Below are 124,546 nucleotides of genomic sequence, written 5' to 3'. Positions count from 1 at the left end.
GAACCGAAACCGAAAATATAGTACACACAAAAAATGTATGCAGCTATTCATGGAGAAACGCTTTTCAAGTTTTGTAGTCCATTTAAGGTCTGTTACATTCCCGCGATATGCCAAAACAGTACAAGTCGAAAGTGCCGAAAACTCCGATTGATATGCTAATACTAAAACACGATCCTCATCACGAACACCACACATACACACACACATAATAAAATTATGAAGATGAGTAGACTATCTGCAAAACTTTAATCTATACTGTCATTAATTTAATACATTCAAATGATTTTAACATGATAAGATCATGTTTATACCTATTTTTTCCTGGGTACAAATAGTCTGCATCGTTGAACGGTGTCGGTGCATGGATGTTATTTAAGTATAATCTTTTGAGCCAATCATATTTCGGCGTTGACGCGTGTGCCGCATAGTTTACCTATTTTGAAAATAGAGTGTGATGTATACAACGTATGTGCAGTGAAGAAGACAATGTCTAATTCTTGCATGGAACAGATTCCTAAAGTTGAATCGAGTTAATGGTAAGTAAAAACCTTACTTTTGCATCTACCGCTGTACTGTAATTCAAGAAGGGATGCACCATAGAGTTGAAAACATTGTACATATCGCTTTTGTCACCGGTTTTCAGATGAGCACGGAAGTGTCCACAAAGGAAAACTTTGCAAAAATCGCACGTTTCGGAGCCCGTAATTTCAGTTTGGTACAACGCAGAAAAGTCAATGATGGCTTGATGGATAGAAAAATATCTCAGAAGTAAAACAAGCCATATAGTATGGTCGCGTGCCTTTAAAGACGGAAATAGCAGAAGGAAATCGAGGGTCATGGGTGGAGCGAAGTATTTGGAAGTTTCGTACCTTCTCTCTTATATATTATGATAGAGAGGGTCCTATGTCAGAACGGGTCATGGGGGTAATCTAAGGTATTTTTGTCACTCTGTATGATTTTTTTCCTTTAGATTATTATTTTTTTCTTAACATTAAGCTCGCGTAGAGCACCTGTGATGCCTAGTATTTAAAAATAACTTTATGGCTTATAACTGTTGTAGCTGGTTGAATGAAGTACACTGACAGTCAAATATACAACAGCCAAGGAAAATGGAGACATAATTATTTTAAAATTTTAATCTGAAGACAAAAATTAAGATATGATGTTACCATTTTTTTCATAAGTACATTCTCTCTCGTTCTGCCTGTTGATCCCTTTACCTCTGGCTAAGCATGTTAAATCATTGATGAGAGGCACACGTCGTGGCCCCGATTTCAATTAACATTTCATACCATTTCTCTCAAATTAAGATTTTTTAATAATATTCTTATTGCTTCCTTAGTCCTAATCATGAAATTGAGCTTGTATTTTATTCTCCGATTACTTTTGAAATGTTTGCAGAAGATTAAAAAGGAATCCAGATATAAAATACAGTCTTAACATCTTAAATGTTTTCTTCAAGCAATCTGGTTTTATCTCTGTGGATATGTTGAGGGTTTCCTACATTTCAGGAATTCCTAAACATGTTATTCAATTATAAAGGTTTCCATATGTGAAATATTCAGTTCGAAAGTGACTTTACATTTTTCCCACTACCCCTGCCAGAAAATAAACAGTTTCCTTTTCTATGTTTGCAATTAGAGTGCAGTTCATGTTAAAGTAACTTTATCGCACTGAATACAAGCCTTTTCAAGATTATACCCATGGTACCACTTTGGACTATGTTCGATACTTGTGCAATTGTTATGCAAATCTGAGATACTGTGGAAGGGCAATAGAATACAATGGATATTAACATGTCAGTATTTGGAAGTCGTATTGAATTCATAGCATTTCCTCCACGTAGTGCATTCTCTGTCTGTAATGGCTTAGGACCGGCGTTTTGAGCGTTATGCGGCGTAGGTTTCTCAATTTATAATACATAATTCCGTTCTCGATAGGTTCTGTTTATCTGAAACAGGAAACTACAAGAATGTTTATATCATGAAGTCATTCAAGATGAAAATAGCACCTCTTTGTAGTATAAAACAATATATTTTACCTGCAGTCAATCCTAATTATCTAATGTTGGCTTGCAATCCGTTCATATTACCTTCTTGTTAATGGATGCAATGAAACTACATAGCGCAGTTAATATACATGGTCTTAGCTTCAAAACTGTTTGTTTGTTAACGTTAGTGATGGTCGGTGCGTATTTGATACAATGATATGTTCATTGGGGAGTTTAACACCATTCACTATCTTGTACTTTTAGTGAGGAGGTATTTATTTAACTCAAGTTTTTTATCATTTTTTATCATTTCGATATTTGGTATCTACATAACCTTTGACGACTCTGACAGAATCTTGTAAACAACACAAACAATTAAATCTAACACACATTATTTCACTCAACATGCACCCTGATTTTGCGTTATCATTGGAAGGTCGTTAAAAACCATAACTTGAGGTTGTCTTGGAATCTCAAGTTTTACTTTTATTCTAGCTCAGGAGACATATGAGGGCGAGTATATATATAAAGCATCATTCATAATGTTTGAATCATTAGTAACCAAGCCATTTGTCCTCAATGTTTTATTTAAGCACTTAAGTGTCTTTGCTCGTTTTGCATTGAATTCTGCATTTCGTCTGCAATTACGTCATAAATTTATCATATCTACTTTCGTCATCAGCTTCAGTACGATTAAATATAATGAGTCTCTAAACGTTCTAGTGGAAGACTCCAGCAACTGAACCAATGCAGTGAAAGTTGCGGATCAAACTGCATGCATGTTTTGTTACACTGTAGTCGTGTTAGTGACTCGTGATGACATTAATACATTTTCTGAAGCTAGGTATTGCTGGATCTGTGAGCGTCATTCCAAACAATATAAAAGATTTACAACTTGTAGAATCGGACAGCTGCAGTTGTTTATCCATTCGTTCCAGTTTCTGAATACATCACTATACAAACTAGCTAGTAAACCTGCAGTACATGATCGACTAAAAACCTTACTAGTCGACATGGTGTTTCCAAAGACGAAACATTCGATTTACACACTCGCATTTGGGTGTATCCTTGGACTTATACTAATGACGGAGAAACATTTTTAGAAACACGGTTTCCACTCATCGATGCATTTTATTCATTGCTGTCTCGAGACGGAATTTTAGATAAAGTTTATTAACATGCAACAACTGTATGATACTCGTTTGGTTGCTAAACTTAGTCACTATCACGGTTTGTATTTGTTCACGGATGTACAATTGTTCGTGGATATGTCTCAGGCATTCCACGATATTGACATGCGGATGCAAAATTTATATATTGCGCACTATTTCGTATCAACAGGGATAGCCTGGGATGCACTGCTGTTAACAACCGAATTTGTTTTGGGAATTACCCACCGATATTGATCAACATTTGTTTGCTGAGCGTAAAGTCCACGGTGGAATTTTGATGGCAATCGACAGCTTTACTCGTGCCAATAATTCAAAAGTGGTCTCTGTCCCAAATTCATATATCATTTATTTAGATACCTGCAATAGTTACTACTGGTCAACGATGCAACCCATATCTCTCGCCAGTTTTGAATGGATTCATCCCATGCACTTGAAGTGTAAAAACACATACACGAGTATGATAGCGACAACGGATAATGCTTTTAATTCGATCTAGAATGTATAGTGAGTTATTAGTGTGGAACTGTAAACTATTCTTGACGCAAGTTTACAGAATGCAACAAACGGATCCCAGATCGTTGGACTAAACACAGATACGTTGTCACTGTACTAAATCTCCATATGTACTTAGGATTAGGAATGGGTGTAATTAATGTTCATCGAGTATATGGATTTCGACAAAAAACATTAATACAGATAAATACAAATCTGTGACGTATGCTAGAGATGAGTCTGAGAAAGAACTTATGAATAATCCCGCACTTGGAAAAACTTCAAAAGCGAATTCGAGTTGATCTTCTTAGGGAAAGTGAACAAGATAAGCTTGGAAGGCATTTTGCTGAAAACGCTTTTGAATCCCAAATCTCCGTGATGGTGATCTCATTGCTGCACATATCAAAATATCGAAGCGGGTGCTGAATAAGCCTATGTTTCCGCGTCAGCGTTGGACTTGTCAAAGCTATCTCATGCACGAGATTCATTACGATAAATTTAATTGTGACACGGTACAAATTTACAAACGTTGTTCACTGATACAAGTTCGTTATGGACGCATTTTACCACCCATGATATTTGCGCGGGTATTGCTGAACCAAGTTTATTTTTGTGCAAGCTAGTGTATGATTAAGAAAGATAAAATAATATAAACACGTGGAATAAATGATACTGTAGTGTTATTAACAGTCTTGGGTGTTTGTGTTTAAGATTAGATTTTACTATTAAAAACAAGTTATGGATTCTGACAGCTGTGACGAGGTTGTGGCATTTACCGATAGGTTTATTGCTTACCTACCAAAGGATGCCAAAATCAAAAGTGGTTTCTTTCACTTGTTCATACTTATCTGTGTGAAAATGGTGTTAATCAACCCTCTTTTACACCGAGATAGAATCTTGCCAAACAGAAACCAGCAGTCCGGTCCACCACAATGTAAGAATGCCAATTCGAGGCCAGCTTGGCGTTATAGAATTAGCACGTGCAAATTCTCTATAGTTGACTGCATCACCACCATCAGACCAAGAACATTCAGTAATTGTTTCTACAACGACGAAGTAAAATTCACTAATAAATCTCAGTTAATTATGTTGGATCAACATTGCCTCAGATATGAAAAGACAACTCTTTATTACTCAAAAAAAGGATGCACTTGTCCGGGTAATATGATTGTTCGCAAGATGTACAAGTAAAAACGGATAATTAATTACAATTTCGTGCACATGTTTCACCTGAGGAGCAACAACTGGAAGATAAAATGAGAATCGCGCTACTCGTAAAGTACAAACCAGCATGTCATGTCGCCATATTTATTTGTGGAATCGCTGCTGAAACAGCCGTTGTTATGTGAGGCTGTTATGTGAGGCTGGATTCGCAACCACAGCAACTGTTAAGGGCAAACCTATCGTAATTGTCATCTGGACTAAACAGAGAAAAGCAAAACTAGGTATCTTAGTAAAAATGTCTGTCTCTTGTGGAGTCCCTCTGGAACCACAATTGCCACCAGACCACGCAGGTCTCAGGATATGCTTCACCCTTGCGGTAAAGATATTGGCCTTTAAGATCTGCTAGAAACTGTGGTTTTTCAATCCAGTCCTGCCATTCGCTGACTTCGATTTATGGGTTGGTTGTCTATCTATGGTCTCTTTCCTTGTGGCGTTTTGCCTTTAAGCTAATTGTACGGCGAGTTCCACTTGTGAGAGACAAGTATGGTTCGAGTGGCTGACAATTCTAATGCTTATGACTTGACGTTTGAGATCCTCACATTTGATATAACCTTCAGCGGCAAATATAGAAGCTATGTTTCTTGTAACATGTTCGTGCGAGACGTTAACGGGAACTGCAAGCCGATTACTGCTATCATTATGTGCCTGTACGACTCCATTAGCACGGACGGAACGGTTTGCCCACGTTACGACACCATGATTCCCGTGGAGATTAATTGATCAAAAAATGTACAGTGGACTATTTTGGTGTCTTTCTTTTTGATGGGGTAAAACACCGGTTTTAATGTAAGCATTCTGTTCCAACGATTGTTACTGGACTAATTTATTGCCATAATTTTGCTGACTGACGTGATTATGTCAATAGCCAATATCCGCTGATTAAATCTTAAAACTTTGGAACAACTCCGCTCTGGTAGCTTGTCTTCTGTACACCTGATGCGGCACGCCAGGAAACGTTCGCGGTACTCAAGTGCAATAATCGTCTGAACAACAGGGACCAGTAACGTCTGGGGATACACGCCTCACTCCTTTCATATGGAATAATGATGTAATGCCGTTGTCCTTAAAACGAAATCGCATAAACTAGAGTTTCATTCAAAGCAGTTGAAATGTACATACACCACAGTATGCCATTAATTTTGGATGCAAAACTTTAATATACAGCAGTACTCTGCTAACTTGAAGCAAAAATGTTGAAAAGAGACTGGCGAACCATCATCACCTATAATTATTCGAAGACACAGCAAAGACCGTAACCATCACAGCGCCGAAGATTTGGGAATATCGCATACTAATTAACAAGGCATCATCCACGCTATTATCACCAACTCTGTAAAATTTCATCTTTGTTTCTCACTATCGACGGGGTAATTGTTAATGCCTTCTCATTCAGTGGTTCAAACATCCTTTCGAAGAACGCGTCCGCTACGACAATGCGATGGTAGAACTCCAAGATGCACACTTTTTACTTACTTCTTTGGATTATAGTCGCGTGCGCCATTCGGCATGTGCGACTCGTTAGTTGTACCCGTTTGTGTACTTTTTAATTTCTGTGATTAACCAACACAGCGACATCCTCCATCGTCGTCTTCTGGTGGTTGTCTGCATCCCTGTCCTCTCTCATTCTAAGCTGTCACCAAGCAGCAGTGGTGTTACAATCCATGTTTCAAATCAATGCCCAGTTCCATATTTTTACCAGGCCGTTCCTTTGATATTTGTCATTTCTTTAATTTCGCGTACTGTGCGTTCTTAAATTGTCCGAAGAGTTCATCATATCGTGTAGGCTTAAATAGCCTTCTTATTTGTGAGATCTCAATCTGGGTGTAATATTTTTCAAGTTGAAATTTAAACCATCAGTCTCTGCAGGGATAGCGAGTTGTTGGTCTATAAATATCTTTGTTGGATTGGAATGAAAACCCCGTGTGGTTTACTTGTGTGTGTGTTTTATATTTTTGTGTGTGGGTAGGTGTGTGTGCTATATTTTGTGTGGAAGCTATATACATATTTATATTCGTGTTTCTGTTACTTTTTCATATATTCCGACGACACACATTCACGAACACTTTCCCGCATACATATGTGTGTTGTGTTGGGGTGAGGAGGATGTTGGTACGAGCCTTTGCAATTCTTTTCAGAACTGGGGTGTGGTTGCGTTTTACTGATTATTTTGTGGCAATATTTTTTCAGTTATACTTTCGTTTCCCCAAGCCTTCAGGAGGTTTCTGCCAGGTGGTCTTTTCTTTCTTCTCGTCCTTTAGGCTTTCTTGCTGTTAGTTTTTAGTGCTTCTGTCCGATGTTTGGTCCTTTTCCTGCTCTTCTTTATTGCAGCTCATTTCTTCTGTTATCGAGCCCGTTGATACTTTCAGTCTTTGTCCTGTCTCCTGATCTTCTTTGGTACTGAAATGCTTGATATAAAAAGTGTGCGTCTAGGAAGGGGTTATAATTTGATTTTTCCCCCTTGATCATATAGTTAGTTCAATGGTATTGTGCTTAATTTAGTCTTATTGGTTTTTGTTTTCCCTGATTATTTTTTAAATATCTATTTGTCTTTGTAAAAGAGAGATGTTTTTGCTGAGTATTAAGGTCACTAAGTGACATTTCAACGATATCCCTCTATCTGGTTGCACCCACCTTATCCTGATCCCTATTTAATATTTAATAGACGGGTATCTTTGCTGTTTATTCAGGTCCCTTATTGACGTATCAAATACATGATCTATACGGTGGTGGCTAATATTGTCCCTGATTACTTATTTTGAGCCTACTATGTTGTTGTTTATAGATAACGTGTTTATTATACCCTATTTATCTTGTAATAGACGGGTATCCTTGCTGAATATTCAGGTCCATTATCGACATTTTAAAGACACCCATCTATACAGTGTTAGCTAATATGGCTTCTGATTATTTGCTTGTATCGATATTTCTTTGCTAACTTTATAGCCTATATTTGTTGTTTTGTGATTATTTGTGCATTGTTAATAGCTTAACCTTTTTATACGTAATGGTATCAACTTCGCGCAAGACATATATTTTTCTAGTAGAACCTTAAGCTATATTTGTTTCCTGTTGCCTATTTTGTTAACGAATGCCAGGATGTTGTTATATGTCTTTCCTATCTTACTGTTTGTTGCCACTAGTAACTCCGGGTACGTGCTTCGTTCTCCTATTAGTTCCTGTTGAGAATTTAGCTCGGCCCTCTCCTGATGACAGTTGGGGCATATATTTAGCACATACTCAATTATTTCTGAAGTTGGACAGTAGGGGCAGTTTGTAGTTGTTCCACTTTTATATGTGTCCATGCGCATCTTGCTAATAGGGTTTTATATGGTCTTATTCGATTTATTATTGTTGTGTAGTATGGGTTTATAAAGGTAGGATACTTGACTTTCCTACTTACTTTTTTCTCTGTTTTGTGCATTTGACTGCTAGTGTCCGACTTGTCCCATTGTTCTTTCCACATGACATTGGTCTTGTTCCTGTTAATACTATTTGTTTCAGTGACGAAGTAGGCGATGCTTTTGGCCATGGGATCATTTGTGGAGTTTTGTTTTTGTTTCTGCGTCTGCTTTATCATTACCAGGAATTTGGATGTTGGAGGGGATACATACGAATTCAAATTATTTGTTTTTTTATATAGTAAAAAAACAATCTTTGAGTAGAGATCTTGCATTGTTAATCATATTAGGTCTAATCTTTGATTCCTCCGTTGCCAAATATTGTAGTACACTGTACGAGTCGCTTAGAATGACCGTTTTAGTTGTTGGATATGTTTTTACGTTGGTTAGTGCCATTATTTTTGCCAGGAATTCCACAGTGTAAATTGCACACTGGTCTGGCTCTCTTTTTCCAAAGGTGATATCTAATTTTGAAATTCCTATCATTGCTGCCGTTTTATTTGGGTTTTTGGTTTTGGATCCGTCTGTGAAAATTTGGGTGTATGTCACGTATTTGTTGTCTATGTGCGAGGCCTGGGCATGATGTCCCGCTTGCCAAAGGAAAGTGAAGCGTCTCTCATAACCTCTCCTTCCCAGGTGTAGTGATCGCCGCAGGACCACTGTCTCGCTTTGTGGGGCAGGAAGTTACTTGCTTATGGCCTCTCCTACACTATTGTGTCCACAGCAGCACCTTCACGGGGGTCACCCTGTTTTAACAGAGCCTGCTGTATGGCGCGACCGAGTGCCCGGTGGTATAACTGGGTGGGCAGACTGGGCTCGTTAGCCTTGCAGCCAACCAGTCTAAGAGAAGGGAAACTCTGACTCCAAACCCGGACAGATGAAACTCGTTAGCCTTGTCACGCAGTTCATCTAGGAGAAAAAAACTCTGATTCAAAACCTACCAAGTCCTATCCATAGGATTCTGGCTCCACTGCCTTGTGGATTTCTTCGGGAGAAGGAAAGGCTACGGGAGTAAACCCAGACAGAAAATCCGGAGTGGAGCCCCTAAGGCGGCTGGGGGTCGACTACGACTTCCTTCCGGCAGCTCCTGCATCCAAACTGGTGCCAAATGCCATACTCAGCATTCCTTTGGACCCCACCAGCAAGGACGAGAGGGGGATCCTGACGTCTGGGCAGCCCAGGATCTCCATCCTACACGCCCAGTCTTGCGCCCTGGAGAGGACACTCCAGTCTCGCTACAGAGTGAGGAAACAACACGGAAGCTGACAGTTTACGGGTTATAAGTCCCACCCGATTGCCGTAGGGAAGGTGCGCCACGGGTCAGCTTTGGCGGTGGGAGGGATCATCGTGTCCCACTGGCCAACTATCGCCCGCCTCAAGCCGGGCAGCCCCCGGTCAATAAGATGTTGACCCGCCATCGTCTGCCTGCTCCAGTGGGTGTCTAGAGCTCAGTGTGTTGTTCAGCATGACAAGCAGACAGTAATTCCACACCAGACAAAAGAAACAAGAAACCAATAAAGAAGACTGCAGCTCTTCGATTTGCAAGCTGGAATGTGCGCACCATGTGTACAGGCATCTCCGATGACCTCAGAGAAGTGGACGACACCAGAAAGACGGCCATCATCGATAGAGAACTCACCAGACTAAATATCAGCATAGCTGCCCTCCAGGAAACCAGGCTCGCCTCTAGTGGCTCCCTCAGAGAGGAAAACTACACCTTCTTCTGGAAGGGTCGAGAACCTGAGGATCCCCGCCAGCACGGAGTGGGATTCGTCATCAAAAACAATCTCCTGGCCTCGACTGAACCTCCCACAGGGGGCACTGAGCGTCCCTTGTCCATCCTTCTCACCACTGCTTCAGGTCCTGTCAACATCATCAGTGTCTACGCCCCAACCCTCACGTCGTCAGAAGACGCAAAGGATCAGTTCTATGGACAGCTGGACGAACAGATCAAAGGATGCCCCAAAAATGAACCACTATTCCTTCTCGGCGACTTTAATGCCAGAGTAGGTGCGGACCACGAGTCCTGGCCTACCTGCCTCGGATATCATGGCACTGGAAAGACCAACGAAAACGGTCAGAGACTGCTGGAGCTATGCACCTACCATGGCCTGTGCATCACAAACACCTTCTTCAAGTGTAAGCCACAACACAAAGTGTCATGGAAACACCCTAGATCTCATCACTGGCACCAACTCGACTTGGTCATCACCAGGCGCTCTGCCCTTAACAGTGTCCTCTCCACCAGAACCTACCACAGTGCAGACTGCGACTCCGACCATGCCCTCGTGAGCAGCAGAGTACGACTACAGCCACACACACTACACCACTCAAAACCAAAAGGACGTCCTCGCATAAAAACCGCGCAGATGTCAGTCGCCGCCAAAGTGGAGGAGTATGTATCCGCCCTGGACAAGGCTCTCCAGGACCTGCCTGAGCACGACGCTACAGCCAAGTGGAACGCCATGAAGGGTGCCATCTACAGTACAGCTATGTCAACGTTTGGCAAGGAGGAACGACCCAGCCATGACTGGTTCAATGCACACCTATCAAGGATGGAACCACAAATCGAGGAGAAACGAAAAGCCTTCATAGCCTACAAAAAATGCCCTAATGAACGGACGCTTGCTGCTCTCAGAAGTGCCCGAGGTAACACCCAACGCATCGTTAGACAGTGTGCGAACGAGTACTGGCAACAACTGTGTGAAGGGATCCAGCGCAGTGCCGAGTCCGGACACATCCAAGGTATGTACAGTGGCATCAAGAAGGCTCAGAGCCCTACAGTGAAAGGGGTCGCTCCCCTGAAATCTCTGATGGGAGAGAAGATCACAGACCGTGGGCAACAGATGGCCAGATGGGTGGAGCACTACTCAGAGCTATACTCCCGAGAAACGTCAGTCACCGATGCAGCCCTCAGCAGCATAAAGAATCTGCCCATCATGGAAGAGCTCGACAAAGTGCCAACCTTAGAGGATCTCAGCAAAGCAATCGACTCCCTTCCAAACGACAAAGCACCAGGTAGTGACAGCATCCCGCCCGAAGCTATCAAACGTGGAAAACCAACATTGATTAAACCACTGCATGAGCTACTTTGCCTCTGCTGGGAGGAAGGAGTAGTCCCCCAAGACATGCGCGATGCCACAATTGTGACCCTTTACAAACACAAGGGCGACCGCAGTGACTGTAATAATTACAGAGGGATCTCGCTCTTGAGTATCGTTGGTAAAGTGTACGACCGCATCTTACTCAACAGGCTGCAGTTGCTGGTGGACTGTGTGTACCCGGAATCTCAGTGTGGCTTCAGAGCAGGCAGGTCGACGACAGACATGATCTTCTCCCTACGACAACTCCAAGAGAAGAGCAGAGAGCAAGGTCAACCACTCTACACGATGTTCATCGACCGCACCAAGGCCTTTGACTTGGTCAGCAGGAAGGGCCTTTTTGAACTTCTGAGTAAGATCGGTTGCCCCCCAAAACTCCACAGCATGATAGTCTCTTTCCATGCAGATATGAAGGGAACAGTCCTGTATGATGGATCCTCCTCAACCTCCTTCCCAATTAACAGCGGCGTGAAGCAGAGCTGCGTGCTGTCACCAACACTTTTTGGGATCTTCTTCTCCCTGCTCGTGTCCTACGCCTTCGACACGTCCACAGATGGCATATATCTACACAGCAGGTCCGACGAGAGGCTGTTCAACCTGGCACGACTGCGCTCAAAGACCAAAGTGAGAGCTGTGCTCATCAGGGAGATGCTTTTTGCAGATGACGCAACTCTTGTGACCCACACCGAGGAAGCCCTCCAGAGACTGGGAGACCGTTTTGCTGATGCCTGCATGCAGTTTGGTCTCACCATCAGCTTGGAAAAAACAAATGTCAGCGTGCAAGATACCACCATTGCCCCTTCCATCAAAATCAATGGTGTCACCCTGGAAGCAGTCAACAACTTTACCTACCTGGGGTCAACCATCAGCAACACTCTCTCGATTGATATGGAGCTGGACAGAAGGCTTGGAAAGGCAAATACCATCATGGCTCGATTAACGAAGAGGGTGTGGGAAAACAACGCGCTGACAGAGCACACAAAGTCCGAGTCTACCAGGCCTGCGTTCTGAGCACCCTTCTATATGGAAATGAGACCTGGAGTACCTACATGAGGCAAGAACGCCGGCTCAACTCCTTCCATATACGGTGCCTAAAACACATCCTGAAAATAAGCTGTCAAGACCGTGTTCCACACAGCGAGATCCTGCAGCGTGCAAGTACCCCCAGCATGTACTCCCTGTTGAGCAAACGCCGCCTTCGATGGCTGGGACACGTCCGACGAATGGAGGATGGAAGGCTGCCAAAGGATATCCTATATGGACAGTTGGCCACTGGCATGAGAAGAGTCGGCCGCCCATCACTTCGTTTCAAGGATGTATGCAAAAGGGACATGAAGGCATGCAACATTTCATCCGATGGCTGGGAAGAGCTGGCCGAGGACCGAGGCACCTGGAGACGGTAGAGGCTAATTGGCGGCGGAGAAACGTAAGAGAAAGAAGAACGCGGCAGCAACCACAGTAACACAGACTTCCTAATATAACTGCATCATTTGCAATAGGGACTGTCACTCACGTATAGGTCTGCACAGTCACAGCAGATGATGCCAACAGAGACAGACAACACCCCAAGGGCGCTATTCGCATGGTCTTTCGAGACTGAGTCGCCAATGATGATGATGACATTAGTATTGATGCCCTTAGTCCTATCGGATCGTTTTGTTTGTTTCCTAATTTACGTAGACTAAGGTTCATTTGTGATGTGTGTCAGGTTCACGAGGGATCTGGTTAGTACCGTATATTTTTTTTAATTTAAAATGTGCAGGTTTTATTTAGATCTATAATTATTTTTCACTCATGGATAAATTTTTATTTTTCCCGTTTGTGCTGAATAGTTTGTTACATGCTACAAGAGTTTGGACCGTAGGATGGTTGGATTGGTGCATTGATATGCGTGTCGAGCATAGTATCATCAATTCCTTCAGCCGCAGCTATCATGTTAGTATAAAGATGTCTTGCGTGGGGATATTATTTAGAACTCCGGTGCATGCCCTTAGATCTTTTGATTGGACTGTATTTAGTTTCCGGAGAAATGCGGCTCGGTTGCACCATGATATGAGTTCTTGAATATGAGCTGCCTATGTGAGTTGGTGATCGAATACCATGCCTAGGAAGGTTGCTTTTCCCCCAGTTTTATTGGTACCCCATTTAGGGATAATGTGGGAGGTGGTGGGTGGTAGCCACCTCCCGGATTGAAGAGTATGCCTACTGTTTAAAGATGTGACAACTTGAATCCCCATTTATCTGCCCAGTTGCCAATATGGTTTGACCTTTTCTGCAGTTGTAGGTTTGTTTCTTTACTTGTTGGTCCGCCAGTTTTCCATATAGCGTCATCGTCAGCGAATTGAGATAACTCAAGGTGGTTTGGGTTGACATATTTGTCCAGATCGTTTATCATTATATTAAATAATGTTGGACTGATTACGCGTCCCTGTGGCGTGCCATTATCCAGCATGTATTTTTCGGAGTAGTCTTGTCCTATTCTGACTTGTATCTTCCTATCATTTAGGAAGTTAGCAATCCATTTATATACACTGCAAGTTATTTCGTAGTTGTTTAGTTCGTATATCAGTTCTTTAGACCACATTAGATCATACGCTTTTTTCATGTCTATTAAAATTGCTCATATATATATATCTTGATTTTTTAAATGTTTATATATAGAGGCTATTTTAACAGCGGTTTCCAATCTGATTAGTTGATCAATATTGCTTCGGTTGTTGCAGAAACAGCTTTGCTTATTGGCTAGTAGTCCTTTGCTTTCTAAATGGTATTTCAGTCTGTTTTTGACCATCGTTTCCATTACTTTACATATGTTATACGGGCCTGTATAATTTTACATCGTTTGTGGGTTTTCCGGATTTAGGAATCTTGATCACTACTTCTTTCTTCCGTTTCTTAGGTATAATATCCGTTTCCCATATTTTATTGATGAGGGTATGTATAATTGTGACAAGTTTCTTCGGTAGATTCTTGTAAATTTCATACCTTAACATATCTTCTCCGTGGGATGTGTTTTTTTGTGTGTGTGGCCAAGATATAAAAGTTGACTACCAAGGTAAAGACGACGAGCGTCGATATAATCTCAAAGAAAGATTACGCGACAAACAGCATTTCGAAGGGACGAACCAAAACGTCAGTGAATGTGCAAACGGGTATTGCTTAGTGACCGGCAGAAAATACTGATTGATAATGAACAAAAGTTTGCTGACGGCTAAAAGTCATCACGTGAGTAGCAAAAATGCAAGATCATATTTGTGACACGTCCGGTGGATATTTGAATGGATGCTAAATTTTAGGCCACAGCATATGACCCGCGAGGTTACTGTAAGGGCGTGTCATTGACCAAAATATTGATCAAAATATTTGCAGAAGCCACGAAAGTCTCAAACGTTGATGCCAGATGGATTAAACGGCAGGCGATGTGGCCAATGTTCATGTCAGTACCGCACACAATCTTTTGATCGCAGTTAGATATTCCAACATCTAACGAGGTCCACAAGGCAGATCTCGTGTTTCTGCCGCAAGACTAGGTCGGTGTAAACACATCCAAGTATGCCATCACTATAAAAGAGGCTTCCAAAGTTGCCAAGGCTTGGCACGTGTGTATGAAATGTGGGTCGTTAAAGTGTCATATTTCCTTTCAAGTTGATAAGAGCCTGGTGTTTATGGGAGCTGCATCGCAACTACTGGATAATCATGGGGAACAGGTCAGTCTTGTATAGGCTGATATGCAGAGCACACAAGACAAGGCATTTTGAAGCGGTTCTTTAGGCACTAGCCCTCTCTGAAGATGCTGCTTTAGGTCATCGAAACTACAACAAGTCAGCGTAGAACTAAGTAGGTTATGGGGATACCAGCTGTCGTAGCCTACCTCAATGACGCAATAACATTGCTTACATCCAGGAGACATAATTACGTCATTTTTGAAACTCGCAACATTAGTGACGCGCTCGGTCGGACTGGAAGATAGTGTCTGCCTTCTATACCTTACCTATGTGTATCTGGATAGCTAGAATAATGCAGCGAAATCGACCTTCTATGGTCCGTGAAGGTTCACAGGCCACAGGGTCCTATATTATTTACCAACTGTGTAGGGCATCGGTTCTCGTTTATGCGTAAAGAGCTGCAGGTTTGGCTCCCCTGATAGACAGTAACCATGTTGACGGTACTTCGTTTAGTTTCGGTTCCTTACGCAAAACACATTGTCCGACATGCCGACTTGTTCAGTGGTTCCACTGACTTGCATTCGCTGTCTTGCTTTATGTTACCGTATTTCCGAGCGACGGAACTCAAGGGCGGCATTAGTGGCTGGTCGACAACCGGAGCTGTGGCTTACGGCAGCGATAAATGATTACACATATAATTGAAATCAGTAATATATTCCCCTTTACCCTATGCTACTGGCAGCAATGCTGAGGTATGTACGCCTTTTGAGTTGCCAGAAAATGAACCTATTTTGGATAGGCATAACGAACGGGTGGTGGGTGTGGGAATACCGTGAAACTAGCAAATGCGGAGTCGTTTTCTGTACAATTCTCCTCATTTGCGACTATAAAAGATATTAACCTCAATGCGCTACGGGATTCTTTGAAGGGCACTAATTCTATAACTCAACCTTGATCGACTTAGTTCGTACTGCTAGATCAACCAAAGTAGCGAAGGACCATCAAGGCGTCACCCAGCAAACTAACTATAGTCAACATCTTATGCTGAAGGTTCAACACGTCGTATTCGTACAAACTCGACATCACCCGTCTTGCTTTACATTTCAAGCTATTGTGCAGAACTGTGGGCCATATTCATTCTGACCATTTAACGCAAACACTGAAGTAGACGAACACATAGCGCAAGCGAGACATGTATCATGTATATTTTCGGTGGCTATAAATCTCCTGCACGTCGAACATTTGGTCGTCATTGTTTAATTGAACTGACACGAACGATAAAATCGAACAAATAGAACAAGAAAGTGCTCACTTCTAACAATAATGACGAACACTGTACGCAGATAAGATAACCACAACGAGTAGCCATGATACCGTGTTGCAGTAAAAGGTCATAACCTGTTTTCAGAAACAGCAAGAAAAAGTTCCAAAATGAGTAATGTACTAAACCATTTAATAATGACTGAAGGTAGTAATTACAATAATAACGAAGGTGCTACTAATAATCCATCGAGAGGCAGTGCGATCCGTTTCTCGTCATATTTTTATCAGAACCTAAAACTGGTCAACATCCGGCTGATGGTCAAGCGTCATTCATTGGTAAGTAGAGATAATCTGTACAGCTAAACTTTGTCCATATTTATATAATAAAAAAATTACATCTTTCGAGGGGATGCAATGTAGACGGGTAATAAATTCAACTGATAAAATGGAGCCTTTACTATTTATTTGACTTGTTGCGTCAGTGTAGTTATACATTGCACGTTATCTGCTGACTTTGGGAAACAGTTCAAGAAAAATTATATAATATACTGTCATCTGCAGGTAATAAAGCTAAACAGGAACAAGGCTCTTTTATCCCAGCCCCACTGCAGAGAGAGAGAGAGAGAGAGAGAGAGAGAGAGAGAGAGAGAGAAAGACTTTTAAATGAAATTGCCTTGAAAATCTTAATAGAGCACGAAAATGACTGGACTCTTAGTGTACCTAGGAATTGGAGGAAATGTGCGCAAGATGGACTCAAACAGTGTGCTTGTTGGACCATTGCATTCTAGAGTAACTAGTTCGGGTTTGTTTATGTGCTTGCAAGTATAAACGTTCCAGCAAAACCTTTAAAGAAGATTAAAGAAGCAAACGAAATTAATGCCTGAAAATGTCATATAAAATAACACCAATCGCCTATTCAGTAGAAAAAACACTCTAGTCCAAGCTGGAACTCAACATGTGGTCACCATTTCTAACAATAATACAAATAAATAAAGTAGTACTATGCGTTTGCAAGCATTTTTTCTCTCGAAACAACACAAAATTGAATAGCAAAATGTGAAGAAAGCCTTAATTACAATCATATATGAAAAGCAAATACTCCATTAGGTAACATTATTGGTGACAAATCTGCATGAGGCGAAAGGTGTATGAGGCACTAAATCTCATATAATAAATATTTAATCTAGTTTCTAACGGCAATGGAACGAGTTTGACATAAGATATCTAACTGTTTTACTGCAAGGATCTAGTTCTCACCCCCTTCAGACCACATCTTTCTGTGACAAAGTCATGAAGTCAGATTACGATATGTTGTTGATTTGAATAATTATTATAGTTTTGCGCTAATTTTAAGTATAAAATGCCCATGTTTATTGCTTCTATAATACTTGTAAACGTGGCTTTATAGGAATGTATTGAATAAAATATTTACTTCCCAAAATTCTGAACTAAGTATAACAGATTCATGATTCTGTATGTGAACTAAGTATAACAGATTCATGATTCTGTATGTGAACTAAGTATAACAGATTCATGATTCTGTACAAGAGGTAGACGTTATTCTTTGGAGCAAGATCTCCGGATACCAACCAGTTCCAATGAACGAACTCAGAAGTTTGAGGCGAAGCACAGGATGTTACAAAGAAGTTATATGAAACAACCTGCATGTTCTATTCAAATTCTTGTTAGAGTATACATTCCATTTCTTATGCAAACCAATGGAGTCGCAGATTGGCATTTTAAGAAAGCTACAAAACAATTCAACAATGCGATATAAAGGTACATAAGTTATAAGCCAGTTGAAGTACATACAGTTCCGAGAGATCTACCGCATAGCCTGAGAAAAAGATGGTTTCGTCTCAAGTATAAGATATCTTATTTAAGGACATTTAAGTACTAAATGCATGACAACATAAATAATGAACTTTATAGAGAGGGACATATTTACCCAAAATTATCATTTGATTTCATCCTCTTAAAACAAGACAATCTCGTATTGTTTATATAAATTGGTTCCTTGCATATGTGATTCAAATTGCACACCGACTCGTATATCAAAGATGCGAAACATGAACATCTAATCAGTTGTATGCACTTTATAGACTAAACGGCGAACATGAAGTGTGTGAGATTTGGGCTGAGTTAGAAACTTAACACTCATAGTCCCATAGTTTTGGTGTCGGCTAGCACAGTGTGTATTTTACCATCATAAAAAGTATCATTTTAAATCTAATCGTGAATTCCAGTAACTGCTGTCTTTAAGTAAACGTCCAAATCCATTGTAAAATGTTTGTAAAATCAGTCATTGTACTATAATTAATATGTTATGCACATCTGATCCGGTTGCTATTCATCTGTCAATAAAGTGCGTTTAGGTATGGTATACTAATTTGTTGTCATATATATTACCTACGCAAACTTAAGCCATAACGTAAATAAATTGCATTCGAAAAGGTAACCACTATGTTGCATGTGTTTTAGCCTTTAGTATGACAAATATCAAATCTCAGCATGCCTCATGCTACATTTACCCAAAATCCCGTCTTTGCGACTTTCAATCGCTTCTCCGGGTCAGGTCGCCAAAGTCAAAGACCACATAGCCACTTCATTAACGAGAAGAGAAATACTGCTGCATCGCACGTGGTTGACTAACTTCGTAACTATTGTACCATATGGAATAGTATTTATACAAATTGTACCATATGGAATAGTATTTATACAAAGTACAGAATGGCATCTGCTACTGAGTAAGAAAAAGAAAACATATCATATTTATTTATAAGACAAATGAAATGTTTATATTTCATAAAACAACACTATACACATTGTATTCAGCGTCGCTATTTTGAAAAGTAAAAGTAATTGCAAAATGTAGCATATGTTTCTATCTCCACTTAAATAATAACATGAATCACACGTTTGTCACCCCTCTCTCTATTTCTGTTTTTCGTCTCTGTCCACATTAGTACTTACTGTATCTCAAACACATGTTGAAAAAAAAAACAAATTTATGTAACATTCTTCAATCTTTGTTCTTTGTTCTTTTCTTCTTAAGCGCAATATTTCGTACTGTATCTTGATATGACAGGTTGGCGAGTGTTCAGTTCTTGTGCCTAGAACAGATGACAGTCTTCGGCATTATCATCCATGAACTGTTCCGCTAGATGGGGAGCTTTTGGAGAAGGTCTAAGCTATTTGATAAGGTCTGAGCTATTTGATAAGGTCTAAGCTATTTGACTTCAGAGGTCTGCATCTTGTCAGTTATATAAATAAATAGTTTCCTTTTCTTTGTTTTCGTCCACCTTGCGACCAATATGCTTTTCCTTATATTACTAATAGTTTGATCTGGTAACGAAATTACAATGTTGGTCACTTTGGCCGCCTTCTGTGATATTGTCTATGTTGCGATGTTCTTATCTTGGTCTGTTTATACTAGTGCAATGTTCTCTTTTCTAATCTTACAAATTTACAATAAGAATACTGAAAATAATTTGAAAATATATTTGTTACATAAACACTGTAATCAACAGTCTTAATTTAAAACGTAGAAATCATCAATGTTTTGGAGTCCTGAGATGGTTACATTGGGGTCTAACATTGAATAATAAAACAATTATCTCTGTTATAACTGTGGAGCTAATTTTATTTGATAGGGGGTTTGCCGAACGCTACTTAAATGTCTTATCCTGATCGAGCGATGCAAGTATCTTGAAGTCTTTTAATCTTGATTAGTAGATGAAGAACGATCCAAGCTCTACTTTTTCTCTCAAAAGATATTACAAAAACAGAAACAAATTAAAATATATTAAACTTTATAACTCAATCAATGTTTAATATTAGTGAGTATGGTATGATTACAACGCATGCTTCAAATTGTTTGGAGTCAATAATTTTTTAAACGTTATTAAAATAGTATAGATCTTCAACTTAGTTTATATAACAAATCGGTTATGGTCCAATCCACAGTGCAAGTGAGACAAGTCCAGATCTTGTATACATGCGTTTTAAAGTACTGTTTTTGTTTCCCAGTGAACGGAAGTGAAACTAATTTTCAGTGTTAGGTTTTTCCACATTTTCTTCCATGTCATTTATTATTCAGCTATGATCTCGCTTATATTGTAAACACCATAACACTTTTACATTTTTTCTGTCTTTTTCTCTTAGGTTTTATGATAAATACAAACTTGCATGTGTTGCTTATGTTTTAAATCCTTCAATTCCAGGGCTATGATTTGTATTTGTTATTACTGATACTGATGCACTCTTCCTTAATCATCTACGTATGAAAGGTATGCTTTTCGTACATATTCTCAAAAGCTTCTCCAAAGCTTATGTCTTATCGTTTGCACATTAGATATTGTGATGGAATAATATCCCGGTTTTCGTCTGTAAAATGCTTCGTCATACCTTTTCCATTTCACAAGTACACGTAAAGTACCATTCATGGATTGTTAAACTCGTTTAACTATTTTATATATGCCATTTTGCTTGTGGTTTATAGGTTGGTTTTCATCACAGAATGGGGCCCCGAGTGGCCGAGTGGTCTAAAGCGCTCTCCGTTACGGATCACTGCAATCTCACCTCTGTCTGCGTGGGTTCGAGTCAAAGATTCAATGTGGGTATGTGAGAAAGCTTGCTAGTAGCTTCTTGCGGGTCGGTGGTTCTTTCTGGGGGTTTTCTCGGGTTCTTCCTCCATCGTTAATACTGGCCGCCATGGATAGCCTATCGTGTGTTGAAGAATGGCGTTGAACCCTACAACAACAACAACAACAAAAATCATCACAGAATATACCATCCATACCCTGACCCTTTAAATCGTCTAGTTGTAAACTTCCTGATCACATTTAATACCATTACTTTCCAGACTTTTAAATTTTTTCTAGAACTAACACAAAGATAATTATATATATATATATATATATATATATATATATATATATATATATATATATATATATATATATATATATATATATATATATATATTATAACGCAAATAAAATTAACAATTAAAATAGAAATGAAAAGTTCCAATCTGGCCTTTGTCAGCCCTATTGAGCCAATTTACCGGCAAACAAACTTTAACCACTACGTATGACCAAAGAATGAAACAAAGACAGGTACAAACATATTCAATGATATTTGTATTATTAACTATTGCTGAATAACTTTGTTTGCCAATATATATATACATAGTTCATTTTCCGAATTCAAGCAATGGGTGACCTTTTTGTACTACATTTCAAACAGCCCGCGGTGTGTCATGCGAAGTAGTTATGCCATGGATTAATTTATTTGTTATGCATATCTTTATACAGGATCTATTATGCGCTAATACTGCCGTATCTACTTCATGTGTCAGAAGAAGCCGTTAAGCCCGAGACAAGCCCCCTATAAAACCCTCAACATATGAATAATAATATTAGTACGTTAACTGTGCTGACCGCGATTGCTGTTTAGAAATATGTTAATAAAAATACCATGAAGTGTTGGCTGCATCTTTTCTACTTGCTCAGTGAGCGTTAAATTAAAATTAGTCGATTAAGTTTGTTCAATATATATTTGTGTTATTCCTGTGTAACTTCAGCTGCACATCAAAAGGCTGCCACTTGATAATTTAAAACGGATGTGTTGTTACGAATCTCAGCGTTTTATATGTCTATGAACGAACATATTTGTTGTGCCAGAGGCATATATGGTCTTATAAATTTTTAGTCCAATTATATAATGCCTTGTACAATATTTATTTAAACGGATTCTTGTTCCTTTTCAGACACATATAGAGTAGGAGGTTGTTCCATTCAGTAAAGAATACATTATTCAGCTGCAGAGTTTTAAAATACTATATTATCGGCAGGTAGTCGATGATACAAACTGATAACAACGACTTGAACACGAAATTATTGGTACACTTACATTCATTGTTTCTATAAATGTATTCTGTATTCTCATAACTTCTTTTCCATGGAAAACCATAGCTACCTTCGATATATTTATTAATACAATATAAATATAGTGCATAGATGATGTAAATTCAAAACGTTTAAAGACGCTGGGTGAATAATACGCGTACAAGAGTATGGATATATATATATATATATATATATATATATATATATATATATATATATATATATATATATATATATATATATATATATATATATATATATATATATTACTAAAGGTAAACATCACTGTGGAGAAGTGTGCACAAAGTTGAATTATCAATGGCCGTTGATGTCATTTAACGTTGTGGTCTCTGAAGAAAAATTGTCGGGGATTTCTGTCTCCCAAAAATGTATTCTCAATTTACGTACAAATAATTTGTGCCCTGGCCGAATATATAAAACATGAGCAGTTTCTCTTGAGGAAACATGTTTAAATAAGCCTAATTTCTTCAGGTGAAAAATCACACATTTCATTAAAGATAACTAATGCTTTGAGCTGAGTGTAATTGTATAGAGATCACGAAGAATTTGGTAAATTGTCTTATGATTCGAAGGCCGCATACTGTGTTTAAAACTAACTTAACCAAAACTATATGCGTAGGATTATTAATGTCCAGTACAGTCCTTTTAAATTAGGCTGGTTCCGTAGAATATCATGTGCCATTTGGTTATTTCTAAAACCTGTTTAAATTTGAAAAGGAAATAAAAAGAACAATACGTTATTGACATCATTGTATCCATACACAGGTTGGTATTTAGTATTCATATTTAGTGTACTGTTTACTGAGATTTCCTTCAGAACAGAACTATGGATGTAAATATAATGCATTAAAGTCATCATATCACTAAATGAGTCAGGAATATACGCATACATTCATCTTACATGCACGCATCATATTATGATTTACCTGTATATAATGTTGCAAGTGGTAAGAGTCAGGCGACGAAAGACAAAATAAAATATTTCCTTTTGGGACTGATCATCTTGATGAAAAATGTTTGATTTCTATCTGTCATTCTATCTACTGAAGTTATATAAATGTATCTTGCCAATTCCGTTTGTTCTAATTTGATGCGACTATAACAGGGTCCTTCGTTCTCTCCTGTTTTGAACTCTAAGAAGGGAAAGAAGTTAAAGTAGATGATATAGTACAGTGAAAAATTCAAATGTTACAGATTGAGGACTTCTTTTCAATATCTTTACTGTGTTTTGACAATAACATTCATTAGGATGATTGAACAATTTTGATACAACTGTGAAAGGAATTTGTATTTACTTTCAAAAGGAGTTTCGTGTACGTCTTGCGTATAACGTGTCGTGTATTTATTGGCTTTCATTGGACACGTACTTCATAATTTCAACTCGAGTTTCCCATCACTATTGTCTAACATGTATAAAGCATTAGTGAAAATACATGGGGCCGTTATATGCACCAGGTTCACTTCATCTTCTATGTAGCTTAGATATGGGTAATTTTGATGTTAGAATCTAAAGAGAGATAATAATGTTGAAACCTTGTAATTTGAGCTGATATCTTTCCACCGCGCAGTCGAGGACAGAGCTTCCTGCGTGAGTACCGCCTGCGGTGCAGGAATGTAAATCTTTAAATTCAAGTCACAAGCACCATGTGTTTAGATAGGAAGCGTCTTGAAAATCGTATTTATATATTGTTCTGGGCTAAGCATGTTCGTAGAGGATTGTGGAGGTGTGTCCACGTACGTAATAGTCTAATCTCATGAAAGACACATACACTCACAAGCGCATTATCTACATTAAGATGCCATTAAAAAGTTACTTGCAATAGGAGGTACACGTCCAAGAAAACATAAAGCATAAACTCACCTTATAACGATTTTGCTTGTTTTTGCCCACAAATAAATCGCCACGGTCAATTGCATAAAGATATTACGACTCTAGGTATTAAACTGCAATAAGTGAATACGTTGTGTCATATACATATATGTGTCTATTATGGGTTTTGCCTCTCTAACTCAATTTTTGAAAGGGCCATGGCTCTGACAATTAACTTCACGTCTTCAGTTTGGATGTTGTATGTAACGACATAGCTTACGAATTATTCAGCTATTGTGATGCAGCTAGGTATTGTGATAATTGGAATGTAAATCTATAGAATCTACAAATCTACACCGCTTCTAACTACCTTCTCTCCAGTCGACATTCAAGACATGTTTGCAAATTTCTTCCGTGACAAAGTACAAACCATTAAAGATAAGCTTGACACCACAATTGCAATTGACTCGTCGTCACCATACAGTTGGGATACGGAATTTGAGCGGCAACCATTAGTAGCATTTGAACCTGTCTCTACGGATTTCGTACGTACAATCGTGATGAAGAGTGTACCAAAGTTAAGTGAACTTGATCCAATTCCAATATCACTGCTGCTTGAGTGCTTAGATCCAGTATTGCCTTCACTAACTGATGTTATTAACACCTCTTTCTCATCTGGGGAATTCCCACCATTTTTCAAAACTGCCATTGTAAAGCCTATGCCGAAGAAACCAACACTAGACCATAACGATTTAAAGAACTACCGTCCAGTTTCTAATATCCCATTCATATCAAAAATCGTAGAAAAGGTTGTTCTATTCCAGCTTGTATCTCATCTGAATTCAAACAGTCTTTTTAGCAATGTAAAATCTGCATATCGCCCTTGCCACGGTACTGAAACTACTCTTCTAAAAGTAGTTAATGACATTCTCTCTGCTTTGGATAGTGGAATGATTACAGTCTTCACCCTCCTTGATTTGTCTGCAGCATAACTGCAGTTGATGAAACAGACCAGTCTGATTACAATACAAATACTTTCTCATTCACATCCTTTACTTCAAACAATAAATATCAGCAACACCAACATTAAATTCACACAATCAGGACGAAACCTAGGTGTTACTTTTGACAGTACTCTCACATTGCACCAACATGTCATGAACATATGCAAGGCTGCATATCTTGAGCAGAGATGCATCAGCTCAATTCGCAAATATTTCATTTGATGTCACTAAAAGACGTGTGTTTATTAGTACTTTCAAGACTGGACTATTATAACTCAATTCTGTCTGGTTCATCTCAATATCTACTCCAAAGTCTTCAAAAAGTTCAAAACACAGCTGCACGGATCATAATTAGAATACTACGATCAGAGCACACCTTCCAGCTGCTCTGTACCTACACTGGCTATCCATTCGATCCAGAATCAAACACAAAATGTGTTCTCTGTGCAACGTTTCACTGACCGACTCTAATCCAACATACCTATCCAACCTCACCCACGTGTACACACCATCACGATACTTACGCTCCTCTTCTGACAATCTTTACTCATTATTCCCACTATAAAAACAAAGTCATATGGACAGCGTTCTTTGCATACTAGGGCGCAGCAACGTGGAATGAATTGCCCACTGAACTTAGACACAAAGACACAGTGGTCATTTTCAAGAGTGCTCTCAAAACTAACTTATTTCGACTGCAAGAACAAACTTAATACCTAATACTTTAAGACCTCATACTGTTTCCTACCTTAAATGTTCTCAGCATGTTTTTTTTTTGTTTTCTAATTTCATGGTGTTTGTGTTTGTAATCATATCATTATATATGTTTTGTATCTTCTAGGTGTTGTCTAATGGTGTAAAGCGCATATCGCTTCTAAAGAGTAGGCGCTGTACAAAGTCCTCATTATTATTATTATCCTTATAAGGTGGTCTAAAGTACAATACGGTACAGTGTGATGGCTCACTTGCACAGTAGCTTCATACACCGCTTGGTTCCGTTCAAGAGAATTATTAATCACATCTCGCCAAGACTTTGGTCTATATTCTTATTCTAAATTATAATGCAGTACGCCATCACTAGTCCCTTGAACAGTGTTATAAATAAAATCCCTTCATACGGGGTAGTCTAAATTATAATGCAATACATCATTATGGCATCACTGAACAACGTTATACGGGAACAATGTAGTTACGCTAGAACTGTTTACACATACCTACAAGGTGACTAAATTCACGGTCCACCAAACTATCACTTTCGATGCTAATAAAATCTCAGGTTTAAGGTTTTGTCAGTTATTATATTAAAATGTTTCTCATACCAGTTGCATCATAGCACCCATGGCGGACAGAAAGCATCCCACAATAAAATCAGGAAAACATCTGACAAATGGATGAAAATTAGGGTAAATCAAAATAGGAGGATGCCATTATTTTTGATAGGCTGTTGGGGAGACAATATGAGTGCATATCAACTGCCTGCTTTTTCAAACCATGTAACGGTTACGTGATTTACACCCATATCACTTACCTGTCGAACGATATAGTGATTTGTCATGCTGCAAAACACTGTCATTGTTATATCAGTGTATTTGTTAACCCTCTTTGTAAATAAGCACATAATGACATATGAAATGCAAATAGACATGCTATATGCGATTCCAACAATCATGCCATGCCAGTGGAAACTACGATAATTTAGTCTCATAGTTAAATAGTGACACATATTGAAATAATATTTGAAACATTACCTAATAAAGAGTCTCTTGAAGTGTTTAACGCTCTACATGCCCAATAATTTCTAGGAGTTCAAGACAAGACTCGTTCTTCGTTTAAATTATGAATGTTGAAACCATCTATGATATGTTTAAGCAATTACACGATTGTTAAATTAGCTGCTGTTGTGGCCATAATGGATGTAAGATCAGCAAGGTTTTCATTTATGATCAACTAGTCATCGCGAGAAGTCTGTGCCCAGTATAAGCGTATATACAACATGGGTAGTGATAACAAATGCCAACAATTATTGATATTTAAGAAGTTAATGCTTGTCAACTAACTAATATTTTAGCAAAATGAAGATATTTCTTTTATCTGATTCATCAGATTTATTTAATTGTATGTTTCTGTGGAATAAAAACTGTCAACATGAGCGAAGTTAAAGTTACTCCTTGGCCTTCTCAGATGCAGTGTCATGAATTTAAAAACTGTGCGGACTGTATCATGTGACCAGTCATCCCTCATAACTATGCCACTTGGGGTAACATGGCCCATCATATAATACAATTATGATCATGGGTCCCATTTTAATTGGCATACTTTATTTATTCTATCATTGCTGTGTATTTTATTTCACTTTACTATACTTCTAATTGATCAGAATCTTTGTTTTGATCTATTTATGCAAAATATACCCCAAAATGCATGGCATATACCGCCTATAATGTGACCTAAATTATGTGACAGACCATTATTGCTTTGTTGTAAAGGAATAGAAGGAAGCCCTGTAGTTAACACTAGCATTAGACATGTGACATAATTTTCCCGTCTTTAAATTCAAGTGCAGCATCTCTGATTCAAACTATGGGGTAATAAATACCACAATAAGAGCAAATATAAAAGGTGTCAAAAGTGTACAAAATGTTTTTTTTCATTTCATATTAAAGACATTATAATAATTAATTAATTTTTCTATGCATATCTTCATAACTCATAATCACTATGTTTATCAATGATTAAAATGCTCCAGTAGGGGATTCTTTTTCTCTTAATGTATACATATTTGATGTCACAATAAAGTATATTTAAGAACGTGAGGGGATGTACATGTAACTCAGTATGGTACAACAGGGGGTTTAGTTATTTATACCGGTATTTTATATAGGCAGGTAATATGGATTATATCAACTACCCGAATTTATCCCCTAAACCATAGACAATTGGTACGTGATCTTTACCATATCACTGCCCATCAATTAAAATGATGTATTTCACTTGCCCATCAATTAAAATGACGTATTTCATTTGCCCATCAATTAAAATGACCTATTTGTCATGAAGTGTGCCCTTTTAATTACGATATAAGTGTATTTGCCAATCTACACTAAAAGTATATTAATAATCATGTCAAATGTGATGTTGACAATCATACCCTGTGAGATACTAATAGTTCTGCCATGAGCTACTGACAAATATGCCATATAATAGGTTGATAATCATGCCATATGACAAGCTGACAAACAGGCCGTATGACCTGTTGACAATCATGCCATATGAGATGTTGACAAACATGCCATATGAGATGTTGACAAACATGCTCTATGATATGTTGACAAACAGGCCATATGAGATGTTAACAATCATGACATATGAAATGCCAACAAACATACCCAATAAGAAGCACACAGTCATGACATATGAGTGGAAAGCGCAATAATTGTGTTATGTAATCAAACGTAACATATGTTCAAAAGGTGTTTGAAACACTAACAAATCAAGCATCCCGATACTCTACTGGCTGAACAGAATTTTAAAAAGAGGTCATGATGACAACAGTTTCTCTTTTAAACTGCTGAGTATTGAAACAATCTATGATATTTCTGAGCAAAAACAAGATGTCCATATTAGATGTTGTGATAACCATATTGTGTGTGTGTGATTTGGGTCTTTAACGTAGCTTTAACAATATTTCAGTCATATTGCTACCATGTCTGCAGTATGACAGTTTATAGTGATGTCTAGCACTGGGGCATCATGCCGCAGACATGTAGCATGATGTCCAACCAAGTCACATTATCCTGACACAAGGCTGATCAATCCTAACACTAACCTCTTAATGCTGAGCGCCAAGCCATATTGCTGTGATAGCCATATTAGCCACCCATTCAGAAGGAGTAGCAATTAATAAGATATTCACAATGCAATGGTGGCCATATTGGTATGTCAGATCTGCAAAAGTTTCATTGATTACCAACTAGACACAATGTTATTCAGTGAAAACCCTATGATAAGAGCACTATCCATTCAAAGAAAGTAGTGACACGATTTTCAAGATGGTCACTGTCTTGACCATTTTGGATGTCTGGATGGCAGAATTTTCATGTGTAAAATTTAATGTCAATCTCAAACTGTGTGGTGTATGGTGTATTACAAAACTCCAAATATACAATTCAAATTGAATGAAATTTATTCTGCATTTATGTTTGCTTGATTTAAACTAATTAATAAAAAGCAAGCAGAAACAGGGATCATGATGCATACCACACATGAGATGTCATTATATATACCGCATTTCTTGCAAAGCCTCTACTTCTTCTTCTTCTGTCCAAATTGAGAATATACAACTCCTCTAAAATTCACATACAGCTTGACCCTAATGATATATTGTTTTTCCTTCAGGTTTGTATCATAATTATTGGCTTAACAAACCTATGTAGTGCCAACATTGGACAGAACCCACCCACTCTCAAGATGCGTTGGGAGTAGGAGGTAGTTGGGGTTGGTAAATCTCAGCTGGAGAAAGCAAACAAAATCAAATAGATTTACGATATTTGTAAAAAATGTCAACACCTCTAATTGTATATGACATTGTGTTAGAAAACATTCTCAAAATATGATAGAAAATGTGATAGAATTTTTTAAAATTTAAAACTCCCTTTTCATCTCTTGAATATAACTGATATATGCCAAATGTTAAAAAATAAAGAAACAAAATTGTATAACGACAAGTTTAGAAAAAAGTCCCGCTATTTGACCAATATTTTTTCAGCTTAGAATAGCTGAGACTAAATTGAGAATACAAGTCTCTGAATATCAAAGAGAAGCTGCCTATATTTTGATGGATCGGTTGAATTCATTGAATCTATCGGGACCATTCAATCTCCATATCATCTCATATGGGTAGCATGACATTCTGGGACTTGCTGCGTCTAGTTCTGCCACCTGCAATGACAAAAAAGTGACTCAGGACAGTCTCTATACCATAACTATTCAGTCTTTTGTCAAATATAAAATAATTCAATTTTGTCATGATATGGACACACACACGTAGACATATATATATATATATATATATATATATATATATATATATATATATATATATATATATATATATATATATATATATATATATATATATATATATATAAATAGATAGATACACATGAAAAATATTGCTACAGATTACAAAAATGTAACTAAATAATATGCATATGTGCATGTGTATATATGTGCATAGGCTAAAAAATGAAAATTATTACTACACAAAATAATAAATTAACTTCTGGAATGTTGGTCAATAATAAAACACTCTCAGAAAATAAAATAAAATAATATAATGATTATTTAATGTGCACCTGGTCTCAGAAGTCTAAATAGTTTCTTATAACTTTGCCACCTGAATTGTTCCAAAATACAGAATACATATCTATAAGAAACTCACAAATTAGACATGTAACACTACATATTTTATCACTCAACATGGAATGGTTCCTCATATACATACCGACTTTCTTGTACGATCAAACAATTAAAAATTATTGTAATAAAACTAGCATGACATAATATTTTTTTATTTTTGTCAAACAATGTTTTCTATAATTAAATTTTTCTCTAATAACCATTTTTCCTGAGCATAAATGAAGACTGTTCTTACCTCCTCTTTGGAGAGTTCCCATCCTGCTGATGCCCCCATGTTGTCATCTAGCTGTTTCACTGAGGTGGCACCAATTATCACTGAGGCAACAACATCTTGCTGAAGTAGCCATCTGATTGCCACTTGGGGAACTGATTTAGCTGAAGCATGAAATTTCCCCATTACATTATATTTACCTTGATTAGTTTTATTACATGTCAATCATTCAACACAGTGCAGGGGTGTGGTGTGTTGTGAGATTGCTGGTAATAAATTATTTCCACATTAGTGATTTTCCTTGATTAGCATTTTCATGGTAATCTTTGCTAATGATTATATCATTATTTTTATAGACAGTATTGTTTAGAATAGCATTTGCACTACTCATACAGCAAGCTCTTTCCTATAGAGATGTTCACTAATGCAAAGTGTATTTCTTTTCAGATAATGCAAATACTCAGAACTAGAACAAATGCATGCCATTAAATTATCATGGGTTATGGCCTCTCTTTGACTATGCCAGTAATAGCACCACCTGACATAGGAGTAGTAAGGTGGGATGCATTAGCGTCAATGGGAATTAGCATTACAGAGACCCCTGGGACAGATTAGCGTCAAGGGAAATTTAACATGGAGAAAAATCGTGGGTCAGATTAGCGTCAAGGGAAATTAACATGGAGAAAAATCGTGGGACGGTTTAGCGTCAAGGGAATTTAAACAGGGTGGGACTGTATAGCGTCAAGGGAAATTGAACATGGGGATTTTTTTTTAAAAATTATTTTTAAATTTAAATTTAAATTTAAATTTAAATTTAAATTTAAAAAAGGGGTAGGCAATTGAAAGGCTATCTCTTTTCGAGAAATATGGCTGGCCCTGAAAAGGGCCTTTGGGTTTATGTTAATATTAATATTAACATTGATGGCATCTGTCACATCTTCTTCTTCTTCTTAAACTCCTTCTAACTGCCGGTCCATACACAAGTACCCTCTTGAGACATCCTTGTCTTTCTATATAAACTCTCCTCATCCATAGACTAGTATCTGTCCTATCAACAACAGTCCACTTGGACCGGACATACATGAGCATGTCCGTCCTGAACATCATTGTTGACACAAGGGTTGAAGATTGAACGTCGGTCCACATCTTGAGGCTCCGAGAACAGGTGAATCAATGCAGTGAACTGCGCTTATTTATAGGGACAGAAAGGATTGAAACGGATTGAGTTCATTCACCAATCCCAACACGCGTTACAAAATTCAGTCAGCCCGCATCCAATCCGAAGAGAGCAGTCTGTGACGTCACGTGGTCTATATAGATTCGCTAGCGCTTGTGTGCAGTCAATCTATGCGACAGTGATTCAACATGACGGAAACTCAGAAAACGATCCATTGGGGTGCACCAGCAGTGGAGACCGCCCAAGGGAACTTTCAGAAGAGGTGAATTGGGATTTTGTGGATTTTCTCTCCTCGCAAGAATTTGTTCCGGAACCTTCGTTACCTTCTTCATTACCGCAAGTGGAGAATTTTAGACAGAGACAGAAAGAAGAATTGGAGAAATTTATACAACGACAAAAGGAAGCGGAACAAGCTTTTCTCCTACAGCAACAGCAGCAAGAAGAAGAGGTAAGAAAAAAACAACAGCAACAACAGCAAGAAGAAGTAGCAGCAAAGAAACAGGAGGGTGAAAATCAAACGGTCACGGTACTGTTGGACATTTTAGCGGAGTTAAGAAGTCTGAAACAAATGTATCAGACTTCTTTATTACGACCGAAGAGAATACGACCTTCCCGAGCTAAACACGTCAACCCTGAGACTAAGCCTACCGTACCACCTTAGTGATTTCAACCCAATCATCATCATCAACATTACGCAGTCCAGAAGTAGGCCTTGGCCGTGGCAAAGGCTTAAGACAGTTAAAGTTGATTGCTTAAACTACACCATAAAGAAAAAAGGCCCTTTTCAGGGCCACCCACGTTTCTCGAAAAGAATTACAATTTCAATTTGCCGATCAATCAAAAAAAACCCCCACCCCTTTTACCCTTGTAGTACGTTTCTGTGTATGAGTGCATGAGTTTACTTTCTTATTTTAAAATCAAAACTCAAAGACACTTACCTTATATCATTCATTTATTCTTTTTATCCATTTTTTTTACAATCTAATTCACAACACAACACTTTAATAAAAGGTTCATTGACTTCTTATTTCTAAATCTTTAGTCTCTCGGTTTTTTGAATTTCTTCACCGTTTTTTCCTCATTTTCTTCCCTTCTTCTTTTCTTCTCCTGTTTCTTTGCCTCTTGTAAATAGAATTGTCTTCTTTCTTCCTCTTCTTCCTCTGAAGAATCCCTCTCTTCTTTTGAAGAATCCTTCTTTTCTTCTGACTCCTCTTGTTTCTTTTTTGGGCAATCTGGAGACCAATGTCCTTTTTCTTTACAATAATAACAGGTATCTTGACTTTTGTCTTTTTTAGCCCCTGTTTCTTTTCTTTTTTGACGGTCTGGACACTCTGAAGACCAATGCCCTTTCTTCTGACAGATATAGCAAGTATCTTGACTTTTATCTCGAAAGGAAGGAGAGTAGTCCGTCGGCTGGTCTGAAGAGAATTTTCTAATGACCCCTCGCAAAGCTCTGACGAAACGTTCGATTTGGTTAGTCTCTTCCATCGTTGTGCTAGGCTTGAGAGTGAAATGAATATTGAAAGAACAAGACACGCACCCTTTTATATATGCTGGTCTGCCATGACTATAAATTAGTCTATGGTGTTTACACTTGAGTCATTTGACGTTTTGCACTCAAGATGAAACGATCCCATTCATTCGAGAAGAAAGAAGAAGAAGAAGAAAGTAAGAGGCAGAAACGTGATCTTTCGCCTCGTACCAGGGCTGAAATCTTGGCACAAATTCATGCTTGTGATTTTGAAGAGGACATGAGTGAACCTGAATTTGAAACCTCTAAACCAGGTTCACCACCCTTAGTCAACCCTGAAAAATACTATTCCATTCGAGAGACGGAAAAGCGCTCCTCTAGAAAATTTAGAACCACGGCTTACACCTACACGGTGAAGTTTAAAGATTTCAAGGCCGACGTACCCTTGGAGAAAGCACAAGGGTTCATCACAGAGATGTGGGATTCTTTGCTCACCGCACTCAAGCGACAATGTCAAGCCAAAGAAGACGATCGCTTGACACTATCCATAGATCACGACGGTTTGAAATCCCCTGTTTGGATCGAGTTTAGCAGACCCGCAGAACTAACCCCTTCCAAAGTCATGGACAAGATTCAACACGTACAACAATCTAATGACCAGTTTGACATCACCGATGGTAAAGCCACACTGAAAATGGCTCACTTCTCTCCTCCTCAAGGGACCGGACAACGCAAAACGATGTTATTGGTGGACGACCTTCGCAACACCAAAAAGAGACTCGTCCGAATTCACAACCCTCAAGACCAGATGTGTTTAGCCCGTGCCATCGTGGTGGGACGAACCTATGCCGACAAGAACGACACGGTAGAATGGAAAAGAGCCTGGAAAACTATTCAACAATCGGACCGAGCCAAACAACGAAACGAAGCAGAACTCATGTTGCAACAATCTGGCCTGTCCAAAGACACACCCTGTGGCATTCCTGAGATGCAAAAATTGCAAGATGCCCTAGCTCCACGCTACACCTTGAAAGTGCACCCTCAAGAAATGCGCGGGCCTCTGTTGTTTCGAGGCCAAGATTTTAAGGACGGAAAATACATTCACCTTTATCATCACGATGAGCATTTCGATACCATTACCAGTATCACTGGATTCCTGGGATACGGTTATTATTGTGAGAAATGTGACTATGGTTATAATAATCGAGAGCAACACAAACATTGTGGATCGAAATGCGGAGGATGTTTGGCCTCTCCACCCTGTCTGAGCGAAGAACCAGTGCCTTGTTCAACTTGTCTGCGCACGTTTGTCAGCCCTACCTGTTACCAACAACACTTGAAGACGCAAGGTTCACAGAAGAAATGCGCTTGTCAACTGCTGATATTGTGCCCTGCGTGTAGACAAGGCATACTTACTAATAATGCCAAGGCACACGTATGTCGAGGAAAGAAAAAATGTCACATTTGTCACCACATCGTGGACTTGGAACACCAATGCTACGTGCAAAAATACCAACCCCCACCAGATAAAGAGGACGGTCACAAGAAGAAAGGCAATTTCATCTTTTTCGATTTCGAATGCATGCAAGAGACCGGCATTCACATTCCTAATTTCTGCGTGGCTCATCGAGCGTGCGAGAAGTGCATTCAAGAACCTATCTTCAGTCATTGCCCTCACTGCAGCAAGATTCCTGGAGGGCGTGAAAAAATCTTTCGGGGACCGAACACGTTAGCCGATTTTGCCCAATGGGTTTTAGACCCCGTCGACAAGACGTGGAGCCAAGAGGACATCGAACGTTACGGAGATTGTCATCGTCATGCCACGGTGATGGCTCACAATTTCTCCGGATACGATGGACAGTTTCTTTTGAGGTACTATACGGAAGAAGGCACCGAGCGTCCTAAAGTGACTTTGAACGGAGCCAAAATCATTTTCATGCAAGTGGGACAAGTACAGTTTAAAGATTCGATGAGCTATTTGGCCATGCCTTTGAGTTGAATGCCTAAAACGTTTGGAATGACAGAAATGGCTAAAGGGTACTTTCCACACTTTTTCAATACGGAAGCCAATCAACACGCCGTTCTACCCCATTTACCTGAGGCTCACTATTACGACCCTGACAACATGCGTACCGAACAACGAGAAGATTTCTACGCTTGGCACCAGGCTCATGCCTCTGACCCTTTCGACTTTCAGGAAGAAATGTTAAAGTATTGTCGTTCCGACGTGGACATTTTACGACGTTGCTGTGGAAAATTTCGAGAACTGTTCATGGAACACGGAGGGGTCGATCCTTTGAAAGAAGCTTGCACCATTGCCAAAGCGTGTTCCTTAGTGTACCGCCAACGATTTATGCCTGAAAACACCGTGGCTGTCATCAGTCCTCAAACGACCCACTATGTCAAGCGTCAATACTCGGTCAAAGCCCTACGTTGGTTACATTACTTGTGCGACAAGGAAGATAAATGGATTCAGCATGCCCGCAACGGAGGAGGCGAAAAGACCATCGGAACGTATTCGGTAGATGGCTGGGACTTAGATAACCCCAAGATCGTGTACGAGTTTAACGGCTGCTTATTTCACGGATGTCCCGTCTGCTACCCTGACCGTGACACTAAAAATCAGTTTTTACAACGGACCATGGAAGACTTGTAACAGGACACATGTCAGCGGCGCCTAAAGTTAGAACAGCAAGGATACCAAGTGGCGGAAATGTGGGAACACGAGTACGATCACCGTATGAAAACCGATCCCGAGTTTAAACGCCTCGTGGAAAGTTACCAGTTCATGGACCCGCTGAACCCGAGGGATAGTTTGTACGGAGGAAGGACCAATGCCACCTGTTTGCTGTACCAAGCCGACGAAGAGAAAGGAGAAGAAATCAAATATTTGGACGTGTGTTCGCTGTATCCCTACGTGTGCAAATATTGTCCTTTTCCCGTAGGGCACCCGCAATTGCTGACGGAACACATCGACCTGAAAAACATTCGACAATACGAAGGCTTGATCAAGTGCAAAGTTTTGCCTCCCACGAACCTATACCATCCCGTCTTACCTCACCATTGTCAAGGCAAACTGATGTTTCCCTTGTGCCGTACTTGTGCCGAAACGTGCAACCAAGACCAACCTTGTCAGCAGAGCCAGGAAGAACGGGCCTTGACGGGAACCTGGGTCAGCGTAGAATTGTTCAAAGCTCTGGACATGGGATACCAACTGTTAGAAGTGTACGAAATTTGTCACTTTCCTAAGACACAACAATACCACAAGTGTGACCCTACTCAGAAAGGTATTTTCGCCGACTACGTGGATGCCTTTTTGAAACTGAAGCAAGAAGCCAGCGGCTATCCTTCCTGGTGTCACAATCCCGAAGACCAAATAAAATTCAAAGAGAAATACTACGAACAAGAAGGCATCACTTTAGACCACATCGAGAAAAACGAAGGCAGGCGATCGTTTGCCAAAGTGATGTTAAATTGCTTGTGGGGTAAAATGGCACAACGACCGTGTTTACCCAAGACGGAATATTTGACACAACCTTCCCGCTACTTCCAGATGATTCACGACAAAACCAAATACATGAAACACGTGGACGTCGTTCGCGAGGATTTAATCTTGGTCAATTACGAAGAAGATCTGGACTTTGTACAAGACGACCCTTTTGGAAATGTCATCATTGCGGCTTACTTGACAGCCCATGCTCGCTTAAAATTGTACGAAGCTTTAGAACTGTTAGGAGAACGCGTCCTGTACTTTGACACGGACAGTTGCATTTACATCCATCACCCGATTCAACATCACCCTGACATCGAAGGAGACCGTTTAGGAGCCTGGACAGACGAGCATCCCGACGACAAGATTCTAAGTTTCGTCAGTGGTGGCCCCAAAAATTACGGCTACGAATACCGGGACAAACAAGGAGAAGTGCACACGACGTGCAAAGTGAAAGGACTGACTCTGAATCATCGTACCAGTCGAGTGGTCAACTTTGGGGTATTGAAAGAAGCCTTGCAATCGGGAGAGGATGAAAACTTTAAAGTGACCACCTATCAACCGAACAAAATTGTACGTTTACCCACTCACCACATCGTTAGTCGACCCCTGGATAAAGTCTATCAAATCGTGTACCAGAAGCGAGTGCGACTTCCCAATCACTTTACGTTGCCGTACGGTCACGTCGGTATTGGTCTGTATATAAAAAGGAACCCTAGGCAAGATCGATAGTTCATTGTGACTACCAAGACCGAGCGAACAAGATGAATACTTTCAGAGAAACACAGAACAAGTTGTTTAGAAAGGCACAATTCAAGTGTGAAGCTTCGGAAGTGGAATGCGATTGTGAGCCTTGCGATGGGTACGATGCTGTACCTTGTGACCTGAGCGATGCCGTAAAGCATCATGGGAACTTTAGTGTCCCTACCCCTATCATGGAAAGTGATGCTGTGCGTGTCAAACCTGTGGGATGCGAAAGTGATGCCTCTCGTCCTCTTGGACATTTTACTGGGTTTCGTTTTAAAGGGGAATGTTCACCTTCACGTCTACCCCCCTACGGATGTCATCCAGCCCTGAGCAAACTCCTACCCATGTCACTCAACCCTCATCGAAACGAACCTGTGAAAGACGAATATTCGTTCCCTGTGCGTTTGTCGGAATACTGCGACTTTGAAAATCGTCTTCAATCGTTCAAAGGAAAATGGCCTAAGTATCTGGGAGGACCGACCCCCGAAAAATTAGCCAGAGCCGGATTTTTCTACTTGGGCGAAGGAGATAAAGTCAAGTGCTTCAGTTGCGGTGTGTCACTTCACCACTGGGAACCGCAAGATTCGGCCTACGTAGAACATGCTCGATGGTCACCGAATTGTCATTACTTACCCTTAGTGGGACCGCGACATTGAAGTAACTTCTTACCATCATCTGTTCATGGATACTTTACAAGAGAACATTCGTGCTTTGCCTGTGGAGTTGAGAGAACGCATTTACCGAGAGCTGGTCAAAATGCAAGTGAAACGTAAAGAACAATTGCATCCGTTACGTCACCGGTGTTTGAACCACTGGTACCTGAAGGCTATACAAGGATTGATTCAATTGAAAGTGTTCCATCGGACAGACATTGATCAACGATCCTCTAGTTTTAAAAAGGATTGGCTTGGTATGGGCGATTCTACCTACATCATTGTAAACGTACTGCATCGAATTCCAGAGGAAGAGTTAACGAATTAGCAACATCTTGAACACTGTGTCAACTTGGTGAAAGAGGAAACTTCTGAACGAATTGTAATGTGCAAATTAGTGACTGAACGATTTAAATTCGACACTGAAGTAAAACCATGTTTGTGCAAACAGTACATTTCTTGTGTCAGACCAAAGAGGATTTAGTATGACCTATTCATGGATACTTTGCTAGAGAACATTCGTGCTTTGCCTGTGGAGTTGAGAGAACGCATTTACCGAGAACTGATCAAAATACAAGTGAAACGCAAACTCAAAGTGATTCGTCCGTTTTTAAATTATGCTATGTTCCAAAGTACAAGAAGACTGATTATGAGTGGATATTACATTAGGCACAAAGTTAAACGAGGCTATTGGCCACCACCCAACGATTCCAAAAACAGTGTATATACTTATGAATACTTTACAAGAAAACATTTTGGGTTTGCCTGAGGAGTTGAGAGAAAGGATTTACCGAGAGCTGGTGAAAATACAAGTGAAACGTAAAGAACAATTGCATCCGTTACGTCACCAGATCTTTAACCACTGGTACCTGAATGGTATAAGAGAACTGATTCGTCAGAAATGTTTTCAGTGGTCAGACCTTGTTGAACACTTTCAGTGTATGAATGATGATGATGATGGTGGACTAGACGTTCGTAATTTTGGTTACTTCGAGATTCACTTACTGCAACGTATTGAGGAAGACGAGTTAAAGGATTACCAACATTTGTTACATGGAATCTGCTTAGAAAAAGACGAAACATCTAGACAAACTCTGACGTTTCAGTTACAGTATGTAACATTTAAATTCCCTACTGGAGAACGAACGTGTTTGGTTAGAAATTACCTTTATTGCTTCCGAAACAAAGAGACTATAAAATCAAGTTGCCATGCCACGGGTTATGTCACATATCATTCAACAGATTCCGTGGAAGGAACTCAATGACCATATTCAAACCGTGGATCATTACCATCAATTATTACAAGAATTTTATCCATTCAATTTGGGACGACAAGTGGTGTGTGTCTTAGTGACTTGTTTTCTGGGATTTCGTTTACCAGCCGATTCTCTGTGGACTCTTTACGATCAGTACTTACCACCTCAATGGCCTTAAATGGTCACGAAAAACTCCTTTTGCTCAAAGCCTTGCGTTTTCATCTGGATACTTCTCGACCTCAACAGGAAAAAAAGATTCGTGAACTTTTAGCTACCCAAGACGTGTATGACGATGTGTGTGTAGCTTGTGACTTACATCCCCATTGGACAGATGTCCGTGCCTGGAAAGAATGGGGTTTTGAGGCTTGGACCCAAGAAGCGGCCCAGTATGCACGAGAGTTGTTCAAGGAAAAAAGTTACTTTTCAACCCGTGTTAGTGACGGTGCCAGAAGAACCCGTCACCCAGGACAGGACTGTCGTGGACAGACCTGAAAGACTCTTTCGGGAGGACACTTGTGTGACCTTACCCCCTACTATAGAACTGGTTAGAACATTACCCAAAACATGTTGTACAGACACTTGTTTTTATTCCACGTTCATGGTTATCATTTGCCTTTTATCCTTGTACTTAAGCCTTTGGCTTTTATGTATTTTTGTCTTTCGTATTCATGTTTGAAAAAAACATTCAATAAACGTGTTCTGAAAAAGTATATAAACTCTTGTCTTGTTCGTTTTTCGTGTCACAAGTGACATTTCTCACACAACGGCTACCTCTGCTGTCTCTGCTCCCTCTTCCTCTACTGTCAAAGTCATCGACGAACACTTAGATCGTGCCAGTTGGGAGGCTTTGTATCTTCGCCATCCCTTTAACATGCTCATTGCTGGACCTAGCGGTTCAGGCAAAACCGAATTCGTCAAACGTTTGATCGAACATAAACATCATTTGATCGATCGGCCACCTCAACGGATCGTGTGGTGTTACAAAGAGTGGCAATCGGCGTACAGCCTCTTGCGAGAAAGTCAAGGCGATTCCATCGTGTTTGTGGAAGGCATTCCTATAGAAGACGACGGCATCGTCTCTGACTCCCGTCAAACCCATTTGGTCATTTTCGACGACATGTTAGGAGAAGACGAAGAAGAAATTAAATTGTGGTTCACGCGCAAAGGGCATCACCGTAATGCCAGTGTCGTTTACATCACCCAAAATTTGTTTCAACAAAGTAAAGCCCATCGCACCATCAGTCTCAATGCGCATTACGTGGTCTTGTTTAAAAACCCTCGAGATAAATCGCAAGTGCAAGTCTTAGCCAAACAGTTAGGAACGCCTTGGCTGACTCAGGCGTACGACGATGCCACTCAAACTCCACACGCCTATTTACTCGTCGATTTGAAACCTACGACTCCCGAGGATTTGCGATTTCGTACCCACTTGTTTCACCACTGGTGCCAAGACGGAGGGCCTGTCCTTTACACGTCTCCGTCCTCGACTTCATTTCACTCCCCATAAAAAATCTATAAAAACCTCAGACCCTTTTTTGTCTGTCTCGCACACAGTGTGAACATGACGTCCCTTCAGTCGCATCTTCCCGTCAAATTGATTCGTGCCTTGTATGGCATCAGTCGAGAAAAAGATCCACAAACACGAGCTCGTGTCTTAGAAGCTAGTCTCAAAGAAGTCTTACGATGGTTCACGGTGACGGCACGTCAAATACTCCAAGGAATCATTCAGATTCCTCATCAAACCAAACGCTTTTCGATCGAAACAAAGTCGCTTTGGTCCAACTGGCCGATCCCCGCATCGACACTCAAACCAAAAACCAAATCATTTTGAAACCTGGAGGGAGCGGTACTCTAGGAGGGGTCATCATTCGCTCTCTCTTAAGATGGGATCCTAATGCCCCCAAAGTTATCCCCAAGACAAAAGTCCAACGAAGCCCCAAGAAGAAAAAGAAAAAGACCAGGTCCCCAAAGAGAAGAACTTCTCCAGTGGCGGGACCCTCCTCTTACCAGACACCACCCCGGAAAAAGAAAAGAAGCCCCAAGAAAAAGAAAAGTCCACAGAAGAAAATTAGTCGCAAGAGAGGCACTTCGACCCGGACGCAACCTTACACTGGCAAACCACGACCTGCTACGGCGGTGACTACGTCACCGGCATCCTCACGTTTGTCCACTTCTCCGTTGATGACACCAGGAACTGAAAAGTACTTGGAGACGTTGATCACACCAAGAACATCTCCGTTGATGACCCCCAAAAGAACTTCCCCAGTGGCAGGACCCTCCAATTTAGTGGCAGTGGCTGCTGCTCACAAAGTACCTTCCCCCAAAATCAAAGTCCATGAAAGATCGGGCATGTTACAAAGTTTACTGGATTTGTCCAAGCAAGAACTGGCTCGATTTAGTCCGTTACGTACCCCTGTACGACGTGTCATGCCTGTCCTCAAACTGATACGCCGTAAAGACAATCAGTGGCGACGCGTTCCAGTATAAAACAGGCTTGTGACCGAGTAGGGTATCATTGTTTTTTGGTGCTCCTAAAGACTCAAAGATGTCACCCTCCAGAAAACCCCAAGGAAAGAAAAGGAAAGGACTGCCACCACGTTTAGCCAAACATGGGGACCTGTTATCTGTCCTGTCCAAAGCTTCTCCACCCCTACGAAAAAAACTCATTCAAACGGCCTCCAAAGAGGTCATCGATACCGTGTGCGAATGTTGTTTGAACGTTTTGAAAGGCACGATCCCTTTGTCCAAGCACCAGAAACAATGCTTAAGCAAGCATCGTCACGTTCTTCGCCAAATGGTTCGAAAGAAAATTCCCATGCGTCAAAAAAAGAAGAGCAAGATAAAAAGGCCTTCGGAAGTCCCAAGATCTCAGAATCGACCCCTGACAACCCCATGGAAGGACGAAAACTAGCTTTAGTGCCTTACAAACGATGGATAGAATACCATCGGTGGCAAGAACAACGCACCCCGCATTTACCTCCCAATCCCAATTTGAGCGAGATGTCCCAGTTACAACACGAATTGCAATCCTTGATGGATCGCCAAGATTTGTCCGAAACAGAAAAATCGCAAAAGTACGGTCAACTCTTGCAACCACTCAACTCTTTCACCAGAAAGCTTTAGACGAAACAGCTCTACCCACTCTGAAAGATTTTAAGACCTTGATGAAAAGTCCAGCACCATCACCAGTACCAGTACCAGTACCAGTTCCACCACTACCAGTGACCAAGACAGAAAAAGGAAAAGAAGAAGAAGAAGAAGGGTTTCAAACTCCACCAGAAAAAGTACGCAAGTTAACAACACCACCTACCTCCAGAATTGGATGGATTAAAAAGATGATGGCCACCCCTTCTTCATCACAAGAGAAAAAGAAAGTGAAGACAGAAGTGAAGACAGAAGTGAAACAAGAACCAATATCCCCCGCTCAGACATCCTCCTCCTCCTCTTCAACACCTATTGCCGTTCATACACGCAAAGCATTGCAATCCAAGAAAATACCCCAAGAGAAAAAGAGTAGCCTCTTCCAAGAGTGGGTGCCTTATTAAGACACCAATCAACACAAAAAAATGGAAAAAGTCTTAGCCAGCATTTACTACGATCCCTCGCATCCTGCAGGTTACGCAGGAGTTCAAAAATTGTATCATGCTGCCAAAACGCGACTGAAAAGTGTCCGTTTACCTCAAGTGCAACGATGGTTACAAGAACAAGCTACCTACACTTTGCACAAACCCATTCGACGCAAGTTTGCCAGAAGTCGCACCTGAGTGGAAGGCATCGATCATCAATGGCAAGCCGATTTAGCCGATGTCTCTCATTTGGCCAGCTACAATCGTGGCTACAAATATTTGTTTTGTGTCATCGACGTCTTTTCCAAATTTGCCTGGGTCGTGCCCTTGACTTCAAATCGAGCAACGAGTTAGTGCGAGCCCTGCAACGGGTGTTGAAACAAAGCGGTCGTCACCCTCTTCGATGGCAAACGGACAAAGGCACCGAATTTCTGAACCAAGCTTTCCAAAAAGAATTAAAGAAACGTGACATTCATTTTTTTACCACCGAGAATCCCGAAACCAAAGACAGCATCGTGGAACGTTTTCAACGCACTTTGAAAGAACGCATGTGGAAATATTTTACGCATCACCACACTCTGAAGTACATCGACATCTTACCTCACCTGGTGCAAGCGTACAACCAATCTTACCATCGAAGCATCGGACGTGCCCCACAAGACGTGACTCCCGACAACGAAGTGCTGGTGTTTGAGCGCCTGTTCGGTACGTCCCCGACGAGGGCTATCCCCAAGAAAAGTGGAGAGTTGGTCGTAGGAGATTGGGTGCGCATTGGCAAAACCAAACGCACTTTCGACAAAGGCTACTTACCTAACTGGACGACCGAATTGTTTCGCGTCACTGGACGAGTGCATGGTCGTCATCCTGCCGTCTATAAATTGGAAGACATGAACGGAGAAGTGCTCAAAGGAACGTTTTATTTGCCCGAGTTACAACGTGTCACCAAAAAAGAAGACGACGTGTACGACATCGAAAGCATTCTCGAACGCAGAACCCGTAAAGTGGGCAAACGACGTGTCAAAGAAGTCAAAGTACGTTGGAAAGGATATCCACCCAGTTTTGATTCTTGGATCGACGCATCGCAAGTCATCGACTATAAAAAGAAGTGACCATCATGCCCTTTCACACAGCAGACGCAGCTACGTCGACCACTCCTTCTTCACCTAGTTCTTCTGTGCAAGATTTACAAAAACAACCCTTGTGGGTGTGGTGTGGAGAACGTGTGCCTAAAACGCAAATCGTCTTTTTCTGCCAAATCTTCGTGGTGTATTGTGTCATCGGGGCAGCCATTGCCAATTTGAGTTTGCAACAATGAGACAAACAATTGTGGACCATTTTATTGAGCAGTTGCATCGGTTACCTGCTTCCCAATCCTTCCCTGAAATTCTCCTCGAACGGGAACCACGGGAACCTTGTGTCCAGTGCCAGTGCCAGTCACCACTCCAACCACGACCAGAACCCCATTTTGGGCGGAGACACGCCTCTGACGTCCAGTAACCCCTCGGACAGCCACAGAACTCTGGAATTATGAGTCACCAAAACCAATTTTACTTAACCTTACCCAGTGACCCAGTGACAGTTCAATGGAAGTGTTTCCCCACAACACGTTGTGCTGTTACACGGCCAAATTACCTCAGGCCATCCCCTAAGATCACGAAGCCCATTGGGAAGTGGCTTTAGTGGAAATCATTCACCCAACACAAATCAAAAACATCACTGAAACTCAAAACACTTTTGACGTCGAAATTCTGGACCCAGCACTGCAGCAAAAGATGACGGGCAGTCCTCAACATACCTCACATTTTGCAAAGGACCTATTACACCGCAGCAGTGACTCTTCTTCTCCTCCTCCTCCTCTTTTCGTTTATCGCTTTAAAATTAACTCAGGCCATTATTTTAGTGGTCAACATCTGATGGAAGCCATCGCTGACAAATTCTATGCAACCTTTGACAAAGTTCTGACCAAAGAAGGTAAACATGTCACCATCGAGTACCACAAACAGTCTCACCGTCTGCTCATCAAATTTCAAAGTGAGGAAAAAAGTATACGTATTAAATTTTGCCCTGAATTGTATGACATTTTGGGTGGAGACCTCAATTTGGTCACGGATAAGCAGACCCAAAAAATTAAAATGGCAGACATTGAGAACGACATGCATTTTGCAAGGTATTTTCGTTACCCGGTAGAACTGAACCAAGGACTGAATTTGATCTTCGTGTACTCCGATGTGGTGGAGTACAACGTAGTGGGACACACCTCCGTACCATTACTGCGTGTCATTCCTTTGAAAGTAAATTCTGCCACGGCCACTGACGAGGAAGGTGGAAACACTTACCACGTCCACCGCGAATTTGTCCATCCTCACTATTTGCCTGTCAGCAAGTCGTATTTGGACACGGTCAACATTGCTATAAAAGGAGATTTGGGACAAAATATTCCATTCACCAAAGGAAAGGTCACGGTGAAACTCCATTTTCGAAAACGGTTTTCTCACGACTCGTAAGTCATGTATCCAGTGTACCGAGGGGTTGCACGACAGCGAGGACACGGTTTAGGAGATATGTTAAAATCGGCCTTTCGTTCGGTGGCTTCGGTGTTGAAACCGATGGTGACACGCGGATTGCACGCCTTGAAAGATGCGGCACTGACGCAAGGCAAAGAATTTCTCCAAAATGTCATCATCGACAAACAAAACCCTAAAGAAGCCTTCATGAGGGCTGGCAAAAATGTCTTGCTACAAACGGGCAAAGACATTTTAGGCCGACGAGACACACCTATAAATGCCCTGCACGCTACAGAGTCAGGCATTCAGCAAGGACAAGGCAGAAAGAGACGACGAAGAAAACACCCTTTCACCAGACTTCAAGCGAGAAAGAACAAGAAAAGAAGAACCGTTCGAGACTTAGACGTTTTCGATTATTGAAACACAGAAAAAAATGATGCACCGAGAGTCTTGCGCTTGTTCCAAGACGGAACTGGATCTGTTTGCCATGCCCCCCACCATGATGACCATGCAAGAATCCCAGTGGGTGGAATTTCACCCCGTCTCCTCATTGACAGCCTCAGCTCCCATCGAGTTTGAAATCAAAGGACAGCCCGAAGATTACATCGATCTGAATAGCAGTAGCTTGTACTTGAAAGTCAAAGTTGTCGATGAGGACAATTCGCCCCTAGATGGCGATGAGGCAATAGCTCCCATCAACAATTTCATGCATTCCTTGTTCAGCTCAGTGGACTTGTACTTGAACAACAAACTGGTCAGCAGCAGCATGGATACTTACCCTTATCGAGCGTACCTGGAAAATCTCTTGACGTACGGAATAGACGCCAAGAACACTCATCTCAATGCCTGTGTGCTATGGGAAGCTGACGAAGCAGGCCAGTTTGAAACAACCGAAAAAGATGCAACAGCCAAAATAAACAATGACGGATTTATAGAACGAAGAAACAGAATCATAGAAAACAAAAGTTTAGAACTGATGGATCGTTTGCATTTGGACATGTGGTTGCAAGAGAAATATTTGCTAAACGGGGTGAATGTTCGCCTGAGACTGAATCGTAGCGGTGCCGCTTTCCATTTGATAGGTACTACCCCTTGCAAAACTGTCATCGAGGAAGCCAGGCTCTACGTACGACGCGTGGAAGTGTTACCTAAAGTAGGTAACGACATCAGTCAAACGTTGAGCAGAATGACTGCCAAATATCACATCCGACGCGTAGAAGTGAAAACGTTCACCATTCCTCCTGGACAGCATTCCATGATCGAAGATCATCTGTTTCAAGGACAGTTACCCAAACGTTTGGTCCTTGGTATGGTCTTGAATGAAGCCTTCAACGGAGCCTTAAAAAAAATCCTTTCAACTTTCAACACTTCAACGTGTCCAAGATCGAAGTCAGTCGCGATGGCAAGATCTTGTGTACCCGACCTTTCGAACCTAACTTTGGTGACGCGAAGAATTACTTGAGATCGTACTTGTCCCTGTACGAAGCCACGGGCCAGTTAGGAACCAACACCAGTCAAGGCATTACGTACGAGGATTATGCAGGAGGCTATGCTTTGTGGGCTTTCGATTTCACTCCAGACCAAGGAAGCGACGAGGGACATTTCCACCCTATAAAATCCGGCCAGATTCGTGTGGAAATTCAGTTTAAATTCCCAGACCCCACTGTTACTAATCCAACGTTGAACGTCATCCTGTATGCAGAATTCGATAATACCATAGAAATCAACAGTTTGAGAGAAGTCATTCTAGACTATTAGAAGCTATGGAAGACTGTTATCCCTCTTTACCTAGTGGAGAAACTTTGGAGATGGAACGTGAGGAAACCGTGGAAAAAGAAGAAGTGATCATGATGAAGTCGAGATGGCCAGAACAAGAAGCCCATTTAGTCTCCTGTTTTGCCAAACACTTAGTGGACAAAATGACGGAACTGATCAAGAAAGAGTGTTATGGATGTCAAAACGATCATCCCAGTCAAATTCAGCACGACAAATGCCTGATGTTGAGTCAAGAAGAAAAATTGGACGAGTACCTGGACGAGGCTTGGAGTCTCATCTCGAACAAAGACGTGTTACATCAGTGGTATAAAGACTTGCGTGAACATTCTTGTCCACCATTAACCACTCAAGAGATCCATCGTATCGAAGCTCTCCTGAATCAGAGTGAGGAAACAGAACGAATAACCGTTTATTCGTCAGACATTTTCAAGCAAAAAGTCAGGATCGAATTGACGACTTATTATTACCTGTGAAGAAGAAAAAACAACACAAATGGATACCTGGGAACTTTATTACCTTTTGAACCACAGTTCGTATACGTCTTCTTGGAATCCTGTTGTCTGTGCTAAAGATGAACTCTCTCATCGCAAACCTACAGACCATCTAGCTTACGTGATCAACACGGACGACAGTCATCTCCCAGGAACCCACTGGGTAGCCGTCTACTTTCCTGAAGAAGGATGTGTGGAATATTTCGATTCGTACGGATTGCCCCCTTTGGAAGACGATATCATCGACTTTATGAGAAGAAATGCTCAAACCACCCGATTCAATAATGTGAAATTGCAAGGCACAGATTCCTTGGTGTGTGGACAATACTGTGTGTATTTTCTGCATCATCGCAGCCTAGGCTATTCCTTAGAACATTTAGTGACTCATTTCGATCCTCGTTCTTCTGCTAGAAACGATGTGAAAGTAGATCGATGGTTTTGTGACCATTATGCTTATCTTTTGTCTCAAGCTAGGAAACGTAGTGTCCATCAATGGCCTAATGATTTCCAACAGTGGAAATCACAATTTCATTCACAACGTTGTCAGCCCTGTTTAAAGTAGATTGTCAATTGAGAAAAAAAATGTTTGTCATTTGAAAAAAAAATTGTTAGATGTTATCATGTTGGATTATTGTTAAAAATGTTAGAGTTGTTGTTGGTTAGTGTTAAGTGATTTTTGAATAAAAAATGTTGTGTTTTGAAAAAATGCCTTTGTGGTTTGTTTAGCTATAAGAATGTTGGATTCATGCTCTTTCATTTCTTACTATCCCTCTCATGACACTCACTGAACGTTGCGGCTCGAAAACCGTGTGGGGGATGTTTTCCTTCACGTCCGCGCTTTGACTTTAAGAACCGGGGTTGTTTCCAGTCTAACCATCCATTGTCAACTCATCCTCCTAAGAAGATGTGTTCCAAACTAGCCAAGCTCAACGAAGCCTACGTGAATTTGCATAGGGTCAGACACAGTCTGATACCGAAGCCAGAAGAAATAGAGAATTTGAGAATGTTAAAAATCACTGAAGACCTGATAGAAGAGCTCTGCAGAGAAAAAATGAACAGGGAAAAAGAAGAATAGACAGAGAAGTACAGACTTCAGAGACAGCAGCAGCAACAGCAACAACAACAACAGCAGCAGCAACCTGAAGCTGACAGAGGCTTTGTCGATTGTCGTATCGACACCAAAGAGTTCTTCTTCTCTTTCCGACGAAGCAGGCCTATCGCCAGAAAGTCTATCCTCAGAGGATATCGCATTCTTAGAAACTAAAAAAAGAATGCCATAGCAAACAAAAAAACCAGCCCTTTTCAGGGCTACCCAATACTCTAGAAAAGAAATAACGATAAATTTGCCAATGTGTGTAAGTAGAGTAGTGTGAAAATAAACACTAACTCTTTTTTTTTTAAAAATGTGAGGGTATGTGATTGTGTGTTTGTGTGTTTGTAAGTTGGTGTGGATAGTAGATTAAAATGATGTCTTTTTGGTGTTTGAGGTGTATATTTGGGATTAGATTGGATTGCTTTGCTTATGTGGATAGTCTATTGAAGTGATTTATAAAAAAATTTAAAATAGTGATGGGTAGCATAAAAAAGTGAGTGAGTGTTTCTTTTAGGTCCGCGCGTTGATGCGTTATGATCTAGGTAAGATCAATTTTATGCTTTTAGGGGGATGTTTTCCATCACGTCCGCGCTTTCAGTATAAATTGAAACTCGCTCGGCAGTCTAGCTACCCTTGTTGATTGATCAACACCAAAAATGAACACGAGACTGGAGAAACTGTTGGAACTTCATGTGCATCTGGAATATGCCAGGCGCATATTAAATGAACTGGCCGCGGAAGCCATTGTGGAGGAGGGAAGGATAAGAGAGGAGGAGGAAAGAAGAAACAAAGAAGAGGAGGAGAGAAGATATAAAGAAGAAGAGGAAAGAAGATACAAAGAGGAGGATAGAAGATACAAAGAAGAGGAGGAGGAAAAGGAAAGAAGGAGAAAAAATTTCAGAATCCCAGAAACCGAAAATTGGGATTCTGAAGCCACATATCCTGCCTCTGCTCTCTCCCCCAAAAAGGTAAAAAGTAACTGGGGGACAAGATGCGTATGTGGCGCCAGGCCTGGAAGGTGCCACCATTAACCAGGTGCCCATGAAGTTCCAAAAAACAGCCCTTTTCAGGGCTACCCAATACTCTAGAAAAGAAATAACTATTAATTTGCCAATGTGTGTAACTAGAGTAGTGTGAATATAAACACTAACTCTCTATTATTAGTGAGATTGTATGTGTTAGTGTGTTTTGGTTTGTAAATGTTAAAGGAAGTTTGTGTGAATAGTAGATTATGGGTTTCTTTATTGTTTCTTAGCGTATGTGGAGAGTATAGTTTGGGTTTGATTATATGAAATGAGAAAAGTGTGGGGGATGTTTTCCTTCACGTCCGCGCGTTTCTGTTTCTTTGGTCATGATCTAGGTAAGATCAATTTTATGTTTTTAGGGGGATGTTTTCCTTCACGTCCGCACATTAAGTATAAGAACCCACAACGTTCGTCGTTCGCACCATTCTAAGGAATAAAGAAAAGAAAATGGTAGCTGTAACAGAATTGTTTAACCAGTTAAAGGACATTTGGTATTGGATGGTGGATGGAGCTTATGCAGTGGAAAGGATTGAATATGAATGGAAGTATGAAGCAACCAGGGATTTTGTAAGAAGGCAAGTGACAAACCTAAAATCAGCCATGGATCTGGTGGCAGAGAGGATAGAAGAAGAAGTAAAAAGACTAAGAGGCTTTATAGATCCAGAGTATGTAAAGATTGGCCACTTGAAAGAAGCCATGGATAATGTGCTAGAAGTAAGGTGTTTTTTGGAAGAAGTAATGGAATGGACAGAGTGGTCCTTTGTCAAAAAAGGCCTGGACCAGATTAAGAAATCGGAACAACTTATGAGAAAAGTAATGGAGGAAGAGGTCATGAAGATCAAAGACAAGTGGAATACAGAAAGAAAGGAGAAAGAAAACTTAAAGAAAAAAGACGCATTTGAAAAACTCAACAACAATTGGATAAAGATACAAGAGAAGTTCATGGCTATGGGGCACACAGTCTGGTTACCAGAAAAGGAAAAGGGAAGAACAAAGGAATTTTGGGAAAGATTAGCGGGTGGATGAGGAAATGGAGGAAATAAAAGAAGAAGCAGAAGAAACCCAAAGGCCCTTTTCAGGGCCAGCCATATTTCTCGAAAAGAGATAGCCTTTCAATTGCCTACCCCTTTTTTTAAATTTAAATTTGAATTTAAATTTAAAAAAAAATTAAAAAAAAAAATCCCCATGTTCAATTTCCCTTGACGCTATACAGTCCCACCCTGTTTAAATTCCCTTGACGCTAAACCGTCCCACGATTTTTCTCCACGTTAATTTCCCTTGACGCTAATCTGACCCACGATTTTTCTCCATGTCAAATTTCCCTTGACGCTAATCTGTCCCAGGGGTCACTGTAATGCTAATTCCCATTGACGCTAATGCATCCCACCTTACTACTCATAGGGGTCAAATGTTACAACATTATGTGTATTTATCTCCTTGCATACAGCTAGAATATATACGGATCATGAAGGCTGCTATTACCCACGGTTTCGTTTTCTGACATAACCCTGGGGTCTGAATGATGCAATGTCTGTGTTGGTTGAAGACAAGAATCTCTTAAAGCACATTCAATGTATACAGGATGGGAAATATTAGCAGATTTCAAATTCTGATGTAGGAACAACTTTCCCAATCCCCGAGGCATTACTCAGGGTCTGTATTAGATGCATATATAATTTCATCTCCTTATGTCCAGTTAATCTACTGTATTTACTCGCGTATAAGTCGAATAATTTAGGAAAAAATAAAGGCCTGGAAAAGGGGGTGGGTGGGTGGGTGAATTGGGTTATCCGTGGGCCAATGTCTACACTTGACAGTTTTTAGTTTTTTTTGTTGACTACTGTAATGGCTGTAAATCTTGTGACACGAAACAATACTTATTTCCGTGTCCTACGACATAGGCATGTAAAAAAAGTGTAACTTTTGGTGACCCGACAATTGTTAAACTGTTATAAAGTACTATGATTGATTTTGTTATTATTTTGCATGTGCATATTTTCTGATCTCTCAAACACGAAGCTGGGGCCCCGAGTGGCCGAGTGGTCTAAAGCGCTCTCCGTTACGGATCACTGCCATCTCACCTCTGTCTGCGCATGTTCGAATTTCGGATTCGGCAAATGTGGGTATGTGAGAAAGCTTGCCAGTAGCTTCTCGTGGGTCGGTGGTTCTTTCCGGGGTTTTCCCGGGTTCTTTCTCCACCATTAATACTGGCCACCATGTATAGCCTATCGTGTGCTGAAAAATGGCGTTAAACCCCACAACGACAACAACTGCAAAGACGAAGTTAAATAAAGGTTGTTGTTGTTGTTGTTATAGGGTTTAACGCCATTTTTCAGCCATGTATAGCCTATCTTGTGCTGAAAAATGGCGTTAAACCCCACAACAACAACAACAGCAAACGCGAAGTTAAATAAAGGTTGTTGTTGTTGTTGTTGTTGTTGTTGTTATAGGGTTTAACGCCATTTTTCAGCACAAGATAGGCTATACATGGCGGCCAGTAAATAAATAAAGGTAAACACAGACTTCATAATTCTCGGGCCAGTTGAGTTTACCAGGGAGACCATGTTGATTTATCGTGGACTACTTACACAGTGCAAAGCGTGCATCGTGTCACTTAAATCATTACTTATTCCCAAACATATTAGAAGCAGATTTTGCTTTATTCCTTGTTTCGACCAAATTGCATTCTTCCAGATAACATTTCAGCTAGTCCTTGAGAGCTGTTTCATTTACTTTGAATCACGCATTGAAGAGTTACTCATTTTCAATGATATAAGCGTTTCCTACAAATTGAATTATTAATTTTAAAAAGGTACACACGTTTAATTGTACAAGGCACATAACCATCATAATGTACATGTTCACGAAGAATATTAATATTAAAGGCTGAAATTCTCATATAGTTCAACTAAGATCAACATCTATCAATTTTAGTTTTGTGTTTTAGCTGAATAAACATTTTATCTTTCCACACAATGGAAAGCTTGATAATTCGGCATCACCTATGTTGATAGTCGGAGAATTTCTTTCGTTTTGTGACAGAAGTACAGGCCAGATACTCATTAAAACCCTGAAATTGGCTTGTGCTGAGAGGGAGTTTTGACCGGAAACTATACAAGAACATTGATGTGTAATTGCCTTTCATTCCTTAATATTAGCACGATTACCGTAGTTTTGTAAAAACGGAGTTAATGGCATACATATGAACTTTTTAAAAGCCAAGTAAAGAGACTGAATAAAAAATTAGAGATTGGGACCTAAAATCGGGAGGTTTTTCGTGGCATTTTTAAAGCCTTGTTTTCACTAAATATTGATCGATCTTCCTTGTCCAATATGTGTGAAATTTGCAAAACGACTAGCCGCTTCTCCTTGTAACGTGCCTTATTCTCCCCCAGGAGATGCCCTATTTTCATCTTTTGGTCAGCTGTTGTCAAATTGCACAATAGCTAAAGATTAGCCTTAAATAAGCAAGCAAGAAAGCCAGAGTGACTAATTAAAAGTTAATTCCTATCCATGCAACTATTTTGTGAAAACGATTGGCCATCCACCGTAACTCAAAGAAACCATGTTCTACACTATTGTGTGTTATGCAAGTACCAGCAATTGATTGGCAAATAAAGGATTCCCAATTTTGTTGAACTAAAGGTACCAAAATAGCCAGCCTCATGGTACCGTACATGTGGCAACTATTTTACCCTCTTTGTATATCCGACCTTATTCCCTTATTGTTAACTCGCAAAGCATTTAGTATTGTTTATCATAAAACATGTATTCTGAATTAGTTTTTTGAGAACACATTTACAACGTGGTTTGTATTTTCATTCCTTCTTTTAATTTAACGATAGTAATAATCATTGGTATATACGGTATAAAAATGCCAGGTGTTCACTCGCGTAAGTTTCTTTCGTAGGAATGGTGCTATAACAGATGGAGTAATATCATCAGTAGTGAATGGGGATCCTATAGGGTCTATGGGACTTATCATTAAAAATACCCTTGGGAACATATAGGGTCTATGTAAATTTAACATGGAGAAAAATCGTGGGAACATATAGGGTCTATGGGAATTAACATGGCCAAAATCCCTGGGACAATATAGGGTCTATGGGAATTAACATGGCCAAAAACCCTGGGACAATATAGGGTCTATGGAAATTAACATGGCTAAAAACCCTGGGACAATATAGGGTCTATGTAAATTTAACATGGCCAAAAAAACCCTTGGGACTGTATAGGGTCTATGTAAAATTGAAACAGGGAGGGTCTCTATTTTTAAAAAAAAATAAAATAAAATAAAATAAAAAAAGGGGTAGGCAATTCAAAGGCTATCTCTTTTCGAGAAATATGGGGGCCCTGAAAAGGGCCTTTGGGTTTTCTTCTTCTGCTTCTAATTTCTTCTTTTTCTCCACCAAGTTCTTATTTTATCTCCTACACTCTTCTTCCCTTTCTTCTCCTCCTCTTCTTTCTTCTTCTCTTCCTCCTCTTCTTTCTTCCTCTTTTCATTTTCTTCTTCTTTTTCAATTTTTTCGTTCCGTTTGCTTATTCTTATTCTTTCCTCTTCATCCTCCTTCTCCTCCTTTATCTCTTTCATAACGCAACTGATCTTGTCCTTGGCTTTTCTTAAGTTATTAATTTCCATCTTTACACGATGGGGACTATAAGAATAATGGTCTTCAACCAGTCTTATTAGCATCTGTTCCATTATTCCTAAGTTGTCTAAAACGTCTTGCAAGGTTCTAACAGTTTCACTATTCTGCTATTCATTCTTGTGTTGATCAATCAACAAGGGTAGCTGGACTGCCCAGCGAGTTTCAATTTATACTGAAAGCGCGGACGTGATGGAAAACATCCCCCTAAAAACATAGAATTCATCTTACCTAGATCATGACCAAAAAAAAACAACAACAACGCGCGGACCTAAAAGAAACACTCACTCACTTTTTATGCTACCCACCACTATTATAAAATTTTTTATAAATCACTTCAATAGACTATCCACATACGCAAACCAATCCAATCTAACCCTTAATATACACCTCTAACAGCCAAAAAAAACCAAACATCATTTTTAATCTACTACCCATACCAACTTACTTAAGCACTTACAAACACTAACACACAATCACACACCCTCACATTTTTTAAAAAAAAGAGTTAGTGTTTATATTCACACTACTCTACCTACACACATTGGCAAATCGATCGTTATTTCTTTTCTAGAGTATTGGGTAGCCCTGAAAAGGGCTGTTTTTTTGTTTGCTATGGCATTCTTTTTTGAGTTTCTAAGAATGCGATGTCCTCTGAGGATAGACTTTCTGGCGATAGGTCTGCTTCTTCGGAAAGAGAAGAAGAACTCTTTGGTGTCGATACGGCAATCGACAAAGCCTCTGTCAGATTCAGGTTGCTGCTGCTGCTGCTGCTGTTGCTGCTGTTGCTGCTGTCTCTGAAGTCTGTACTTCTCTGTCCATTCTTCTTTTTCCCTGTTCATTTCTTCTCTGAAGAGCTCTTCTATCAGGTCTTCAGTGATTTTTAACATTCTCACATTCTCTATTTCTTCTGGCTTCGGTATCAGACTGTGTCTGACCCTATGCAAATTCACGTAGGCTTCGTTGAGCTTAGCTAGTTTGGAGCACATCTTCTTAGGAGGATGAGTCGACAATGGATGGTTAGACTGGAAACAACCCTAGTTCTTAAAGTCAAAGCGCGGACGTGAAGGAAAACATCCCCCACACGGTTTTTTCGAGCCGCAACGTTCATGAGAGGGATAGTAAGAAATGAAAGAGCATCAATCCAACATTCTTATAGCTAAACAAAAGACAAAAGCATTTTTTCAAAACACAACATTTTTTATTCAAAAATCACTTAACACTAAACAACAACATTTCTAACATTTTTTAACAATAATCCAACACTATAACATCAAACAATTTTTTTCAAATCACAAACATCTTTTTCTCAATGCACAATCTACTTTAAACAGGGCTGACAACGTTGTGAATGAAATTGTGATTTCCACTGTTGGAAATCATTAGGCCATTGATGGACACTACGTTTCCTAGCTTGAGACAAAAGATAAGCATAATGGTCACAAAACCATCGATCTACTTTCACATCGTTTCTAGCAGAAGAACGAGGATCGAAATGAGTCACTAAATGTTCTAAGGAATAGCCCAGGCTGCGATGATGCAGAAAATACACACAGTACTGTCCACACACCAAGGAATCTGTGCCTTGTAATTTCACGTTATTGAATCGGGTGGTTTGAGCATTTCTTCTCATAAAGTCGATGATATCGTCTTCCAAAGGGGGCAATCCGTACGAATCGAAATATTCCACACATCCTTCTTGAGGAAAGTAGACGGCTACCCAGTGGGTTCCTGGGAGATGACTGTCATCCGTGTTGATCACGTAAGCTTGATGGTCTTTAGGTTTGCGATGAGGGAGTTCATCTTTAGTACAGACGACAGGATTCCAAGAAGACGTATACGAACTGTGGTTCAAAAGGTAATAAAGTTCCCAGGTATCCATTGATTTGTCTGTGTTTTTTTCTTCTTCACAGGTAATAATAAGTCGTCAATTCGATCCTGACTTTTTGCTTGAAAATATCTGACGAATAAACGGTTATTCGTTCTGTTTCCTCACTCTGATTCAGGAGAGCTTCGATACGATGGATCTCTTGAGTGGTTAATGGTGGACAAGAATGTTCACGCAAGTCTTTATACCACTGGTGCAACACGTCTTTGTTTGAGATGAGACTCCAAGCTTCGTCCAGATACTCGTCCAAATTTTCTTCTTGACTCAACATCAGGCATTTATCGTGTTGAATTTGACTGGGATGATCGTTTTGACATCCATAGCAATCTTTCTTGATCAATTCTGTTATTTTGTCGACCAAGTGTTTGGCAAAACAGGAGACTAAATGGGCTTCTTGTTCTGGCCATCTCGACTTCATCATGATATCTTCTTCGTCTTTGTCTTGGGATTCTCCTTCCACGGTCTCCTCACATTCCATCTCCAAAGTTTCTCCACTAGGTAAAGAGGGATAACAATCTTCCATGGTTTCTAGTAATCTAAAATAACTTCTCTCAAACTGTTGATTTCTATGGTATTATCGAATTCTGCATACAGGATGACGTTCACTGTCTCTGGCAGAGGATTTGCAAACTGAAGTTCCACACGAATCTGGCCTGATTTTATAGGGTGGAAATGTCCCTCGTCGCTGCCTTGGTCTGGAGTGAAATCGAAAGCCCACAAAGCATAACCTCCTGCGTAATCCTTGTACGTAATGCCGTGACTGGTGTTGGTTCCTAACTGGCCCGTGGCTTCGTACAGGGACAAGTACAATCTCAAGTAATTCTTCTTGGCAAAGTCAGGCTCGAAAGGTCGGGTACACAAGGTCTTGCCATCGCGACTGACTTCGATTTTCTTCACGTTGAAGTGTTGAAAGTGGAAAGGATTTTCAGCGAAGGCTCCGTTGAAGGCTGAATTCGAGACCATGCCAAGGATTAAACGCTTGGGTAACTGTCCTTGAAACAGATGATCTTCGATCATGGAATGATGGTTAGTGGGAATGGTGAACGTTTTCACTTCCACACGTCGTATGGGATACTTGGCGGTCGTTCTGCTCAACGTCTGACTGATGTCGTTTCCCACTTTGGGTAACACTTCCACGCGTCGTACGTAGAGTTTGGCCTCCTCGATTTGGCTTTTGGGATTGCCAGTCTTAGTAGCATCAGCATCAGCCAACAAATGGAAAGCGGTACTGCTACGATTCAGTCTCAGGCGAACATTGACACCAGTCTTCTTTCACCTTTCTTCTGGGGAGCGCAGAGGGAGGATGATTCGCTTCAACACCCCAATCCTCTGTCTCGGGAATATTGAACGACAAAATATTTCTCTTGCAACCACATGTCCAGATGTAAACGATCCATCAGTTCTAAACTCTGTCCATCTGTGATTCTGCTTCGTCTTTCCCCAAAGCCGTCATTCTCACCTGCGTCACTTATCTTAAACTTGTCCGCTTCGTCAGGTTCCCATAGCACACAAGCATTGAGATGAGTGTCCTTGGCATCTATTCCGTACGTCAAGAGATTTTCCAGGTAGGCACGGTAAGGGTAAGTATCCATGCTGCTGCTGACCAGTTTGTTATTCAAGTACAAGTCCACTGAGCTGAACAAGGAATGCATGAAATTGTTGACGGGAGCTATATTCTCAGTGTCTTCTACTGTTTTATTTTCCTTATCTAGAACTTTGACTTTTAAGTACAAATAACTGCTATTCAGATCGATGTAATCTTCGGGCTGTCCTTTGATTTTAAACTCGATGAGAGCGGAATCGGTCAATGAGGAGACGGGGTGAAATTCCACCCACTGGGATTCTTGCATGGTCATCATGGTAGGGGGCATGGCAAACAGATCCAGTTCCATCTTGGAACAGGCGCAAGACTCTCGGTGCATCATTCTTTTTCTGTGTTTCAATAATCGAAAACGTCTAAGTCTCGAACGGTTCTTCTTTTCTTGATCTTTCTCGCTTGAAGTCTGGTGAAAGGGTGTTTTCTTCGTCGTCTCTTTCTGCCTTGTCCTTGCTGAATGCCTGATTCGGTAGCGTGCAGGGCATTTATAGGTGTGTCTCGTCGGCCTAAAATGTCTTTGCCCGTTTGTAGCAAGACATTTTTGCCTGCCCTCATGAAGGCTTCTTTAGGATTTTGTTTGTCGATGATGACATTTTGGAGAAATTCTTTGCCTTGCGTCAGTGCCGCATCTTTCAAGGCGTGCAATCCGCGTGTCACCATCGGTTTCAAGACCGGGGCCACCGAACGAAAGGTTGATTTTAACATGTCTCCTAAACCGTGTCCTCGCTGGCTGTCGTGCAACCCCTCGGTACACTGGATACATGACTTATTTACGAGTCGTGAGAGAACCGTTTTCGAAAATGGAGTTTCACCGTGACTTTTCCTTTGGTGAATGAAATATTTTGTCCCAAATCTCCTTTTATAGCAATGTTGACCGTGTCCAAATAAGACTTGCTGACAGGCAAATAATGAGGATGGACAAATTCGCGGTGGACTTGATAAGTGTTTCCACCTTCCTCGTCAGTGGCCGTGGCAGAATTTACTTTGAAAGGAATGACACGCAGTAACGGTACGGAGGTGTGTCCCACCACGTTGTACTCCACCACATCGGAGTACACAAAGATCAAATTCAGTCCTTGGTTCAGTTCTACCGGGAAACGAAAGTACCTCGCAAAATGCAAGTTGTTGTCAATCTCTGCGATGTGAATTTGTTTGGTCTGCTTATCCGTGACCAAATTGAGGTCTCCACCCAAAATGTCATACAATCCAGGACAAAATTTAATACGTATACTTTTTTCCTCACTATCAAATCTGATGAGCAGACGGTGAGACTGTTTGTGGTACTCGATGGTGACACGTTTTTTTAGAACTTTCTCAAAGGTTGCATAGAATTTGTCAGCGATGGCCTCCACCAGATGTTGACCACTAAAATAATGGCCTGAATTAATTTTAAAGTGATAAACGTAAAGAGGAGGAGAAGGCTCACTGCTGCTGCGAGGTATTGTGTCCTTCGCAAGATGTGATCTATGTTGAGGACTGTTCGTCATGGTTTGCTGCAGTGCTGGGTCCAGAATTTCGACGTCAAAAGTGTTTTGAGTTTCAGTGATTTTTTGATTTGTGTCGGGTGAATCATTTCTACTAAAGCCACTTCCCAATGGGCTTCGTGATCTAAGGGGATGGCCTGAGGTAATTTGGCCGTGTAACAGCACAACGTGTTGTTTGAAACACCTCCATGGAACTGTCACTGGGTAAGGTTAAGTAAAATTGGTTTTGGTGACTCATAATTCCAGAGTTCTGTGGCTGTCCGAGGGGTTAGTGGACGTCAGAGGTGTGTCTCCGTCCAAAATGGGGTTCTGGTTGTGGTTGTTGTTGTTGGAGTGGTGACTGGCACTGGCACTGGACACAACGTTCCCGTTCGAGGAGAATTTCAGGGAGGGATTGGGAAGCAGGTAACCGATGCAACTGCTCAATAAAATGGTCCACAATTGTTTGTCTCCTTGTTGCAAACTCAAATTGGCGATGGCTGCCCCGATGACACAATACACCACGAAGATTTGGCAGAAAAAGACGATTTGCGTTTTAGGCACACGTTCTCCACACCACATCCACAAGGGTTGTTTTTGTAAATCTTGCACAGAAGAACTAGGGGAAGAAGGAGTGGTCGACGTAGCTGCGTCTGATGTGTGAAAGGGCATGATGGTCACTTCTTCTTTTTATAGTCGATGACTTGCGAAGCGTCGATCCAAGAATCGAAACTGGGTGGATATCCTTTCCAACGTACTTTGACTTCTTTGACACGTCGTTTGCCCACTTTACGGGTTCTGCGTTCGAGAATGCTTTCGATGTCGTACACGTCGTCTTCTTTTTTGGTGACACGTTGTAACTCGGGCAAATAAAACGATCCTTTGAGTACTTCTCCGTTCATGTCTTCCAATTTATAGACGGCAGGATGACGGCCATGCACTCGTCCAGTGACGCGAAACAATTCGGTCGTCCAGTTAGGTAAGTAACCTTTGTCGAAAGTGCGTTTGGTTTTGCCAATGCGCACCCAATCTCCTACGGTCAACTCTCCACTTTTCTTGGGGACAGCCCTCGTCGTGGACGTACCGAACAGGCGCTCAAACAGCAGCACTTCGTTGTCGGGAGTCACGTCTTGCGGGGCACGTCCGATGCTTCGATGGTAAGATTGGTTGTACGCTTGCACCAGGTGCGGTAAGATGTCGATGTACTTCAGAGTGTGGTGATGCGTAAAATATTTCCACATGCGTTCTTTCAAAGTGCGTTGAAAACGTTCCACGATGCTGGCTTTGGTTTCGGGATTCTCGGTGGTAAAAAAATGAATGTCACGTTTCTTTAATTCTTTTTGGAAAGCTTGGTTCAGAAATTCGGTGCCTTTGTCCGTTTGCCATCGAAGAGGGTGACGACCGCTTTGTTTCAACACCCGTTGCAGGGCTCGCACAAACTCGTTGCTCGATTTGGAAGTCAAGGGCACGACCCAGGCAAATTTGGAAAAGACGTCGATGACACAGAACAAATATTTGTAACCACGATTGTAGCTGGCCAAATGAGAGACATCGGCTAAATCGGCTTGCCATTGATGATCGATGCCTTCCACTCGGGTGCGACTTCTGGCAAACTTGCGTCGAATGGGTTTGTGTAAAGTGTAGGTAGCTTGTTCTTGTAACCATCGTTGCACTTGAGGTAAACGGAGACTTTTCAGTCGCGTTTTGGCAGCACGATACAATTTTTGAACTCCTGCGTAACCTGCAGGATGCGAGGGATCGTAGTAAATGCTGGCTAAGACTTTTTCCATTTTTTATTTTTTGTGTTGGTGTGTTAATAAGTCACCCACTCTTCGGTGATGCTACTTTGGGTGGGTCGAAAGGGTGGTTTGGAAACGGATTTACGTGTCCGATGGGCTACGGGAGTAGAAGTCGAAGGTAGTGGTGGTGGTGGTGGAGGTGGCAATGGAATGGCTTTGGTTTTCTTTTCTTTTTTCGCTTCTGGTTTCCCTTCTTTCTTTTTCACTTCTGTCGAAGGAGGCGTGGACATCATCTTTTTAACCCAAGCTTTCATTTCTTCTCGTTGGGGTGTGGGGGACGGGGTCAATAAGGATGCTGCAATCTTACTCGAAATGGGAGCTGCTGACGGTGTTTGAAACACTTCGCGCATCTCTTCTTCCTCAGGTCTTTGTGGGGTAGCATCTCTGGTGACCCTTGGGGATAGCAGTGGTGGTGGTAATGATGATGGTGCTGGACTTTTCATCAAGGTCTTAAAATCTTTCAGAGTGGGTAGAGCTGTTTCGTCTAAAGCTTTCTGGTGAAAGAGTTGCAGTCGTTGCAAGAGTTGACCGTACTTTTGCGATTTTTCTGTTTCGGACAAATCTTGGCGATCCATCAAGGACTGCAATTCGTGTTGTAACTGGGACATTTCGCTCAAATTGGGATTGGGAGGTAAATGCGGGGTGCGTTGTTCTTGCCACCGATGGTATTCCATCCATCGTTTGTAAGGCACTAAAGCTAGTTTTCGTCCTTCCATGGGGTTGTCAGGGGTCGATTCTGAGATCTTGGAACTTTCGAGGGCCTTTTTATCTTGCTCCCACCAGTCCTCCCAACATGGTTCCCAAGACTCCTTTCAGTATGGGGCCTAACAAGAGAGGTAAAATGCCTCCACGTTGGACCAACATCTTCTTTTTTTGACGAATGGGAATTTTCTTTTGAACCATTTTCCGAAGAACGTAACGATGTTTGCCTAAGCATTGTTTCTGGTGTTTGGACAAAGGGATCGTGCCTTTCAAGACGTTCAAACAACATTCGCACACGGTATCGATGACCTCTTTGGAGGCCGTTTGAATGAGTTTTTTTCGTAGGGGTGGAGAAGCTTTGGATAGGACAGATAACATGTCCCCATGTTTGGCTAAACGTGGTGGCAGTCCTTTCCTTTTCTTTCCTTGGGGTTTTTTGGAGGGTGACATCTTTGCTTGTGGGTTCCGGGACATTCACCGAACAGACACTAACGTCGATGACTTAACGCAAACCCTTTTATCTTTTTTTGGGACTATCGCTTTGTCATAAAGGTGACAATGTTTTTCCCAAAATCGCCAAGGAATCCTCCCCTTTGTTGACGCCTCTTTTTCTTGGAACGACTGTGTGTCTTTTCTTAGGGTAACGTCGATGCTTGGCTAAGCGCTTTGTCGGATGACGCGTCTGCCTTTGTCTCTTTCTTTTGTGGCTTCTTGGAGGTGACATCTTTTACAAGTTCACTGATACCCTACTCGGTCACAGGCCTTTTTTATACTGGAACGCGTCGCCACTGATTGTTTTTACGGCGTATTAGTTTGAGGACAGGCATGACACGTCGTGCAGGGGTACGTAACGGACTAAATCGAGCCAGTTCTTGCTTGGACAAATCCAGTAAACTTTGTAACATGCCCGATCTTTCATGGACTTTGATTTTGGGAGAAGGTACTTTGTGAGCAGCAGCCACTGCCGCTAAATTGGAAGGTCCTGCCACTGGGGAAGTTCTTTTGGGGGTCATCAACGGAGAAGTTCTTGGTGTGATCAACGTCTCCAAGTACTCTTCAGTTCCTGGTGACATCAACGGAGAAGTGGATAAACGTGAGGCTGCCGGAGACGCAGTCACCGTCGTGGCAGGTCGTGGTTTGCGAGTGTAAGGTTGCGTCCTGGCCGAAGTGCCTCTCTTGCGACTAGTTTTCTTCTTCTGTGGACTTTTCTTTTTCTGGGGACTTTTTCTCTGTTTCTTTTTCTGGGGGCTTCTTTTCTTTTTCCGGGGTGGTGTCTGGTAAGAGGAGGGTCCCGCCACTGGAGAGGTTATTCTTCTTGGGGACCTGGTCTTTTTCTTTTTCTTCTTGGGGCTTCGTTGGACTTTTGTCTTGGGGATAACTTTAGGGGCATTAGGATCCCATCTTAAGAGAGAGAAAATGATGACCCCTCCTAGAGTACCGCTCCCTGCAGGTTTCAAAATGATTTGTTTTTTGGTTTGAGTGTCAATGCGGGGATCGGCCAGTTGGACCAAAGCGACTTTGTTTCGATCGAAAAAGCGTTGGGTTTGATGAGGAATCTGAATGATTCCTTGGAGTAATTGACGTGCCGTCACCGTGAACCATCGTAAGACTTCTTTGAGACTAGCTTCTAAGACACGAGCTCGTGTTTGTGGATCTTTTTCTCGACTGATGCCATATAAGGCACGAATCAATTTGACGGGAAGATGCGACTGAAGGGACGTCATGTTCACACTGTGTGAGACAGACGAAAAAGGGTCTGAGGTTTTTATAGATTTTTTGATGGGGAGTGAAATGAAGTCGAGGACGGAGACGTGTACAGGACAGGCCCTCCGTCTTGGCACCAGTGGTGAAACAAGTGGGTACGAAATCGCAAATCCTCGGGAGTCGTAGGTTTCAAATCGACGAGTAAATAGGCGTGTGGCATTTGAGTGGCATCGTCGTACGCCTGAGTCAGCCAAGGTGTCCCTAACTGTTTGGCTAAGACTTGCACTTGCGATTTATCTCGAGGGCTTTTAAACAAGACTACGTAATGCGCATTGAGACTGATGGTACGATGGGCTTTACTTTGTTGAAACAAATTTTGGGTGATGTAAACGACACTGGCATTACGGTGATGCCCTTTGCGCGTGAACCACAGTTTAATTTCTTCTTCGTCTTCTCCTAACATGTCGTCGAAAATGACCAAATGGGTTTGACGGGAGTCAGAGACGATGCCATCGTCTTCTTTAGGAATGCCTTCCACAAACACGATGGAATCGCCTTGACTTTCTTGCAAGAGGCTGTACGCCGATTGCCACTCTTTGTAACACCACACGATCCGTTGAGGGGGTCGATCGATCAAATGATGTTTATGTTCGATCAAACGTTTGACGAATTCGGTTTTGCCAGAACCGCTAGGTCCAGCAATGAGCATGTTAAAAGGATGGCGAAGATACAAAGCCTCCCAACTGGCACGATCTAAGTGTTCGTCGATGACTTTGACAGTAGAGGAAGAGGGAGCAGAGACAGCAGAGGTAGCCATGGTGTGAGAAATGTCACTTGTGACACGAAAAACAATCAAGACAAGAGTTTATATACTTTTTCAGAACACGTTTATTGAATGTTTTTTTTTTTAAACATGAATACGAAAGACAAAAATACATAAAAGCCAAAGGCTTAAGTACAAGGATAAAAGGCACATGATAACGATGAACGTGGAATAAACACAAGTGTCTGTACAACATGTTTTGGGTAATGTTCTAGCCAGTTCTATAGTAGGGGGTAAGGTCACACAAGTGTCCTCCCGAAAGGGTCTTTCAGGTCTGTCCACGACAGTCCTGTCCTGGGTGACGGGTTCTTCTGGCACCGTCACTAACACGGGTTGAAAAGTAACTTTTTTCCTTGAACAACTCTCGTGCATACTGGGTCACTTCTTGGGTCCAAGCCTCAAAACCCCATTCTTTCCAGGCACGGACATCTGTCCAATGGGGATGTAAGTCACAAGCTACACACACATCGTCATACACGTCTTGGGTAGCTAAAAGTTCACGAATCTTTTTTTCCTGTTGAGGTCGAGAAGTATCCAGATGAAACCGCAAGGCTTTGAGCAAAAGGAGTTTTTCGTGACCATTTAAGGCCATGGAGGTGGTAAGTACTGATCGTAAAGAGTCCACAAAGAATCGGCTGGTAAACGAAATCCCAGAAAACAAGTCACTAAGACACACACCACTTGTCGTCCCAAATTGAATGGATAAAATTCTTGTAATAATTGATGGTAATGATCCACGGTTTGAATATGGTCATTGAGTTCCTTCCACGGAATCTGTTGGATGACATACGACATAAGTCGTGGCATAGCAACCTGTTTTTATATTCTCTTTTTTTCGGAAGCAATACACGTACTTTCTAGCCAGTGATGTTCGTTTTCCAGTTGGGAATGTAAATCTTGCATACTGTAACCTGAACTTCAGATTTCGATTAGAAGTTTCCTCTTCCGCTAAGTAAATTCCACGTAACAAATGTTGGTAATCCTTTACCTCGTCTTCCTCAATGCGTTGCTCTAGGTGAATCTCGAAGTAACCAAAATGATCAACACGTGGATCATCGGGGGCCTGGAAGTATTGAACAAGGTCTGACCACTGAAACAATTTCTGACGAATCAGTTCTCTTATACCATTCAGGTACCAGTGCTTAAAGATCTGGTGACGTAACGGATGCAATTGTTCTTTACGTTTCACTTGTATTTTGATCAGTTCTCGGTAAATGCATTCTCTCAATTCCACAGGCAAGGCACGAATGTTCTCTAGCAAAGTATCCATGAATAGGTCATACTAAATCCTCTTTGGTCTGACACAAGAAATGTACTCTTTGCACAAACATGGTTTCACTTCAGTGTCGAATTTAAATCGTTGAGTCACTAATCTACACATTACAATTCGTTCAGAAGTTTCCTCTTTCACTAAGTTGACATTGTGTTCAAGATGTTGGTAATTCGTTAACTCTTCCTCTGGAATTCGATGCAGTACGTTTACAATGATGTAACTACAATCGTCCATACCAAACCAATCCTTTTTAAAACTAGAGGATCGTTGATCAATGTCTGTCCGATGGAACACTTTCAATTGAATCAATCCTTGTATAGCCTTCAGGTACCAGTGGTTCAAACACCGGTGACGTAACGGATGCAATTGTTCTTTACGTTTCACTTGTATTTTAACCAGCTCTCGGTAAATCCTTTCTCTCAACTCCACAGGCAAAGCACGAATGTTCTCTTGTAAAGTATTCATGAATAGGTCAGTCCGTACAATTCACAAAAGTAATCCACATAGTGAGTAATTTCTGACTACTGCCATTCAGGGTAACGACCAAGAATGTCACTGAACTCTTTTGATGTAAACGGTCTAAAGCGATACAATAGGAGGAATGCACCCTTGACCCAAAGAAATCTAACACACTGGTTGACTTTTTTTCACTTTCCTCTTATGAATTTCTCGACACAAAAGTTCTACAGTGACCCATTGAGATTTCACTCTGGCAAACCCCTGCCAAACTTCCTTGTAAATCTTCTCTTGTAGTTCTTTAGGTAATGATTCAATATCGTTTTTGAAATGAAGTTTAAATACTGGTCTCGGTGATGTCCAACATTTGACTCCTAACCAATCTGGTTTCTTCTTCGTCAACGACATGGTAAGTTACTTCAATGTCTCGGTCCCACTAAGGGTAAGTAATGACAATTCGGTGACCATCGAGCATGTTCAACGTAGGCCGAATCTTGCGGTTCCCAGTGGTGAAGTGACACACCGCAACTGAAGCACTTGACTTTATCTCCTTCGCCCAAGTAGAAAAATCCGGCTCTGGCTAATTCTTCGGGGGTCGGTCCTCCCAGATACTTTGGCCATTTTCCTTTGAACGATTGAAGACGATTTTCAAAGTCGCAGTATTCCGACAAACGCACAGGAAACGAATATTCGTCTTTCACAGGTTCGTTTCGATGAGGGTTGAGTGACATGGGTAGGAGTTTGCTCAGGGCTGGATGACATCCGTAGGGGGGTAGACGTGAAGGTGAACATTCCCCTTTAAAACGAAACCCAGTAAAATGTCCAAGAGGACGAGCGGCATCGCTTTCGCATCCCACAGGTTTGACACGCACAGCATCACTTTCCATGATAGGGGTAGGGGCACTAAAGTTCCCATGATGCTTTACGGCATCGCTCAGGTCACAAGGTACAGCATCGTATCCATCGCAAGGCTCACAATCGCACTCGTCTGCAAACTCCGTTACGCAATTACAATGGTAACCACATGGACAATCGCAGTTTCCTTCCGGACATTTTCCGTCGCAATGCATGGGTCTTATCCATCCAATATTAGTCACACTAGAGGAAGATACAACTTTTTTACAATCCCCAAACTGGAACGATGCCTCTTTCAAAGTATTCATCTTGTTCGCTCGCTCTTGGTAGTCACAATGAACTATCGATCTTGCCTAGGGTTCCTTTTTTATATACAGACCAATACCGACGTGACCGTACGGTAAGGTGAAATGATTGGGAAGTCGAACTCGCTTCTGGTATACAATTTGATAGACTTTTTCCAAGGGTCGACTGACGATGTGGTGAGTGGGTAAACGTACAATCTTGTTCGGTTGATAGGTGGTCACTTTAAAGTTTCCATCCTCTCCCGATTGCAAGGCTTCTTTCAATACCCCAAAGTTGACCACACGACTGGTACGATAATTCAGAGTCAGTCCTTTCACTTTGCACGTCGTGTGCACTTCTCCTTGTTTGTCACGGTATTCGTAGCCGTAATTTTTGGGACCGCCACTGACGAAACTTAGAATCTTGTCGTCGGGATGCTCGTCTGTCCAGGCTCCTAAACGGTCTCCTTCGATGTTAGGGTGATGTTGAATCGGGTGATGGATGTAAATGCAACTGTCCGTGTCAAAGTACAGGATGCGCTCCCCTAACAGTTCTAAAGCTTCGTACAATTTTAAGCGAGCATGGGCTGTCACGTAAGCCGCAATGATGACATTTCCAAAAGGGTCGTCTTGTACAAAGTCCAGATCTTCTTCGTAATTGACCAAGATCAAATTCTCTCGAACGACGTCCACGTGTTTCATGTATTTGGTTTTTTTTCGTGAATCATCTGGAAGTAGCGGGAAGGTTCTGTCAAATATTCCGTCTTGGGTAAACACGGTCGTTGTGCCATTTTACCCCACAAGCAATTTAACATCACTTTGGCAAACGATCGCCTGCCTTCGTTTTTCTCGATGTGGTCTAAAGTGATGCCTTCTTGTTCGTAGTATTTCTCTTTGAATTTTATTTGGTCTTCGGGAGTGTGACACCAGGAAGGATAGCCGCTGGCTTCTTGCTTCAGTTTCAAAAAGGCATCCACGTAGTCTGCGAAAATGCCTTTCTGCGTGGGGTCACCCTTGTGGTATTGTTGTGTCTTGGGAAAGTGGCAAATTTCGTACACTTCTAACAGTTGGTATCCCATGTCCAGAGCTTTGAACAATTCTACGCTGACCCAGGTTCCCGTCAAGGCCCGTTCTTCCTGGCTGTGATGGCAAGGTTGGTCTTGGTTGCACGTTTCGGCACAAGTACGGCACAAGGGAAACATCAGTTTGCCTTGACAATGGTGAGGTAAGACAGGATGGTAGAGGTTCGTGGGAGGCAAAACTTTACACTTGATCAAGCCTTCGTATTGTCGAATGTTTTTCAGGTCGATGTGTTCCGTCAACAATTGCGGGTGCCCTACAGGAAAGCGACAATATTTGCACACGTAGGGATACAGCGAACACACGTCCAAGTATCTGATTTCTTCTCCTTTCTCTTCGTCGGCTTGGTACAGCAAACAGGTGGCATTGGTCCTTCCTCCGTACAAACTATCCCTCGGGTTCAGCGGGTCCATGAACTGGTAACTTTCCACGAGGCGTTTAAACTCGGGATCGGTTTTCATACGGTGATCGTACTCGTGTTCCCACATTTCCACCACTTGGTATCCTTGCTGTTCTAACTTTAGGCGCCGCTGACAAGTGTCCTGGTACAAGTCTTCCATGGTTCGTTACAAAAACTGATTTTTAGTGCCACGGTCAGGGTAACAGACGGGACATCCGTGAAATAAGCAACCATTAAACTCGTACACGATCTTGGGGTTTTCTAAGTCCCAGCCATCGACCGAATACGTTCCGATGGTCTTTTCGCCCCCTCCGTTGCGGGCATGCTGAATCCACTTGTCTTCCTTGTCGCACAAGTAATGTAACCAACGTAGGGCTTTGACCGAGTATTGACGTTTGACAAAGTGGGTCGTTTGAGGACTGATGACAGCCACGGTCTTTTCAGGCATGAATCGTTGTCGATACACTAAGGAACACGCTTTGGCAATGGTGCAAGCTTCTTTCAAAGGATCGACCCCTCCGTGTTCCATGAACAGTTCTCGAAATTTTCCACAGCAACGCCGTAAAATGTCCACGTCGGAACGACAATACTTTAACATTTCTTCCTGAAAGTCGAAAGGGTCCGAGGCGTGAGCCAGGTACCAAGCGTAGAAAGCTTCTCGTTGTTCGGTACGCATGTTGTCGGGGTCGTAATAGTGAGCCTCGGTCAAATGGGGTAGAACGGCGTGTTGATTGGCTTCCGTATTGAAAAAGTGTGGAAAGTACCCTTTAGCCATTTCTGTCATTCCAAACGTTTTAGGCATTCGACTCAAAGGCATGGCCAAATAGCTCATCGAATCTTTAAACTGTACTTGTCCCACTTGCATGAAAATGATTTTGGCTCCGTTCAAAGTCACTTTAGGACGTTCGGTGCCTTGTTCCGTATAGTACCTCAAAAGAAACTGTCCATCGTATCCAGAGAAATTGTGAGCCATCACCGTGGCATGACGATGACAATCTCCGTAAAGTTCGATGTCCTCTTGGCTCCACGTCTTGTCGATGGGGTCTAAGACCCATTGGGCAAAATCGGCTAACGTGTTCGGTCCCCGAAAGATTTTTTCACGCCCTCCAGGAATCTTGCTACAGTGAGGGCATTGACTGAAGATAGGTTCTTGAATGCACTTCTCGCACGCTCGATGAGCCACGCAGAAATTAGGAATGTGAATGCCGGTCTCTTGCATGCATTCGAAATCGAAAAAGATGAAATTGCCTTTCTTCTTGTGACCATCCTCTTTCTCTGGTGGGGGTTGGTATTTTTGCACGTAACATTGGTGTTCCAAGTCCACGATGTGGTGACAAATGTGACATTTTTTCTTTCCTCGACATACGTGTGCCTTGGTACTATTGGTACGTATGACTTGTTCACACGTAGGGCACAATCTCAGGAGTTGACAAGCACATTTCTTCTGTGAACCTTGCGTTTTCAGATGTTGTTGGTAACAGGTAGGGCTGACAAACGTGCGCAGACAAGTTGAACAAGGCACTGGTTCTTCGCTCAGACAGGATGAAGAGGCCAAACATCCTGAGCATTTCGATCCACAATGCTTGTGTTGCTCTCGATTATTATAACCATGGTCACATTTCTCACAGTAATAACCGTATCCCAGGAATCCGGTGATACTGGTAATGGTATCGAAATGGTCATCGTGATGATAAACATGAATGTATTTTCCGTCCTTAAAATCTTGCCCTCGAAACAACAGAGACCCGCGCACTTCTTGAGGGTGCACTTTCAAAGTGTATCGTGGAGCTAGGGCATCTTGCAATTTTTGCATCTCAGGAATGCCACAGGGTGTGTCTTTGGACATGCCAGCTTGTCGTAACAGGAGTTCTGCTTCACTTCGTTGTTTGGCTCGGTCCGATTGTCGAATGTTCTCCCAGTCTCCTTTCAATTCTGCCGTGTCGTTCTTGTTGGCATAGGTTCGTCCCACCACGATGGCACGGGCTAAACACATCTGGTCATGAGGATTGTGAATTTGGACTAGGCTACACTTAATGCTGCGAAGGTCGTTCACCAATAACATCTTTTTGCGTCCGGTCCCTTGAGGAGGAGAGACGTGGGTCATGTCCAATGTGGCTTTTCCATCGGTGATGTCAAACTGGTCATTAGATTGTTGCACGTGTTGAATCTTGTCCATGACTTTGGAAGCGGTCAATTCTGCAGGGGTGCTAAACTTGATCCAAACAGGGGATTTCAAACCGTCGTGTTGTATGGAAAGTCTCAAGCGATCGTCTTCTTTGGGTTGACATTGTCGCTTGAGTGCAGTGAGCAGAGAATCCCACACTCCGGTGATGAACCCTTCTGCTTTCTCTAACGGTACGTCGGACTTGAAATCTTTAAACTTCACCGTGTATTTGTAAGCCGTGGTTCTAAATTTTCTAGAGGAGCGCTTTTCCGTCTCTCGAATGGAATAGTATTTTTCAGGGTTGACTAAGGGTGGTGAACTTGGTTTAGAGGTTTCAAATTCTGGTTCACTCATGTCCTCTTCAAAATCACTGGCATGAATTTGTGCCAAGATTTCAGCCCTGGTTCGAGGCGATAGATCACGTTTCTGCCTCTTACTTTCTTCTTCTTTCTTCTCGAATGAATGGGATCGTTTCATCTTAAAAGCAAAAAGTCAAATGACTCAAGTTCAAACACCATGAGCTACTTTATAGTCATAGCAGACCAGGGTATATAAAAGGGTGTGTGTCTTATCCTTTCACTATTCATTTCACTCTCAAGCCGAGCACAACGATGGAAGAGACTAACCAGATGGAACGTTTCGTCAGAGCTTTGCGAGGGGTCATTAGAAAATTCTCTTCAGACCAGCCTACGGACTACTCTCCTTCCTTTCGAGATAAAAGTCAAGATACTTGCTATATCTGTCAGAAGAAAGGGCATTGGTCTTCAGAGTGTCCAGACCGTCAAAAAAGAACAAAAACAGGGACTAAAAAAGACAAAAGTCAAGATACCTGTTATTATTGTAAAGAAAAAGGACATTGGTCTCCAGATTGCCCAAAAAAGAAACAAGAGGAGTCAGAAGAAAAGAAGGATTCTTCAGAAGAAGAGAGGGATTCTTCGGAAGAAGAGAGGGATTCTTCAGAGGAGGAAGAGGAAGAAAAAAGACAATTCTATTTACAAGAGGCAAAGAAACAGGAGAAGAAGAAAAGAAGAAGGGAAGAAAATGAGGAAAAGACGGTGAAGAAATTCAAAAAACAGAGAGACTAAACAAGGAAAAAGAAGAAGTCAATGAACTTTTTATTAAAGTGTTGTGTTGTGAATTGTGAATTGGATTGTAAAAAATGGATAAAAGAATAAATGAATGATATAAGGTAAGAGTCTTTGAGTTATGATTTTAAAATAAGAACGTACACTCACGCACTCATACACAGACACGTACCATAAGGGTAAAATGGGTGGGGTTTATTTTTGAGTTATTGGCAAATTGAAATTGTATATCTTTTCGAGAAATGTGACTGGCCCTGAAAAGGGCCTTTTTTATTTCGGTGCAGGGGTGAGTTTAACCAATCAACTTTAACTGCCTTATGCCTTTGCCACGGCCAAGGCCTACTTCTGAACTGCGTAATGTTGATGATTGGGTTGAAATCACTAAGGGTGGTACGGTAGGCTTACATTTGTTTCAGACTTCTTAACTCCTCTAAAATGTCCAACAGTACCGTGACCGTTTGATTTTCACCCTCTTGTTTCTTTGCTGCTACTTCTTCTTGCTGTTGCTGCTGTTGTTTTTTTCTTACCTCTTCTTCTTGCTGCTGTTGCTGTAGGAGAAAAACTTGTTCGGCTTCCTTTTGTCGTTGCATAAATTTCTCCAATTCTTCTTTCTGTCTCTGTCTAAAATTCTCCACTTGCGGTAATGAAGAAGGTAACACAGGTTCCGGAACAAATTCTTGCGAGGAGAGAAAATCCACAAAATCCCAATTCACCTCTTCTGAAAGTAAGTCCGGGTTCCCTTGGGCGGTCTCCCCTGCTTGTGCACCCCATTGGATCGTTTTCTGAGTTTCCGTCATGTTGAATCACTGTCGCATAGATTGACTACACACAAGCGCTAGCGAATCTATATTGACTACGTGACGTCACAGACTGCTCTCTTCGGATTGGATGCGGGCTGACTGAATTCTGTAACGCGTGTTCGGATTGGTGAATGAACTCAATCCGTTTCAATCCTTTCTGTCCCTATAAATAAGCGCAGTTCACTGCATTGATTCACCTATTCTCGGAGCCTCAACATGTGGACCGACGTTGAATCTTCAACCCTTGTGTCAACAATGATGTTCAGGACGGACATGCTCATGTATGTCCGATCCAAGTGGACCGTTGTCCACAGGACCAGCAGCAGCCTGTGGATAAGAAGAGTCTATATAGAGAGACAAGGTTGCCTCAAGAGGACTCTGATGTATGGCCCTGCTGTAAGACGAAGTTTGAGGACAAGAAGATGTCGCAAATGCCCTTTATGTTAAGGGCATATTAACATAAACCAAAGGCCCTTTTCAGGGCCCCCATATTTCTCGAAAAGAGATAGCCTTTGAATTGCCTACCCCTTTTTTTATTTTATTTTATTTTTTTTTTTTAAAAAATAGAGACCCTCCCTGTTTCAATTTTACATAGACCCTATACAGTCCCAAGGGTTTTTTTGGCCATGTTAAATTTACATAGACCCTATATTGTCCCAGGGTTTTTGGCCATGTTAATTCCCATAGACCCTATATTGTCCCAGGGTTTTTGGCCATGTTAATTCCCATAGACCCTATATGTTCCCACGATTTTTCTCCATGTTAAATTTACATAGACCCTATATGTTCCCAAGGGTATTTTTAATGATAAGTCCCTTGGACCCTATAGGATCCCCATTCACTACTATCATCCGTAGTGATCATTCTTGGGATTGAAATTAATTGTGCACGATTTTATTGTTGTGGTTTACTTTTTTGTTCTTGTTTATATTGTTATTTTTTATTATTGTAGAGGTAAAAAAAATCATTAATTTACGTGAATAGTGTTTAAACTTAACATTCTATTTATTGAAGAAGCGAATTATTTATAGTAAAGTAATTATTTCGTCACAACAATAATTCACAGGTGATACAACGGAACATGTAGGACTTTTCTTGTTTAGAAGAAATGAAAATCTAAGACATAATGTAATAATCGAGAGTTCTCTGCTAACATTGAACGATCTTATGAAATCGGGAGGTAGGCGTGCAGCAACACCAAAAATCAGGAGTTTTTCCTCCCGGCGTGAATGTTGACAGGTATGGTGTAAGGTCACTTACATCAAAGTGTGTGTGTGTGTGTGTGCGTTTTGGATTTTTAACGTAGCTTTAACAATTTTCCAGTCATATTGCTACGATGTCTGCAGTGTGACAGTTTATAGTGATATCTAGCACTGGGGCATCATGCCGCAGACATGTAGCATGATGTCCCACCCAGTCACATTATCCTGACACCAGCCCGACCAGTGCTAACACTAACCTCGTAATGCTGAGACTTAATCAGAGTAAACTACAACTCCGCTTTTACGGTATTAGCATCGAACCGTATTGTTTGTTCGTTGTGTTGGCATACTGGGATACATTTTAATGAGTTAGGTATTTACAATTTCAAAGCAAAGTGAAAATGTAATTACCAATGCACTGATATAAAATGTCCAGTGCAATGATGCATAAACAAGCAATAATCGAGTCAAAAGGGAGAGGTAGTGTTACAGCAACTCGTGATTGTTAAATTCTTGTCATTGTTCTATCAAATTAAAGACAAATATAAATTGGGCAGGAACAATAAGAAACCAAAAAATAAAATAAATTACTTTTTTCAAACAAGTATATACGTTTTCTTTTTAATAAGCATGCACGCCAACCTCGAGATAAGTACACATGTAATTGTTTAAATATAACTTTGCCTAAATAAATGCATTTAGAACTTACCTTGTGCATCTTGATATGTCTCGGAGTTGTAGGATGGCTTATACGCGGGTCATGCACTTTTAAGTGTTTATACCTGTTCAGTTTGGGGGCTCGGCTTATACGCGAATGGGTTTATACGTGAGTATACACGGTATACATGGTTATAGGTTAGGAGTCAGTTCCCATGCAATCACCCAAGGGCAGAATTTCCTTGCCCCAGGGGCATTATCCAAGAGGGTAATCCCAAACCCATTACATAAATGGCCAAAAATACAGTCAAGTAAAAAATTATTGCATTAGTCTGGTGGAACCATGTGTAAATATAATGCCATGGAATCATATTAAAAACAATATTATGAAATTCCACGACAAATTTAATTGACCAAACTGGAAAATGTTGGTAGATTGCAGCGGGGAGGAAATGAAAAGAAGCTAGGACTAAAATTAATTAATAATGAGTACTTACTTTTGAGGAATAGTATCGTGAAGAAAATAACTGTCCATTTGTTACGATGAAATGGTTGAAAGTTCGTATGTAAAACACTTGAAGGTTACATATTATTGAATTACAACGACAGAAGTTAAAATGTATCAAATTACAGACAGTAATTAAAATGTAGCAAATTACAGAGACAGTAATTAAAATGTAGCAAATTACAGAGGAACAGGTTTAAATGTAGCAAATTACAGACAGAAGTTAAAATCTATCATATTACAGTGATAGAAGCTAAAATACACTGAATTACAAAGATGAAATAAAATGTATCATGTTCATGGTTCCCACACTTGTCAAAATATAAATGTCCAGGTCATTTCCAGGTTTTTTTCCAAGATGAAATGAATTTTTTCAAGGTTAACATATGACCATTACTGAATGGAATTAAAGAGCATTTTGGATTATAAAACATGCATTTTTCAAATCTGAAGATGTTTTTCTTTCAAGACTCGAAAAAATATATATGTCAGAAAAGATGATAATGTACCAAACCACAAAATGAGTCACACGAAACAAATCTTATTATATTCCTATAAACTGGCATTTAAAGACATTTCAATGCACAGAATACAAATCCTAACTTTACTTTGCTGACCTGTATTATGTTGCTACGTGGAAACAACATAATGAGCAAAAAATTTTTTGTTTCCTTATAAACCTTTAATTCCAAAGAATTCTAGAGCAATATATGTGCATGTTATACAAAGTAAGCATTTCCTATCACAGTATGACAAAAACCACAATGAATTCAAATTATTAGAATCTTATCTTGTAATGAAAAAAGTTTAGCCTTGAATTTATGTGTGCCAAAAAATATCAAACAAAATTTTTCAACCAACCTAAACTCTTTAAGATGATTTGGTTAAAATTTCCATCATATAAAGACATTTACAAAAGGGTTTATTTAAATTTTGACAAAAGACCTTCAAAATTACATATTGTTGTATAAACAAAGACTGAAGTTTCTGTAAAATCATCTTGTCTTCTTGTAGTTCAATAAACCAGTCCCAAAACCTGTATCGATATATGGGCTCTTGTCGTTTCTTAATATATAATAAAAGGGACGACAATTGCCAATTTCTCTTGCGATCTGAAACCAATGCTTCAAGCTACATGTCACTATGTAATAGTTTCGCACCAAAGTTCAGCTCAAAGATTCAACATTTTTCTACTCCGGGTTTCCTCTGAATTTTTCACATTTGGACATTTATGATGGAGTGTGGGTTCAGGGCAATTACATATACAAAATTTGGAATCTGCCGCCACCGTAAGATAGCTTACCAGCGGGCCTAGTAAATTTATACTATGTTATAATGACTTATACCTGCATGAAATCGATAGGAAAACTATTTATTTTCTCAAAAATGTCAAGTATTATATTCGTTATGTCTTTAATCAGTTGACAGACTAGACGAAACTCGGCATAGATTAAACCTGACCCGGTACTCGCCATTTGTGTTAATAGTCACATGACTTCACAACTCTCAAACAACGACATTGGAAGTCCAATAGTCACGTGATATCAACAACAAACTCCTTTTTAATGTCGTTGTACAAATTTTCAAGTATGTTAAATGAAAGTCTGATATCTTTTGTAAAAGCCAGAAGGAACATATAATTCTCAACATATTTATTTCGAGAACAACTACAAGAAACCTTGCCAGTCGGATTTTTCAAGCAGATTAGTCTGGTTCCATGCCTCGTATGCTCCCTACGCGAGAGAGCACATGTCTACGTGGTAGTCACGTGATACAACAAAACTCCGGAAGTAGGTCTCTGAATAAATATAGAGAAGTTTGTGCTCTTTCGTTTTTGTATTTATTGCAACCAGTATACGATTTTCATTTAACATTTTATTTCCCTACAATATTTGAAAATGACTTGTGAGATTCTGTGTGCTCATACGACCACAGGGGCCCGTATCGTTGATTAAAATTGTCCTCTCACACATGTATTATATAATAACTACAAGAGAGGACAGTTGTCTGCATGCTCGCGCAACCTATTTAAGAATAAACACTGACATTTCAAGCTACACTTTGCATAGCTTAATACATTTGGAACCGATGTTTATCTTAGGCATTCGACTGTGTATCCTTATCAAAAGTTTAACTTAATATCATTCCTTTAAGGAATGCCAAATAATTTTCCAACGGTACCGCTTAACATGGCCTTGATCACGCCCACGTAATATCCAAGAACAAAGCGCCGAATATAATACTGTTCTCTCATTGGTTAAATAAAATGAAGACCTATATTTATTTACAACTTATTTTCAGTTGGCTAATGAAAAGGTAGTATTCCATTCAGGGCGTTGTCAGGGTATTTAAATTGTTTGATGCTATTAAAACTACCAGACAATCATAAGAAAACATAAAACTGATGGCCAGAATGATGGCACCATTGCTAGAGGATTATGTGCCTCACAATCTGCTAATGAAACAAAGACAATAATGGATACAAGTTGTATCATACTGTCTCAAGCTGCAAACAAGACAATAATGGATACAAGTTGTTTCTCACTGTCTCAAACTGCAAGCAAGACAATAATGGATAATTACCATGTCTTGTAACTTAGTATCTGATAATGCAAGCTTGACTATAATAGATAATTAATGTATCTATTGTCTCATCATCTGCTAATGCAAACAAGACCATAAGGGACAAGTACTATGTCTTCTGTTTTACAATCTGAAATTACAAGCAAGACCATGATGAATAATTACCATGTTTTGTGCCTTAGTATCTGATAATGCAAGGAAAGATTATAAAGGGTAATTATGATGCATTGTTCTACAGTTAATGGTCATGCAAACAAGAATACAATAACAAATTACTATGTCTTGTGTCTAATAATGCAAACGAATACTGATATGGATAATTACCATGTCTTGTGAGTCAATATATGATAACGCAAGCAAAGACATCAACAGATCATTACCATATATAGTGCCACAGTATTTGATAATGTAATCATCTTCTATAATGTGCAATTACCATGTCTAGTGGCTATCTTGCCCATCACATCTACAAGGTTCCAGTAGGCCTTGTTCTCAGAATAATTACTCCATGCTGGGGCACTCTGCAAAGCTCGTTTCTCATCAGTGTGTACAAATCCAATTCTGCTCTGAGTTTTGTCTGGTGTCTCCCCTTGTTTAAACTTTCCTGTCAAAAGCCCACTGCAATTAAAATATGAACATAGTGATGATATGACATCGTGATAATCCCATCACTATTTGCTTATATTGTTCTGCATCTTCAGTTGTCACAAGGCTGTGTGATAAAGTGATGGAACTTTCGAAGCTGTATATTTATTACTGATATACGATGATCATATTAAAGGTGTAATGAATGGATTTCTGAAAATTAATATTTAACTCAAGCATGAACATTGGGCCACATGGACCAAGTTTTGGTATGGTCAAGTTCCTTTTTTTTCCCCTTAAGATGTATCACAGGCATGTTTTCATTTCTTATAGGCATGTGTGTGTGGTTTTTATTTTTAACGTAGCTTTAACAATGTTTCAGTCATATCGCTACTATTTCTGCAGTGTGGCAGTTTATAGTGATGTCTAGCACTGCGGCATCATGCCGCAGACATGTAGCATGATGTCCCACCCAGTCACATTATCCTGTCACCAGGCCGACCAGACCTAACACTAACCTCTTAATGCTGAGTGCCTAGCGAGGCAGCTGTTAGTACCATTTTTGTAAGTCTTTGATATCGCTCAACCGGGTATCGAACCCACGATCTCCCGCATCCGAGACGGACGCTCCAACCACTAGGCCACCGGAGCGGTCTTTCATATAGGTAAAAAATATTTACGGTGTAACAAAAGGATAGCTTAAAATGCAAAAGTCACTCAAAAGGATAGTGAAAATGCAAAAGTCACCCAGTCATTAAAGCTGGTTTACAATGCCTTTGTTTTTGTATTATTGAGATACATTTTTCAAGATGTATCCATATACCGATGCTCATATACTGGTAAATTAGGAACAAGGTACTGAAATCTATAGCAAATGACCAGCTGAAAATACAAAAGTCACTGAAACAAAAATTATTAGGTCAAACTGACCTAGTTTTGGTATGGTCAACTAGCTTTTGTCAGGTTGAATCCAAAATTTTCAAACGTGAATGTACATAGAATCCAAGATACTTATTGTGTAACATTCAAATGTCTAAAAATACAGAATGTACTCAGGAGTACAAATTAAGTCATGTTAATTTAGCTGACTTAATTTTGGGTATGGCTGAGTTACTCTGACATGCATCAACATACAAATTTTCATAAGTGTAGGTGAAATAGGGTCCAAGATAATAAGGGCATAACAAACAACTGGATAAAAAAATCTAATGAACAGACATGAACATAGGTGGACAAAATTTCAATGAAAATAAATTGGTGAGGGGATAATGAAAATACCAAAACATATAATTCAAATTTGTTTTGACGATCTGTGCATTTGTAAAACATGAATAAAATATCACCTAGCCTGTCATGACGGACAACCCATTTTGCCAACAAAAAAGTCACTCAAGACAAGTGGTTTCTTTTAACAAGTTTGAGCAAGTGACAGTTGCTGGATATATAGTTGGTTGGTTTATTTATTGTTTTTATAAATGTATTACAAAACATGCATTCATGTGAATAAAAGAATTACATTACACTTGTAAATGCTACTCATAACATTATCATTTTTATTTAAGTTCCCATGTAGTCAATTGGCGTTGTGGAATATCAATTGAAAATTTCACTTCATGGAAATACATTCCTATCCTGTCCTTAAACGTAAAATCAGCTATGATAACGCTTACAAAATGTATTTACACTAACCAGATGTATATAAACTAAGGTAACCAAATGGAGATAAACAAAAGTGACAAAATGGAGATAAACTAAGGCAACTAGATGTAGATAAACTAAGGCAACCGGATGGAGATACACTAAGACAACCAGATGGAGATAAACTAAGGCAACCAGATGGAGATAAACTAAGGTAACCAAATGGAGATAAATTAAAGTGACATAATGGAGATAAACTGAGGTAACCAGATGGAGATATACTATGATAACAAAATGGAGATAACTAAGGTAGCCAGATGGCGATAAATAAAAGTGCCCGAATGGAGATAAACTAAGGTAACCACATGTAGATAAACTAAGGCAACCGGATGGAGATAACTAAGGCGACCAAACGGAGAAAAACTAAGGTTGCCAGATGGAGATAAACTAAGGTGACAAAATAGAGATAAACTAAAGTGACATAATGGAGATAAACTGAGGTAACCAGATGGATATATATTATGGTAACAAAATGGAGATAACTAAGGTAGCCAGATGGAGATAAACTAAGGTGACAAAATGGAGATAAACTAAGTTAACCAGGTGTAGATTAACTAAGGCAACCGGATGGAGATAAACTAAGGCAACCAAATGGAGAAAAACTAAGGTTGCCAGATGGAGATAAACTAAGATCACAAAATAGAGATAAACTAAAGTGACATAATGGAGATAAACTGAGGTAACCAGATGGAGATATACTATGGTAACAAAATGGAGAAAACTAAGGTAGCCAGATGGAGATAAACTAAGGTGTCCAAATGGAGATAAACTAAGGCAACCAGATGGAGATAAACTAAGGTGACAAAATGGAGATAAACTAAGGTGACAAAACGGAGATAAACTAAGGTGACCAAATGGAGATAAACTAAGGTGACCAAATGGAGATAAACTTAGGTAACCAGATGGAGATAAACAAAGGTGACCAAATGGAGATAAACCGAGGTAACTAGACGGAGATAACAAAGGTGACAAAACGGAGATAAACTAAGGTGATCAAATGGAGATAAACTAAGGTGACCAAACGGAGATAAACTTTGGTAACCAGATGGAGATAAACAAAGGTGCCCAAATGGGGATAAACAAAGGCAAACAAATGGAGATAAACTAAGGTGACCAAATGGAGATAAACCGAGGTAACCAGACGGAGATAACAAAGGTGACAAAATGGAGATAAACAAAGGCAACCAGATGGAGATAAACTTAGGGGAAAAATGGAGATAACCAGAGGCAACCAGATGCAGATAAACTAAGGTGACAAAATGGAGATAAACTAAGGTGACAAAACGCAGATAAACTAAGGTGACCAAATGGAGATAAACTAAGGTGACCAAATGTAGATAAACGTAGGTAACCAGATGGAGATAAACAAAGGTGCCCAAATGGAGATAAACCGAGGTAACCAAACGGAGATAACAAAGGTGACAAAATGGAGATAAACTAAAGAGACATAATGGAGATAAACTGAGGTAACCACATGGAAATATACTATGGTAACAAGATGGAGATAAACTAAGGTGACCAAATGGAGATACACTAAGGTAGCCAGATGGTTCTAAACTAAGGTAACCAGATAAAGATAAACATAGGTAGCCAGATGGAGATGAACAGGGGTAGCCAGATGGAGACAAACTAAGATGACAAAATGGAGATAAACTAAGGTAGCCAGATGGAGATAAACAGAGGTAACCAGATGAAGATCTATAACTAGGTGTTTAATAACAGTAAAATCAGTAAAACATTAAAGAATATAGACCTTTACAATAACTAAACAATTAACTCAGTTAAAATAACAAATAATTTAATAAAAGAAAAGACCTCATTCACACCAGTCATTATGTACTTTAACTCCACAGACAAACAATTTATTGCAGTAATGGTTGTGTTACAGCATAAGCAAGGTGAGAATATCTCTTGTTATAAATATCACCAATGTGTGGGATTTCACAACATAAACAATCTATATGAACCATTGAACTATTTGTGTCATGATTGCTAATGTTTTAAAGAAGGAATGTTTAATTATAATCAGGATGTTGCGGTCTATGGCACTACAATGGTTGCCTGACAAGTGAACGATCCTGATTTATGAATTGTATTAGAATGCATCATTTTACCATACAAATCTAACGAAAACAGAATCCAGTCTCAGCTTTTAAACTATCTCCTTGTGCATCTCGGTTCAGACTCTACTTAGCATTTGTGGTTACAAAGGATTGAATAAAGGCCCGTAGTGTCTCTATCTGGTCTTATAATGTTCAAATATCAATTTTGCCAAATGAAATCACCAGCGGTTGTGTTTAGCAGGTAGTTGCTCACAACAGTATATTTATACTGTAAAACTGATCTGTGCATTTTGATTTGGGTCATACATAACACTGGACAACAAATTTTTACAAAAGTCATGTTACTGAAATAAAATTAGTCAATTCTTATCAATTTTTATGTGCTGAACACGAATATGACAGTCAAATTGCAAAATTGGCTCTAGTTTTTTTGTAATCTGCAAGAAATTAATGTTTACATAACGAAATGCATTCCAATAGTAAAAGGTCAACTGTAATAGCCTACCTATAAAAAATCAAGTCATTGACTACATCTTAGATTTCTTCGCCTGTCTCTTGTACAGCTGTTCGGGAGCATCTCTGAGGAGTGTCCAGCAGTAGTCAGCCAGCATTGTAGTGGACCATTTTCCCTGGTATCTTTGGTCCATTGTTGTGATATCTTGATGAAAACGTTCGCCGTGTTCATCACTAACAATACCACAGTTGCTAGGAAAGAAATCCAAATGGGAATGAAGGAAGTGAATCTTTAGAGACATATTGCAGCCAAGTTTCTTATACTTCATCAACATGTCTTCTACTAGTTCCTTATAGTTTTCTGCCCTAACATTTCCGAGGAAGTTTGTAGAAACTAGGCGAAAAGCATTCCATGCTTGTTTCGCGTCACCTTCCAGCAAGTTGTTGAACCGGTCATCTTTGAAAAGCTCTCGAATCTGAGGACCCACAAAAACTCCCTCTTTAATCTTTGCTTCGCTGAGTCGAGGGAATTTTTCATGCAGGTATCGGAATGCTGGCAAAGTCCGGTCAATGGCTTTCACGAAGTTCTTCATCAAACCTAGTTTGATGTGAAGGGGTGGTAGCAATATTTTCTGAGCCTCAACCAGAGCTGGGTGTTGGATATTCTTCTCTCCAATGGCTACATTCTGCCTGTGAGTCCATTCCTTCCTCATGTAGTGCATTTCCCTTGCTCGGCTATCCCACTCGCATAAGAAACACATGTATTTTGTATATCCTTGCTGCAGTCCCATTAAAAGGGCAACTACCTTCAAATCACCACAGAGGTGCCAGCTGTACTTGTTATACTCAATGGAATTCAGTAGCTGCCTTAAGTTATCGTATGTCTCTTTCATGTGGACAGCATACGCTACTGGAATAGATGGAACAATGTTTCCATTGTGCAAAAGCACAGCCTTGAGACTCAGTTTCGAAGAGTCCACAAATAGTTTCCATTCTTGTGGGTCATGAGTGATTTTTAAAGCATTCATGAGGCCCTCAATATCGGAACAGAATATCAGATTACTTTCCTTTCTGAAGAAAGGCTCCAATTGCTGGTGGCGCTTTCGATATGCAGTAATTGTGACATCTTCTTCTAGAAGATTCCATTGTTGGAGTCTTGATCCTAGCAATTCTGCCTTGTTCTTTGATAAGTCCAAATCACGAATCAGGTCATTTAGTTCTTCCTGTGTTATTCTGTGTGGGGTTGATGATGCACCACAGTGAAAATCTGGATCACTGCATGCTGATGGACCAGGAGAAGAACAGGTCGACTCACCTTTGTCTTCGTCAGATGAATCAAGAGAATATTCTGCTGGAGGTTCTGGAATAGGAAGTCCCTCACCATGTGGAACTGGTCTCAATGCAGACGGAATGTTTGGGTAGACTATTCTCGACTTCTTTCGCTTCGTTATTCCGCCGGAAAGAGGAGGAACCAAGCAGAAGTAACAGTCATTTAGGTGGTTGCTTGGCTCTCTCCACACCATTGGGACTGCAAACGGCATTGATGACCTTTTGCAATTCAACCACTGTGCAAGCTGTGTTGTACATGTAGCACAGCATATATGCGGAGCCCAAGGCTTGTCTTGGTCACCAACCTTGCATCCGAAGTAAAGATGATATGCCTTCTTCACTTGAGAATTGATACTTTTCTTCTGGTTGGCAAATGTCACTTCCCCACAAATATAGCAAAAATTGTCCGCGGTATTAACACACTTTCGAGGCATTACTGTTCTTTATTGTACGTAAATGGATAAAATAATAAGTTTTATGTAACAGTAGCTTGAACTGTCTCGCACAACGTCTAAAATATTTTAAATGCTGAACCTATCTGATTGGGCTTTATATAGTACACTGCTTACGTCAGCTTCAGCAGCCGCCTGGCATTAGTATAATAGGCCTACACATGTATAGTACACTGCTGACGTCAACTTACTTCAGCAGCCGCATGGCATTAGTATTGCATTGCATCAGAAAATGATGCAATCAACTGTGGATGATGTGAGCATGATGGTATTATGCAATGTTACATCATTATTCTGGATGTTGCTGCAGTCCTACTGGAGAAATTTACACAGTGAAACATAGAAAATGAGGTATATGAATATCTTCAAAACGAGAGCCAATACAAATTTTTCACGGTTATATTCGTGTTCGGCACACCAAAATACTACAGATTAGGGCCTTTTCAAGTCAGTAATGATTTCACTGTTGACCAGTGTAATAGGCGTTCACTCACAGCAGATGTAGCTTAAATCATGTTTTATTGTTCTAAGTATCTTTTCATAAACTGCAATTGTTTAAAACAAATGCACTCTCCTTATACATGTAGGAATTATATTCATTTGCCTCTTATAGTCTGTTACAAAATATTAGGTCTTGTCATCAAACATGATGGTGTTAAGTTTCTTTATATCTATATAGGGGGATTGTTAATGGGTATAAAAGTTGCAAACAAAAACATCCAACACAAAGTAGATACCCATCCAGTTTGTAATGGTCACCCAAGCTAGGGCTCAAGACCACTGCCCTTTATACAGAACAGATTAGTAGTTTTACACCAGGGCAATAGTGTATCAAAACTACAGAATGGAGACAAAGTCAGGGTTCATTAACAGTATAAATTAGTGCTTTTAAAGTGATGACAAATACAGACTCCAAGTCCTATGCGTCAGAATCTTTATCAGTATCAGATGTGTGAACTACATAGAATTTGTTTCTAACATTACCATATCTGACCCCTTCAAATCCTTTAAGCAAAAACTACAGTATACACCCATGTCTCTTGCCTTAATGATAATCAATATTTATAAAATAAATCAGAGGGAAATGATAAACATTAATATGACGGCAACAGGGATCATATGATCTCACATAATGAAAATCGAGTTTTACTCTATGAAAAGAAAGTTGAATAATTAATTATGTAAGGTAAAGACACATCCTTTTACAAAGACAAGAACCCAAATATTAGAACAAATTTATTGATATCAATTAAACAATGTGCAGATTCTATGCATGGTTATTACATTGATGCATGTCCAGCAGTTACCATGATTTGCATGGTACACAACTACACACAACTGGATTGTATCAACAAAATTGATCATAAAAATATACTGTAAAATATAACAACTGGTGGTATTTGACATTAATTATGCTATCTTATTGTTGTTGACATTAATTCTGGCATCTAATGGTTCTTGATGTCAATTTTTATACCTGAAGGTTCTTGAAGACAATAATGGTTGTTGATGTCAGTTTGACATTTGATGGCTCTTGACATCAATTCTGATATCTGATGGTTCTTGATGTCAATTCTGATATCAGATGGTTCCTGACATTTTGATATCTGATGGGTCTTGACATCAGTTCTAATATCTGATTGTTTTTGACATCAATTCTAATATCTGATGGTTCTTGACATCAATTCTGATATCTGATGGTTCTTGACATCAATTCTGATGTCTGATGGGTCTTGACATCAGTTCTAATATATGATGGTTCTGGACATTAATTCTGATATCTGATGGTTCTTGACATCACTTCTGATACCGGATGGTTCTTGACATCACTTCTGATTTCAGATGGTTCTTGACATCAATTCTTATAATAAAGCTGAGAGGCTTTGGCTTTCCAGCAGACTCACTATTAATAAGCCAATATATGAAGCCGCTAAGAAGAATGTCATAAATATAGTCCATGCAGTGAAATCAGCCCACTACACTACTAAGATCATGGAAAGTTCCAGCAGCAAAGAGCTTTTGAGATTGCTAACACGCTAATGTCAAGGAACAAATCTACACCACTTCCAACTACCTTCTCTCCAGTCGAACTTCCGGATATGTTTGCAGATTTCTTCCGTGACAAAGTAGAAACCATTAGGGATAACCTTGACACCACAATTTCAATTGACTCGTCATCACCATACAGTTGGGATACAGAATTTCAGCTGTAACCATTAGCAGCATTTGAACCTGTCTCTATGGATTTCATACGCACAATCCTGATGAAGAGTGCACCAAAATCATGTGAACTCGATCCAATTCCAACATCACTGCTTCTTGAGTGCTTATATCCAGTATTGCCTTCACTAACTGTTATTAATACCACTCTCATCCGGGGAATTCCCATCATTTTTCAACACTGCCATTGTAAAGCCTCTGCTGAAGAAACCAACACCAGACCATAACGATTTAAAGAACTACCGCCCAGTTTCTAATCTCCCATTCATATAAAAAATCTTAGAAAAGGTTGTTCTATCCCAGCTTATATTATCTCATCTGACTTCAAACAGTCTTTTTATCAATGCACAATCTGCGTATCTCCCTTGCCACAGTACTGAAACTACTCTTCTAAAAGTAGTTAATGACATTCTCTCTGCTTTGGATAGCGGAAAGATTACAGTGCTCACCCTCCTTGATTTGTCTGCAGCATTTGACACGATAGACCATGATATAGCATTTCACCGTCTCCAGCATGTATTTGGCATTCATGATACAGCCTTACTGTGGTTCAAGTCCTTCTTGGTCAACAGGACACAAATTGTGTCTGCAAATGGAATACACTCCAGCCCAGTTGATCTATGTTTTGGTGTTCCACATGGGTCTGTAATTGGACCTGTTCTCTTCATTCTATACATTCAGCCGCTCTCAAGTGTCATAGATCATCATCCAGGGTCTCACCAATTGTACGCTGATGACATCCAAATATACAAATATAGCCACCCAACTGACGTTGATGCTACCATCCAAGGTGTAGAGAGGTGAATTTCTGATGTGAAATCATGGATGACATGTGAAAAGCTGCAGATGAATGATGATAAAATTGAGGCCATTCTGATCACAACACAAAGACTTTATCATTCACATCCTTTACCTCAACCAATAAATATCAGCAACACCAACATTAAATTCACATAGTCAGTACGAAACCTAGATGTCACTGCACAGTACTCTCACATTGCACCAACATATCATGAACATATCCAAGGCTTCATATCTTGAGCTCTGACGCATCAGCTCCATTTGCAAATATCTTTCAGTTGATGCCACTAAAACACTTGTGTGTTCATTAGTACTTTTAAGACTGGACTATTGTAATTCAATTATGTCTGGTTCATCTCAATATCTACTCCGGAAACTTCAAAAAGTTCAAAACACAGCTGCTCGGATCATACCTAGAGTATCACGATCAGAGCACACCTCCCCGCTGCTCTGTACATACACTAGCTATCCATTCGATCCAGAATAAAACACAAAATTTGTTCTCTGTGCTACGTTTCACTGACATAATCCAGTCCAACATACCTATCCTACCTCACCCATGTGTACACATCAGCAAGATACTTACGCGCCTCTTCTGACAATCGTATACTCATTATGCCCACTATGAAATCAAAGTCATATGGACATCGTTCTTTTGCATACCAGGGCATAGCAACGTGGAATGAATTGCCCACTGAACTTAGACACAAAAACACAGTGATCTCATTAAAGAATGGTCTTAATAAAACTCACTTATTTCGACTGCAAGAACAAACGTACAGACCTAATAATGTTTCCTACCTTAAATATTTTCAGCATGTTTTTTATGTTTTCTAATTTCATGGTGTTTGGTCTTTGTGATCATCTCATTATATATGTTTTTTATCTTATAGGTGTTGTCTAATGTTGTAAAGCGCTTACAGCTTCTAAAGATTAGGCGCTATACAAAGTCCTCATTATTATTATTATTACACTGGACAACAAATTTTTACAAAAGTCATGTTACTGAAATAAAATTAGTCAATTCTTATCAATTTTTATGTGCTGAACACGAATATGACAGTCAAATTGCAAAATTGGCTCTAGTTTTTTTGTAATCTGCAAGAAATTAATGTTTACATAACGAAATGCATTCCAATAGTAAAAGGTCAACTGTAATAGCCTACCTATAAAAAATCAAGTCATTGACTACATCTTAGATTTCTTCGCCTGTCTCTTGTACAGCTGTTCGGGAGCATCTCTGAGGAGTGTCCAGCAGTAGTCAGCCAGCATTGTAGTGGACCATTTTCCCTGGTATCTTTGGTCCATTGTTGTGATATCTTGATGAAAACGTTCGCCGTGTTCATCACTAACAATACCACAGTTGCTAGGAAAGAAATCCAAATGGGAATGAAGGAAGTGAATCTTTAGAGACATATTGCAGCCAAGTTTCTTATACTTCATCAACATGTCTTCTACTAGTTCCTTATAGTTTTCTGCCCTAACATTTCCGAGGAAGTTTGTAGAAACTAGGCGAAAAGCATTCCATGCTTGTTTCGCGTCACCTTCCAGCAAGTTGTTGAACCGGTCATCTTTGAAAAGCTCTCGAATCTGAGGACCCACAAAAACTCCCTCTTTAATCTTTGCTTCGCTGAGTCGAGGGAATTTTTCATGCAGGTATCGGAATGCTGGCAAAGTCCGGTCAATGGCTTTCACGAAGTTCTTCATCAAACCTAGTTTGATGTGAAGGGGTGGTAGCAAGATTTTCTGAGCCTCAACCAGAGCTGGGTGTTGGATATTCTTCTCTCCAATGGCTACATTCTGCCTGTGAGTCCATTCCTTCCTCATGTAGTGCATTTCCCTTGCTCGGCTATCCCACTCGCATAAGAAACACATGTATTTTGTATATCCTTGCTGCAGTCCCATTAAAAGGGCAACTACCTTCAAATCACCACAGAGGTGCCAGCTGTACTTGTTATACTCAATGGAATTCAGTAGCTGCCTTAAGTTATCGTATGTCTCTTTCATGTGGACAGCATACGCTACTGGAATAGATGGAACAATGTTTCCATTGTGCAAAAGCACAGCCTTGAGACTCAGTTTCGAAGAGTCCACAAATAGTCTCCATTCTTGTGGGTCATGAGTGATTTTTAAAGCATTCATGAGGCCCTCAATATCGGAACAGAATATCAGATTACTTTCCTTTCTGAAGAAAGGCTCCAATTGCTGGTGGCGCTTTCGATATGCAGTAATTGTGACATCTTCTTCTAGAAGATTCCATTGTTGGAGTCTTGATCCTAGCAATTCTGCCTTGTTCTTTGATAAGTCCAAATCACGAATCAGGTCATTTAGTTCTTCCTGTGTTATTCTGTGTGGGGTTGATGATGCACCACAGTGAAAATCTGGATCACTGCATGCTGATGGACCAGGAGAAGAACAGGTCGACTCACCTTTGTCTTCGTCAGATGAATCAAGAGAATATTCTGCTGGAGGTTCTGGAATAGGAAGTCCCTCACCATGTGGAACTGGTCTCAATGCAGACGGAATGTTTGGGTAGACTATTCTCGACTTCTTTCGCTTCGTTATTCCGCCGGAAAGAGGAGGAACCAAGCAGAAGTAACAGTCATTTAGGTGGTTGCTTGGCTCTCTCCACACCATTGGGACTGCAAACGGCATTGATGACCTTTTGCAATTCAACCACTGTGCAAGCTGTGTTGTACATGTAGCACAGCATATATGCGGAGCCCAAGGCTTGTCTTGGTCACCAACCTTGCATCCGAAGTAAAGATGATATGCCTTCTTCACTTGAGAATTGATACTTTTCTTCTGGTTGGCAAATGTCACTTCCCCACAAATATAGCAAAAATTGTCCGCGGTATTAACACACTTTCGAGGCATTACTGTTCTTTATTGTACGTAAATGGATAAAATAATAAGTTTTATGTAACAGTAGCTTGAACTGTCTCGCACAACGTCTAAAATATTTTAAATGCTGAACCTATCTGATTGGGCTTTATATAGTACACTGCTTACGTCAGCTTCAGCAGCCGCCTGGCATTAGTATAATAGGCCTACACATGTATAGTACACTGCTGACGTCAACTTACTTCAGCAGCCGCATGGCATTAGTATTGCATTGCATCAGAAAATGATGCAATCAACTGTGGATGATGTGAGCATGATGGTATTATGCAATGTTACATCATTATTCTGGATGTTGCTGCAGTCCTACTGGAGAAATTTACACAGTGAAACATAGAAAATGAGGTATATGAATATCTTCAAAACGAGAGCCAATACAAATTTTTCACGGTTATATTCGTGTTCGGCACACCAAAATACTACAGATTAGGGCCTTTTCAAGTCAGTAATGATTTCACTGTTGACCAGTGTTATCTGATGGTTCTTGTCATCAATTCTAATATATGATCGTTCTTGATGTCAATTCTGATTAATTAATTAGTAATGACTCGTTCTCTACAAAGTGCATGGATGGAACATGATAGGTCATGGTTAATGCAAACAAAACATTATATTGACCATTTCCTATAGATGTATTGCTATTTATATTGGATGAACATGCATATACTGAAATGCAATAAGTCTGAGGACACAGTTGATAACAGTAAACACGATTCTTTGTATTAGTACCAAGTTACTACAATGAATTGGAGATAATTGCTTGGTCTGGGGAATACTAAATGCCAATATATATTTTTGCCCATACTGTTGTGCTGAATTTGATGACAATATATCATAAGTCCACTAGTAGCCATATGATAGCTATAACTTCAACGTTACTTGATGTTATTCTACAAACGATGATAGACTCTGAGACATGTTTTATGCTTAATGCTCTAAAATTGTTGAAAAATATATTCTTAAGTTCGTATCAACATTTTAAATCATTTCTACTTAAAATTTTAGAGAGAATACAACTATTTTATTACGTTATGCCCCATTTCTCATCTCATGGAATGACTAATATTTGGATTTTGCACCAATGGTACATATTAATCATTAAACAAGTTATTGCTTGGACTTTGCTTTACTACTGGTCTATTTATACAACTCTCCTCATTAAATATGACAGCTTGTCAAAAGTTAATTTGCGGCATGTTCAAGGTTAGAAAAATTATCCCTTTTTCATCAAACAGACTATTGCCATCATGGATGCTTGAAAATTTTGGAGCTACCTCTGATGTCACTTTTCTTCTTCAGTTCTGTGTTGGGTTTGAAATTCTTGTATAACATAAGGAGAGAAAATTTAAAAAATTCGTCTTAAAATAAAAACAATCAATTGAAAAACAAAAGCTAATGAAAATTGACATTATTAATTTCAATGTGGTGTAAACATGTATTCTTGGAATGGGGTTCTTTTGACGAATATTGATATTGGGCAACTTGAGAGTAATATTACATTGTTTGCCTGTACATAATTATGGAACAAATAATGGTACCTATTAATATTTTGGGGATTACATTTCAGATAATCTATTTCAATCCCAAACTGAAAAGATGCAGTTCAAACAGACATCATTTTTTTGTTCTTGCATTGTTCTTTATGATCTGCTTTAGTAATTGGATTGGTCAGTTATGTTTCTTTGTTGCCTGAGAGCCACATTTTAAATTTCAAGTTTAAACATATATTTTCAGTGAAAGCCTGATAAGGCCTCCATTGTAGGGCACAAGAACAAAATGTTTTGAAATAAATAAATACAGGATGAAAGAATTTTAACAGGATTGCTTTAAAAACTACACTGACAATGCTATTTCTTACCCCTTGAGGGGACTCCATGGTAATACACCAATTCCTTCATTCTTGCAGACCATAAATTCCTCCCACTCTGATTGCCGACACAGAAGATTGTACTGTTGCTGTAACAGAGACACAAATACATTGTACAGCAAGACATAAAACTATTATATTTGCATCCAAACATCTGAGACATTAGGTAGTCTACTGAAAGGACCGTTTCACATGAGAACAGTGCTTTTATACTGTATATATTAGCTTATGCAGGTAAAGCAAAACTCCTGCATACAACAATGATACAATAATATTTGGCTAGAATAGAGCAACTGACGTGGAAGACATAATTTTTACTGTAGCACCTTAATATTGTAAAGGGCTGTTCCACTAAAACATACATGGGACACAGGGAACGCACTTTTAAAGTGGGGTACTCACCCATAGATGCAATTTAGAGTTTTCTTATCATTTTAATATGAACTCCGTGAATCAAAGTACCCTGGCATATATATTTAACAAAATGTTTTAATGGAACGGCCCTAATACAGTACATACATCTCCAGTCAAAATGGCATAGATAAACATGCCTATGCTGTACCATCCACAGGTGAGACAGCAAACATTATCCAAGTTATCTTAAAATAGTCATCAGAAAAATGGACTAATTCTCCCATCAATACCTACTAACAGACCACAGCTATTAAAATTTACATACTTTGTAATTTCATATCCAGTGACCATAACCTTTGATCTGTTGATTGCATCTCAATAGGAAGGCACCCTATTTCTTTCCATGTGGACCGCACAGTCTAATAAAATCTGTGTTGGGCTTTCTTTTATGAGAAGTTTGAAATATTTAGAATAGAACTGTATTGAAGCTTCTTGAAGACACACTTGTTTAAAAACATCGGAATTATCTCTTCTTTCAAGCAGCCAACATTATGTATCCATCTGCCATTTACTGTAGGAAATTTTCATTCTGTGAGTCAAGGGATTGTTTTAAATTGGCATTAAAAATCAATGAAGTAAATACACCAGCCATTTTCGTACTGCACTGAATACTTTGTGCAAAACTTAACATCTACTTATGGGTCATATTTGAGCCATTTATATTAATTTTCTCAAAATTTCTTGAACCATTGTGACCATGAGTTCAACCAATGCTTTAGTTATTTATTGTTGCTCCACATTTTCAGGAAGAATCCGTAGTCATTTTTTCAATGAACCATACCCCTCAATTTGATCCATGAACTACATCCCTGATTACATCGCAAGATAATGAGACATAATTTGGAACAGTGTACTCTTTATTCCCATACAATAAATACCAAACTAAACACAGCAGAGACCGCTCCGGTGGTCTAATGGTTAGGGCGTCCGCCTCGGATGCGGCAGGTCGTGGGTTCGATTCTCGGCCGGGTCATATCAAAAACTTGCAAAAATGGTACTAGCAGCTGCCTCGCTTGGCGCTCAGCATTAAGAGGTTAGTGTTAGGACTGGCCGGCCTGGTGTCAGGATAATGTGGCTGGGTGGGACATCATGCTACATGTCTGCGGTATGATACCCCAGTGCTAGACATCACTATAAAAACTGTCACACTGCAGACTTCGCAGCGATATGATTGAAAAATTGTTAAAGCTACGTTACAAAATCCAATTCACACACACACACACACACACACACACACACACACACACACACACACACAAACACAGCAGAGAACCAATCAGCTGTCACATCATGAACTGGCAGATCAAGGTCAACACTATTCATTCCATGCAAATAGTTTAGTTTTCAATCTGTCAGTGCATTATGGGATGGGAAACTTTTGTCTACATAGTCTTTAATTACATGGCTTTTTTTCCACAGAACAATACACACACTAGGATACAAGCACATTTTCAAATGTCATAAGATCTCATTTTAAACACATTATAAAGAAATATGTTCACAATATATACCAACACATACATAGATCCATAATTCCATGTTTATTTTAAACAGTGAAATGATGTATGAGCATCTAAGTTTACATCCAAAAGTCAGCCATACCTGTAAGCTAATTGGTTGATTCAGTCCATTGTATTTTGTAAAATCATAAATTTTCTGCAGCTGCCAGCCACACACGTTGCTGAAACCATAGTAACGGATTTTGCCACAGCGCACAAGATCATTGAAGGTCCTCAAAGTTTCCTCTATTGGTACAGCATTGTCCCATGCATGAGCCTAAAAAGTGATATAAAATATAAAATAAGAAAATAATTTCAAATACTCAAATTATTAAGAGCATTACTTTAAGGAACAAATGCTGGGCGAATTGGCCATTTAACTTTTAGCCTGTACCACATACTTTTCTCCAAAAAGGCTTACAATAAATAATGTGATTGTCATCCGGAACAGAATGCTTAATAAATTGTGGTAATAAATCACAACTGCAGCAAGATATTGTTGATGAAATTAATGGCTTTATGTGTTTATTTATCCATGTTATGTTTATAGCTGTTTAGAACATTACCATAGTTACTGGAAAGTATTGTTCAGGTACACGCAATGACAACTATGTTCGTGTTACCTTCCTTCATTCTGTCTGAGATGAGGTGATGCAATGCAAGACTAATGAACAACCTGTGTGAGTTAAAGGACCAGAGTTAAGCACCTCAATTATTAAGATAAAAATGTATTTAGAAAAGATAAAACTGACTTTGCTCAATGGCATGATTCAGAAAAAAAAACAAGGTGAATTTATTCATTTATGATCTGAAACTTGAATAGAGTGTGAAGTTGTAATAAATAGGCAATTCATCAGAAACAATGTTCAAAGATTCAAATATTATAGTAAAACATTTCCGTACTGTATTTTCAATTTGATTCTGGAGACAATACTCAAGATGTAATGAATTGACATTGATTATGATTCACCATTCTGATTCAAGTAATATAAAGTAACATGAGCTTTGTGAAATGCACGAGAAATAGTGTTTAATATTATAAAAAAAAGTAACTACTTGACAGTGTTTCTCACCCAAAGTTCTTAACACTCAAACTTCTTTGAAAATAATAAAGTGTCAAACTGTGATGCTTTCATCATTTGCGGAATATTGCAAATATGATTTAATTTTTCTGTTCAGGAGAAACCATTGAACCCTCTCTTAAATTTGTAATAACTTTTTAGAGACAGAGGTCTTTGTCCCCATGTCCCGCTCTTCTGTTTAGGCCCATTTACCTTCGGCACATCTCAGCATTAAAGAACAAAATATATCCACGAACTCTATATATCTAGCTTAGCAATCCGTATTGTAGCATGTATCACTTATGTCCAATGACACCAGACACAATGTTCTTTGACGTGAACATTGATAAACAAATCACGATTGGGTGTACTTAATGGTTTAAATATGTTATCTGACTGAAAACTGGATGCTACAAAATCGTGAACGAGAGTGAAAAAATCAACAGAATGCATGAAGACATCTACCATTCATGCATGACATGGTGTTTGGTGCCAAATAACCAAGACTGAATTAAATCCAGGCCAATTATATGACACTATCTCACAAATAAAAATCATTATCTGAAATTACATTCACTTGAGCAAATGACAATCTTTTCACCAGAATGGGTTACAAACAGTATTATTAAAGCAAGTTATTGCTGTGTATACTATTTACCAACAAATACCAATGTACATTTGTATTGATTATAGCAACATATACCTAGCAAAGAGAAGCCAGGTTGGTGAACAGTCACAACTGGTGGCGAGTAGTAAACTCATTGATTGAACTTACTGACAGGACATCAATGTCTAAGGTTTTGTTTTATTACAAAGCACGAGGACCTCAGAAACCAACTGTGGATACCTTTAAGCCGATTTTGTTTAAAGGCTGTCAATACAACGGTTATTTTATACAAAGCAAGCCGAAATTGGAAGCTTACGTTGGATTCTTTGAAGCGTGCTGATCTTTTTATATACAAAAATTGAATATACAAAGTCGGCCGAGATATAGAAGCTATCTTTGGTTCCTTTTCAGCAGTATTCATGGGAATTTTGAAAATAAATTGAAACAATGAACAAGTTTTAAAGTGGCACAATATAGTGCTTCATGCATGGACATTGATGACCAAGAGTTGCCCAGAAGTTCTGGAGAAAATAAAATCAATTGATGAATTTTTTAAGGGCAGAAGAGAAGATGATTGTGCCAACAATATAATCATTAACATGGAATAAATTCTAGTGTACTTCGATCTCATTCTTAGACGGACTGATGATACCTGTAAGATGGGGGCAAAATGTATGAGAATTAGCACGACTGGTGCAGAACATAAAAATCTGACTTCAGTCCTTGCAGTTTCTGATTCAGTAAATGTGTTGCCTCCAGCAATAATTTTTCACGGCATGAAAAAGCTATACAAAAAATCATACACCAAATGAATGGATCGTATGTGTGCAGAAAAAGGGCTGTGCTAATGAGATGATGTTGCGGTGGATTAAAGAGATTTATCTCAGGTACAGTTTTATATTTTTAAAAATAAACTTTCAGCTGGAAGTGCAGTTTCCAACATGGAATTTTTAAATGGTTTAAAAAGTGTCCCACAACTTATGTCTCGTAAAACAATATTGTGTCCCAGAATATACAGTGCACAAAAAATTACTTTAAAAAAGCATCCCAACAAATATGATATCCGAATATATACGGTAAATACTGTAGTAGGAAAAACCAGTGATCAATATTAGATACTTTATTTATGTACCTGCATAATAATATTTATAAAAAGTTCCATGGATTAAGTGAAGTAAGTTGACTTTACACACATGCGTGACCGATAGCTATTACATGGATAGGATTTGCATGACACAAAGATTTTTATGCCACCCCCTTTATTTCATTTCATACCAAATATGAAATTAATGTCAGAATACAATGCATATTTACTTTTAATTGGTTGTAACAGGGCAACAAACACTTCTGCAAATCAGCAAAAAAATACAATCTACACTTGTAATTGTGTTCTCACAGAAACACTCATGGACATATCTGTGATATTAGACTGACACTTAATTCACATTTAAATGGAAATGGGCATGTCTTATTTATGATGATTACACTGAAATGTAATTAAAAGACAGAACCAAAATACAAATTTCACAAGAAATTTTTATTCAGTGTGGAATTTATTTCTTGTTGCCACCAGAAGGCAATAATGATATTATCATGGATCGCAATTTCAATAAATGTTGTTATTTATAGTGGACAGAGAATGTTTGTTTTGTAAAACAAATTTAAAAAATATATGAATTATTATTAAAACCTGAAAATTTCATGATGATCATTCAAATTTCCAAGCACTAATCACCATTTTTGACAACAAATGATCTATATATCAAAGTTTCGTAAAACAATTCTGACACAATTTTCTTTATGTTCAACAAACAAGGTATTTACTTTAAACAAATGGGATCCATATCTCATCCTGTGTTACAAGTTAGTTCATGAGCTATCCAGGCCTGAGTTATGGAGAAAGAAGTAAATGTTGATTCTTATTTAATGCAGCTTAATGCAGAATGGATTAAACCATTAAACACAAATAACTCATGATGTTGTTGTACGTTTTAACACCATTTTCAGCACAAGATAGGCTATACATGGCGGTCAGTATAAATGGTGGAGGAAGAAAATGTGAAAACCCCTGAAAGAACCACCGACCCACGAGAAGCTACTGGTCAACTTTCTCACATACCCACATTGGCCAAATCTGAGACTCCAACCCACGCAGAGAGAGGTGAGATGGCAGTGATCCGTAATGTTGACTGCTTTTAACCACTCAGCCACTCATGGCCCCGCTCATGATGTCATATAAGACAAAATAACACAGCAGTCATGTAATGAACAGTAATCTATTGATCTGAAAGAGATACTTACCTGCAAAATGTCAATGTAATTTGTCTTAAGCCGAGCTAGACTTTCTTCCACACTTTGCACGATGTGTCGTCTGCTTAGTCCAACATTGTTGACATCACTTGCATCCACCTGGAAGCGACACTTGGTGGCCACAACAATCCTATCACGCTTTTGTCTGAAAATAAGAAAATCAAGAAGACCACAGTCAAAATGCATTGCCAAAGTTCAAGTGAAGATATTTAAATAAAACCTTAATACAAGTTTAAATACAATGCCACTGATGGAACAATCAGAAATAAGAATGTCGTGATTTCTCTTTATCACTAATGCAAGCTCCCAAACAAATTTCAGTGAACCAGAGTAAGAATTTACTAATAGTGTTTCATATTCTGTGGATCTGCTTGCCATGCACTTAACTGGAATCAAAGGTTATCAATACATCTTCATTTTCTTAGGATTCGGTTGCCCCCAAACTTACTTTTCGTGTCCCAGAACTCTCACTGATTACTCCCAAACTTCCCTTATTTCCATTGTTCTTTTGCACACTAAAGAGACTTTTCTCCCTCAGTCTTATATCTTTAGTGATGTAAGATAAACAAAAGTGGGCTCCAAACTGGGATTTTATTTTTGTCCATAAAGGCTTATAAATATCATGCCAGGCGTGAACCTTGCCCACTAACTACATATGGTAATCCACAATAAGTGTCATTGCCTGATTAAACTGATAACTGAGGCCATATTGCTTTAATCTAAGCAGCAATGCAATAGCCTTTTTGTATAAAAAGGCTCACCTGAATCAGCAAGGCAAAACAAATTGTAATTGGTCAGAGTTTTGACTACAATGAATACAACTTTTTATTCCTGTTCCAGATCAGGTGAACAACACCTTGTAAGTTTAATATCAGGTGAACAACACCTTATAAGTTTAAAAAACAATTTAGCCCTATATAATGACCAGCTGATCTTATGAAGTGTTATGTATTTTAATGTAATTTAATGTCATTTTTATAAATTTGTTTAGGTGGGTTATGTTTTAATCAAAATGGATAGCATTTGACTTGCATTTGGAAGTTACATTTTACCAGGGATGTAACTAACAGGAACTGAAGTTCAAACTAACAAGCCCTGTTTGAGTTATGTTTGCTACAAAGGGTTGTTGAGTCACTTCATTTCTATCCATCACCTTTGACTAGTGATGTGATAATGGATTATAATATGTGTAAATCTAAACCTAATGATGGGCGTATTTGACTATGGATCATCACTTTTGAACATGTTTGAAATAACTTAATGCCAGGACGCCTTCAATCAAATTTGGTCGGGCATTAAAATGTTTGTCAATTTTTAGTAATGACAGCCATGTTTGATGGCAGATTGGCTTCATGGGAAAAATATACAAGTGTTTCATGTCAGGACGCCTTCTACCCCTCAAAAATATAGTCAAATTCAGTTAAAGTAAAATGGGAAACCATCATCTACAGCACATTTATGAATTGTGACCTTGACCTACAAGCTACTAACACCAAAAATCAACAGCATTGTTTTAAGCATGGGGGGGGGGGGCCACAGATATCACAATGACCAAATTTTATTTAAACCTATCCAATGCCTTTAATTCTGAAACCAAGGCTTTATTCTTAAAAACATTATCAAGAAAATTTAAAAAAAAATATTCAAACAGAATAGAAAAAGATATTTTACGTACTTTTGTAGCCAATTGCCAATTATTTCTTCTGACTTTCCTCTAGCATAAATATTGGCTGTGTCAAGGAAATTTCCACCATGTTCCACATATCTATCCAGGATCTGATGAGACTTTTCTTCATCTAACTGTGTGTTGCATTCAAACACCTGGATAAAAGAATAAATGTTTGAAAATATTTTGAATTTGTATGCTGACCATATTTTCATTGATATCTTGGAATTTTCCAGGTTTCTAGCACAACATTTTCGGTAAGTTTAATGTTACTCAATACATCTGTAGATTAACAGTGAAAACACACACACACACACTCACACATACTGAAAGTTAACACCTGCCAAGGCACCTAGATCTGTGATTGTAAAACACTACACCTTCACTGAGTTCAGAAGTGTTAAAGTCCATAACATCCAAATAACGCTGAACTTGCAACATTTATTTAAATAGCATGAAATTAACCAGGTCATCCAAGCATCTTCATAAATGCATCTACCAAATAAAATGTTCACATGTCAATAGATTTCTGAGCATTGTATGAAGAAAATATTGTTATTAATAGTTCAAACAAAATTGGCCACAATTTCATAAACTAGAATTATGTGCTTGTAAAGCATGTATCCCTGCAATTCCCTATTTATACTCCAAACTCAAATTTGGGCTTCCTTGTTAGGTCACTGAGGGTGATGTCTCCTCCAGTGCAAATGTCCGTCTGGCATTTGCATTTGACTTTTCTAGTAAGTGCATATACGGTTATAAGGTGAAGTGCGAATGTGTGATTTGGATTTTTAACGTAGCTTTAACGTAATTTCAGTCATATCGCTATAATGTCTGCAATGTGACAGATGATAGTGATATCTAGCACAGGGACATCATGTTACAGACATGTAGCATCATGTCGCAGCCAGTCACATTATCGTGACACCAGGCAGATCAGTCCTAACACTGACATCGTATTCGTGAGTGAAAGACAGCTGTTAGTATCATTTTTGGAAGTCTTCAATGGCATGACTCAGCCGGGGTTCGAACCCGCGACCTCCCACATCTGAGGCAGCCTCTCTACCCACTAGGCAATTGCAGCAGTATGTTATAGGATGAAAGTATTTCCAGTTTCTTATTTATGACTCATGTGCTAAGTTCAGGAAAATCTTTGGATCCGTAATTATTTACATGAACATATTTGTATTTTCAAGTCCAGTATATGTATTTATCATTATATACAAAAATGTATTTATCATTATATATAAAAATATATTTATGGTGATACACAGAATAACTGCTTTTATATTATGGTCCAGGAGCCATGTGCCTCACATCTAGGGAATGACCCCATGGTATCACCCAGCATAATATGTGTTGAAACTTGAGTCACCAATCACACATTCTAATTCCTACACAAATGAGACATACATCCCGAGTCATTTGAATTTTAAATTCACCCCATACTCTTCCCCACCCCTCTTGTAGTTAACTGAATTAAATTCGAATAGTGGTTGCAAAATCTATACCTGTAGGTCTGTGCCTGACCCACATTTCATTTATCTGGGTTGAACAGCATGATATGAGTTCAACAACATTTGCTGCTGTGATAATTATAATCAAGGGTCATTTATTAGAACACAAAGAAATCACAGTTTGCACAAGAAAACTAACTCAAGATGAGACTGGTTGCATCTGGAAAGAACTGAAACAACAATATCAGCTATGATTTTCAGCAACTTAAGATATTTCCAATATATATCATGAGCGTTTGCTTTGCAAGTAACTATAATATTGCAAACCTGGAGTTATGTTCAGGAAGAACAAACTGTATTTATGGTCAGCATATTTTCATGCCACATGCATGCTCTTTTCATGGAGTTATTCAACTGAACAATAAAGATCATTATCAATCATGGATAAGTTTAACAATTTTCTGAAACATAAATATTTCCACTCAACACAATTATGCATACACCATAGAATAGTGAACTTTCAATTTTAAAAAAAAATTGTCCAAAATCATAAATGGCATACAAAGCACCCAAAATGTATTAAAAATGGACACAAGTTTTATAATGTTGCATACATGGACCTTTTAACTCCAATTCTGCTACTGAAATCAACGTTTTACAACTTAATTCACTTCAAACAAAGGAGTCTGATGAAAAAAGAATTATATTTTTTATTTATCTTTCCCGAAGTCATGCTTAATTCAATGATCACATGTCGGTGGATGAGTATTGGTGAGATTTTCAGAATTTACCTCAAAGCTGATGATTTAGTACAAATAATAAAGCAGAGGGGTAAGTGTTTTCTGTTTAAGAGTGATCTTTAGGGGACATATCAACAAAATTCCAACAGTGCCTAATATGTAGGTTTTAAGAGGAGAAAATTATCGCATCCTTAGGCTGAGATGCAAAGAATTACTGCATAAATCAAAAGGCTCAGATGCAAAGGATTACTGCATAAACCATTAGGCTCAGATGCATGGTTTTGTTTTACTGCGCAGGATTAATGCCTACATGGTAAGGTTAAGATTAACAGGATTATTGCACATGTTTAATTTTAGATGAGTAGGATTACTCAACACATGGTTAGGTTTAGATTCACAGGATTACTCCACACATGGTTAGGCTTAGATATGCAGTATTATGCCACACATGGTTAGGTTTAAATGCACAGGATTATTCAACACTTGGTTTGTCTAAGATGCAAAGAAGTACTGCACACATGGTTTGGCCTAGCTGCACAGGAATACTGCATACATGGTTTAACTTAACTGCACAGGAATGCTGCTTACATGGTAAGGTTAAGATGGACAGGATTACTGTAGACATGCTTAGTTTAGATGGCTAGAATTACTCAACACATGATTAGGCTTGGATGTACAGGATTACTGCATACATTGTTTGGTTTAGATGCACATTATTACTGCACATAGGGTCAGGCTTAGATGCACAGGAGTACTCCATCCATGTGTGTATTGATCTTAGTATTGGCAACTATCCAAACTACAAGTGAAAAAGGTTATAATGAAGGCAGGGACGCACCTCCGCCGCCATGCACATATAGGACATGTCTTCTTGCTTATCAGCTGGTCGACCTCGTACGTATGTTGGACAATCGGGATACTTTACAGGGTCCACGCAGGAGGTTATTTGGACAAAATAGCCGCTCATGTGTCATTTCACATAAGCGGGTCCAAAGAACAAAGTCCATTTCGCGTGGTATTGATTTTACGACTTCCTCCCACCCCGTTTATTTCAATGCAGTGCATTATTAATCAAATAAAAGCAGACTTTTATGTAAAGATTTTGGCAGAACGCCTACTAAAAGTCATAACAATGACATACGGTTTTACTATTAGAAAGATGAAACGAATTTAAGGTTATGAATTGGAGTGGTAAAGTTCCTCTCATTCATCAAAGGGCATAACCAGGTGTTTTAAGTAAGAAGATTGACAGGCTTGTTGGTCCATCGTAAGGTAAATCTTATCGCTTTGCACCTCTGTTATACAGAGCTTAATCTCTAATCTAAAGCCATATGATTTTCATCAAAATTATTGAAGATTTGATAGTCTGGATAAACAAGCAACAACAAAGTTATTCCTTCGAGTGTGAATTCAAGGCAGCTTTGACTTAGTTTTTAGCAAAAGGTAAGATAATAACACAATTTGAAATAAACAAATATAATTGTTGTCATGTGTGATTAACTATACTCACGGCTGCAGATCCCTTCACTACTCCAAATGTCATTGTCCCAAGGCAAATATTGGACACTTTTAGTCCAGATTTGCCAAGATAATTGTAGCCGACACTACCAGCTGCTGCCATGTTTGCAAGGTGGGGGCTATATGGTGATCTAAGTACTTAGTACTTGATTGTAACCTTGAATTTACGTTTATCAGCTCATCGTTTAATTTTAACTACACCAGCTGAGGCACAACTAGGGGGGATGTTCTTTTATGGGGTATTTTTGAACACGTTGACAGTGTTGCATTCGAAAACATTGGAAGTGTCATAGTCATGAAATAAAAAAGAAATATCCTAACTGCTTCTCTCTGTAAATGTGTCCGTCTGCGCACGGAAGTGTCCCTTCAGTGTCTTTTTTTTTCGCTGTGTGGGTTTTACGTCATTTTGCAGCTCATTTCAGACAGGGTATAAATGGTAGACAGTATATTTGGTGCAGGATGAACCCGAAAAGTCTCGTGGTAGAAACACAGACCAAAGGGAAGTTTCTTGCAAGCTTTCGCACTTATTTATGTTGGTTGAGCCAAGACTCGCACTGCACCGACCGACAGACGTGAGGAGTAAGTGAAATGTTAAGACGAGCGCCGTAGACCATTTATTTGTCCCCCCTTCCCAAAAGGGTCAATAGGTCACCAGTCGTAACACTTTAAAATCTAAACACTGGCTAGGAAATATATGCCTTGCTGAATGGGTTCATATGGTCATTAGAGAGTGATTTTTTATATATATTGAATGAACTAAACAATAATCTGAGAGATTCGATTCATTTGGTATACATACATGTACATTTCATCGGATAACTATGAATGTCGGTAAGCGTGTGTCATTAAACGAATTTTCACCTGAGGGATTCGCTAGATTTCCCACATTATCATAATTTTCTTTTTTGTGTGTTCGTAAGTTTAGAATTATGACAGTAGGTTGCAAATACAGAACAATATCAGTATTATTACATCTTGATAGCTGTCGCATATAAGACGCATTATCAGTAAGTGTTGTTAAATTTTTATAACTGTTGAAAATAAGACGCATTATCAGTAAGTTTTGTTAATCTTTTTATAACTGTTGCAAATATCGCGCAGTTGTCTTCCGTACAATTTTTTTAAAATATTCAAACTATATGTTTATCGGATTATATTTTTTTACTCTTGTCTATGATCGTAATTGATCTGTCTTTAGGTTAATGTAGTGTTTACATGCACGCATTGGTATGACTGAGAGAACCAGTGTGGTGGTTTATATAATTTACGCAAAAAGGAAGAAAGGGATAAAAATGTGTCTTATCGGGTTGAAACAAATCAGCCATGATTGAAATTTCTGGAGTGCGAAAGGTCAGTAGTAACCACGTGTTATGTTAAAAAGGCAGTCACCTGGTCTCAATGGCCATTCTGATTGAATCCTAGCGCTAGGTGGTGGATAATGTACTATTCATGGTATTTTTGTTTGTGGGAATAGTTTCATATTTGTACTTCTTTGGAATAATAATATACATTGTACTGTACTTACACGCACATAATTGTAACACTGTACACATATTTATGGAGATAAATTATTGATATAATAACTTTTGCTGTTATATTCCTTCTTTCAAATGTCAGTCTCAAATGCTTTCACTCTAGTCAAAACAGCTGTACTGGTGAAGGTTTATGTTTGTAAATGTTTGTGATTATAGTATTTCATACAATAATTTCATTTCAGTATATACAAATTAGTATATTTGTTTGTATGATGACTACTCTTAGAAGATTTTTAGCTTCGAACTCCATTTTTCATAGACCAGAAAAACTTATGAGTTGGCTAATGTCTGTGGTATATCCACCATTTAGCAACAATTTGTTATTTATATACACTATAAACTACTTTGAGGATTGACATCAAATATTACACAACTATTTATCCAAAGATCTATTTAGTCCTAAAATAATCTGGTGCTGCCTGGAATCCAGTATGGCCACCATAGTGGGCATCCTGAAAATAGTTTTATTTACCTAGAACGTATGGTATTATCGACATAGAGTTTTCCCTAAAGGTTTTCATAGGAAGTCCAGTAGGTGTAAAGGGAATCTTTAAGGGAAGAAATAATATAAACAAGATTGTTCTGACACTTTGAGGACATAGATTCCTGATAAAGATTTTATATTATCAAGATACACCAGTCACAAATTCACTTGTACTATTTATGATGTGATGACACTTTGATGGATCATGTTAAGTCATGTGTCAGAGACTTATATTCAAGGTAAACAAGACTTATCTTCACTCAAGCAATTGTATCACCTGTTAAGCCACGATTTATCATTGGTTGACAGTAAATTTTGCATAGACCTGGACTACAGCATGTCTTTTAGAATAGCATTATGAAATTTTGAATCATGTCTGATTAGCTTGTATTTCTGTATGAGAAATTAAATGTCTTCAAAGTGGCATTCAGTTATAGACAGTTGGGTGTAAAAATAAAACTTAAATCATCTCATTCTTGACAATTTGTCCCACCTTTTCGCAGACTTAGAGAATAAGGATCAAGGTTGTAGGTTGCTCAGTGAAGCTGGGATGTGTACTCAGTATATCAGGTATTGCCTTTTTATGTACGCTGCTAATAAAAGTATTATTGTTTACTGTACTCCAACTAGGCAAGCAGGGTGGGCAGTCATTTTGGTTTCTGTCATTTTTTCTAACCATGGGTCATCGACACATTGTGTTCCACATCCATCCTTGGAATATATAACTAGCTGAAATAATGATATGAACCAGTGCCCTCTTGCAAATCAAGAAGCCCCAGCCCGTGGCAGGTGAAATCAGTTGAACTATAAGAGAGCTTATTGATGACTTGCATGGCATGCAATAAAGCAATCTCCACACTGACTTGGAATGAAACATTGTTTAAATTTTTTTAACTGGAGACATTTTTTGGATGACGTGTTGTGAATGGAGGCCACTGTGACTATTCCTTACAAATTTCCCATTTTATGCCTAAAAATAAACCGATTGGATCATTTTTTTTCTCAGTATCACCAAATCAGACTTGCAGGGGTAGATACCATTTTAGCTAGCTGCATATGCCAAGGGTTTATTTAGAGTGAAGTTAATCAAAGACCCATAGCTAGAACGATGGGTTTCTGCTTGATAATGTAAGCACTACTTGACAGATTTCAACACATGGTACATGTTTATCATAGACCAAGGAAGAATATGATTAATTGCAATGTCAAAACCCCAAGGCCAGTATTACTAGCAATATATTTTGCATTTGCATTTAATTTCTAGATGACAAGGTAACGACGGACGACGATACACCTTGCTAAATATATCGAAAGGACGACAACTGCATAAAGTAAACATCTAGTTTATCATATTATTGTTTTGTTCTGAAAAATAATCATTCAGTTCTTCTGACAATATTGATCTTGTACAACAATCACTGCATTAAAATGCTGAGCTCATGTTTACCCTGTTTCTCTCTCTTGCATACATGAAAGTAGTCTGTAGAAAATACATTCAGATAACTGACAATACTGCCAAGATATTATGCTGTTTGTGAGACTCTGTTGCAAATATTAGGACAATATGAAACTTATAGGCCAAATAATTTGGTTGCTGTCTTTTGATTAAATAACAGTCATAAATGTATTATTTAATTGAAAATCGAATAAGCTTAAAATTTCCATAATAAGGATTGTTGAGAAGAAAGCTCTTATTTGAGTGATTCACCTCATTAAAATTTCATTAATTTTACACTTATTGGTTAAGCCTGTTTTCTCAGAATCATGAGAATCATAACGTTGGCAGCGGCGGTAGCATATCTATGCCCATCCACAACCTAGATTATCATCAGTGTCAACGTTTTCTTTCCTTTTATGTTCATACCTTTTTTCACACTCTTCAGTTTTGGAATGTAGTTGTATTTGTCTCTTGTTACGTAAATGGTCCAACAAATTGCGAGCTTGCGAGTGGAATTTTCAAGGTTGCTCAAGCATAAATGAAAATGGTAACAATTTAATGTCACCGTGACCACCTTGTTACTGCTACTCTGCCTGAATGAAATTAATATAGCCATGGAGTTTTCACCAGAAGACTTTTATGATGTCTAGCTGGCCCTAAATGAAAATGGTGCTTGTCTGTTATCCAATATGGCCATGACAATGGCTATCTTGAAAATATTATTACCACTCCTGATGAATAGATGGTCGTATCAACATGGGGTCTTTTCTAAACAACTCTTATAGTGACTGGTTGGTCTGAAATGAAGATGATGCCATCCAAACAGTACGACTGCCACAGTGGCCATATTGCAAATTGTATTGTGGCTGCTCTTCCTCAAAAATGGTCAATGAAGATCTGTTCTTGAAGATAATCTTTGGCTTCCTAGGCCAAAGTTTGAAACCTGAAAAGGTCTCAGCAATATGTAGGCGTTTTCATAGTGAACAGTATTCCTCAAACATAAAAAAACAAACATTATAATTTAAAGTTATTTTACGAGAAGTGTTTTGAAGCTCTGATTATTGCCATAATACAGACACTTTAATGATGTAAATATTGTATATACTTTTTCCACATTTTAAGCAGAAAGCATCCTGGGAGAGTAGTATTGTACTAAATGAGTTACCTTCTTTAAACGAAGCCTTAATATTATTATTATTATAATTATTATTCAGGCCGTAGTTATCAGAGCAGAACGTCAAAATCATTAGAGATTTATCAGTAGTCCAGATGAGCTATTTATTATTAGGAATTTTGTCGTTTAAATCTTTATTCATTATTCACAAACTAGCAGAGAAACTCATGATCAGGTTCATAATGTTCCAATGAGATAATGCATAACTATAAAATCTTTAACAATTATGTTAGAAAGATGGCAAAGAAGTGTACAGAATGTGCTATCTGTATTAACACAAAACTCACGACATATAGATAGGTACAAGTATTGTCTCATAATGGAAGGTTCTGAAGAGATCATCTGTATACTTTGCTGGTAACTGAAATTTATAATTTGGTTAAATTTGGTTAAAAATGAAAGGATTTTATAACTTGAAGTTAAATATATTTGCAAGATATTATTCATTTAAGGAACGTTTGAAAAGGAATTGTAAAATTGATGTTTAGTTCTAACTGGTCAACATGTTTGACACAAATCAATTTAATTTATGTAGGAAGTATCATAGTGTACTTAAAACAGGTAATGCATGATGGCTGTAGTGAACACAATATAGTACAAGGGCTAGAGTTTCTAATTCATGTATGTATTAAGCCCGTATTAGATTGAGAGCACTGGACGATATGGTATTAGCACAAGGAATATATAAGTTGAGAGTGCTGGACCATGAGGTACTCTCAGTAGGAATTTTTACATAATAACAGGGAATATGTCTAGATGACTCTTGGTCCGTATTTTATTATGGTGGGGTGGGGGAACTCCCATCGAGCATGTAAAGGCAAAGTTTCCTACACTGCCAGTGCCATTGAAATAGCAGACAGTGTATCAGACACTGGTAAGCAAAGCTGTCAGTTAATAAAAGAATACAACGTGGTGGATATGTGGATATGAAAATGGGACTAGACTGGGAAACATTTGTTTAAATCAAAATTCCCCCATTGGAATGACGTGAAAGCAGAAGTGATTTTGTGTCATCTACCTCTATAATATGCATTATTCTGATTTTTGCAAGTGAGTTCAGTGAATGTTCATAAAAAAGAAAATAACTTTACTTATCAGTTTCATTTGATTGTGGGTTATTGTCAATAATAATAAAAAATGCAGGTATTAATTGAACTGTACAGTGATCTCTCATTGCATTGTGGATCATGGAGGTCATGAAAGTGTAGTGTGTTGAAAGAACATTATCCAAAGGTCTGTAACGAACACGCTGTATCAGTATATTCTATAATACGTTTAAAACATAAAAATAATGTAATTTATTAGTGTAAGCACATTATAAATAGTTATCACCTGGCAGCCAAGAACTAAAATATAATGCACAAAAAATCAGCAGTGGGAACAAAATGCAGAATTTAAAGATATTCCTAATCATGTCCTCTTAATATGTGTAGCCATTTTACTGAGGGGTTCTCAAAGTGAAGAACACTGTATTAAAAAATCATACAAACATAGAATTATTGTATTTGTTTACTTCAAGCTTGCGTTGTTTACCTTCGATGATGTAAATTTTGGTGGTCTTGCACACAAAAATTAAATTCATGAGTACATTTTCATTTTAGAAGGTAGTCCCATTTCCAATACAGATGGATCCATTAGAATCGACGAAGTTGTATGATTAACTATGTATGGTTAAATTTACATGATATAAAGACAAATCCAGCTACTTGTGATGTCAGCCTGTTACAAAGAGAGTATGTTAAAAGTGTTGAGACTACAATACAGCTGTTTTTAGTATATTGATTGGATTTGAATTCTAATATTTTAATCGGTTACAAATCTGAAATGCTTTTTTAGGGAGGTGGATAAGGTAGCTTTGGTTTTGGGATTATGAGCTGTCAGTGTCAGGTTCCAATATTGTATGAAGTTATTTTGGACTTGTGACTCGTGACACTGTTCACAGCTTAACAGATAACTCTAACATTGTAAAATATTAATATATGTGATTTTCTCCTATGTGCAAAAGTTTCATCAGAGTAAATTACTGTTAAACATACACTCCTTATTTTTGAAGGTATTTGCATTGAAATTGAGATATACAGAAATTCGCACACATAAATTCTAGTCTTTACGCCATTGAATAAAAGTTAAATAATTAATTTTGGATATTTACTTTGGAAAAGCACACTTCTTGGAAAACCAAATATTACGAGCTTGAAAATGACGAAATTATATATATTATTAGTAAATTAATATATATCAAGCAGATACCTGGTGTCATTTGATAACCCATCAAGTCGATTTTAATTTATAAATGTGTAAATCTACATGCTGATACACCAGCAACAGGAGATCATAATATACTTTATCAGATAAATTGAAATTCCAGTAGAGGAGCCACGATACACCTACATCCAGCTTGCTGAATGCCGGAAATGTGGAGACCACAACATGCTACGATTGCAATTATATCCCAAAAACGAAATAAATATTTTACCATCAAGGTCTCATCCAAAACTGACTTGTCTCCACTTTAATTAAAGTTGCGAAATTAGGCATGTCCAATTATCAATCACTACATTATTCAGTCTGGTCTTTGTTTCTGCATATAAAAAGGTGTAATCACTGGTTTAAAACTAGATTATCAGGATGAAACAGTGAAACTTTACTAGATAAATTAATTCAAAATTTTCTTTTATGTAAGTACATTCGAGTCCTTGACAAGACTATATTTTGATGACATTAAGATTCAAAGTTGTAAGTTTGTGTCTGTTTTGAGGGACAGCTCCACTGGCCTAAGTGGTTAGAGCGTCCGCATCGGATGTGGTAGGGAGCAGGTTCGAACACTGGCCAAGCTGTACCAAAGACTTACAAAAGGTATGGTACTAGTACTTGCCTCACTTGACACTTTGCATTAAGAGGTTGATGTTAGGACAGGATAATGTGACTGGGTGGACCATTATGCTACAAGTCTGTGGCATGATGCCCCTGTGCTAGACATGACTGTAAACTGCCACACTGCAGAAAGTGTAGCGATATGACTGAAAAATTGTTAAACTTCGTTCAAAATCCAAATCACACACACTGTTTAGAGATTTAGTTTAGTGTAAATATATATATATATATATATATATATATATATATATATATATATATATATATATATATATATCTCTATATATATATATCTCTATATATATATATATATCTATATATCTATATATATCTATATATCTATATATATATATATATATATATATATATATATATATATATATATATATATATATATATATATATATATTGTGAATTGCCGTCCTAATATGATTTTAGTTGTAGTCAGATCCTAAGTCACTGGCTAGTGAGTGTTTAGTCTATAGTTACATCGCACTTTTCAAACTTTTGCACATATATATTCCTACCAGTTCTAAATCTAAAAAGAGTTGGGTTTTAAACTCAGACAAAATGTTTTACTCCCATGTATTTAGATGTTTATTGGAGTTTTTAAGCTATATTCTTCTGTTTAATGGATAGTGAAATGAGATATTTGTTGCTCAACAATACCTACCCATCTAGTTTCAGTATATTGATGATTTAAGTTATAACCATATTCCATTAGTATTATATTATCTTCAAATAATATCTTTGTTTACGTTTCGAAACTGATTTTCTCAAAAATATTTAGCCATGTTTTCACGTTCCATGCTTTTATTAAAACAGAAGCCTCAAAGTTGGGTTCTCTGGTTGTAGATGACGTGAATTCATCCAATTGTTTGTTTTAGAATATGACTACTCCGACAGTGATCTTCAACATGATAATGATGATGTAATTCAGAAAGGACAACATTCAGATTGTTAACGTTTGTGATGCTAGTCAGAATCGTCACCTTGTGAACACCAGTGAGAATGTTAACGTTTGTGATATTAGTCAGAATAGTCAGCTTCTTGATAACAGTAAGAATGTTAACCTTTGTGATGCTAGTCAGAATAGTCAGCTTGTCGACAACGGTAAGAATTTTAACCTTTGTGAAGCCAGTCAGATTCGTCACCTTGCCGTCAACAGTAAGAATGTTAACCTTTGTGATGCTAGTCAGAATATTCAGCTTGTGAACACCAGTAAGAATGTTAACCTTTGTGATGCCAGTCATAATAGTCAGCTTGTGGACAACAGTAAGAATTTTAACCTTTGTGAAGCCAGTCAGATTCGTCACCTTGCCGTCAACAGTAAGAATGTTAACCTTTGTGATGCTAGTCAGAATATTCAGCTTGTGAACACCAGTAAGAATGTTAACCTTTGTGATGCCAGTCATAATAGTCAGCTTGTCGACAACAGTAAGAATGTTAACCTTTGTGATGCCAGTCAGAATAGTCAGCTTGCCAACAACGGTAAGAATATTAACCTTTGTGATGCTAGTCAGAATAGTCAGCTTGTCGACACCAGAAAGAATGTTAACCTTTGTGATACTAGTCAGAATAGTCAGCTTGTCGACAACAGTAAGAATTTTAACCTTGGTGATTGCAGTCAGAATATTCAGCTTGTCGACAACAGTAAGAATGTTAACCTTTTTTGATGCTAGCAGAATAGTCAGCTTGTGGACAACAATCGGAATGTTAACCTTGGTGATTGCAGTCAGAATAACCAGCTTGATGACATCAGTCAGAATGTTGCCTTTTGTGACACCAGTCAAAAAGCCAGCTTGAGGACAGCAATCGGTATGTTGGCCATCATGATGCCTGTCAGACTGTCAGAGTGACCGACTTGATGATGTTGAACAGGTTGATGGCAGCAGGCAGGATGTTTACCTTAATGATGCCAATCAGAATGGCTGGCTTGATGACATAAGTCATAATAGCCACCAGCTTGATGTTTTTGGAAGGATTAGTCACCTGGATAATGGCATTAAATGTTGTGGCCTTAACTGTCAGATAAGAAAAATTACCAAATTGTTGCGCATTATTTCATCACAAAGACAGCAGTCTGGGTTTGGTATCATTTTGCACTGCTGCCTCTAGTTGGTATATTGATGTGAGCGTTTAGGCTGTATAGAATAGTTTTGCTCATATGTTATCTTACCCCCCAATGAAGATGACTTGATGACGGTGCAGACACTCCATCCCTTATGATTTGACCAAAATATTTAGGGCTGTTCCATTTAAACATACATGGTACCCAGGGAAGGTCGTTTGTTGAAAAAGATATCCCATGGTACGTTGATTTCACATAGTTCATATTACAATGTTAAGAAAATTCTACATTGCATCTATGGGTGTGTAGCTCACTTTAGAAGTGCCTTCCCTGGGTCCCATGTATGTTTTAATGAAATAACCCTTTCTGAAATGACCATAATATTAAAGATTTATTAAATAAACGCAAAATTTACAAAAATATGATTGTTGAAGTAAAATCTTGATACTGACCTGTCTTGGTTGGTCAAGATCTGGGTTTTCAAATCAAATTCAGTGAAGTTGGTCAGAGGACTACACATAATATATAGGAATGTCTGGGATGTTTTTAATGTCCAACTAACGCAGGATCAAACAAATTATAAAATTGAATATTCTGATTCTTGGTTGTGACTAACAATGCAGGAACGGCAACAATTATATTTATTAGACAAAATATAATGTTGATTTGAGTATTGCTCACAGCAGACGAGATTACTGTTGCCACTTAGAATAAAAATGACAAAATAAGTCCCCAAACAACAACACTTAGTTAAGAGATATAGCAATGAGCCACCTGTCTGCATGGCATTTGGAACATCAGTTTCTAAAACTGAACTCAATGTCTAACAAACATTTTAATTTGAACATAATATTGCCTTCGTCACATCACATCACACTTCTTGCATTTTCAAAGCTGAAAATAATGTTACATTTTTTTTTATTACATCTTGCTGAAAGGCTCATCTTTCAGAACAGTATTACCTACCTTACATACATGGTCTTGCTTTGGTTGGTATGCCAGACAATGAGTCAATGGAGCATCATATGTCTATCTATGTGCACTTTTCCATTTTTAAGTTTTGATTGAAACAACTTTAAAATCTCTAGAATTGGTGGGATGGCTAAAATTTAAATTTTCTGTGAAATAGAGTAGAGCCTTCGTACTACCCTCACTGAAATTTGAGAACAAACTTATCCCAAAATCGTGTAACCTGATATTATCTAAGTTTGTTTTGCCTTCAAAATTCATCCTGCAGAACCCTTTTGAGGTAGTTTTCAAACCTTTCAAAGTGATCTTTATATGAAATATTTCCTAGTTTGATGTCTAGTATGACTTCATATATAGTAATTTTGAAACTTGAATAGCTACTCACTTTCATTTTTAAACGTTGATGATTGTACTGCATTACATAATATCAGAACCTATGATACTTATAACAAGATTTAAGTGCACACTTTGATCAGTTGAGTTTCCGACGCATCTTGAGACTCTTGTTAGAACTTTGGAGTTTTACCATGGGGGAATTTCAGGGGGAAATGAACTGAATAAAGTATTTAAAAAATACCAGAAACATAGCCGTTATTCCATATATTGGCATCAGATAATCATTGGTGGAAAGCTAAACCGACACATCATGAGGAAACACAAATTTGAGGAGGAAGTAAAGAATGCTATGTTGCTGCCCAAACAACTGCAAAACAAGCATTTTGAGGACAAACACAGGGAAGGAATGTACCAATTTAATTTTAAATTCATTATGAAACCAACAATGAACGAAACGGATACAATGCAGGTCATGATGGAAAGAAAACCAAGGTATGACGATGGCTTCAGAATGTGTTCTGGCTGCAAGAGATTTTTGTCAAACCGTTCATTTTACAGGCATAAACCAACTTGCATAAGTTTAATCGCATATGCTATGAACCCAAAGCTTTGGCTGGCGCAATCATTCACAACGATAAAGCGTTTGTGGAAGATATCCTGAACACGTGTAGGACTAAACAGAATCGTTTCGTACTGATTACATTATCAAGCAAGTTGGATGCCGACACGTTTGCCTTCGAAGATATGAAAAGGGAAAAAGATAAGGTAAGAAAGTTTGTTATATCAGACATGAGAGATCTGGCCAGATTATTTGTTGCATTTAAATCCTTATCATCAGAAACTGTTACCAAAGAAGAGATGTTCCAAAGGGATCATTTATCAGTCTTAAGAGAAACAAATGAAAGAATGGTGGAAACTAGTCAAGCTGGGAGAGAACGGTAAGGGTTACAATTGACGTCGAATGTTATCATCCAGAGAACTATGAAGAACCTGAAGGATAATATATGGAAACAATGCAGGATGACAAATATTTTGAAACTATGAAATTTCATTAGCAGTTTCATTTCATTCTCATGAAATGTTCCTGAATGCAAGATATCAATGCATCTCTAGTTAAAGCCTGACGTCCTGAACAGTTACCTGAAGAGGTAGAAATAAAGAAACTTAAAACATTTATATCTGAACAAATAAAACATTTCATCATTGACTTTACCGACCTCACGTAAATTAACACGCAACTTCGTAACATGATTTGAATGTTCGTCAAAAACTCGTTATCGCAGTAATATTCCCCACCACTTTAATGAAACTGGCGTCGAAGTTTTTCTTTGTACACACGTCCTGATCGCCATCTGGGTCACTCGAATAAATTATCTTGTTTTTGTTCATGTTGAATCCCCCTGCTACCATTCATTTTGTCTCCTGATACGCCGCCTCACACATCATAGCTGATAAACGAACGGGTTATCCCAGAATCTCTAATTTTATCAACATCGTTGTAGTTGACAAAGTTACAGCGGCTGCCTTCGTACACTAATTATACTATGAGCCATTAAAATTTTGCTGGTTTTTATGTGTCCAAATTGATTTGAAAAATATCAAACTCGTCTGGATTTACACCTGTTAAGTTTATTAACGCGGATAAATCAACTTTTGTGGAAATGTTTGTGTCAAAGATATCAGTTTGTTTGACACAGCATCGTTTTTGTTTATTTTTTTATTTTATTATTTTGATTTGATCGTCAATAATTATTCGTCATTATTTTAATTACGGTAATTTTAATTGTGTTTGTATCGCCATATTGTATATTCTGACAGCGCAGCCACCGGATTGGTCGACGTTGTCACTGCAACAGGTGCCTCTATGGTATTACGTCCACATATAAGATGAGCTGTTAGCATTTGTTTTGGCAACTTTGACGACCACAGCGTGGTCTGCGACATTGAGATATACTTGATAAATTCTCTAGGTGGTGCCAGTCCACAATAATAAATATATATGGCGTTTTTATATTAATGTAATAAGATACCCAGTGAGTTCCTGGATCTTCATGTAAGTCTAGATTAATTATTCCTGTTCTGATTGGTCCATTGCGCATCAGATAGTTTATCTCGCGTCAAAACACTTCTCCAAGGTGCATTTTCTTAATGTGCCCTTTCATGCAAACCAGAATTTGACATAGGAACTTTTACCGTGCTCGCATAGGTAGTCGCAAATCGTGCATCGTAGAATCCCTTCGGTGTTAGTCCTAGAGACCTTTCGTGAACTTGTTTCCTAAAGTGCTTCTCGTCAAGATAGCTCTTTTTAATATTTCCAGAGGAATTAACTGAGGTCTTGGAGGTCTGTTAGATACTTGTCCCCCGTCTAGTTTGTTTTTCTGCCTGAGATTTTAATTCTCCAACAACTACAAGACGAACGGCTTTTGCCACTGCTCAAGCAGCAGTCTTTTTATAAGGGTCAATGCTGCTGCGAAAATGGAACAAAATCCCTCCTGTTTTGGCCATATCTGAGACCTCTGCAGTGGATATTGTTATTTCCACTCCACGATCAGCTAAGCGTGTCTCATTGAGATGAATCATTTTGTCTCTCGGTTAATGCCAGTTTTTGATCCATCCGTTAGCTGCTCCGCTGATAATCGCATTGATACCTCATTGTAGTTCTTGGTGGCTGATTGTAATTTTGTCATTTGACCTGGTGTCATTTGTAACATTCACACATTTGTACGACTGTAGTATATTCAGTCATATGTGATAGAATGGAGTATGTAAATTTTTTCTTTTGAAACTAACACTGGCAGTTGGTATCGCCTACATGTGTCTCAGAGGAGCGTTACTGACCCTCATTCGTTCACCGGTTCTCTCGATCATCCGTGTTTTATCTGACAAAATCATGGCATTGCACATATATTCGTCAATGTCAATGCCTGTTTTATCTAAGCCGGCTCGGGAGTGGATGTCTACAACGCTTTGTCTGAATCAACCCAGATGTTCCAACGAAAACTAATATATCGGATACAGCGTTGTAAAGTCCTTTTATAATACTTGGAGTCCAGTGTCAACGTTCTGATATCACCCGGTAAATGATATCAGTAATCGATATGCGCGGGTAACTTGATCCTGATAAAAATAGGATATATTTCTTCGGGTGGTTCCTGTTTGCCATCTGACATTAAAGACATTTTGCTAACACCAAGTCGGTCAAACTCAACTGGCTTTTTCCGGAGAGTATAACCTGTCAGTGTTCCGAAAGGCATTGAATATTTGTCGTGGCGCAGAAACTTCGTGTTGTTGCGTACGTTGCCACGTAAATGGTCCAGACAATACACTCTAAACTGCATCTGTGGTCATACTCAACCAACTCAACCACGATTGACCTTTACGGTGCATAATACTTGATAATCAGTCTTCTTCAGTCAGCAACAGGGACAATGTGGGAATCTACAGCGACAATTATTACAATCTGACTTCTGCAGCAGGGCTGCATTGACACGCCATATGGCTTGGTTGTCAGTGCTGTGTCTGACAAACACAACTGTGTGTTTGGCCCCAAATATAGCCTTCTTACAACGCTGCAAACCCAAACGATATGCGGCACTGGAATCACATTACAAAATTGACCTTGGACATTAATTTGATTTCTACCTGCTGCGAATGCCAGGTTCAACTGTGGGTTGTGCCAGGCTTGGAAAAAGAAAAAAAAACAACGTTGGTAGCTGTTTTGTCTATTGCTCCTGCTATCTTAGCAACAGTTTAGACAGCGGAGGCGACATTGAATGATATTCGTGTAACGATCTATCATCCTGGATATTAGTGCTGTCTTTGGCGAACGTCATTGTGATACCGACGCTGTGAGAATTATTATCGGATTACTTTGCGGGTACCAACATGGTTGTCAACTGGTCAACACTGTCAAGGCACGCCACCATCTCATTTCCGTTCGTTACGTATCGCGCACTGTTAACAAAGCGCTATAATGCCTTTATTGACCATTTCGGCGAGTTCACTAGCGGCGTATGATACTCAGTCAGTTTTTGTGAATATTACATTTACAATACCGCATGTAAGAAATATCTGCTTGATCTTGAACCCGTAATTCTATTCGTGGTTTGACACACGAGTGTCATAAGAATAATATTGATAGTCTCTCAACAGACTCGTCCTTGATCACGGGTTCATCCTTGTCAAAAGCGTCATTTGATATTCATTTGAATATATTGTATACTTGATACTAATACTCCAATACGTCTTTGTTTTGTCGGCGCGACAATCTACGCTCATTGCCTGCAACAAGATATACCAACTATAGTTTTGTTTGCGTATTGTACGTCTGCCAATGTTCTTCTGTCGTCGCTGGATTATGTAGTCGTCGTGCTACAGCTTAACTGATAATTTTTCATTCCGCTAGAAGTCCTGCCTTACTTGGCATCATATAACTTAATTTGTACGGGTTGATTCGGGTTATAGCACTCATCCGTTTTTTACTCCTGACTAGTCTAGCAAGTCTATCTTTGATTATGGAAGCCGCAAATTTTATTTTATTTGCTGCAAATTTACCAACTGTTTCCCGAATTTTATCACTCATCGACATCGTGGCCCTTTCGGTCAATGAAATAGCTTATTCCAAGGACATAGCTTTTCTGAATAACCCCTTGACAATAACTCCCAAACCTTGTATACTATAAACATTCCAAAATTATATTTTGTGGCGAGATAGGTCGCGAGCAATAGCGTGATATTACTCTCGCGAGTCTGTTGCTTAGCAGAAAACCTTCGTGCGGTTCGCGTCTTGATATATAAACTGAATATAAGTGTTTCTCTACGCGTATCGAGTGTGAACCTCGTGTGGGAAAGAATATTATTGTGACATCTCAGAAACACAGGCATGGTATGTATAACCGTTATAATATCGCGTGGAGACCCATTTGGGAAAATATTATACAAATTAAAACCTTCCTGGGCAACACGCCTAGACAACAACGCAAAACGTCCGGCGATCGCGTGTCACGCGAGACTCACGGCGATCATGGATGTGATCGACACGATCCAGGCGAAATGTGACTTCCATCGCTATTCGACCACGTGTTCGTTTCACGCGTATTGGATCCATTTTGTCTCTGATCACTCACTTTTAATTTTTACCATTGGTGATAAATTTTGTTCTCAGAATCTAACGTTCAGTTGTAAATATGTCCTCGGGTTTCAGCGCTAAAACAGAGTCAACAAGTATACCGCAGGTTTCTCTCTCTCTCAAAATACCATGTTGAATTCACATATGCTGCATTGTTTACGGCAAAACTCATCCTTTCATCACAAATATATTGATGATGAATTGAACAATTTTAGGTGGTTTAACCTCATACGTGACCTTTCGGTCCAGATCTAATAAATTTTTCCAGTAGATTCAACCAATCACATCCATTGAATTCGTTTTAAATATAAAATATGACAATTTGTTGTTCACAAAGAATGTTTCCCAATCTTTGACAAAGATCGTTAAGTTTTGCATTTGATAGCGGCCAGGGAAATATATTCCAGTATATCGAAAATATTCTGCATGTGCACATCAAGCAAGCGAGTGATGAGTTGATATTGTCATCATGTATATCTACGTTGATATCTAAAAGAAACATAATTATTGCTTAGTAATAATTACAAATTTGTACAAATTTATATTTGATAACTAGGTAAGGATAAAATAACTAACAAAACATCAATATTGTTAGAAATTATTAATAAATTAAATGCCAATTATTGTTTTTCTTCCTCAGCGTCCTCAGTTTGGAATGATTATACCAATTTGCGAAACGTAGTCGTTCGCCGCCGTGCTGCTTACAGAATGAAATATTTCTCCGCACACCATTGTTGCATTGTTTACATGGAACGGGTCCGACGCGCTTTGGCACAAGACCAGCGTGTGTGCGTCGGCACACCGCTGGATAGAGAGTGTTTCCTTCTCCATGCAACTCCATTTACATTGATTTTCTGTCCAATCAAATTTATTTAAATAATAATTTTTCTAATTAACTGAAAAATAAACTAAAAGGTTGCACCGTACCAGTTGGCCACCGGGTGGTTATATCCATGCAAGATATCAGCGTGCTTTTCCATGTTTATTATCCTGCTTTTCACAGTCATATTGATTGTACTACATCAAATAATTTTGTTTTGTGCCCTGCCTCCTTGCTACTGTTATTAGCAGCACTGTAACATAGTTTCACAAGAGCACTGTAATGTATTTTCATCCGGTAGGATAGTCAGCTAGTACTTGCAAAAGATTTTGTTGTGACCATTGCCGATCTTATTATTTTTTTATCCGGCATCTCTTTACTCATATCCCATGAAGGCTGTCGCTATTTCGGTACAAATGGATAATCACCTTTTGTACTCACTGTACTTTGTTATTGGGCCATCTTTTAGCAAGTATTGTTCATGATATTCTTTAGCATATCTTGGCAGCATCAATCTAACTGAATCGCATTTCATCAAAAAACTTACCATCAAAGGATTATATTCTATCTGTTTATTCAAATCATGCGTTTTTTCCTGATACACTATACTAGTTCAAAGAGTCCAGTTGTTTATTATTCACACATGCGAGCCTAAATTCAGGAAAATGTCATATAGCATCAATGTATCTTTTATGCAAGATCTCTGAGTGATGTCAGTTTAAAATGTTGCATGACAACGTGTACACACTGGTAACTCTGAATGAAACTTTTCTATTGTTTACATAGCAGTTTCATTAAATTATTGGTTTGTTGTTTTGGGTAACCAGTAGAAATGGTGGTGGAAGAACCCGGGGAAAACCCCTGTAAGAACCACCGACCCACTGAAGCTACTAGCCGTTTTCTCCCATGCCCACATTGGCTGAGCCCGAGAATCTATCCCAAGCGGATAGAGGTGAGATGGCATGTACGGTAAAGGCGAGCGAAAGCCGTCCATGTATTCATATAGAAACATGTCTCTCATCAAATAAATAGATATCATACCTGCAAGCTGTTCCATTATTTTTGTACGTTTGTCATCGTACATATTTGAGTTATTCATTCTGAAGACTGATCAAATGAATGTAAAGATGATTAAAAGCCTAGTCGGCATTTTAACGGTTATCTCTTTCCTTCCTTCATAGATCAACGATAAAATTCTTGCTAGATGATACGTATTTTTCTATTTGATGCTAGGTGTGATGTATGCCACCTCATCTGGACCCTATTCACCAGTGAATTGAATAAGTCACTGCAATAAATGGACAAATAACGGAAGAACAATAGTATCTGTTTCAAATGCTTCAAATTCAAATTACATGTGCTATATGCTGGACCTATATACTTGCTTGTGAGGCGATTGCTGTCACACCTATTGACCTGGGCTTTTTTCTCTCTCTTACACATGTAATACATATTTGTTGAATTTAAATGCTTTTCATTTTCATCGTGAACACAATATGTTTTTCATGTTTTCGTCTAAAATCTACATTAGTTGCGCAATTTTACCGAACACATTGTAAATACTTGAATATGTTAAATCAAGATATACAAGCCAATAACGCACAGAGGATCTGTTTTGTGCGTTATTGGTTTGTATATCTTGATTTAACATAAGTAAAAAACACAGATGGAATGTGCTTGGCTGTTGATTGTTATTTCATTTTGTTCCATAGCCGTGTGAAAGTTTTGTTCCTTTGGCACAATTATGTTTTAATCGACCTCTTCCGAGGTATTATATTTATTAAGTCTCTATATTGCTACAAAGTCTTTGAGTGTAATATAATCTTGCACGTCTACAGAAAAGAATCTTTACGGATATATTACTGGCCGTCTCGATGTTCATTTGTGATGATGCATATCATGAATTCTGTTTTGTATTCCAAGATGGTAATACCTTCAATTAAGATAGTCACTAATTAGTCAACTATAATTGATGTCGTTTCTCAGTTGTATCTGTTTGTGTCCACCCCATTAAAATACATATCACATTCAATTTCAGTATTTGTAATATTCCCTATGTTTAACCGAGGATCTCTCAAATTAGTGACTATATGCTGCATATAGGCAAGATTTACTTTGAAGTAACTTGAGACTCCTTTTGGGAGTAGTTGAAATTCCTTCCACCTCATCAAAACGAGATTTATTACCCGTATGTTAATGTTAAGAGAAGTACTGTTTCTGTTTAATCGATGCAGTAGGATCTACGTATGCGCTCAAATGGTTGATATCAATGTATATGAAAAGTAATCAAATTTAATCCTGATGCTTAATTCATGTCTAAATTTCGTATGTACTGTGATAGGATCGATCTCGCCTCATGTCACTATTTTGGAGGCCCTTTTATATATTAAGCATTTCTATGTTCAATGTCCTCTTCATCCTGGTCTTTGGTCTTCAAAAGTCTAACTAATCGTTAAGTTGAGCATAACCTTTAGAGAACTGAATTGTCCAATGCTTCTGTCTATGACGTTCTTCAAATATAGTTCAGTATAATTACATATTCAAACTAACCCATCTTTATTATTACCGCAATGCAAGTTTTTCGTTATGATTCAGTTTAGTTTTCATTTTCCACACGTCCGAAGAAAGTTATAGTTACAACGCATATTAAAGTTGTGTACATGTTATGTCCTCACATTTTTCGCATTGAAATATTAGATATGAAATTCCCCATTATTATTTAATTTAACAATTTGAATTTTTTTGGTTATTAATAAATGTGGAACAATCTTTCTTTAACGATCACAACCTTTAACACTCTTTAACTTTGCTGTTTGGCATTTTCTTTTATAAACGACCACAAATAGTGACAGAGACCTTTGCCTGTTCATTATTCTACACCCACGGCCTGTTCAAAAAACACATCTCTCCCATCTTTGCTAATCATTAAGTGCACATCACTAGGGAACTCGCACCCAGTCACTAGCGTCGCCAACCCTGGAGCGAGTCCAACCAAGCTTTTCACAATAACTGACAACTGAGGTGATGATGATAATGGAGGTTAGGCCTTACCCTAAAGTCATTAGAAACGTCAAAGACTCCACATCAACTATACTAGATGGGCACTCTTATTAATGCCATGAATATTGCCACGCGGCTACAGACGCATTTCTTTGATATATATATATAATTTAAACGTATTTTCTGATGTTATAGTAAACCTCACTCAAGGAAAATAACTCGTAATGGCCAACACACTGCAGATTTAGCTCCCTTTCATTACATGGACCTTGCACACCTGACCAGATAAACACGATTTGTTCTGGCGGACACATGTATATTAAGCAGCGGTTAAAGCAATTTGTAATCTCGATTTCCAGTAGTAGTACACTGTGAAGCAAGTAGTAGTACACTGTTAAGTAAGTGCTCGGTCCATCTTTAAAAGACTGCAAACTTTGTGTAATCTATTACTCGAAATACCGCTTTCACTACGACACGTTAATTTCCACTGATTAGCTACATGAAGTGAAATTTGTATCAAAATGCCACAAGACACTGTAATAACACGTATTTTTACCGCTTTCGCCAGGAATACATTTGCAAATATGACTGCTCTCTCCGTTTCTCGAACTTTCTGCTTGTATGTATTTACGTCTGTCAGTAGGTCTATCTTTCTTATTCAATAAAGTAGGTTATTTTGAGTCTAAGGTCACACTTTTCGTTCGGTATATTTTGCACTCATATACATTTCTCAGCATTTAGAGTAATACATTTTACACGATCCTTGGAAACATTATGCTAATTGTACAAATGCGGCAATTTGGTTTGTCAGAAATATTAAAGTGAGATTTGGAGTCGAGTAAACTATTGTGACCGAAGGACCGAATTAAGGGTGATCTATTTTTTGGAAATGAACCCGAGCCTAGCCGTTTAGAAAAAAAAGCGTCTCAAGGTCTGCATTACTTTAGCTTTTAACAAATAATTTTTGATATTTAAAACGCGAAGTCTCTGTATGAAGCAATGTTATGTATACTTACATAAACTTGTAGTTTGTTCAGTAAGAATGATAAATGTATTTTCAACATGATTTGATGGCAAAAAATAGATATAATCAAATTAAAATTTACAAATCAGCTATGTGAACCTGGAATGATGGGTGTTGGTGAAGAACGAGCAGCGGACATTGGAGCCATATAGTTCA

The 124,546-nt window shown here is 39.1% G+C and overlaps 1 protein-coding gene across 1 annotated transcript; it reads right to left on the bottom strand.

Annotated features, from left to right (window-relative positions):
• Positions 1 to 29,217: 29,217 nt before the first annotated feature.
• LOC149799772 (uncharacterized) lies at positions 29,218 to 103,683 on the bottom strand. The gene is made up of 8 exons (XM_089959160.1): positions 103,530 to 103,683; positions 99,832 to 99,977; positions 98,148 to 98,301; positions 94,282 to 94,455; positions 92,257 to 92,354; positions 78,333 to 78,514; positions 30,706 to 30,845; positions 29,218 to 29,990 (listed from the first exon to the last, which is right to left on the bottom strand). The coding sequence occupies exons 1-8, from the start codon at positions 103,638 to 103,640 to the stop codon at positions 29,877 to 29,879; spliced, it is 1,119 nt and encodes a 372-aa protein (XP_089815286.1). The 5' UTR covers positions 103,641 to 103,683; the 3' UTR covers positions 29,218 to 29,876.
• Positions 103,684 to 124,546: the final 20,863 nt, after the last annotated feature.

Source organism: Sinohyriopsis cumingii, chromosome 5 (assembly GCF_028554795.1).
Source record: "Sinohyriopsis cumingii isolate HCF-2022 chromosome 5, ASM2855479v2, whole genome shotgun sequence".
Lineage (NCBI taxonomy): Eukaryota > Metazoa > Mollusca > Bivalvia > Unionida > Unionidae > Sinohyriopsis > Sinohyriopsis cumingii.
The sequence above is the reverse complement of the archived record's forward strand: the minus strand, read 5'-3'. Positions and strand labels throughout refer to the sequence as shown.

Excerpts from the sequence above, each read along its gene's own strand:
- LOC149799772 (XM_089959160.1), bottom strand. The coding sequence starts at position 103,640 with ATGGCAGCAGCTGGTAGTGTCGGCTACAATTATCTTGGCAAATCTGGA. Across the intron at positions 94,456-98,147 it reads ATTACATTGACATTTTGCAG|GCTCATGCATGGGACAATGC; the intron begins GTAAGTATCTCT and ends ATCACTTTTTAG. Across the intron at positions 78,515-92,256 it reads CCATGGAGTCCCCTCAAGGG|TGGGCTTTTGACAGGAAAGT; the intron begins GTAAGAAATAGC and ends TTTTAATTGCAG.